At 38.1% G+C, this 105401-nt stretch overlaps 11 protein-coding genes across 16 annotated transcripts; 7 read left to right on the top strand and 4 right to left on the bottom strand.

The window, feature by feature from the left end:
- Positions 1–9387: 9387 nt before the first annotated feature.
- LOC121810003 (transmembrane 9 superfamily member 1) lies at positions 9388–14019 on the top strand. The gene is made up of 12 exons (XM_042210875.1): positions 9388–9729; positions 10246–10438; positions 10524–10628; positions 10741–10758; positions 10851–10945; positions 11047–11199; positions 11327–11461; positions 11668–11834; positions 12325–12419; positions 12574–12947; positions 13326–13599; positions 13674–14019. The coding sequence occupies exons 1-12, from the start codon at positions 9655–9657 to the stop codon at positions 13739–13741; spliced, it is 1752 nt and encodes a 583-aa protein (XP_042066809.1). The 5' UTR covers positions 9388–9654; the 3' UTR covers positions 13742–14019.
- Positions 14020–15039: 1020 nt separating this feature from the next.
- Positions 15040–19287, top strand: LOC121806882 (transcription factor bHLH80-like). 4 transcript variants are annotated; one of them, XR_006051717.1, is made up of 6 exons: positions 15040–15583; positions 16479–16619; positions 16723–16788; positions 17415–18037; positions 18154–18243; positions 18327–18740. XR_006051717.1 is itself a non-coding variant. In XM_042207052.1 (6 exons), exons 1-5 carry the CDS (start codon positions 15149–15151, stop codon positions 18199–18201), a joined length of 759 nt encoding a protein of 252 aa, XP_042062986.1. In that variant the 5' UTR covers positions 15041–15148; the 3' UTR covers positions 18202–18243; positions 19030–19287. The 4 variants fall into 4 exon arrangements, 2 of the variants coding, with proteins under 2 accessions (XP_042062986.1, XP_042062985.1); XM_042207052.1 differs by lacking the exon at positions 18327–18740 and adding an exon at positions 19030–19287 and having other exon boundaries at positions 15041–15583; positions 17415–17483; XM_042207051.1 differs by having other exon boundaries at positions 15043–15583; positions 17415–17483.
- A 9770-nt stretch (positions 19288–29057) lies between these two features.
- LOC121808460 (nucleolar protein 10-like) lies at positions 29058–36137 on the bottom strand. Of its 2 annotated transcripts, none has more exons than XM_042208970.1 (17): positions 36002–36137; positions 35661–35805; positions 35425–35523; positions 35245–35336; positions 35028–35128; positions 34183–34273; positions 33949–34007; positions 33740–33860; positions 33593–33661; positions 32986–33038; positions 32752–32860; positions 32070–32240; positions 31819–31977; positions 31548–31640; positions 31020–31220; positions 29922–30124; positions 29058–29645 (listed from the first exon to the last, which is right to left on the bottom strand). In XM_042208970.1, the coding sequence occupies exons 2-17, from the start codon at positions 35791–35793 to the stop codon at positions 29258–29260; spliced, it is 2142 nt and encodes a 713-aa protein (XP_042064904.1). In that variant the 5' UTR covers positions 35794–35805; positions 36002–36137; the 3' UTR covers positions 29058–29257. The 2 variants fall into 2 exon arrangements, with proteins under 2 accessions (XP_042064904.1, XP_042064903.1); XM_042208969.1 differs by having other exon boundaries at positions 35661–35823; positions 36002–36104.
- Positions 36138–43269: 7132 nt separating this feature from the next.
- On the top strand, positions 43270–46727 carry LOC121806932 (FT-interacting protein 7-like). Its single transcript, XM_042207108.1, has one exon. The coding sequence runs from the start codon at positions 43448–43450 to the stop codon at positions 46526–46528; it is 3081 nt and encodes a 1026-aa protein (XP_042063042.1). The 5' UTR covers positions 43270–43447; the 3' UTR covers positions 46529–46727.
- A 13-nt stretch (positions 46728–46740) lies between these two features.
- LOC121806933 (threonylcarbamoyladenosine tRNA methylthiotransferase-like) lies at positions 46741–51285 on the bottom strand. Its single transcript, XM_042207110.1, has 11 exons — positions 51091–51285; positions 50945–50983; positions 50512–50603; positions 49887–50136; positions 49657–49776; positions 49491–49566; positions 48872–49080; positions 48621–48729; positions 48182–48274; positions 47500–47660; positions 46741–47384 (listed from the first exon to the last, which is right to left on the bottom strand). The coding sequence occupies exons 1-11, from the start codon at positions 51250–51252 to the stop codon at positions 46845–46847; spliced, it is 1851 nt and encodes a 616-aa protein (XP_042063044.1). The 5' UTR covers positions 51253–51285; the 3' UTR covers positions 46741–46844.
- A 4894-nt stretch (positions 51286–56179) lies between these two features.
- LOC121806935 (myb-related protein 330-like) lies at positions 56180–57398 on the top strand. Its single transcript, XM_042207112.1, has 3 exons — positions 56180–56498; positions 56586–56715; positions 56798–57398. Exons 1-3 carry the CDS (start codon positions 56366–56368, stop codon positions 57321–57323), a joined length of 789 nt encoding a protein of 262 aa, XP_042063046.1. The 5' UTR covers positions 56180–56365; the 3' UTR covers positions 57324–57398.
- Positions 57399–66712: 9314 nt separating this feature from the next.
- LOC121809152 lies at positions 66713–69608 on the top strand. The gene is made up of 6 exons (XM_042209693.1): positions 66713–67162; positions 67509–67961; positions 68242–68590; positions 68657–68736; positions 68831–68898; positions 69045–69608. The coding sequence occupies exons 1-6, from the start codon at positions 66713–66715 to the stop codon at positions 69247–69249; spliced, it is 1605 nt and encodes a 534-aa protein (XP_042065627.1). The 3' UTR covers positions 69250–69608.
- Positions 69609–75297: 5689 nt separating this feature from the next.
- Positions 75298–75921, top strand: LOC121806937. Its single transcript, XM_042207114.1, has 2 exons — positions 75298–75454; positions 75567–75921. The coding sequence occupies exons 1-2, from the start codon at positions 75385–75387 to the stop codon at positions 75782–75784; spliced, it is 288 nt and encodes a 95-aa protein (XP_042063048.1). The 5' UTR covers positions 75298–75384; the 3' UTR covers positions 75785–75921.
- A 571-nt stretch (positions 75922–76492) lies between these two features.
- Positions 76493–78440, top strand: LOC121806936. The gene is made up of 2 exons (XM_042207113.1): positions 76493–76647; positions 78017–78440. Exons 1-2 carry the CDS (start codon positions 76578–76580, stop codon positions 78232–78234), a joined length of 288 nt encoding a protein of 95 aa, XP_042063047.1. The 5' UTR covers positions 76493–76577; the 3' UTR covers positions 78235–78440.
- A 4602-nt stretch (positions 78441–83042) lies between these two features.
- Positions 83043–84482, bottom strand: LOC121806934 (transcription factor TCP23-like). Its single transcript, XM_042207111.1, has one exon. The coding sequence runs from the start codon at positions 84298–84300 to the stop codon at positions 83221–83223; it is 1080 nt and encodes a 359-aa protein (XP_042063045.1). The 5' UTR covers positions 84301–84482; the 3' UTR covers positions 83043–83220.
- Positions 84483–95539: 11057 nt separating this feature from the next.
- On the bottom strand, positions 95540–98756 carry LOC121807695 (probable alkaline/neutral invertase D). 2 transcript variants are annotated; one of them, XM_042207961.1, is made up of 5 exons: positions 98423–98756; positions 97416–97894; positions 96912–97343; positions 96153–96711; positions 95540–96067 (listed from the first exon to the last, which is right to left on the bottom strand). In XM_042207961.1, the coding sequence occupies exons 2-5, from the start codon at positions 97839–97841 to the stop codon at positions 95772–95774; spliced, it is 1713 nt and encodes a 570-aa protein (XP_042063895.1). In that variant the 5' UTR covers positions 97842–97894; positions 98423–98756; the 3' UTR covers positions 95540–95771. The 2 variants fall into 2 exon arrangements, with proteins under 2 accessions (XP_042063895.1, XP_042063896.1); XM_042207962.1 differs by having other exon boundaries at positions 97416–97869.
- Positions 98757–105401: the final 6645 nt, after the last annotated feature.

The raw sequence follows: 105401 nt of genomic DNA, 5'->3' as shown, positions 1-105401 counted from the left end.
TGTCTTTATGCTATCTACTGAAAGACGAGGTCTTGATAAATATCTATTTCTTAATCAATGTACGTTAGCATTGAGCATACGATATTGAGTATCTACTACTTTGACTTACCAAAGATGCGGGTTTTTCGTCACCCAACGATCCAGGTATATTGGGTAGTGGTGATCATTATCTAGCGGTGCTAGGATTGCTATTATGTTGAATCGTGCGCGAGGTGAGTCTCGTTTGATAATGTCCTCAAGAGGAGCTTGAACAAAGTTTTATTATTCGAAAACTGGCCAGTTGGAGTTTTATTACTCTATGAATAATAAATAAGTGTTTCTTGCTAAGTCCACTCTTGGAATTAATAAGATGTTAATTAATTAAGTCCATAGCAGAATTTAATTAATTAATGGACATTTGTATCTTAAGCGCGGGAAATAAATAATAAATAAAATGGAAACCCGGATTACTTATAATTTTGGATTTGGATGGGGAGTTCAATATTACATCTGTAGTGGCTGCTCGTAATATTCCAATATAAGCTTGTATTAAATTGTGGGTTCAATTTAATTAGTAAAAGGCTAATTGGGGGAGCCTATATCCAAAACCTTCCATAGATCCCTGACTGGGACCAATATGTAACTATTATAAATAGGAGAATAAAGGAGACAGAAAACACAATTAACAGTGATGAAAATTTCGTCCATTCCATAATAATGAAAGGGACGATTTTTCCAAAGAGAATTTCTCCTCCGTGAGATTTTCAGCTCCTCCTCCGTGAGAAAGTTCTGTCTTCTTTATTCGAGTCCTAGTGTTTCGATAAGATCAGCCCACCCTGATGTCGAGATACAGTTCGGGACACCAGTCAGAAGATCTGTGGTCTAGTATTGAAGATCATCGTGGAGAAGGCGCAAGCAATCGACGATTCTTTGGAGAATCAACGAGGTAAATTGGCTAACTCCGTAGTATGCATGTTTTAGGATTTATTTGTTCTAAAGCATGTATGTAATTCAAGTTATGAGCATGATACATGTGATAATTACGCGAATAGATTTTGTCTAAATAATCTGCTAAATAGATCCGTATTATGTGATCCGTTAGAACGCACGCTTCCGCTGCGAACCCCTTCAATTGGTATCAGAGCCAGTCTTTGGCTCTGATTATTTGGATTTAAATTTCGCGAAATTCATGTATGCATGCGTTAATTGATTGCGAAGCATGTTCTTGGTGTTTTGTTTAATTTTTATGCATGATGAACTCAAGAACTATCGAATCAAGGAACTTGAATTTTTCGATCGTACGAGACGTGCGATCCGTCGGTGTTCGCACCGAGGCGGATCGCGCCACGCGCGATTGAAATAGGGATGTCGAGACAGTGGGAGCAGGGGAGCTACGATCACAGGGCGATGCGCAGACGAGTGAGGGCTCGTGCGCGCCGCCGGCCGAGACCGCACGCCCCAGACAAACCCGCGTCGAGATCGACACGGAGGCTGGCACGGTGCGGCAGTTCGACCGAGAACTGGCCGAGAGCCCAAACCCTAGGCGGAAGGACCGAGACGACGCTTGAGCAACTGGCCGAGAGCAGCGCACCTTCGTGCGCACGGCTGGCCGAGGCAGTGGGAGTATCGGGCCTTGGTGTGCTGAGTCGGGCGACGAGCCACTGGCCGAGAGGAGCCGGGCCACCGCGCAAGCTCCTGGTCGAGCGACCGCGTCACCCGACGTGCCGATGAGGCCGAGAGCGTACGCGCCTTGTGCGCGACGCTGGCCGAAGACGGAGGCGACGGGCTGGCCGAGGAACCGTGCCACCCGACGCGTCACCTGGTGCCGAGACACTGGGTGCGTCGTGATCCGACGACGAACTCGTCGGATTTTCATCGTTCATCGTTCGTGCGAATCTCGTACGACGAGATAACGATGAAGGATTATTTTAATGATTACTTAATTATTTTATTAAAAGATATCATTAAAATATTATTATTTAAGGGAAATAAAATCTTTTTGGAAGATTTGCCTAGATTTTAGGAATATTTATATTATTATCTATATTTATGGAAATAAATAATATTATTTTATTCCTAGATGATATGGATGAGAATAATTTAATAGTTTCCTAATATTCATCTAGATTCAAGATAAATATGGTGATAAGATTTGAATATATCTTTTGTGAATTATATATATTATATGAGATTTGATTTAATATCAAATCATGGATTAATTAGATTCTTTCCTTATTTATTGGATTTATATGGATTTTATTCCTGGATAAAATCCTAGTTATATTTGGAAAATAATAATCTAATCATTTATCTATATCCTATGGATTAATATGGATTTATTCCTAGATATTTCCTAGATGGATTTAGATAATGATAATATTATTTTATTCTTATCCTGTGAATTTATATGAATTTACTCATAGATAAATTCTAGTTGGATTTGGATAGTGATAATATAATATTTTATTCTTATCTTATAGATTTGTATGGATTTGTTCCTAGATAAATCTAAGATAGATATGAATAATTATAATATAATATTATCTAATTCTTTGGATTTATATGGATTAACTCCAAGAATAAATCCTAGATGAATTAGGATTAATATTTATATTAATTTATTTTATCCTATAGATTTGAATAGATTTAATTCTATCAAGACAAATCTTAGATGGATTAATTGGGATAAAGATAATATATAAGAAAATCCTTATTTAATTGGATTTAGATAAACTTATTTATCTAAGAAATCCTAAGTAATATATGATATATTCTAGATGTCTATTCTAAATAGAATTAAAGATTTGTATAAATCTAGGTTGATTGGATTTTATTCATCGTATGGATTATGATGGAATCGTTTCCATCTAGTAATATCCTAGAACGATTTAAATACAGATAATCCTAGATCAACATTATCTTGAGTTGAAGGATTAGATTTTATCGAAATAAAATCAAGAATAATCCTAAGTGGATTTAGATAGTCAACACTATCTTGATAAATCCTAATTGAATCTCCCTTGAATAGATTAAATAATGTCGTTAATTATCCAGCGTGTTTAAATGCCATGCATTAAATGGAATTATCTGTTTATTTGGTGTTTATCCTTGTAAGTGGATTATCTGCTTTATCTACTTATGTGATAATTATGCAAAAACCATATAAAATATCTAAGCGATAATTACAACAAGTGCGTTGTATATGGTCTCCATCAATTGGTCTGCAATTTATGAAGCTTTTTTCTAATATTATCGTCACCTGCTCTGTGGGGACAATAATCCTAAGAAATAGCGAGTTCATGAGGGCGGATTTCTCGAAGATAAATAGTATGAACTAGAATGTGGTTTCCAATATTATCGCCACCTGCTCTGTGGGGACAATAATCCTAAGAAACTGCGAGATTCAGAAGTTCACACAGAATTTATGAGATAACTTGATCTTGTTAGCAGCACATGAGCATTGTTATGGAGTGTGTTGTAGAAATGAGACTCTGTAATGCTAAATTCGGTGGTCGTGCTTAGGCAACATTAGGCGGCCATGCCACTCTGTGGTCTCTGGGCTATTCGTCGGTGTTGTGACCAGTAAAATTGTAAGATTTTAATGCGTATTGACTTCCTCTAGAGGGTACAAAATTTTAATTTTACAGTTGCAAGATACATAATTGTTTTGTGGTTATTTGCGATTATGTATTGAGCATAAGTATGTGATAATAAGTTTATTTGCCAAATCTTCATTATGTCATTCATATTTTTGTCTGCGATCTTAATGGAATAAACTCGAATGCCAAAATTATATGGACTGGAAATGTAAATGGATAAGATTCTCATCGCTAAAACTGGGAGTTTATACTCAATAATTCATGTCCTCCATTTCCTCGACATAATTCTACGAAGATTGTTCGAGAATGCTTTTTGCATGTACTTGACAAGTTCTTTGAGGAATAAGGTCAGGCTATTTTCTTTTAAGTAGCACGACAAGTCTTGGTTAGTGACGATGAAAGTTGGATATCAATAGAATCTGTCAAGATGATTCTATTGGAATATCCTAGATGGACAGAATGTTTTGAGGAATCTTTTGATCACTCAAATAGTTTTCTGACTCAAGTCATCGCCTTGAGTAATAAGAAATGACTACAAGAAGGTTTAACTGAAAAGTGGAAATTAAACCTTCAGAATATTAGTCGTTATATTACTGTTAGAGGAAAGTAACATGATAGATGACGAATTCATGAAGGCTGCATTTTTCCTAAGTCCTAGTTCATTTGAACAAAAGACTAGATATGGAAATGAGAGAGCCTGAATTGTCATCAAAGTTTGTCTAAAGCGAGTGAAGATGCTTTGTAAGTTGGATTGACCTCTTTTATAGAATGACAATGACTTACATGACAATGCAACTTCTAAGTAAGAGATCTTGATCCAGTTAGGATGTTGTTGCAGTGGGAGCTCTTAATGCTCAACTATTGTTTTATGGTTGATGTTTAAGGCATCATAGTATTGAAACAATATAGATGCAACAAGATTGAGTAATAAACAACACATCGACTTCTTAAACAATGAATGATAAAGTGTTTATGGCTCTTAGTCTTAAGGCCAAGAAAATACTTAGTTATTATTCAAACTGATCTAGACTATCAAGATTTTAACAATTTGTTAAATAGCTTGAAAGTCGAAAATGTCTGTATGATGCACTATGAGTTAGGGTCATTTGATTCAGGATACTTATAGAAGTGCGACATAGAAAGACAAGCAAGTCTTAATGGTTTGCACCATAAAAAGACGAATGGATTATGATCAGTAGTGGGAGTCTAATCTCCATTAACGAATCCAAGCATTCTTTCAAAGAATGGGATAGTTATGTAAGAAGGAATCGAAGTCTTTCTAAGACAAGTTTGATCAAGTGATGAGTTATACTCATGAAAATCTTATCATTGATGGGATAAGCGTTAGATATAACGAGATACACCTTAAAGAAACTACCATCATCAGTACCTTCTACAAAACACGAGTTGTGGACTAGAGTGACTCTCGTCTAGCACATCTCAAGGTGTAATGTTGTTCCAACGCATGTTGGAAAGGTATCCAAGTAATTGGAGTTGAGTACTGAGGTATGTTTTAAGGTTGTCCCAAATGATGTAAGATTATTAGTTCTGTAATCTTCAAAGATAGAATTCTTATATGAAGATCAAGAGAAGAACTAAAAACCTAACATCGTGATAACTCTCAGGACACAGAGAGATATCGAATTTTCCACATTACCAAGGACTCATACCATTAGAAACTTTTGCACTAATAAAATCAACTTCAACACCTAAGATTGTAAGAACCATGTCGTAGTGGGAGCGTTCCCAGGAACATGACAAGTTCATGGGTCTAAGAGTGTCGAAAGACTCGGTCTTAGATTAACTTGAACATAATCCCTTTAACTACAATGTATAATTGGTTCATTTGGATATTCATTCTTGGAAAGGTGATAGATTCCAAACTACAATCCTAGATAGACAACATGTTTTTACAAGACTTGCAATACTACCTACAGGCTGTGTCAGTCAGTGGGAGCTAGTACATCTGCAAGTGTAAATGTGGATCTCAAATGGCTAGACAATGACAATGGGCTATGCCCAAAGAGAAATATCATCTTCTCGCTGTCGTTGTGCCAAGATTTGTTCGATCCTATTGTCTATCAGCACGTACATAATTAGAATGTGTGTATCATGATTGTCAAGACAGCGTTCTATTAATAGAAGTCTTGAAGAAATCATCTACATGGAACATCATAATATGTATGTAATAGAGGGCAAGAAACACATGATTAGAAGCTTATGAAGACCTTTGTGGTTTTAGGCAAGCATCTAAATAAGAGATAAGTGTTTTGTTGAGATTGTCAAATGTTTGGAATTTGACATATGCTCTTTAAGTGTATAGTAAGCACAAGGAAGTTGAAAGTGCATTAAATATGGTATTATTGGTACTCTACGATGATGAAATCTACAAAAGTTGCAAACAACTAAGATTGGCATCTAGCGTAGGAAACTGGTTGTCTACCCAGTTTAAGATAAAGGATTATAGAGAAACTAATTACATTCTAAGCATCTAAAGTCTTTAAGATTGCTATAAAGAATGTTGAGATTCTCTTAGGAATCCTATATCTACACATAGCTTGGAACATTTTAGCATTAGAATTTCCATGCAAAGGTTTCTACCTTTCAAGATGGAATTGTCTTGTCTCTAATCAAGTGTCGTTTGACGCTTAGTGAGAACAAGAATTATGAGACTAGTTCTGCAGATAGATGTCTCATGTATGCTATGATGTGTACTAAGTTTGATATTAGTTGTGCTTTTGCATAGCAAGTATATATCATATTAACCATGGCAAAGGACTTTGATTGAGGTAATGAATATACCATAGTACTTGAGAAAGACTAATCGCTATATTCTAGTTTACCAGTCATTCATGTAATGTCCTTAGGGTTACACTGACTAAGTCTTATGACTAATCAGTGATCGAGTAAGTCATCCTCAGTTTATGTGTTTACATTAGGAGTATACTCCTAGTAGCTTTGATCGTAAGTTTGAGTATACATATGAGTATTTTTACTCTAGCAAAGGCTAACTCAAGAGGAACACGAAATCATAAGCTAAACAATCACATAGAGAGATGAAATTAATTAAAGATCAAGTACGCAGCAAAGACATAGTGACGCAAAAGATATTATCAGAGAACAACCAAGCAGATTTTTCACAGAAAAATGCCTTTGTGGCAACATGTTTCAAACATGATGTGAAATGAATGGTAGTTCGATATATCTAGCTCCAATACCTGCTTTGTGTATAAGTGGGAGAGTTTTTGGCAGTGGGTATACTCGAAAGCATGTTTTGAGTATAAGTGGGAGATTGTTAGGGTTAGTATACTGAAAAGCATGTTTCGAGCGAGAGTTCGCACGAATAGAACGTTGCATGTATACGTAAAAACTCTACAATCCACTTTTGACCCGATTCAGTATTATTCGAGCATTTCGCACGAATAGAATCAGTATATTATTACATTGTGTTTGCTTGTGCGTTTATGAGATGTTTTATAAACATTTAAATGCATAAGAAGTAAACAAAGCCTAAGTCTTTTGCTTAGTAGACTGGTTGTGGGCGTCGTCCACTTTAAGGTAACTACATTCGGTTCTATGCAATGCTTTGCAAAAGAAAAAGAAGAATTTCACAACCTAGATAGGCTTTGGCTACCTATCGTGAAAGGTTGCAATGTCAGTCCGATTATTTCTAAGCCTTATTGAAATAAGATGACGTTGGTGTGGTGTAGCACTGAATGGATCTAACAGCAAGACGTGTCTTTATGCTATCTACTGAAAGACGAGGTCTTGATAAATATCTATTTCTTAATCAATGTACGTTAGCATTGAGCATACGATATTGAGTATCTACTACTTTGACTTACCAAAGGTGCGGGTTTTTCGTCACCCAACGATCCAGGTATATTGGGTAGTGGTGATCATTATCTAGCGGTGCTAGGATTGCTATTATGTTGAATCGTGCGCGAGGTGAGTCTCGTTTGATAATGTCCTCAAGAGGAGCTTGAACAAAGTTTTATTATTCGGAAACTGGCCAGTTGGAGTTTTATTACTCTATGAATAATAAATAAGTGTTTCTTGCTAAGTCCACTCTTGGAATTAATAAGATGTTAATTAATTAAGTCCATAGCAGACTTTAATTAATTAATGGACATTTGTATCTTAAGCGCGGGAAATAAATAATAAATAAAATGGAAACCCGGATTACTTATAATTTTGGATTTGGATGGGGAGTTCAATATTACATCTGTAGTGGCTGCTCGTAATATTCCAATATAAGCTTGTATTAAATTGTGGGTTCAATTTAATTAGTAAAAGGCTAATTGGGGGAGCCTATATCCAAAACCTTCCATAGATCCCTGACTGGGCCCAATATGTAACTATTATAAATAGGAGAATAAAGGAGACAGAAAACACAATTAACAGTGATGAAAATTTCGTCCATTCCATAATAATGAAAGGGACGATTTTTCCAAAGAGAATTTCTCCTCCGTGAGATTTTCAGCTCCTCCTCCGTGAGAAAGTTCTGTCTTCTTTATTCGAGTCCTAGTGTTTCGATAAGATCAGCCCACCCTGATGTCGAGATACAGTTCGGGACACCAGTCAGAAGATCTGTGGTCTAGTATTGAAGATCATCGTGGAGAAGGCGCAAGCAATCGACGATTCTTTGGAGAATCAACGAGGTAAATTGGCTAACTCCGTAGTATGCATGTTTTAGGATTTATTTGTTCTAAAGCATGTATGTAATTCAAGTTATGAGCATGATACATGTGATAATTACGCGAATAGATTTTGTCTAAATAATCTGCTAAATAGATCCGTATTATGTGATCCGTTAGAACGCACGCTTCCGCTGCGAACCCCTTCAATTGGTATCAGAGCCAGTCTTTGGCTCTGATTATTTGGATTTAAATTTCGCGAAATTCATGTATGCATGCGTTAATTGATTGCGAAGCATGTTCTTGGTGTTTTGTTTAATTTTTATGCATGATGAACTCAAGAACTATCGAATCAAGGAACTTGAATTTTTCGATCGTACGAGACGTGCGATCCGTCGGCGTTCGCACCGAGGCGGATCGCGCCACGCGCGATTGAAATAGGGATGTCGAGACAGTGGGAACAGGGGAGCTACGATCACGGGGCGATGCGCAGACGAGTGAGGGCTCGTGCGCGCCGCCGGCCGAGACCGCACGCCCCAGACGAACCCGCGTCGAGATCGACACGGAGGCTGGCACGGTGCGGCAGTTCGACCGAGAACTGGCCGAGAGCCCAAACCCTAGGCGGAACGCTTGAGCCACTGGCCGAGAGCAGCGCACCTTCGTGCGCACGGCTGGCCGAGGCAGTGGGAGTATCGGGCCTTGGTGTGCCGAGTCGGGCGACGAGCCACTGGCCGAGAGGAGCCGGGCCACCGCTCAAGCTCCTGGCCGAGCGACCGCGTCACCCGACGTGCCGATGAGGCCGAGAGCGTACGCGCCTTGTGCGCGACGCTGGCCGAAGACGGAGGCGACGGGCTGGCCGAGGAACCGTGCCACCCGACGCGTCACCTGGTGCCGAGACACTGGGTGCGTCGTGATCCGACGACGAACTCGTCGGATTTTCATCGTTCATCGTTCGTGCGAATCTCGTACGATGAGATAACGATGAAGGATTATTTTAATGATTACTTAATTATTTTATTAAAAGATATCATTAAAATATTATTATTTAATGGTTTTGAGTAAAAAAACAATTAATACAGTAAAGTAAAATAAAATAAAATAAAATAAAATAAAATAAAATAAAATATGGAATTTCGGGGAAACATTTGCGCGAAGACTAATTATAATCCTTTGCTAAGACCACAGTCGCTCGGTGAAAGCCATAAACCCAGATATGCACCTCTCCTTCTATCCCCTACGCTCGAAAAATCGCAGATTCAGTCAAATGGCGGCATAATCGAGCCCTTTCTCTCAAGGGGATCCGATCAATTTGTGAGATCTGACTCAATTTCCGTTCAAACCAGCACAGAGGGATACACTAATTGCCGCATTTCTGCAATCTCCAATCAGGCGACTTTTTTCTCGGATCAGATCCGGCAGACCTTGTCGGCAACGAAGCGATGTTGTCATCTGTCCGATCGTTCGCCGTTCTCATCATCGTCTTAGCGTCTGTAGCCTCTCCTGTTTTCGGCAAGGTGAGGAATTTGTGATTTTGTTGTGGTTTTCCTTCTGAATTGCTTGCCTTACGTGGATCTTTTTCGCACTCTTCACATCGGTGCTACAATTTGGTTTCTGTTCGATGTGTATTTTTTATTTCTGGTTGTCTGCTATTAGTGATTCAGATTTGGAGGCGAGGGTTTTGTTTGTTTTAGTTAGCTGAGGGTAATGATCGGGAAAAAAGCAGTAATAAATATTTCTATATTCAGGTGAATGGAAGCCTTTTTTATGACTCACTTTATGATATGCTGTTTTCATCCATTTATCAGCACCGAATTGCTCGAACTTTCAAGGCTACTCATTTAGTTATATGGGTTACTTTCTAAATGAAAAAGTATGATAATTTGTAAACGTTTTTTTCTCTTGTCTGTCCACAAGATCTCTACAGCTCCTGTTAACCTTCAGCTCAAGAGATTTGTAGTTTCGGATGCATGCACAAAGGATTGCCAGCATTATGACTTTTATGATTGACACATTTTTTAATTAATCTGCAGTTCAAAGCTAATGATCCCGTCACCCTATGGGTGAACAAGGTTGGCCCATATAACAACCCCCAGGAGACCTATAACTATTATAGCCTCCCGTTTTGCAGCCCATCCAAAAATGGTGCTCACAAGTGGGGTGGGCTTGGTGAGGTTCTTGGAGGGAATGAACTTATCGATAGCCAAATCGACATAAAGTTCAAGAGTAATTGCTCGTTTCTGGTTTTGATTTCGCTACTCATTTCATTTCCTATTGTTTTGGGTGAATTATTGATTAATTTTTTCTGCAGAGGACGTTGCCAAGACTGTGATTTGTGAAATTGAACTAGATGCAGCAAAAGTTAAACAGTTCAAGGATGCCATTGACAATTCTTACTGGTTTGAGTTTTTTATGGGTAAGTCCATCTTGTTCTTCCTTTACATTACTGCTGAGTAAGCTTGGTACTTTTTTGTTCCTTTTTTAACTGGTGTTTTTTCTTGCATCTCTTTGGTGGTTGCGTGTATCAGACGATCTTCCATTGTGGGGTATGTTTTTATCTGTATATAATAGCTTATAGCCTTTGTGGAACTGTATTACTATATATGACTCTGATGGAGCTGTTAATTGTTTTATATAGGTTTTATTGGTGAAGTTCTTCCCGATAGGAATCGTGATAACAAGCATGTGCTCTTTACACACAAAAGTCTTGTAATTAACTACAATGGGAATCAGGTTGGTCTAAAAGATAGGATTTTTACAATGTGAATATTCATTCAAACAAGATTTTTTGCTTGCTCACTTTGAAATTCTGAGCTGAAATTTGCACCTGTCAGATTATTCATGTCAATCTCACTCAAGAAAATCCTAAGCCACTTGAAGAGGGTAGAACACTGGATATGACTTACTCTGTGAAATGGACTCCAACCAACACCACATTTGCACGCCGTTTTGATGTATATCTGGATTACCCATTTTTTGAGCACCAGGTACATGCTCGTATGTGTATCAAGTTTTGTGTGAACACGTCCCTATCAGCAATCTACTTTACTTTTATGTCCCGTTCTTGTATTTGGACAACTTCTTTTCTCACAGCCAGCTCACCCAACTTTGCAGATCCATTGGTTTTCTGTCTTTAATTCTTTCATGATGGTGATTTTCCTCACTGGCTTGGTGTCTATGATATTAATGCGCACACTGCGCAATGATTATGCAAAATATGCTCGGGAAGATGACGATCTTGAGACTCTGGTAGTGAACTCTGAATATTACCTTTCTTGTGTACCTTATCGGTACTTGTCAGTTGTTTGTTATGTAGAAATTTGTGTATTGAACTTCTGTATGTTATCTTCATTGGAGCTGGTATTTAGAAAGTGTGTCAAAGAGTTGTTCTAATTGAGAGATTCTATGTTTTTTAAGCTTGATTGACTCTTTTTTATTAAATTTTATTTTTATAGGAACGAGATGTGAGTGAAGAATCTGGTTGGAAACTGGTCCATGGTGATGTGTTTCGGCCTCCCCAAAATTTGGCTCTACTCACTGCTGTTGTTGGCACTGGTGCTCAACTAGCAACACTGGTTCTGCTTGTCATCATTTTGGCTATTGTCGGAATGTTGTACATAGGGTATGCCAGAGGCACTTTAGGATGCCATTTTTGTTTCTACATTAAAAAAAAGCTTAAAATTATCCATTTTCATATATTATACTACTACAGTATTGTTACTGAATCCTGTGCTGTGTTCTGAAAATATCATTGATAACATTATTTATGGAACAGCTCTTTTGTGGAAATGCACTATTCACGATGTGAGATTTTGCACCAATATCACCCATCTGACGTATTACGACCCCAGCTTTTGTGCACCCTTTTCAACTGAAAATTTTAATCCTTCTGTGCTCTGTAACTTCTACTACTACAGCTGCAGAAGAACTATTTTCCTATTTCCCATTTGTTTGCATCTTTAAGTATATTTTTAACTCATCCCTTAAAAATCTGTTTCTACTTATACCACATGGAGGATTTGTCCCTAGTAATGTGCTGAATTTGTCTATCTTCACAGTGTTTTTCCATCTTTATTGTTTAAGCTTACACCTGCTGTGATTTTATGTCTCAGGAGAGGAGCTATTGTAACTACCTTTATTGTGTGCTATGCTTTTACCTCATTTATAGCTGGTTATGTGAGCGGTGGCATGTATTCGCGTCATGGGGGTATGTAACACTCGCCTTCTTTTAACAATCCTATAATGTCTTAATTGAATAAACAATTGTACTATGATAGTATGATTGCACTGTTTTACATAAACAGAATATTATATGCTTCACTGGTGTGTCTAGTATTGCTTACTTTCTGTTATCTTGTTAGGTAAGAAGTGGATAACATCAATGATCCTCACAGCATCCCTTTTCCCATTCTTGTGTTTTGGGATTGGGTTCATCTTAAACACAATTGCCATATTTTATGGGTCTCTAGCTGCCATTCCCTTCGGTACCATGGTGGTTGTTTTTGTCCTATGGGCTTTTATTTCTTTCCCCTTGGCTCTTCTCGGCACTGTTGTTGGAAGAAACTGGAGTGGCGTGCCAAACAATCCTTGCCGAGTCAAGACCATTCCTCGTCCAATTCCTGAGAAGAAATGGTATTTGACCCCATCAATTATCTCTCTCATGGGAGGTCTACTCCCTTTTGGAAGCATTTTTATTGAAATGTATTTCGTCTTCACTTCCTTCTGGAATTACAAGGTAGTTTACATTTCTTCTTGAAGTGTCATGAGCTCATTTCTTTAGTTTGAATTATATTTGTAAGCAAGTAGTATATGACTGCTGGATGTATAACTACATCGTTTTCTGTTTCTTGTTTGGTAGACTATGTCAATGATCCTATGTTATATAGAGTTTTTTTTTTCTGATGTGTAATTATTTCCTCTCTATAGGTTGAATTTGAGTACCTTGAATTGCCTAGCTACTTAATTTTATAAGATGAACATGGTTATTTTCCCATCGTTCCAAACAGCCAGTAGTCTCCTGATATTCACGTGGTTTTCTTGTCTACAGGTTTACTATGTCTACGGCTTCATGCTTCTTGTCTTTGTAATTCTGATCATTGTTTCTTGTCTACAGGTTTACTATGTCTACGGCTTCATGCTTCTTGTCTTTGTAATTCTGATCATTGTCACCATTTGCGTGACGATTGTTGGTACATATTTCTTACTGAATGCTGAGAACTATCACTGGCAATGGACTTCGTTCTTCTCTGCAGCTTCCACCGCTCTATATGTATACTTATATTCTATATACTACTATCACGTCAAGACTAAGATGTCGGGCTTCTTCCAGACCAGCTTTTATTTTGGATACACTCTGATGTTCTGTCTCGGTCTGGGAATCCTTTGTGGTAAGTTTGATTGTCTTTGAGCTCAGCTTAAATGAGAAAACGAACAAAAATAACATAATTTCCTCGAATTTCAGGTGCTGTTGGATATCTGGGCTCCAACTTGTTTGTGAGGAGAATTTACAGGAATATCAAATGTGATTAATTTTAGATTATACAGAGTTTGTTGGTTATGCTTGGTGCATGGTAAGTTAACTCGAATCGGGAGATAATGGAATGAACAAGCTCTGCAGCATCGAAGACGATCTTTTTTTGTAGTTATGACATGTATTGATGGTTGCCTATAGATTTGGACTGTTGATTACTAAACACCATTTTGGATTCTCCCTTTACATCAAAATCTCAGCTTGTAAAAATCTTGCCTCTTTAGGCATTTGTGACCTTTCGCTATTTTCATTTTATGTAGACATTTCACTCCCAAAATTAGTGTTTTGGAGGGTTTGGAGTCTAGAATCATACACCTTATACTAGTAGTATATAATTAAGAAGTTGCAAATTTGATACTAGTAGTACTTATTTTGTATGCTATTTTCTTTATTTTAATTTACTTGTAGAAACAAAATCCCCTTTTGATTACAAGAATAAAAAATCTAGCACAAAAATGTGAATAAGTCAATATACGAGTTAAGGAGAGTGCTAGTGTGGCTGCCATTTTGGTGAGTTCCATCTAGGGATGTCAATCGGGCCGGCCCATCGGGTTTTAGGTCAACCCTACTCGGGTTGCGGGCTAATCGGGTTGTGACTTCTTTCGGGTTATAAAGGTTCAACCCTAACTCTAAAAACTCGGGTTTCAGGCTAGCCCAACAGGTTAACCGGGTTTCTACCGATAAGATTAAGATGCGAACAATCCAATAAATCATGATGAAAATTAGTTATATTTATAAAATATAAAATGTTTAATTATGATAAATTTGAGATATATGCTTAAACTCAATCAGAAATATATGATCAAATACTAATATTTGATATATTTCGTGAAATTTTAATGCATGTTTTAAAAATTTAAATATTTTTTAGTGAGTTTAATTTATTTAATAATTATAATATTAATAAAATTTTAATATATAATTTGTATATTTAATATAAAATTGAAAGTTATATTTTTTAGTTATCTATATCATAAAATTAGTCAATGAAGTGTCGAATTAGGAGTAAAAGAATAGAATAATAGAAATTTTATCGGGTTTTCGGATCTGGCCCTAACGGGTTGCAAGCTTATCGGGTTTTAATTTTATCTGGCTAGAAATTTCCGGCCCTAACTCTGTAAATTTAGCGGGCTATTCGAGACAGTCCATGGGTTGCGGGCTACACTGACATGTCTAGTTCCATCGCTATCGAGGAATCTAGTGAGTCATATAAAACGATTTTAGTATAAAAGGACATGACTGCAGAAAACTTTACGAAATGGAACTTGAGGGATGGCTCAAAAAGTTGAAACTCAAAAACATAAATCACCTGATAATGGTATTTCTGGATAAGGAAAAAAGATAATTAAAAGTAAAAGAGGAAAAGGAGAAAAATAACAAAAACAAACACTGTAGTGATTCGGCAGATGCAACCGCCGCGCGGCAGCGGAAGCGCCGAGCCGACTAGGGGCGACGGCGGCGGGCTCGCTAGATACCGGTCAGCTCCGGCGACTTGGTTGGAAGCGTTGCTCGAGTCGGACGAGGAGCAGGTCTTGCCTGACGTCGTATTGGATATACCTAAACCGCCTCCGCCCCCCAATGCCTCCTCCACCGCTGAAGTCGATCTCCAGCTGCTGGAGTCCGCCGGAGGCGGCAGCTTTAGCAATTTCCTGAGGATGAACAGCTCGCCGGCGGAGTTTTTGTCTCTGCTTAATAGCTCGGAAGGGCTGTTTTCGAATTTAGGGATTCCGGCGGATTACGAGCTCTTGCCGGCGAATCAAGGTAAGCGCGCACGCGAGGCGGAGGATTTGGATGGGATTTCGCCGAAAAAGTCGCCGTCTTCGTCTTCTTCTACTCAAGTGGTAGGAATTAGATCAATTTTTAGTATATTATGGTTCAGCCAAGAAGCATCAGTGTTTTTCCTTCTATTTTGGCCTCGTGGATTACTTCTTCGTTGCCAATTGTGCTTTTGCTTTAAAAGGTTTGAGCAAATGATAACAAAAATATTTGACTCACTGTGACACTGTAGGAAATCTGTGAATTATCGATTTTATATGAAATGACTACTGATGATTAATTTCTGGGAATTACAAATGCCTCTTTGAGTTGGAAAATTTTGCCTCAAACTTACTTTTCTAACGTTAATTTATATGGAAGAGAGTAATTGTATTGTTCTAAATGTGGAGTTCTATATTTGAAGACATGAACTTTATTCTTAGCTAATGAGTTACTTATTGATGATTTATCTTTTGAATATTTGGTAACATAAATTTGAAGTACATAGGCACGTATGTCCAAAAATTCAAAGTGAAAAGGAAACCAAGAAAGCATTTTAGTTGCAATTGCATGTGAGGAATAGTAAAAACTTGTTGGTGATATAAATTAGTATTATGTGTGCATTGATTTGGAATCGCAGTGATGATAGTTCATACCCCATATGGAACTTCATATGTATTCATAATAGCATCTGAGAGTCACTATTTATTTATTAATGAATGGGAAACACAACATATTTGAAATGCCACGAAATCTAGCATGTCTACACTGTACTGAATGACCTGTTTTTTTTTCCAATAGGAAGCATTATCTCACTTAATGCACATCATAAATTTTGTTGCTTCTTAGTAATAACTAGTCATTTTATTGTTGCATACTGGTTGTTTATGATAGCTTTATGTTTGGTGCTTCATCCTGATGACTTCCCTTGTAAGTGTTATCCCGAGCAGAGTAGTTATAATTTTTGTTTTGTTGCTGAAGAAACGAGAGAAGCGTGGGCAACTGCAAGGCTCGGGAGGGTCATTTGATCTTGATATGGAGAATATTTTGGAGGACTCAGTAATGTGTAGGGTACGAGCAAAACGTGGCTGTGCTACTCATCCTCGCAGCATTGCTGAAAGGGTACTCCAGTAACCTGTTTTTTCTTATTTCCATGCGTATTATTTGTGGCCCTGATTAGGTTATGCCTTTGGCCCACTGGTTCCCCTTGTGACTTTATAATCAGGAGAGAAGAACGCGGATCAGTGACAGGATAAGGAAGCTGCAAGAACTTGTCCCTAATATGGATAAGGTGAATATCACATAAGCTTTTTATGTTACATACTCTTCTATTGTGATTGGTTGTATGCTATAAAAAGGAAACATGTTCTGTCTAAATGAGTCATTACTTAATTCACTTTCCATCTATTCTCTCCCTTTTATGTGTACTCAGCTAGTTAATTAAAGCAAGTATTTATTTGATATCAAGTTTTAGACAAGCAAAACTAGTTGTGGCGAACATGGGACTTTTGATGCTATGCTAATAGCTTTGGATATTTTATTGCTGGGGATTATGTGTACTCCCTTTTATGTGTACTCAGCTAGTTAATTACAGCAAGTATTTATTTGATATCAAGTTTTAGACAAGCAAAACTAGTTGTGGCGAACATGGGAATTTTGATGCTATGCTAATAGCTTTGGATATTTTATTGCTGGGGATTATGATGTTAATTGATGTCTTGAAATAATTGTTGAACGTATTCAAGTAAAAATTGGCTGTCTTTGCTCAGCATTCATATGTAGTGCTGTATAACTATTCCTTACGCTTCATGATGAGCAACTACCTAAAAGATTTACTCCATTCCTTTTAACAACCTTGGTTTCAAATTTTTCAAGAGCTTTGAATAATATGGAGTCTTTTGATTTTCCTGCTTGCAGCAAACAAACACCGCAGACATGTTAGAAGAAGCTGTAGCTTATGTCAAGCATCTGCAGAAAGAAATCCAGGTTGTTTATTTTCCCATTATACAGTTTAGGGTTGATGAACTATATTGCCAACAATTCAGGATTTGTCTTCATTCCTACTTGATTTAGTTGTTTTATATCAATGTGTGCCACTACCTTGGATTGTGTCCTATTCCCTTGAGATAACGAATTATGAGAAATTGCTCCATTCGTTCATGATGAGTGTGGTACCGAGGGGAGAGCATGGATTTTAAGAAAAATATTAGATGTGTTTTGAGCAGAGATGGGTCCACAAGGGGGGGTATTGGGTGTTGGATTAAAATTGGTTTAAAGGTTTATGGGCCCACTTAAAAGTAAAACCTGCTTCCTCTGTTGCATGGTTTTAGTCGAATCAGTTGCATGGTTGTTTTACTTGAATCTCATTTGTGAGGTGAGTGCTAAGTGCAAGCAATTTTAGCTCGTTAATGTTTCACCTATGCTGGAGTATCTGTACTTCCGTCTTCTCTTGGGTGCTGCAATGCTTCAGGCTGTGGACTGGCCAGTACTTTTTAAGCATCACTTCAACTAATAAAACTCTACTCTGCTCAACAATTATTGTAAGCACCTGCTGGGCATGCTTGCTGTTTAGAAGTTGATTCCTTCGTCAGTTATCTTGCGTCGTGTTCCTTGGTTTTAGTTCATCCATTTCAGAAAACAACTCCGTCTTTTGCAGGATCTAACGGAGCATCAAAAGAAATGCACATGCTCAACAAACGATTGAACAATTGGATTGGATATTGTAGAGTAAAGATACAATGTTATGGTATGATATCCAAAACTCAAGCCTTCCAAAGTTGCTTATGTTTACATGAAGATTCTAATTTGATGCCTGATGAATGAACGTAGATTTTTGCTCGTTGCTCGATGACAGTTTCCACCTCCCACTATGTTTGTTGAGCTGTAAGATATTGTAAAAAAGGTAGTAGAAGTCTGTTGTGCAAAACCAGTAGCCGGCATCTCTCGTGAATAATCACTACTGCCGTAGTTAGGGAATCTGTACATGACAAGGCCATATCTAAGCTAGTCTATTATTTGTATTTGTAATACTTCCTGCTTTGTATGTAAACATATGTCATCTAGATGGTATGCAGATGGCTTAAGGTCAGCAGAAGAGCCGGTTTAAGGCTCTTTGTTGCCACCGGGGAGAGTAACACCTCTCCCCGACTCCCCGTACCTCCTTAATAAGTGGAGGCGAGTTGCATCGTTTTCCGCTGTGTCAGTAGAAATTTCATCTTCATTATCGTCACATTTTCTCATTCACATCATTTTCTTGGTCGATGAGATCTTTGAGTCATTTATTTTGTCAAAAATTTATTTTTTTTAATTATTTTAGTTGTATTACATTAAAATTTTATTAGTATTTTATGTAAAATCATGTGCAAAAGCCCCTATCAAAACAATAAAATATAGGAAACTTGTTATTTTACTCAAAAGTTAGAATATATAGCCCCTACTATAACAATTTTCGGCGTCCGCCACTGACTCTCCCAGACTTTACGCTCTCCTTTTTAATCTCAAACATCATTTTATTAAATGCTAATGTATGCAGTGAATGGAAAGACGTGCAAGGAAGGACTATTCGTGAAGAATTTACAGTGCAATGGAAGCGAAGCTGATGTGAATTGTTGGAACGAATGCCTAAACCGGCATGGCCCCACAGCTAATGCTCAATGCGAAGCAGATGGTTTTCCTCAATTTTATTCTTAGGGACAACCGTTGGGAATGTTAACTTAGGCTAGTGATCAAGATATAACTAATCTTAAGTGTATAACTAGAGAACAAATCTCAGCCACACATCTTAATGGAACAGATATTATTTATTTTAATAATAAAAATATGTCAAGGGTATTTTTGGAAATTACATTATGAAATTTATAACAAACAACGTGATTCTGCCGTGTTGAAACTCTGCTTCTGCTGAACTCCATCAACATGATGACGGTGGATGGGGGATTTGGGGCTGGGGTTTCGGGCGGTTGTTTGGGAGGAGAGGTTAATATTACTAATATTAGCATGATTATATAAGCTGCAATTGAAAGCAAAAAAACAATGCGAATAAAATAAAATTAGAAGCAGGTGATAATTCACAGAATTGAAACTTCCGCAGGATCCACTGCGGAGCGCGATGGTGGAGATAGCAGCGGCAATAACATATTTCAGACGGCTGCTAAAGCGCCGAGTTCGTCGAGAAGAACTTCCGGCGGCGGGTTTTGGGAGGGGAGTTCGAGAGAGATATGGAATGGGAGTATTTTATCTTTGCTTCTTTTTAATTTGTTACACAGTACTTTAATATTGGGAGGTTTGATTAAATTGGTGTATCTTAAGGGAGTATACGTGTACATGTTTTAAAAGGGGTCCTACTGCATATATATATAACAGAGATTGTGAGCAATTAAGAAGAAGAGGTTTTGTTTGTAATGGCCGGCACTTGGAAATCACTATGCTATAGAAGAATCGCCAGAGATTAATTCAAAATTAATGTGAATCTATATAAAAACGCATGACATTATCGCCCAATAATTACCAAATGTAAATTTTCAGTCAGCAAATCGACAGAAAAATCACAATTTTTTATGATTTTACTTCACTCTTGTTTACAAAACACATCACTTTTAGCATGATTTTACTTCACTCTTGTTTACAAAACACATCACTCTTAGCACGATTTTACTTCACTCTTTTTTACAAAACACATCACTCTTAGCATGATTTTACTTCACTCTTGTTTACAAAACACATCACTCTTAGCATGATTTTACTTCACTCTTGTTTACAAAACACATCACTCTTAGCACGATTTTATTTCACTCTTGTTTACAAAACACATCACTCTTAGCATGATTTTACTTCACTCTTGTTTACAAAACACATCACTCTTATTATGATTTTACTTCACTCTTGTTTACAAAGCACATCACTCTTATTATGATTTTACTTCACTCTTGTTTACAAAGCACATCACTCTTATTATGATTGTACTTCACTCTTGTTTACAAAACACATCACTCTAGCATGATGTTACTTCACTCTTGTATACAAAACACATCACTCTAGCATGATTTTACTTCACTCTTGTATACAAAACACATCACTCTAGCATGATTTTACTTCACTTTTGTTTACAAAACGCATCACTCTTAACATGATTTTACTTCACTCTTGTTATGATTTTACTTCACTATTGTTTACAAAACACATCACTCTTAGTATGATTTTACTTCACCCTTGTTTACAAAACACATCATTATTAGTTAACAAAAGACAAAGAATTTGGATCTGTACAATGTCATTTGTAAAGCGCGTGTAGACTTATACTTCAAACCCATAAAATATCACACCAGATTCCTTGATAGACACTCACAATAAAGTTTAATATGGAGAAAAATATTTAAAAATGTAAAGAATGCACGAATATCATGATTGCATCCAACGCACATATATAGATTCAATTGAAAACATATTAAACAAATACCGACAATAGCAATTAGCAAGATTGATGTGCCAGCGATTAATAATTAAAAAATTGATAAAAATGTAAAGAATGCACGAATATCATGATTGCATCCAACGCACATATATAGATTCAATTGAAATCATATTAAACAAATACAGACAATAGCAGCTAGCAGCTCATGCAGACCGCTCAAATTGAAAGAGGACGACGCCGTCGATGACGAAGACTATCAATCCTCTTCGTCATCGCGCTGATCCCGTAACTCTCCTCAAGCACCGTCACCACCGTCGCCACGTCGCCCAACAGTGTGCACCCCTCCACCTCCTCCGGCGAGTGGCCGGAGATCTCCTCCGATCTTCACCTGGAGCTGAAACAGGCCTTCGAGATTGTTATTATAGCTATGCAATGACCATTATACCCCCGCCTTATTATTATGGAGTAAATTTGTGATTGAGGAAACTAATTTCTCCTTGAATTCAAAAATTAATACTATCCCTTGATTTTTTTGATCTTGTGGCTATGATTTGTTCTCTAGTTATTTGGTTAAGGGGTATTTGCCATAGATCACTACCATGTTAACTTATTAACTTATTTCTCACATTATTAATCTTAAATTTTCATATCACTTATTACTATGTCACATTATTAATTCAACAATTCTATATATCGAATTATTCACTTTGATATTTTCCACACATGTATAATCTTATCTGTCCCAGCCTTTTATTTTTTGAAAATACAAACCGCAAATCTGTTTTTGGGATATTTCAACTTACCGTCCCAATGAAATCTATTTAAAACCATAACTACAACTACAACACTAAAAATGGTCAAAAAAAATATAGCATATCACTTTAAAATTTATTGTGGTTTAGTTTAATTACAAAATTGCTTGTGGGATTATCATTATACTTTAGTTAAGTTGGGATTGCAGTTTTTGTCAATGTTTTATTGATAAATGTCTATTATGGTCGATAACGTTTTTCATTAAATAATACGATCAAATTAGTACTATAAGAACTAGATTGGCTTCTTAAAATTCCTCATCACACTACCAATGTCCCTTGAATTGAATTGGCTAGTACATGGCCTTCCAAGATCTTTAAAAAGAATGATTTTAATTTTGTAAGAGTTCGATTTATTATCTTATTTATTTATTTGCAGTTATTAAAAGAATGAACAAATTGAAAATATATTAAATTTAATTTTTAAGATATTAGAATTAAATATACTAATATAAAAAAGAGATTGGCGATCGTGAACGATGTCACTAAAAATTTAACAAATGGGTTAGCCTCAATTAATTAGCACTAGAAAATGGGCTTAGGCTCAATGATATCATACTTGAGCCTAACAGTTTATGGGCTTGGCCCAATTATTTCACCTTCTTCAGTCATCACCGAGCTCCAGTTTTTCAATAGCTCTACAAATTGTACGCAAGAAATTTTCTTGTCCTTTTTCGATCGCTCTACATTTAACAAAACATTGATTTGCATCTGCGTTGTCTTAGGAGAAATTTTCCGAGGTAACAAAATGGTATTTCTGATTTTGATTACCTTAAGCTTGTATGCATTTTTATTTAGTTTTTTTTAAAAAGAAATTGAATAGTTAAGTTACAAATTCCTATTGCTAAGGCTGCATTCAGCTTAGGTCACACAGATTCCCCAATCCAGTAACGTTTTCACGTGTTTCGGAATTGACTAATGTTATGAGAATTGGGGCAAAACTGCACAATCAGTCAAGCTCGGTGTTAGCCGAGCTTAATCGTGCGCGGCAGGGACTGATATACTGTTAGGTGATTGATTGCAGCTCGGTGTTAGCCGAGCTTAATCGTGCTCGGTGATTAGCCGAGCTTGCTGGTGCTCGGTTTTGGCCGAACTTAGTCGAGTTCGGTATTAGCCGAACTTAGTCGAGTTCGGTGTTGGCCGTTGTTATTAACTGATGCATAGACAAACGTGAGCCGTCGGATGCGATTAGTTAGTTAGCTTAAATGACAGCCGTTGTTGTTTTGGTTGTTAGATTAGTGTTATATAGAGTGAATAACCGAGCTGTGCAAGCGAGTGTGAGAGAAAGATTTTTCATCCATCAGTTTGTAATCTTCCACAAGAAATTGAATACAAGATTTCCATTAATTCTCCGAGAGTTGTTCTTAGCTTTATTCATTTTCATATCGAGTGTTTGTTCTTCTTGTTCCGGAATCGATCTTGTTGTGATAGCAAGATTGAGTCGCGTATTTGCTACCATTACAAATTGGCGCCGTCTGTGGGAAAACGAAGAAGGACGACGCATTCAACAATGTCTACCACGAAGTTCGACGTTGAGCGGTTCACCGGCGAAAATGATTTCGGCCTGTGGAGATTGAAAATGAAAGCTGTTCTTATGCAGCAAGGAGTCTGGGATTATGTCAAATCCAAGGCGGATGAGAAGGAGATTCAAGGAATGGATGCGGCGAAATCTCAAGAACTGGAATACAAGGCGTATAGCTCGATTGTCTTGTGCCTCAGCGATAGAGTCTTGAGGGAGGTTCAAAAGGAAGATGATGCCGCAGGAGTTTGGGAGAAGTTAGAGAAAATCTATATGGAGAAGTCGATCTCAAATAGATTGCATCTCAAACAAAGGTTATTCAATTTCAAGTTTTCTGACTCCAAGAACTTAGCAGATCAATTAGAAGATTTTCGCAAGTGCATAGATGATCTTGAGAGTGTGGATGATGCCATGAAAGATGAGGATAAAGCTTTGATGTTATTGAATGCTCTGCCTCAGAGTTTTGAGCAATTCAAAGACTCAATACTTCTTGGAAGGGATTCAAAGGTGACTTTAGAGGAGGTATATTCTGCATTAAAGCTGAAGGGAATGCAGAAATTTGTCAGCAAGCAAATCGATCAAGCTGCTGAAAGCCTTAATGTGAAGACTGCATCAAAGAAACAATTCAAATTCAAGAAACCCTCATCTGATAAATGGAGACCACGGGGTGCGAAGGAAGGTGATCAGAAGGAGTCAAGAAGTTGTTTTTGGTGTAAGAAACCAGGACACATCAAGCAAAATTGCTTTGCTTGGAAGAAAAGACAAGCTGAAAATCACAAAGCAGATGGTACAGCAGCTATCACTGAGGAAATTGAAGAGGCAAGAGCTCTCAATGTGGTGGAGGATAGTCCATTATCAAGGCTGTGGATCATGGATTCAGGTTGCAGTTTCCATATGTCCTCCAACCTTGACTGGTTCCAAGATTTAAAGGAATCTGAAGGCTCGGTGTTGCTAGGAGATGATCATGTGTGTGATGTAAGGGGTGTTGGGAACATATGCTTGAGGATGGAAGATGGATCACTGCGAAAGCTTACTGATGTAAGGTACATCCCATCCATCAAGAGAAATTTGATCTCATTGGGACTTCTTGAGAAGATAGGTTATAGATTGACCCTTTATGGTGGAGAAATGCTTGTTACAAAGGATGGCCAGACGATTATGAGAGCTATCAGAAGTAATGTACTCTATTATCTACAAGCTGAGCCTATTGATGGTTCTGCAAATTCAACTCAACAAACCATCAATTGGCATACAAGGCTCGGGCATGTAGGAGTTGCTGGGATGATGCAATTGGTGAAACAAGGCATAATTCAGATGTCTGAGTCTGATGTACAAAGACACATTGGATCTTGTGAGGAGTGCATACTTGGTAAGAGCAAAAAACTGCCATATGGAGTGGGCAAGCACACATCGAAAGAGCCTCTCCAATATGTTCACAGTGACATATGGGGACCTGCACCAGTGAATAGCCTTGGAGGAGGCAGGTATTTCTTATCCTTTGTTGATGATTTTTCAAGGAAGGTTTGGATAGTAATAATGAAAGACAAATCAGAAACATTCCAGAGGTTTCAAGAATGGTGTGTAGGTGTTGAGTTGGAGAAAGGAAAGCCATTGAGGTGTCTTAGGACTGACAACGGGCTTGAGTTCTTGTCCCATGAATTTGATCGATTCTGTAAAGATAAGGGGATAAAGAGGCACAGAACAGTCCCTCACAACCCACAACAAAATGGGGTTGCTGAGAGGATCAATAGAACCATTCTTGAAAGGGTGAGGTGCATGTTAATAGCGTCTGGAATGTCTAAACCATTTTGGGGTGAAGCAGCCTCTACTGCTGTTGTTTTGATCAATAAATGTCCTTCAGCTGCCATTGAAAATCAGACCCCAGACAGCAAATGGTATGGATCTTATGGGGATTATTCAAAACTGAGGCCATTTGGGTGTAGAGCTTATGCTCACATAAAGCAAGGTAAATTGGAACCTAGAGCTCTCAGGTGTGTAATGATTGGGTATCAGATGGGAGTCAGTGGGTACAGGCTGTGGTGCTGTGAGGAAGGAAACAAGAAAGTGGTGATTAGCAGAGATGTGATCTTCAAAGAATCTGAAATGCCTTTCCTCAACAAGGATAATCAGAAAGTTCATTTTGAGGTGGAAGACCAGAGAGTAACTACAGATGTAACTCAGACTGATCTAAATGCTACATCTGATGTCAGTGGTGGTGGAGCTTCTGAAATGCAAGCTGAAATCAGAACACCAGAGAGAGTGATTGCTAGAAACAGAGCAAAGAGGAATATTAAGCTCCCTTCTAGATTTAATGATTATGACATGATGCACTATGCACTGGCAGTGGCTGAACAGATGGATTACCATGAACCTTCATCTTATAAAGAAGCAATCAGAAGCCCTGAAAAGGATCAGTGGTTATTAGCTATGCAAGAGGAGATTGATAGCTTGTATAAAAACCACACATGGATCTTGGTACTGAGGCCTACTGATCAGAAAACAGTAGGGTGCAAATGGATTTAAAAAAAGAAGGTTGAGGCCTTCAAAAACAACCATATCAGGTTCAAAGCAAGGTTGGTGGCTAAGGGGTTCACACAGAGGGAGGGTGTGGATTACAATGAAATTTTCTCACCTGTTGTCAAACACAGCTCCATCAGGCTATTACTTGCTATAGTTGCTCAAAGAGATTGGGAATTGCAACAACTTGATGTTAAAACTGCTTTTCTCCATGGTGAACTTGAAGAAAAAATATACATGGAGCCACCACCTGGTTTTGTGAAGCCGGGAGATGAAAAGAAAGTGTGTTTGCTAAAAAGAAGTCTCTATGGTCTAAAACAAAGCTCAAGGCAGTGGTACCTGAGGTTCAATGTGTTCATGCAGAAGATTGGGTTTGAAAAATCTTTGTATGATCACTGTGTGTTCATCAAGAGAAGAGGTGGAGTTGCTGTAGCATATCTACTGTTATATGTAGATGATATGCTGATCTCTGCAGAGCATAAGGAAGAGGTGGAGTTAGTGAAGGCTGATCTGAAATCTGAATTCGATATGAAAGATCTTGGTGATGCCAAGAAGATTCTTGGGATGGAAATTATCAGAGATAGAGATCACAAGCAGATATGGCTGACTCAAAGGGATTATATCAGTAGTGTGATCAAGAAATTCCAGATGGATCATAGCAAACCAGTGAGCATGCCCCTGAGTTCACAGTTCAAGCTCAGCAGCAATCAAAGCCCTAAAGATGATGAACAGAGAAGAGAAATGGACAAGGTCCCATATGCAAACATAGTGGGGAGTATCATGTACACCATGGTGTGTACAAGGCCAGATATCAGCCAGGCAATAAGTGTTGTGAGCAGGTACATGGCTGATCCGGGTATACAGCATTGGCAAGCTTTAAAATGGATATTAAGGTATCTCAGTGGCACTCGGGATTATGGCATACTGTTTGATGGAAGTAAGAATTTTGATACACAGCCTCTATTGGGATATTGTGATTCTGATTTTGCAACTAACATTGACACAAGGAAGTCCCAATCCGGCTATGTTTTCTGCATGTATGGAGCTGCTGTAAGTTGGAAATCGAGTTTGCAATCTGTGGTGGCACTCTCAACAACTGAGGCAGAATATATTTCCATGGCTGAGGCTGTAAAGGAGAGCATGTGGCTGAAAGGAATCTGCTCGGATTTTGGAGTCGATCAAGAAGCTGTGACTGTATTATGTGATTCAAATAGTGCCATATGTCTATCAAAACATCAGACATTCCATGAGAGGAGCAAGCATGTGGATGTTAAGCTTCATTTTGTGAGGGATGAAGTTGAAAAGGGCTCAGTGAAGATTGAGAAAGTAGCTACTGAGCACAATGCTGCTGATATGCTAATAAAGGTGTTACCCGGACTTAAGTTGAAGTATTGCATGGATTTGGTGAATCTGATTCAGCTGAAGTGATTGTGGAAGATGGATATGCTCTGTGGATTGTCCAGTTGTGTCCCAAGGTGGAGATTTGTTATGAGAATTGGGGCAAAACTGCACAATCAGTCAAGCTCGGTGTTAGCCGAGCTTAATCGTGCGCGGCAGGGACTGATATACTGTTAGGTGATTGATTGCAGCTCGGTGTTAGCCGAGCTTAATCGTGCTCGGTGATTAGCCGAGCTTAATCGTGCTCGGTGATTAGCCGAGCTTGCTGGTGCTCGGTTTTGGCCGAACTTAGTCGAGTTCGGTATTAGCCGAACTTAGTCGAGTTCGGTGTTGGCCGTTGTTATTAACTGATGCATAGACAAACGTGAGCCGTCGGATGCGATTAGTTAGTTAGCTTAAATGACAGCCGTTGTTGTTTTGGTTGTTAGATTAGTGTTATATAGAGTGAATAACCGAGCTGTGCAAGCGAGTGTGAGAGAAAGATTTTTCATCCATCAGTTTGTAATCTTCCACAAGAAATTGAATACAAGATTTCCATTAATTCTCCGAGAGTTGTTCTTAGCTTTATTCATTTTCATATCGAGTGTTTGTTCTTCTTGTTCCGGAATCGATCTTGTTGTGATAGCAAGATTGAGTCGCGTATTTGCTACCATTACAACTAACTTATGAAGAACACATATACTAGTAGTACTATTTATGTTTGTATTTTGTTGCTCTTGCTATTGTTGGAATTGTTTTTATTGGTTGTTGCTAATTCATATTTGATGAAGCAGATGGGTGCTGTGAATTCGGAATTAGAAGAGTTATTTCAGGACAAAAAGCGAGCGAGAAATCCCCTTGTCCCCATCGGTAAATCTCTCATCTTGCCTGGTTGAATTTATATTGTGTTTTGATCTTATATGCCGTTCTTGTAATTAGTCAGTTTGATTTAGCTCCATCTCTAATTGAAATTGTGAAACTTTAGCATTGCATAATTCAATGGAATTGTGTGATCATTATGTTTGAGTACTAGCTTGCCTTTATAGGGGGTTTGGGTTTAGGTATTGTGGGTGAAGCTGTTACACTAGCTATTTGGGATCACTTCATGTTGAGTTCAAGCTACTCTGGATAGTCTAACTTAATCTCTATCTCTATCACATATTGGGATTCACAATGCTTGAGTTTAGGAATTGTAGTGTGTGAAGCTGTTTCACTAGCCACTTCATGTTGAGTTCAAGCTCTCAGGGCAAGTTGAACTTCATCTCTCACTCTCTAGCACAATCACCTTGGCTTGAGGATACTGAAGTAGGAGAGTTAGTTGTCAAGACAATGCTCAGTTTTAGCAGTTCCTCTTGGAAGGGTCAAATTCACAAAATTGCTTCACCGCATTTTGATTCAGAATCCTGCATCTCAGTGCCATGTGTTGGTCTTGAGTATTTTGAGGTGGGGGGAGGTGAACTAGACTTGATTTATTTATGTTATAAATTTACTCTAGTATGAAACTAAAAAATTTAGCGTTTGGAGCCATAACCTCCTATCTTCGAGTTGAGCATGGGTTACCAGCTTCCAAAACGCTTGTGAGGTCAATTTTATTGGCTATCCCAGATTTGATATCGTTTTTCAGGTTATGGATTGCTTTTACGTTTCAATGTTTATGTGTTTTTGCATCTCAGGCGCATTCATGACGGCTGGAGTGCTGGCGGCCGGTTTAATCAGTTTCAGGCAAGGGAACTCCCATTTAGGTCAAAAGTTAATGAGGGCTCGTGTGGTTGTACAAGGCGCTACAGTTGCACTCATGGTTGGTACAGCTTACTACTATGGTGACAAATTTTGAGGTCCTCTTTGCTGCTGCAGCCTATTGCGACGCGTCATCATGCTCTTTCTTCATCTCTTCACCTCATTGCATTTTGTGAAGCAATAGCAGCTGTATACTTATTTAAGTATATTCGTCAATAAATTATAACAATTTTCAGCTCATAAATACCAAAAGCCCAGTAATTTTGTCATACAAATACATTCAGAAAAAAATAAGTCAAATACAAGAATGCATCTACCAAAATTGAAGTTGCATCACAAGACACAGCAAGCACAGTTAAGAAAGTTTCTCTTGATGCTCATGTTCTCATCAATGCCCTCTTCCCCTGCTGCTCCTCCCACGGCCTCCACCCCTACCACGAGAACCACCACCTCTACCCCGAGAACCACCGCCTCTACCACGGAAGCCGCCACCCCTACCACGACCTGAGCCACCGGGTAACTTCAATGATTGCACGCCCCTCCTCTTTTCAGGACGTGCCTCCTCAATATCATCATACTCCTTGGCTTTTGCTGAGCTTCTGGCCTTGAAAGAGATTTCCCGGGATCCCCCTTGACCATATTTGACAACATCCTTTGAACATCGCTGTGGTTTCGTCCGAGCTGCTCTTTCACCCATAGGAAGGGATTCCTCGTCTGCAAGCGACTCGTCATTCCAGAATGCTTCTGCATGCCGGTTGTCCTTCACTTCATAAAATCTGCACAACATGAAACGAAATTGATAAGGCACAGTCATACATAAAGAAATTCTTTTATCTTACTTCGTACTACAAATCTGATCTTATTTGTGTGGTTGAACATGAAATTTGATTAAGACAAGGCATTAATGCATTCAGGAAAGTTTAACACGCATGAACTGTATATTAGTAGTATCTTTATCATTTAACTACCTCAAAACCAGCCAACTAAATATATAAAATAAAAGGAGTCGAATATTATTAAAAAGAAACATAGATAGATAAAGAACATCTGACCTAGGTACTTGGGATTTTCTCTTAGATTTGCCATCCGTATTTTCAAGGTCGTCTTCTGATGGTACATCAGAACCATTAACACTCTGTCCATCATCTTCTGAAAGAGCCTCAAAATGTTCCTCGAGCAAAGAGGGCTTATTTGTTGTTGCTGGCATAGGGTGCAGAGCCAGGTATTCTTTTGAGAATTCATCAACCTCAAAGTCCTGCAAGAGAGGATATTACAATCCATAATCATGACCAATGTTATCAAATAGCGGATATGGCGGCGCCATGGCACTATGGCATGGCGTTCAGTGGTGGAAACGCCATAGCACCATGTCGCTGCCATAGCACTGCCATATCCGACATTTGACAACATTGCATGTGTACTGTAATTAGGAATGGGGCATTATGCAAGAAACATGGAGGTTAGAGTTGTATTTTATACTTTATTAATTGTTTAAAGTGTTTTAAATGTTATATTTTAATTATTTTCTAATTTCTGAATTATATATAAATATATAAGTATTATTTTATTTATTTAATTATTGACCGCCATATCCGCCATACTAATACGCCATATCCTTGTGGCGGTTTTTAGGCGAACCGCCATAAGCCGCCATACGAGATTGATAACATTGATCATGACAGTGGAATTTTACGAACGAATAGAATATACTGTTTTTTCTTTTAAAATTATTAAGATAGTGTATCTTACTATGTACTCTACTAGCTTATATTTTCCCTGATATAAACCAAATTTATAATTTATCCAAGGCATCAAATTATTTCAGCAAAGAACTATCTATTATGTGGTTCTCTACCTTCTTACGGGGGGGGGGAGAATCATCATCGAGTCAAATAACGTAGGTTTTTCATTTTCATTTGACAACAAAATACCCTATCTCCTGAACAAACAACAATGAATTGATGATTTCATGTCAGCAGGTTTCTTGGGCACAGGATACCCAACATCTCCATGTCTTGTTGTTCCAGGTTTTAATATTTATGTACTTATATAAGAAGACACAACCTACTTGACTAGGTGTGGAATGTCTATTATGGTCCCTAGTTAATTTCACATGCAATCATCATTACTCTACAAAAATTTTGAAGTACCTTATCTTCGAACATGGATGTAAACCGCTCATCCTTGAGAACTTCAGTGGTGAGTCCTCTCTTCCTCTTTGGTCCCTTCTTAGCACCTGCCTTTTCCTGAGTTTCGGCAACATCCGCATCCTTATCGTCATTCTGCTCTTCCTCTGCTTCAAGAAGTCGGGCTGCCAAAGTCCTATTAACTTTCGGCAGCTTCCTTTTGATCTATAAGAATGCAAGGCAATTATAAATTATATACTCAACAACTTGAAAGAGAATGATATGGAATCCAAGCATAAGAGCAGATAATATCAAAATAGCATCCACACACAGTTCGCTCACATAACTCCTCCCCCTGAATCTCCCAGCAAACAAAACAAAGGCTGACATGGTTGTAACATGCCTTAAATCATACAGCTGATTTAGGATCTTATAGCATTGGCAATGAGGGGAGAAAACAACTTTCCCATGATTGCAAGTCAATTTCTCCCATTGAGTTGCATGCAAAATGCAAGTGAGGTAGCATATTAAAACACAAAGAAGTAAACGTACCGTTATTCTGGTCTCACGTTCGGACTGTGATTTTTCCTGCTTTCGCTTTTCTATATAAGACTCATAAGCAAATGGCTCAGCCAAGCTTTGTGCCTGCATTAAGATAGTCAATTCATTACTGCAACCAACAAAAGATTACCAGTGGTTTAAATTGGAAGGAGCAAACTGGCAGAATATCTTGTGAACGGTTGGCAGATCAAAGCAGTGAGTATAGTTTGGAGAGAAAGAACTTGTTGCTCATTTCTAGTTGATCAAAGTTATGAGTTTTTACCTTTTTATACAATCGATAATCAACAAAGTAACCATGCATATAAGCCCTGAGAAGATTGGTGCCAATCAAATTTGTCAGATTCAGTTTAGCAAGGTCCTCCTTTGTCAAAAATTTGTAATCATCATAAATGGTTGTTTGTCCACCCTCCTCAAGCTCTTCCTGTAAAACCACAAAGTAGAGCAATAATTAACATCAACAAAGCACAATCTGTTCCCTTCCCTATGACAGCCAATAACATAGGAAAGACATACTGTTAAATTCTCCAAATAAGAACACCACTTTGGAGCAGGTCCAAGGGCTGGGATGAAGTAAGATGGTATCTGGCTGCTGTCCAGAGCCAACAAAATCAGTCCACTGTCTTTGAAGACACATATATCATTAATTTTCCCAGCAGATGGTTCAATGCTGGTCATACCTTCTCCCTGAAATTAGTAGAAATCAATTAAGCTCCCATGTTCCAAATATTACATTATCTTCACAATTTGTCTCCAAATCTACCTTGAATCGAAAAGAAAAATATTTATAACTATCCACATGATACTATTGTATTTAAGTGTTTTAGACAATGAAAGAGATTACATTCACAACATAACTGTTGAGAAACCACTGTAAGCAAAGAGGAATATTCATGTTATGAAAACAAGAGCATGAATATCATGCACTAAAGAATAAGTTTATACTCCCTCCGTCCCACTAAAGATGACCCACTTTCCTTTTTTGTTGGTCCCAACCAAGATGACTCATTATTAAAAATGGAAACACCTTTATCTCTACTTCATTCCCTCTCTTTTATTTCAATCTCTCCACTTCACACACAAAACAAACTTGCACAAATTCCCGTGCCGCCCAAGGAAGGGGTCATCTTCCTTGGGACGGAGGGAGTACAACACAAACGGTTATGGAAAAAATCTAATAAAGGAAATAATTTATCACCGTCTCAGGGTCCCAAATCCTGACTATGTGTTTATCAGTAGTGATCAATTTTGATTGCTCCGAGTTTAGAGTCGTATGCCACTTAATGTTGAGTATCGGGCTGCCATACCTACAAAAGAGTGATAAATTGACGAGTGAAGAATTGCATAAAATAAATGCATAATACAAACATGAATTAGGATAGTATTAGATGAGACATAATTAAGAAGTTGGAAGCTAGTAAATACAACTTACATGTGATCCTTTATTCGCATAGGATTAGATGAGCGCAAATCATAAATTAGGATCTGCATGATTGATACAGAACATGGAATATATTACAATTAAATTTCAACTATAACCACTCAAACATTAAAAAAAAGATATACATGCATGTAGGAATTTAATTTTTGTAACAACCCATTTTCAGGAACACAGCTACATAACCTGAATTAGCAGTATGTAATTGTATCAGTTTAATATAATTCTCTTGCTACCAATAAAGTCTTTTAGCACATAAGACAATAAACCCAACAAAAAAACAGAATATGATAAGTCCAACAGCATAAGGTTAAAAGAATGCCTCAGCTTAAGAAGAATAGCATAACATGGACTTATTTGAACTGTAGAGTCACACCCAAAAAAAAGATACAGATTTATTTTATTTCAGGAAGTTGCAGACATATGAATAGCATAAGTTTCATAAACTTTTGATGCACAAACATCTCTTGCCACAAAAAGCACTACTATCATCATCAAGAAGATAATATCGAATAACTATGATAAGACATCACACATGCGATAAAGGAAAGGGACAAGGCAATATGACTGTATTGAGTGGTAATATATTAGGTTAATGTACCTTCCCAGCGCTGCTTCCAACAGCCATTTGATAACCTCCATCTCCATCAAATTCAATTGCAGTAACCTCCTAAAACAATCAAGTTCTATAAAATTCTTCCATTGATAAAGCTTCTTATTCTGACGACCATGATAGTAAGTATTTTACCGCATCATTATCACCAGCACTTGCTACAGCATCCAGTCGACCAACTGATGACTTAGTCCTCATATCAAAGCATTCAACAGCACCATCCTCACCACCACCAGCGACTAATCCATGGATTTTGCTGAATGGGCCAACACAAAATATATATAAAAACAGCTAATAATTGAACAGCATGAGACAGTGCTCAAGGGAAATGACGTTTCACTAACCTTCGAGACACCACATTCAGAGCTGGAGATTGTGTACTAAGAGAGGCTAGGAAACGGCCCTGTCAAAGATGCAATCAGATTTTGAAAGTTGACTTGATTCTTTTACATAATCTATATCTCATCAGAGAAATAAGAATAAGCTGAAAATTCAAGGAAGAAGATACCACTAAGGGGAGCAGTGCAGCTTGTTAAGCACTTAAATAATAAAGCACAAAGTTTGTGAACAAGACAAACCTGTTCTAAGTTTATCCTATACAGATCTGGAGAAGAAGCAGCACAAATTATATCACAAGACCAGCTGTCATAGGCAATATCTCTGCCCATCCTGTTTAAAAAAGAATTCACAAAAAAATCATTTGGGAAAAAAATCATAAGTTTGGTCACTAGAATTACACCTACAAACTATTTCAGAAATAAAATCGCATAGTCTCAAATGCACTCTTGGAAAGTATTGTGTGACTAATGAGTGTATGTATAACGCTTAACACACTCCATTAGCTTGAAACCCAAGCAGCACCCAGTTTCGTGTTGAACTTTTTAAATGAAGTAAATAAATAAAATTATTTGATCTCATAATTAAGTTTCAGAAATGATCAGGCATAATAAAGATGTCATTTTTATATGCAACTCATTGTAATGGCTTGTTTTTTTAAATAAAATACTACTCCCTCTGACCCTTAAAATAGAAACTTTTAAAACGGCACGGGTTTTAATGCAAAATTGGTAAAGTAACTTAGTGGAAAATGTTTCTCACCTCATTAGAGAGAAAGAAATTTCCTAAAATAGATCGTTTCTATTTTTAGGGGACGTAGGGAGTAGTAAATATAAGGCAAAATGATAAGCAGGAAAGAAACAACTAGAACTATCATTCACATGAACAAATCTTTAAAACCCAATCCATAAGTACCTAAATAAGTTTTACTACTGGAAGGTAGCACCTATTATGCAAAAGTTAGACATTATAAGAAAAAAATGATAAGGGGCGTTAATTTTAGCAAATACAGTTACAACACATTATGACGCTGATTTTTTTGGCAAAAGTTCTGTTCTTATTCCCAGGTGTAGACTGTAGAGAGTACCGTGGAATTCTCAAACTGTAATGACTCCCGTATTTTGCATGAAGACGTATAGACCGGTCAGTGCAAAGAAATGCCATCTTCGAGTAGTCATCGTCTAATATCTATTGATCAATAAATTAAAAAATGAACCTAATTTAGTATAGTGAAGTTTCCTGGAGTCTATAAATACATAAATCCATCAAACTGAATTTTTAGTGAGAGCACGACATAACATTACCTCGAAATCAACAATTTCAGAAACCAAATGTCTTTCGAACTTCAGTGACAATTCCCTCAGCTCGTACACTTTGACTTGTGGAGGATAAATGCCTGGATTACCCAAAGAATTTTCTCAATATGCACCTTATTTGACAAAACAAAATACAATTTCTTGAACATGAGCAGTTTAAACATGTACCTGAAGCTACAAGATACTCCCCATCAGGCGTCACCTTAATTCTAGAAGTCGAGGTTTCAAACCTCAAATCCTGTACCAAATCCACTCTCTGCAAATAATCTGAAATGTAATCAACAAAAACATATTACTCATAAGCTAGCACCTGCCAGTATACAAGCATATATTGTGCATTTTCACCAGTTTTTGGATACCTATAACTATTCTAACTTAGCTTCAAAAAAATTATAATTTCGAACCTGGATTTTTCCGCAGTGCTCTGAGCTTCTTTGGAGGAAGCCATGCCGCAAGCGACCGGTTTTGGCCGGAAACCGAGTACATTTTGACTCCATTTATAGAGGAAGACTTCAAAGTGCCCCCTTCAAACGCCATCTTTTACAAACTCTATCAACCAAACTACACCTAATGAGAATATATATTCATAACAAAACATAATTTGAAGTAAAAATCATGCTAAATAGAAGATTTTAACACACTCCAACAAAAATCCAGCTTCAAACTACAATAAAAGGAACATACTCCTCGAAATCGTGCTGGAATAGAAAATATATCGTACTATAATAAAATAAGATTATCTCACCGAAGAAGTTGCTCGATGTGAATCGCCGACGTTAGAGCACAGAACCGCCGCGAATGGCTTCGGAAAAAGGCGGCGCTGCTTATTGGCGGTAATAGAGGCTATATTTTAGGGGCTTTTCTCAATTGTGAGGTGTTAAATTACAATGCATAAAATCAAATGATGGGCTATGTGATCTTGTTTAGGCCCATGACTAAAAAACCCAATAAAGTGGGCCCATTTATAGTCAATACAAATAATCCCAACATTGTTAGGCTGAAATAGGCCCACATTGCAAGCCACTTTTCAAAGTTGGGCTATTTGAAGTTTTGGACTTTAATTAGGAATTGGCTGAAGGATTTATTTATTTTTAGCTAGTGACAAAATCTCTGGAATATTCTGGAATAAGTGTCATACTATTACATAGTTCTATTTTAAAAATGATTACACATAGAAAGAGTGAGTTCACCCACTTTCTACGTATGGATTTTTAACGGCAAGAAACGTTTATTTGGCAAAGGCCATGTGTTTGGATGGTATTAAATTTGTTAGAATCTTTCACTGTAATAAAGAAAACAGGAAATATGAGACAAATTGATTGAGGCATTGAGCTGGAATGGGCTTTTGTTTATTTCTTACAATTTTTGTGGTGAAATGACAAAGGGCGACTGATCCAAGGAGAGAATACTCTATTTACTTGCACAACTGTCTTGCATATACACAGGGAGATGGTAATATTCCTACAAAATTAGCAGTTTTTGTTTGTTTATTTATTTATTTTACTTTATGCAAAGATCTCATAAGAGGAATTGGAGTATAAACTAGATGGAATCTTCATTAAGTTGATGTGACCTAAAATTTAAGAGAGATTACATGAGATCTTCACCAAGACCAAGTTGACGTGGAATAAAATTTAAATTTTTTTTAACAAAATACATGCTGATATACTACTAAGAAGCATATCGTCATGTATCTATAATTCATATAGAAATTCCAATCATCGGTCCCCAATATGACCATGTGAATTTGGTCCAAATAATCAATTTATATAGATATTATTATGTCAGTACTAAAATGTGATGTTTCATGATAAAAGAGGTAAATTGCTGTCTCAAAAAGAAGTATGGAGTAGTAGTAATATTTTTGGAGAAGACTTAATCAAATCCTATTACTTCATCTTGAGTGTTGATTTATTAATAAATAAATTAAAGATGTGCATATACTATTATGTACACACTCAGAGAATCTTGGTTTGAAGTTTGAACTGACAAGCTAGCAAGTATTATTAGTAGTATATTTAAATTACAAGCATCCAGAGACACATCAGTTCAGTACAGTGCATTTTCATGAAATTAGAACCTAACACAGTCAGTAATGTTTCTTCAGACACTTGATTATATTAATAAATTCATGTTTTTGTGTGTGTGTGTGTGTATTTCATGCTTCTTGACCTGATCACCAGCAAATTTGGTAGGAAAGCACTAATAATAAATAAGTGGATCCAAAAGTTGGCATGTGCTGCTGCCCATGTGAATGTGATGCTACAAAACAAATTTAGCTACCACATGACATGATATGTCCCCTTCTATCAGATCTACCATTACCTTTTTTTTTTCTTAGAGCATCACCACTCTTCGCACTATACTCTGCACTTAGTGCTTGCACTTATTTAAGTGTAAGCGAATTTTGTATGCGACTATTATCTACTATGGACTTATGGGGTTGGAGAAGAATCAATATTGAGGGTGCACTAAGTGCGCCTACATTGGAGGAAAATAAGAAACACTCCACTTAGTGAAGTGCATGATCCTTTTATATACAAATTTTATTAAACAACATATTTTCAAGACTTGAAAAACTCCAAACATAATATCATTCATTTTATGTTGTGATTTAGGTAATTTTAATCTTGTAAGAGTAATTACCTATTTTTTTAAATGTACAGTTTGTAGTATTTTATTACAATCATAATTAGAGAAAATAGTACAAATCTATAAATTTAGCCACTAGCATAGTATATGAATGGTTTATCTCCACATACGTCCTATCCTTATTGGATTTAATGTTCCCACCAACCTCAATCATTCAACCAAAAATCACTATTGGAATTATAACTACTTATTCACTATTGATTGCATCTCTGAATTATTTGAAACGCATCATTGAATATGTTTTAACTTCAAGAAAAAAAAATAGAAAAAACATTATCATGTGCTGATGTTATCAAACCAAGATTTGGAGATGATTATTTTTACATGCAAAGTGCAACCCTTTCCTTTCCCTTTTACAAATAATAAAAACTGGATCACAACATTAAATTTAATGGGTTGTGGATATCATAGATGGACAATCGAACAAGAAGTTTTTGGATTCATCAAAAATAGTAGTAGTACATACATATAGTAAGCTGAAAATAATCAACTTAGAAATTTAAGGTAATTGATTTTATATACTACTACTATATCAATCACCACCCAACCAACTCCGGTATTGGGGGTACAGATTTACCTCTAACAAAAAAATTACGTTAATGTAATTATAAGTATTTATCAATCATGGAGTATCTTTTTGTGTACCCAAAAATAACAAGAAAACCCAAATTTATGTAGCCAACTCATTTATGGAGTATAAAATTTTTGTTATCTCATTTGAATTTTCGACATCTTAAGCTCATTATCCAGAATTCTTGATCATTAAAATTTGAATAAGAAATATATCTAGATAGACCAATAACTGAGTGAAGATTAGAACAAAGAGGGGGAAATTTTTTTTTTAAAGCCGACTAGTAATTATTTGTCCCCTTCGCAAATCCAAAATTGTAGATGCACCATTGGTGGATATGAATCTAAACCAAATCTATATGTATTTTATTTTTTAACACAAAATATAAAATATTCATGTATTTTGCAGTTCACTCTTTGTTTAATCAAACTATATACATATATACTTCATATTATTGCTCATATCGAGTATACTTTTTAAGGGTTAAATTAAGAAATTAATATAAGCTTGTTAATGACATGCCTATAATAGGATTAATTAGAAAATAAAAACCAACCATTCACAGACTTTATACGAGAACAAGAATTTTGATTACTAAAAGAAAACGTTAAAAAAATTAATAAAATTTTTCCTGGCCCAAATATGGATACAGGGTGTGGAAAATATGTGTTACTACTTACATTAGTGCTCATATTCTTCTACTATCAATAATTTTAATTGCCAACTATATAAAAATTGATTACTTAAAAAAAACAGAGATAAAAAATTGATTGATGATAAGGGTGAGTATTTGATTTTCAATCTATTTTTTTTGACTAAATGAAAATGAAAACCAAACCAAAAATGTTAATTGCATTTGTGGAAAAATAATACTACCATGCGATGAACTTTTTTGGCCGCCTTTGGTAAGAAGAATAGGATTATTATTTGTGGAAAGAAGCATTATATAATTTTACCGTGACATTTAATGTAGAATCACGTCGACATTAGAAAATGAATAGAATTAACAAATGAAAATCGGTAGTTAGGGAGTATTATAAAATGCAAAAAAGAATATTAAAGGGCTAAAAACCCAGTTAGGCCTTAATGATTTGATGTAGAACAGAGCCTTCAATATGTTATTTGTGGATTGGTTGCCCTGATTATGTAATTATCCAATAAATTATTTTGGTGACATGGATATATACCCAAATATAAACAAATTATTGACTAGAGTGCTACTTTTTGTGAAGACGACTTTAATGAGAAACATATAATTTCATCTTTATTAAAGTAGTTTAATTTCATAAAATGGGACTGAAATTTTAAAAGTTGAATACTACAAAGGTGGGCTAATAATGCTGAGCAGAGACTCCACTCAATTTTCACTATACTTTTCACTCCTAATAAAAAAGATCTCTCTTTCTGTCTCTCAGAATACATTTACTTTTAAATACAATATTATGAATTTCTTTGTTATATGCAGGATAATGAATTGGTTATGTGGTAATTTCCTTTGGGCAGAGCTTTCATTTAATTATTACGTATAGTAATTAATTGTGTTTTTTTAATGTCCTTAACATTCTATATTCAAATTTTAACTATATCAAACACATCTCTTAATAAATCGTACAGTAGTACCTAATATTTTGTCCTAGTATATAATTTCTCGGTAAACAAAATTCAGAACCATTGATGCAAAAGTAAGAACAAAATGAATAGATATAATTATTTTCTACGAATATCTCTTGATTATAGATTAATTAACTAATTCAGAAACAGCATAAATATGTGCTAATCATCAATAAAATTAATTGATACCATCATACGGCAATAACAAGAAGGTATATATATCTACGAATCATCAATAAAATTAATTGATAATTTTCAATTAATAAAAAGGAGAACCCAGTACCCCTAATGTCCAAACAAATGAAACAAGAAAGCAATTCCTCCCACACTCGTGAAAAGGAAATCCAATCAGACTATTTAAATGGGGAGAAAATGGCTTTTTGAAAAGTGGTTCATTATTTTCCATGATCAATCCATTCATTTTCAACAAATTCCACTAAAGTTTCCAACCCCCAACACACGTACTGTATATATCTACGTACACATTAAAATATTGAGCAAGGAACTATTATGAATTTATACACTGACAAAGTCACAAATTTTCGACATTCATGCAGTTACCTATGAAATATTATGTAGCAGCTCGCACAAATTTTGTGAAAAAACTTTAGAATATGGTAATTACATATTAATAGTAGTAAAAATTTAGATGGTGTTACGATTGCGGGTGCTTAGAAGCAATGAAAATATGGACTTTTCCACATTAATGAAAAAACTTTAGAATATGGTAATTACATATTAATAGTAGTAAAAATTTAGATGGTGTTACGATTGCGGGTGCTTAGTAGCAATGAAAATATGGACTTTCCACATTAATCTCTTTCTAAACACTGTAACTTTATCTATTTTTCTCTTATATTATATTAATTTTACATTAAAATGTGGTATTCCAGTTTTTATGTTTAGAATATGAACGGAGTAGGAAAATACAAATACTGAATAAATATATAGATAGATACGTCACGTTCGGAAATAGACACTTGAAAATATATACACACCAAATTTCAGAGAAATACATATAAGAGCATCCGCAGCGGCGATTGGACACCCGTCCGTGCCAGCGGCGCGGCACCGCCTGCTCACCGCTGTGCTCTTGCCGCTGGCGCGGCGCTGCTCGACGCATCGAGCACGTCCGTGCCAGATAGCAGCTGACGTGGCGCGTTGGCCAATGACATTTCCGTTGGCAATTCATTTTTTAAAAATATTTTTAGATTCCTAAAAATATGGCCGTTTTTTACCGTTTTTCTGGAATTTTTTTAATTTTTTTAATTTTTTATTCCCAAAATCATCTATAAATACACACATTTATCATCCATTTTTCACATCAAATCATCTCTCATTCATATTTTTTCATACAACTTATCTACATCTTCATCTCTCACTCAAACCTTTTTAAATGGATTTCACCAACCTCATTGCGGAAGCGGAGCGCGAAGAACAAGAATACTATGAACAATATCGTGCCGCCTATGAAGCCTATGTCACCGCGAATACCCCCGCCCCTCCTCCTCGACCAACTAGATCAACTCGCCGCTACATCCATCGTGACCGGGAGGGAGCCAACGAAAGGCTCGTTGCCGACTATTTTTCCGGCCAGCCGCGATTTCCGGAAGATTACTTTCGGCGCCATTTTCGCATGTCAAAACGCTTGTTTATGCGTATTGTCAACACATTATCCGCCCGTGTTGAATACTTTCAAACAAGTACAGACGCAACCGGTCGGCAAAGTCTCTCGGCGTTGCAGAAGTGTACGTGTGCCATCCGACAACTTGCTACTGGGCAAACGACTGACCTCTTCGACGAGTATTTGCATGTCGGTGAGTCAACTGGAATCCTTTGCCTTAAAAATTTTTGCGACGGTGTTCGTTCAGCTTTCGGTGAGGAATTCCTTCGGGCACCCACCACCGATGATTGCCAACGGTTGCTTCATCTTCACGAAACAGTCCATGGTTTTCCCGGTATGCTTGGCAGCATTGACTGCATGCATTGGAGGTGGAAGAATTGCCCGACTGCTTGGAGGGGGCAAAGGCGGCGGCCCAACACTTAAGCGGCCACAAAGGCGGCGGCCCAACACTTATCATTGAAGCGGTCGCCGACTACCGCCTATGGATTTGACATGCATATTTTGGTATTGCCGGATCCAACAACGACTTGAACGTGCTCTATTCTTCACCACTTTTCAATGATGTTTTGAATGGTGTAGCACCAACGATCGACTTCACCATCAACGAAAATGCATACCACATGGGTTACTATCTCGCCGATGGTATCTACCCAAGGTGGCCGACTTTCGTGAAGACGCTCAGCAACCCGCAAGACCCGAGACGGGTTCTTTTTGCGCAGTGTCAAGAGTCCGCTCGGAAAGACGTCGAAAGATCTTTTGGGGTCCTTCAAGCCCGATTAAACATTGTGAAGGCCCCGTCTCGGCTGTGGTACGTGAAAAATATCGCCGACATCATGTACATGTGTATTATCTTGCACAACATGATTATAGCTGACGAAGGACCGATGGCGACTAGCTTTTACGACGAGGATGAAGCCGGAAGCTCAACCGCAAGGTCTCCCCCACGCCGAGGTATGTATACGATGGTGGGGGAGAGGATCGAAACAAGGAACACAATGCGCGATACCCGAGCCCACATTGAGCTACAAGAAGACCTAATCAAACACATTTGTGCGAAATTCGGCCACGAGTAGTGAATTTTTTTAATTTTATGGATTTAATTATGTAATTTTTAATTTTTAGGATTTTAATTATGTGCTTTTTAATTTTTAAGATTTTAATTATGTAATTTTTAATTTTTTTGTAATTTGTAATAGTATTCCGGATATTTTTAATGCATTTTAATTTTGTAGAAATGTTTTTATTTAAATTGAATAATAGAATGATGAGACCATTAAGCTTGTCCTTGCGGAAGAGCATGAATGTGGGTGTGTGCTTTTGCCTAAGAGCAGAGAGTACAAGTGGGTCCGGGACCCATATTCACTCATTGACAAGAGCACGGACGAGGATATTCTAAGAGAATAAAATTAAAACTCGACACCTATTATCTACGGATTACAACTATATGGAGTAAATAAATAAACTCAAGAAGAAGAATAGATAAACATTGAATATGGGTGGGGCCCCCCAAACACCCTAAAATATTAAACTAGTATTTTACTATAACTCTTTCCTCCCAACTAAATTCAAACGCAAGTTACTGTCTTGTTACTCCAATTCCAAATAACCAAATGACTTCCCCCACCGCCAACCATTTTCCTCCACCTATCTCTACCTACCCTGTTTTTCAATTTCACCCCTAGCTTCTCCTTCTCAATCCCTAATAACCAAACCAAACCCACTCCAAAATCCCAATGGCCAAGCTGGTGGTGGAGGTTCTCGACGCCAGCAACCTCATGCCCAAAGACGGCCACGGCAGCGCCTCCCCCTTTGTGGAGGTCGAATTCAACGAGGAGCGCCGCAAGACTTCAACTAAGCACAAAGATCTCAACCCTTTCTGGGATGAGAAGCTCGTCTTCAACATCAAGAATCCCGGAGATCTTGACAAAAAGTCCATAGACGTCTCTGTCTACAATGATAACAAGGAGGGCCACAAGAATTTTCTTGGGAAAGTCCGAATATCCGGTAGGTTTGTGCCTGAATCTGAGCAGGAATCCATGGGCCAGAGGTACCCTCTTGAGAAAAGAGGCCCCTTTTCCCATGTCAAGGGCGATATCGCCTTGAAGATTTACTCCGTGCATGGTGGCGCCGCCTCCGGTGGTGGATTTGAGGCGGTGGAGGAGGTTCTCAACCATATGGAGGATCACTACAGCCACAACCACAACCACCACCACCATCAGAAGCACAAGGAGAGGGAGAGAGAGAGTGTCCCGCCTCCATTGAAGGAGATTAACACTGACAAGTTTGATGATGAGTTTTTCTACAAGGGGAGCCATGACAAGATCAAGAAGAAGAAAAGCAAGGAGAAGGAGGTGCGGACCTTCTACTCTGTTGGCACTGGCGGAGGCGGGCCGCCTCCTCCTCCGCCGGAGAAGCCGGTATTCGAGAAAAGGACCGACTTTGCTAAAGGCGGTGGAGCTCCAGCGGCCACCGTGATGCAAATGCAGTTCCCTGGGCAGAAGCCGGAGTATGGCGTGGTGGAGACACGGCCGCCGTTGGCTGCAAGAATGGGGTATTGGGGCAGAGACAAAACAGCAAGCACCTACGATTTGGTGGAGCAGATGAATTTTCTATACATCAGTGTAGTGAAAGCAAAGGATCTACCTGTCATGGACATCTCCGGCAGCCTTGATCCTTATGCAGAAGTGAAAGTGGGCAACTACAAAGGTGTGACCAAGCATCTCGAGAAGAATCAAAATCCGGTTTGGAATGCAGTTTTCGCATTCTCAAAGGAGAGGCTTCAGAGCAACCTCATTGAGGTTACAGTCAAAGATAAGGACTTTGGCAAAGATGATTTCGTGGGGAAGGTCGTATTTGATGTTGCCGAAGTGCCCCTGCGCGTGCCACCGGATAGCCCTCTGGCTCCACAGTGGTACAAATTGGCAAACAAGAAAGGGGAGAAGCACCCTGATCATGGAGAGATCATGCTTGCAGTCTGGATGGGGACACAGGCCGATGAAGCATTCCCAGAGGCGTGGCACTCCGATGCTCATAGCTTGAGCCAGCAGAGTCTAGCTAGCACGAGATCCAAAGTGTATTTCTCACCAAGACTGTACTACCTCAGAGTGCACATCATGGCAGCTCAAGATCTCGTGCCATCGGATAGAGGGCGAATGCCTGATCCGTATGTTAAGGTGCAGCATGGCCATCAAATCCGTGCCACCAGGCCTTCAGCAATGAAGCATATCAACCCAGAGTGGAATGAGGAGCTTATGTTTGTTGCATCTGAGCCGTTTGATGAGTATATATTCATTAGTGTGGAGGATAAGGTTGGACCGGGAAAGGATGAGAATATTGGGATGATCTTGATACCTGTTAGGGAGGTTCCACAAAGAATCGAAACTTCCAAGCTGCCTGAGCCGCGGTGGTATGCTCTGCAGAAGCCATCTAAGGCAGAGGAGGACGGGGAGAAGAAAAAAGAGGTGAAGTTCGCGAGCAGGATCCTTCTGCGGATCTGCATTGATGCAGCCTACCATGTTCTTGATGAGTCCACGCATTTCAGCAGTGATCTTCAGCCATCATCCAAGCATCTGAGGAAACCTAGTATTGGGATGCTTGAAGTTGGAATCTTAAGTGCTCGAAACCTGCTACCAATGAAGGGAAAGGATAATAGGCTCACAGATGCGTACTGCGTAGCAAAGTATGGGAACAAATGGGTTCGTACCAGAACACTTCTTGACACGCTGCATCCTCACTGGAACGAGCAGTACACGTGGGAAGTTCACGATCCTTGCACTGTAATAACCATTGGTGTCTTTGACAACTGCCACATCAATGGGAAGGATGATGCAAGGGATCAGAGGATCGGGAAGGTCAGGATCAGGCTCTCGACGTTAGAGACAGATAGAATTTACACTCACTCTTACCCGCTGCTCGTGCTAGCCCCCTCTGGATTGAGGAAGCATGGTGAGCTCCATCTAGCACTGCGATTCACCTGCACAGCTTGGGTGAACATGATGGCTCAGTACAGTAGGCCGTTGTTGCCAAAGATGCACTACGTTCAACCAATCTCTGTGAGGCACATAGATTGGCTGCGCCACCAAGCGATGCAGATAGTGTCTGCACGGTTGATCCGGGCTGAGCCACCTCTTAGGAGGGAAGTGGTGGAATATATGTTGGATGTGGATTATCACATGTTCAGTTTGAGGAGGAGCAAGGCCAACTTCTTCCGCATAATGTCACTCCTTTCTGGGATTTCATATGTCATCAGGTGGTTTGATGGCATCTGTTATTGGAAGAATCCATTGACAACCATCCTAGTGCACGTGTTGTTTCTGATACTCATCTGCTACCCGGAGCTTATCCTTCCAACGATCTTTCTCTACCTGTTTGTCATTGGGTTGTGGAACTACCGGCTGAGGTCAAGGGTTCCGCCACACATGGATGCTCGTCTCTCCCAGGCTGAGAACACCCATCCGGATGAGCTTGATGAGGAGTTCGACACATTCCCAACATCTCGGCCATCTGACCTAGTGAGGATGAGATATGATAGGTTAAAGAGCGTTGCAGGAAGAGTGCAGACCGTGATTGGAGACCTGGCAACGCAAGGGGAGAGGGCGCTGTTGATACTGGGGTGGAGAGACCCGAGGGCGACGGCCATCTTCATCATCTTCTCATTGATCTGGGCTGTATTTTTGTATGTCACTCCATTTCAAGTTGTAGCTGTGCTCATTGGCCTTTACATTCTTCGACACCCGCGGTTTCGGAGCAAGCTGCCATCGGTTCCAGTAAATTTCTTCAAGAGATTACCAGCAAGGTCAGACTCTCTTCTATGAGGCAAGATCAAACATTAAGATTAAAGAAGCAGAGAATTTATTGAGTAAATAAGTTCCAATAAAGCCTTCATCATCAGCTGCAGCAAAAGCTAAGTATAGCAACTTACCTTTCTAGAGCAGCATTTCTTCAATATCTCTAATTTGTGCATTATGTAACAATTTTCCCTTTTAATGTTATTCAACATATTATTTAAAGAAATTGGAAAGGTGCAAGCAGAAATAATGGCTCTATTACTCAAACCAGCACATCAATAAGAAAATTTGTGTTCAACCTGTCAAATATCCCAATAATAAAACAATTACAACGACCGAGTGTCTAGAACTGATGACTCACATCTCTATATCCTAGATACAACATTACAGAAACTATAGTGAAAAAACTAAGGAGAATCCCACAAAGAAGAGCTTTATCGACGAGAACCCACTCATGCACTCCATCTTTCAATCTTGGCTTTTCATCTGATTCCAATGCCTCGGTCTCATTATTTAGCGGAGAATTATTCTTCCGCTTCCTTAGTAACCATCCGATGAGGTCTTGGCTTCTCGCCTCGTCTGGCTCTTTCCCGTTTGGTGTGGATGGAATGGTTTTGACATCATCAGTATGTTCGCAGCTACTTTTTAGTCCACAAGCACATGTTTCTGATTCCTTTGAACAACATGTCTCGTTCAAGTTAGAGCACGCTAGGATTTCCTTATTCTGATTCACACGTGTAGTTACATTTGTAGTCAAGATCTCAAGCACCTCTCCAAAAACGGACCATCTACCTACAGATGTTATCTTCACCATTGCAGAAGTTCCCAACATGCTTGCAGACCCAGCCACCAGCACCTGAATATACCCCTTCGTATGACCCACCTAAAGCAAAAGAGGTAATAAGTATGAGAAAGGAGATTCATTTCCTTGTTGAAGCCTTACGGTTTGGAGATTGCATTCATCATATCAATCTTTAGTTGATGCAGGATGATCTTACCAAGTGACTTCCATCTGTTGCAATGTCGGTAATCCATATCCTCTCTATTTTGCCTTCCATTCCTACATATGGTGTAAATGACTCGAATACAGTTGTCAATTCTCGACTTCGTCTCTTCACTACGTTACTGGGGACCTTTTTCATCCTTGCAGCAGGTGTTCCTAGATCAGTTAACAAATTAGATGGTTTTTATCTCTGCATCTTCGAATTTTCACAAAACATTAATAAATAGTACAAGTGAAGATGGCCCAAGCATTTAAAAATCTGAGAATACCAGTATTTTAGTGCTGCAAAACTAGATGTATCACTAACAAAAGTGCAGGAATCTTTAAATTGATAAATTCTTCAGTCTTAAATAGAGGTGAACTCAAAGTCATGTTGGGTACAGTATCCACTTTCTAGATTCTAAGCATTTCCCCAAACTGAAGACTTAGAATCCCATTCCAATTTCTTTATTTATATTACCTCAAATTTGTTGATTTTAGGTGTGTTATTATCATATTTTATTTGGTTTAGCCAACAATAAAGCATGTGAGAGATAGAGAGAGTTTGATTCTGGTCTTCCTTAAATAGAGATGTAAAAGGCCAAGAAAATAAAAGCTCTAAACTTTCCCAGGGCGGCAAACTAATTCCCAAAAAACATAAACCTTAAATTAATTTTGTTGCAACAGGCACAACTGACCAGGTCGAGGATAGAATTGTGATATGTGAACTTGAGGTAACTTGTACTCCTTGATGAGGTTAACTGTCTCCACAAAATCCTCATCAGTTTCACCTAAGAGAAGTAAATAACATAAGTTACATAATTCTGGTTTTTCACTGGAGGAATAACAAAATGGCAGAATAATATGGATAGATGGAAGAAAAATGACATACAACAGAAAATTGAGGGAAAAACAATAAAATTCTCGGTGAACTAATAAAAGAACATTTTTACAGGTAAATTCATGTCAATATTACTTTGATCCCTCAGCTGACTTCACCACATCAATATGTAGTGGTTTTTTTATGTGCAGGTATAGATGCAATCCCAACAATTAACTCAGCTAATAAACTTCCTGCAAGAATCAATTGTAGAAGTGCCGATAGTAAAAGAGAAGAGAGGATATTCCAGAAAATACCAGGAAATCCACATATAATATCAGTTGCTATCTGCATTCCAGGGACCAGTTCAATCAATGTATCAACCACTTTCCTGAACTCGCCGACAGTATACTCACGGTTCATTGTCTGAAGACCAACATTAAAAAAGGAGACAAAGACTCCGTCAAGTAATTGATGTCTAATCACATTTTCAAACTTTGAGCAATAAAGTAAGAAATAATTGAGAGACAACTAGTTGTCACATGAAAGGTTATCAGGGAATACTTACAGATAAAATGGCATCACTACCAGACTGAACTGGTACATGAAGAAAAGAGTACACCCATGGGTGACGCAAAACTTCAGCTATTTCTTTCAAATGCTCTAAAATATAAGGAGGATTAGTCATTCCAATGCGGAGCATTGTGCTTCCATCTGATGGAAGCTCTGCCACTAAAGCATTGAGCAAAATTGGAAGATTGACTCCAATATCACGACCTGCAAATTGACCAAGATAATATGAGCTCATTGAGCTGTCAAATATCATATTTACATCATGGAAAAAAGTTCAAGTTCAAGTTCAAGTTCAAGTCGATAGTCATTTCTTATAACATTACTCTAGACAAAGAAAACTGTATCAAGACATTGCCCATACTTAAAAAACAGACAGGGAGTTGTGGGGAGGACGATGAAACATTGAAGTTTCTTTTTCTTCCAATGATCAATTTCAATTTCCCATTATAACCTGATACTGATCAATTCTATAACTAATACCAACAGTATTGGCTTTAAGCAAGGTTAAAGCATTTCCAGACCATCGAAGTGCAAATTATCCCCTTCATAGTATTTTGCATTCTATCCAGACAATCAAGTCATTTAGTCACTAGCATACAAAGTAATGCTCCTACCATATGCTCCAGTGTCTTCGCTACTCAACCAGATCTCTTTTACTCCATCAGCTACAACAGCTCTAACACGTCCTGCCTGCAACAAAGTCAAATTGGGCAGAGTAAAATTTAATCAAAGAATAATTGAAATTTCAACAAATGTTTCCACTCTTTCCCGTGAACTTACAAGGCTGTCAACTGTGTAGCTTCCAAGATGACCTCGAGCATGCTTGGTCTTGCAATAAGTGCAAGCACCTAAACAACCAACGTTAATAGGGAGGATCTCAACAAACTTGTTTTTTCTCACCTGACAAAAAATTACAAAAAGGAGCTTAAGATATAAACTTATAGCTGAATACTATAAACTAAGTTGTTTTCAACACCATTACATACAATGGAAAGCCCTAAAACTCACACCTTTGGTAGGTCAAGTGCTGGCAATGTCTTGCGAGTCAATAGTCGAACTTCGTAACCTTTCAGAGTCTCTTCAACGACCTCCACCACTCGATCAATTTGTTGAACTCCAACTATACTTACTCCTTCAAGCTCTTTTAAGTCTCGGCTACCTTGAGGCACACAACCAGCAACTACGAGTGGCTTTTGTGCATCTCTGCATTTAGTTATGAGTGTTTCCATGGCAGACTGACTAGGTGCTTTCACCGTACAACTGCAATTATACAAGTTGAAACAAATGAATCGTGAAGTGAAGATTATTACACTAGAAACACACACTATCAGCTATTGAACTTAAAAGCTAAATAGAACTGCAATACTCCAAGAGAGTAAGGTAGAAAAGCACTAGAAGAAGGCTGTCTTTCAGGTTTAAATCACAATTTATGCGAAGGATCACATGAATAGCATGATTAGCATCTACCAAGACAACAATCTGACTAACAACTGACCATTGTGGATAGTAGTTCGTTTCAACTCCTGACCAGTTACATGATTAGGAGATCAAACCTATCCACACAACTACACGAAAAACAGTAATCAAGTAAAAGACAGAATCCAAACATGTATGAATGACAAGAAGGGATCCCACGTGTTTATTAGCCATAGGTCTGCTTCATCTTGATTGTCACTCAAATTATACCCAAACGCTGAAAGCTGACCCGCCATATATTCACTATCACTCTGCAATAATGAAGTTGCAAAAGTGCATCAAATTCAGCAAAATTTTCAAATTCCGAGGGTTACCTTCAGTTATAGATAACAAAATAACAAAGTAGCAGCTCCAGGGATCTAACCTAACTTATATGGAATAACACAATCATTCATCCAAAGAAGTTACTCAGTCATCAAACTAATATAATAATAAAACACTAAGCTCAGTCTGTAAATTTCAAATACATCTAGAATCTATTAACAACAAGAGCTATATCAGTAGATTATAATATAAACACGAATCAGACACAACAGTTCACAAAAAATACATATAAGATAAACCAAATTCAACAAATACAAAAGGTTTATACCTGATTATGCGAACATCCAAAAGTTTTCAAGTAGATTGTCTGCAACACCAAACAGCTCAATTAAAAATCATAGCAAATAAAAAACAAAATTAACTAGAAAAAAAACGCCGCGCATTCAAATACACACAAATATCTGAAGTCTCAACCTGCGTGCCAGGGATTTTGGCAGAAGTAGGGCTCTTCAACGAATCCTGAAAAACGGTGCTCCTTGATTTAGACCTTGGCTTGACTCCCACGGCCGCCGTCACCGGAAGCCGAAATCCCGGCGGCACTCCGCCTCCGGCCAACAAATCTTCAATGTCTTCCATTAGGTGAGTAGGTGTTAGGGGAGCGTCGAAAGAAATGTTCCGAGTTTTTAGCTGGAAGTTTATAGTTGGGCCTCAGTCCAATTATAATTGGGGCCTTGAATCTAGATTATATTGGACTGGATCACTACAATTTACGCATCAAAACGTAATGGACTATAACTGAAAAACTCAAATTATATTTAATTATAATTTAGAAAATTAGTTCAAAAATTTACGAAACTTTCTTCGATTATGTTCGAGTATAGTCCCTTAAGCAAATAATTTTCAAATCTCAACATAGTTTTGAATGGATGATAAAGGGAAAAGAAATTTGTTTTTAGTCTCAGGATCAACAACTTTGAAACAAGTGAAAAATGTCAGAATATGACACCACATATTCTTCGATTATTTGGTAATCGAGTAAGGAAGGTTACACATATCATATTACACACTACTCTTTATCTTAAAGGGGATCTAAAATACATGCCTATACAGTTATTGTTAAACATGATCTTAGCAAATTGAATTATGATAACTGCTCGTCCAGGTTGGAGAGAAAGCTCATAAATGTTTACAATAATCAAAGCATAAGAGCATCTCCAATGGCGGACGTCCGGTCGGACATCCGCGACGGGCGACTGGGACGTCCGCCATTGTGGCGTTTCAACTCGGATACGGACGTCCCGTAAGGACGTCGGATGTCCTCAGACGGGCGGGCGACGGGCGGGCGGACGTCCGCCATTGTGGCGTGGGTCGGACGTCCGGTATTTAATTTTTTTTTAAACTCTATATATACAGCTCGTTGAACTTCATTTCATTCGCACCACTTGTGTTAACAAGTTTCTCTCTTCTTTTACTACAAATTTCATTTCTACATAATGGAGAACGACAGGAACTCTCCCGCCACGAGCGAGTCGCAGACTCCGACGTTTCCCGCCGAACTGGAGGGAAACTCTAGCGGAAATGCGACAACGGTTCCGACAATGTCGGGGATGGGTGGAATGGGTAGGATGGGTGGTATGGGTGGGATGAGTGGTATGATGTCCCCTTACTGTAATATGTACAATTGGATGGGTGAGATGAGTGGTATGGGTGGTATGATGCCCAGGGCAGCGGGGATGGGGGACATGACCCCAAATATGATGGGGATGGGTTGGATGATGTCGGGGATGATGCCGGGGATGATGCAGACCATGCCTGGGGGAGGGGGTGGCAGGGGCCTTGAACCACTAGCGGACGATGTCTATCGGCCGGTTATCGATATGTTGTCTACGGATACCCCCTCCAGTTTTGTTCCGGAGAATCAGTTCACCGGCGTGGATACTTTCTCTTTTGTGGAGTTGGGGCTATCTCCAGTCAGGGAGACTCCCGATGATGTGGGGACAGCGGCAAGGGGCAGGGGCAAGGGCCGTGGCAGGGGCAAGGGCAAGCGGAAAGCCACGGGCTCTTCCTCGCGAACGGTGGCTGAGGAGGAGGATGATGAGGAGACGGGAAAGAGGACGGTCTGGAGCGTGTGGGAAAACGTCGCGCTTTCGAAGGCTTGGGTTTTCAATAGTCGAGGATCCCTATGTCGGTGCTAACCAGCATATTGACAGACTGTGGCATCGCGTCGCTGAAGCCTACCTCACACACAAACCGGCTGGGGCGAAGTGTCGCGTGCCCGAACAATGCCGGAAACAGTGGGGCGGTTGAGGCCTAAGCTTAGTCGATTTGCCGGCCTCTACCAAAACAATCTCCGCCAGGCAACCAGCGGTATGTCCGAGGAGGATGTGAAGAACCGTGCCTTGGCGCAGTACCCCGACATATCCTTGAAGTTCAAAGATTTCGACCAGTGATAGGCCTATCTCGTGGTGAAGGATTCCCAAAAGTTTTGTGGGGGTGTCGAATCGGGCTGACAGAAGCGGACAAAGATCAACGCTTCCGGTGAATACAACAGCAGTGCTGGTTCCCACGAACTCCCGGAAGCCGAGGAAGTGTCCCCGCTACCTCAATCAGACTCCCGCCGGCGTCGTCGCCCGATTGGGCAAAAGGCTGCGCAGCGGAAGGCTAGGGGAAACAGCAGCGGTAGCGGGTCGTTCGAGGTCCAATCGGAGGCCCCTGCTCCCCCAGAAGAGTACGATCGTCTCGCCCGCGCGCAGATAACGACTAGTTTGGTCCGGACCATGCATAGCACGACAGATCCTGTGTACAAAAGGATGTTGAAGGATGTCATCGATGGATGTCGGCGCGATTTGGGGATGCCACCCATTGGAGATGATGGCGCCGAGATTAGCGGCGGGGACGACGGGGGCGGCACGGGCGAGGATGAGGGCGGCACGGGCGAGGACGAGGGCGGCACGGGCGACGAGGACAACGCGGAGTGAGCCGAGTCTAAATTTCCAGTATTATGTTATTTTTATTATGTAATTTTTTTTCTTTTTTATTATGTAATTTTTTTTTCTTTTTTTTATGTAATTTTTTTTAATGAAGCATTCGTAATTTTCCCGTATTCCGTGTCAAAATTATAATTCCGTTACGTTTATAAATAATTGTGATTTTTTTTATTGCGGGAAGTCCTAGTGGGAAGGGCGAATTGTGAATGGGATGTCCTAGTGACGTGGCAGTGGGATGGGAAGTACTAGTGACGTGACAGGAGGTGTTTTTGAGAAGTCCTAGTGGATGTCCGAATGGGACATCCGTGCATTGGAGATGCTCTAAAGCCTAAATGTTTCCACCATTATTCGATACACGATATAAATATTACATGTAATTAAAAGGCTTCTTAAGATACTAATTAATGAAATCTCATCAATGTGAGATTAACATAATTAATTTCATGATTTTATAAACTTCATATTTAAGTGACAAACTTTAATATACTATTTCTCATTTATTAAAAATCGGTTTAAAGAAAGCTAACATACCATGTTTACTTGAAATGTAGATCGATCCTATATATACATTTCACGGAATTAAACATTATACTTGTATGTCACTTGTATGGTCCGATCAAATTGTGTTGATCGGGCACAATACCCAATTTCCAACACATGTGTCAAACTTGTCTTAAACATTTACTTTCTTTTATTACCCACCAACGGATAAAGTATTTACTTTTTTGTTGCTACGATGTTTTGCTTCGCCAAATTGTTTTTTGCTTGTCTGGATTACCTTGTTGAGATGGAGATAGTAAAATAGATGTATGTAGTCACGGTTGAAAAATAAGACAATACTCGTTTAATGCAATTCATTCATCTTTTTTTATTTGCATTTTATTAGACGTGAACTAGATACATCATACACATATTGCACATTGATTATGATTTCGTTTTTGAGATGCAATTTTTTAACTTGGGATCGGGGAATATTGAAATTGAACTCTAGATCTCTGAGTTATAAGATAGAAGATCGAACATTGGGTGTTCAGTGTTCTCAAAGGCTAGATACGATATAAAAAAAATTGTGATATAAATTGACAATTTATTGATTTGCTTAATTTTCATGCAATAATAATTTTGTATTCTTCTAGCTGATGTATAGGCAAAAGTAAATACACTTCTACATGTATTGTACTATACATTTAATTTTATTTAGTCTTTCAACAATTTTTTAGTATTAGATCCTTGTATTAATAGATTTTAATTTCATTACTTTTTTAGAATTTTTTGTTTTGTTAGGTGCTTATACATTTTTATCTAAGATGTTATTTGGTTGGATCTTTGTTTAATAGACTTTAGAATTTAATTTATTTATTTTGTGTTAATCAAATTTATTTATTTTAAAATTAAATCATTTACAATATTGACTAACAGATTATTGAAAAAATGAAAAAAATTTAAGTTGTTAACGAGCAATGTTAATAAAATTTTCAATTTTCCAACGATTCTTAAATTGATATTGCAACTGAGTTAATTAAAATAAATAGGAAAAAGTAAATAAATTTAATTAATATAAAATGTTTGGTAAATTTTCAATTTCCGTTAAATAAATATCCAATCAAATAAAAAAAATATAAGAACTTCCTGGATAAAAATGCAATAATAGAAAAAACTAATGAATCAAAAATTGGTATAAAGATCGAAACAATATACTGTATACTAATAATACAAAGACCTATAAATGTATTTTATGTAATGTATATTAGTTTCCATACTATTGATATAATTTGCAGATACCCATACAATAAAGGAGATATGTCTTTATCCGAAATTCATCAGGGATAAGCCAGTAGGTTCGCAAATAAATCTACATTGGCCCACAATATTTATTGAGGCAGATAAAAAGGTCAATGCGGCAAATTCAAATTTAAATAGTAACTATATATAGCTAATATAGTTTATCCCATGATTATGCAAAAAAAAAAAAATAGTGTAAGAACACCCCCAAAAAAAGCTACATATACGTATAACACACGTATACATAATTCCATAGGTGTTCAGTTTGCTAAATTAAATTTAGATGAGATGTAATTTAATTTTTTTCCCATTGGATGGATTATGCTATATATTTAGTAGTACTATTATAACGGTACTAACATATATTGATTTTAGCCTGTGCATATTGTCACTTTAAGTGAAATATTGTCAATTATCTCAAGAAATTTCAAGCTAGGCTAAAATACATAGTACTATATAAATTATTGTACAATTAAGTGAAGTGGATCATATACTTAATTTCATGACAATAAATTCGATCATAACATAGATTCATTATTTAGTTTATGAATCTTGTTACTATAATGTTTAATCTGGAATCAATTCAGTTTTGAGTAAGTTGAGGTGATTTAATATCGAGTGACCAAATGCAGTTAATAAATTTATTTATTTAAATTTTAAATTTAATAAATTAGAAAAGCCGGAAAAGGAAAGCCAACTCATCCGTTAAAGCGTACCTACCTACCGAATCCAACCCCAGCTTTAACTACCTGTCTTTTTCATCAACTTGGTCAAGTTCAAGTTCAAGTTCAAGTGCAAGTGCAAGTGCCCTTCATCTGTTTGTTAAAATGCCTCCAAATTAATGGTATTCTCCCCCACCATTAAATATCCCTATTTTCTCTTCATCTTCAAGTCTCATCATCACCCCACCCACTCAATACATACATATCAAGAATCCATCAAGAACCTCACAAAAATTTCTTCAATTTTTGAATTAATTCATGGGGCGGTCGCCTTGTTGCGAGAAGGCTCACACCAACAAAGGTGCTTGGACTAAAGATGAAGATCAACGCCTCATCAATTACATACGCGCTCACGGCGAAGGCAATTGGCGCTCTCTCCCTAAATCTGCAGGTATTTTAGAGTTTTATCACTCTGCGATTTATTCGAAAAGGGAAAAGGAAGAGGTGGATTGAAATCGTGTGGTTTTGATTTTTGTAGGATTGCTGAGGTGTGGAAAGAGCTGCAGATTGAGATGGATTAATTATCTGAGGCCTGATTTGAAAAGGGGGAATTTCAGCGAGGAAGAAGATGAGATCATAATCAAACTCCATAGTTTGTTGGGAAATAGGTATGCCGATTTATGATTAATTATCTTTTTTGGATCAATAATTACCATTTTTAGGTTTTAAATTGTTGAATTTCTACTGCAGATGGTCTTTGATAGCAGGGAGATTACCGGGAAGAACAGATAATGAAATCAAAAATTACTGGAACACTCACATCAAGCGGAAGCTCATTAGCAGCGGCGTCGATCCACAAACGCACCGCCCTCTCAATTCCGCCGCCGCGATAACTCAATTGGATTTCAGAAATTCGGCTCCTCCTCCGGTGGCGCCGCCGTCAAAGGAAAACTCTTGGTCGGCGCACGACACGAATTGCAACAGCACCACGACGGAGGAGTCTCAAGCGCCGCCGCAGCAGCGGGAAGAGAGCGACGGCGATGTGGATTTGGAGCTGTCGATTGGGTTGCCTTCGCAGGCTAAGTATATGAAGAGTGCTTCTTTCAACTCGTCTTCGTCGGCCGAGTCGAAGTCGATCCACAACTTCTTGTGGCCGGGGGCGGAAGTGGTGGCGCCGCCGCCCTCCTCCTCCATGTGCGTGTGCCGGACTCTGGGTTTTCAGAAGGGGCAGTTTGGTAATTGCCAATGTTGTAACGGATTATATAGATACTTATGATTTTATAATTATTCTATTGTAGAGTTTGTTTCCCATGTAAATTTAGATACTCTATTAATTAAGGTTGCTTATTAAGTTTTGCATACAATTTAAAATCTAGTAGTACTAGTAATATTCTTGCCCCGAAAATATGTTCGAATTCAAATTATTAATAACAACAAAGATATTGCATAAATTAAACAAGTAATCAATGAATTTCTACCTATATCATTTATTGAATAAAAGGCACACTGTATAGATGTGGGACATCATATTCTAAGGTCTCAAACCTTAATTCGTACTTATTTGACACAAGTGATATGTTTTCAATTTTACTATCCATTCCACATCCAATGTGTCCAATTTACACATGCTTGTGTTACTAACATTGCATAAATGAAAACTTAATGGTTTATTATTGCTCCCAACAACTAGCGAGTTTTTCGACTCTTTCAAGGTTGCAATGAGTCAAATTAATGTTAATACTACAAAATTAAGCAGCTATCTAATTAATTTGATTGAACACAATAATTATTACTCCATGTAGAAATAATATTTTTTTTTCCTATTTCTCTAAGTACAGGTGTACGATGGTAATGGTTTGTCTACCTAAACCATATGATTTGGTTAATTACATGACTTTATGTTTGTAATTATTGTATGGTCGGTTTCTACCACAAAAAAAATATGAATAATAGTCACCATATTAATGTTGTTGTCAGGTGACGCGAGTATAAGAAATTAAACGAAATAAACAGAATAAAATACTAGTAATTCAACCTTGACCATAAGTTTATTACACTTCTTAAACGACACAACTAAATACTAAAAGCTAGTACGGAGTAATTATTTAATAAATAGTCAAGGGAAGAATGATTAACATAGACTATAGCTGCTAATTAGGAAGCTAAGACTAAACAATACTAAATCCAAAATTAGGTGGGAAAATTAGTTAGTTTTCCGATTCCGTGAGTGTTATAATCACGTAAGCTTTTTACCAGTTTGTACTTTCACATGACACAGATGAATCGACGCTTTTACATTGATAAGATGCATGCAAAGACTGATTTAGGAAATTGAGGTAGTTCACTACAGTCTCGACATCGTTTGCCTTCATGGATTGGACAATAAATTACCTTTGCAGCGTCAAGAAATTCAAATTATTTTTTCTCGCTCTCTTATCTCTTTTCGAAGTCATAGTCGAATGTGTTACACATGGGTGGAGGTGGAATTGACAGGAGATCAGCTACAAATTAAAAGGTCAAATGAGGTAGTGTACACTAATTTTATGAAACGATCTAAAATTGCAAACGCCAAACCGAGTTTATTTTTTTAGGTACAAAGTTAGTACTCCATCCGTCTCATTTTACTCGCACTTTTCATTTTAGGCCGTAAATTTGGGATTGATTTTTTAATGCAATTAAATTAGAATTTTAAGTGTAATGTGACATCACTTAATAAAAGAGCTATTAACTTAATCTAATATATTAATTATAACTTAAACTATAAATAGTGTAAGTAGTTTATGACGAGCCGAAATGGAATGGTGCAAGTAATATGGGACGGAGGGAGTAGTATTTTGATGTCGTAACATAGTTACATGTATAATCTAATTCATCAAATTTGTTTACTTTGACCATATTTGAGTAAGATACACACGTTGTTTCTATAGTCTAGAAGAGGTATTTTGTTTGACTTAGCACGAAATCTGTACATGTTATATTATTGGAATCATATGTTAGAGTGAATATTAACACACACTTAACAATTACAGTCCAAAAGACCGTCTGCCATATGCCAACTCAAGAATTCAAAGATTTTGACTATAAATAAAATTTTGTTTAGTAATTGGTGTTCCAAGATTATTGACTCATAGTTTAAGAATAAATCTTATACCACAAATAAAAAAAATGTTGCATTTTAAAATGTTATAGTAATATGGAGATTATGTATTATATTTTGTGATGTCAGTGTAGTCCGCAACCTGTAGGCTTTTATTATTATTATTATTATTATTATTATTATTATTATTATTATTATTATAAAAATAAGTAGTGAAGTGTCAAATCATGTGTCAAATATGAATAAATAATAGACAATAGTTGTACCTAATTCCAACTCATCGGGTTTTAGGTCTGGCTATCGTGTTGAGGCTAATTGAGTCGTTTATCGTAGGGGTGAGCAAAAAAATCAGAAACCGAATATCCGAACCGAACCAAACCGAAATTTTGAAATTTGATTCGGTTTTTTCGGTTTTCGGTTCGGTTCGGTTTTGAAAATACAAAAATTTTGGTTTTTCGGTTCGGTTCGGGCGAAGAAAAAAACCGAAAAACCGAATTATATATATATATATATTCTATTAATTTAATATATTATATTATATATAATATATATATTCTTATAATATATTCTACTATATAATAAATATTATATGTATTATTAACTTTATAGTATATATAAATATTCTATTAGTATATATAAATAAAATAAATTACACACACACACACACATATATATATATATATATATATTAATATTATATTTATTTTTTCGGATTTTTTGGTTTTGTTCGGGTTTTTTCGGTTTTTTAAGTTCGGTTTTCGATTTTTCGGTTTCGGTTTTTCGGGTTCGGTTCAATTTGGATTTTGAACTAAATTCGATTTTTCAGTTTTGGCCAAAAAAAACCCAACCAAAACCCGAATGCACACCCCTAGTTTATCGGATTGAAAATTTTCAAGCCTATAAATTTAGCAGACTATATATTCAATTTTATATTAAATATACCTGCAAATTAGTACAAGCTAAATTTAAAACTAACCTTTTTAGTAATTATTATGAAACCTATGTGTATTTTTTGAAGTGAGTTTTGATTTACAGATTTTTGTTATACATTATGATGTCATAATAGACATCAATAACGCAAGATTTAACTTCTAAAGCTCTAATTAATACAAGCAAATTAAACTCTAAAGCTCAACAAAATAAGGTCCATGGTCTAATTAATTTTACCAAACTAATCAAAATCACTAGATTCCTCTTATGAAAACGAAAAAATATGATTCAAATATCATATTCCTCCGAGTAATTTACACACATATATAAAAGTATTAACATATGATATTATGTAATAATGCTCTAATTTATTCCACATTAATATTATTCAGTTTTTTTATATATATTTATCTTAGTTCTAGTACCTTAAAAGTAGTAGTAACATTATTAATTATGTAGATCATCAATTAAAAACCAAAGCTCAATTTGTTTGTTTCTTTATGACATAAATAAACCATAAGCTAAACTTTGATCTTCATGTTATTTGTAAAATCAATAACATCAGTGATATTTAAGGAATTACAGTTAAAGTAAATGTATAAAATAATATAATGCTAAACATAGATTAAATAAAAATGATAATCACATCATATGATGCTTAGCATAATATTTTTATATAGGAGCAACATATAAGACCATCTCCAACTATTTACATCAAACCCAAACCCATTTTCGAGTATAAGTCACACTAAAAAGTAGATTTACTCTAACCATTTACACCAAATTCAAAATTTATACCATTTTTGAGTTTTTTGTCTCACAAAATTTTTGCGGTAACACCATATTTGGTGTTGTTTCACAAAAACCACCAAAAATGAGTTTGAGTTTAGTGTATGGTTGGAGAAGATTTCTACACCAAAACTCATTTTTAGAGTATGGTTGGAGATGGTCTAATATGTATATATATATATATATATACCTAAAACAACATGATACGCCAAATAATGGAACTAAAAATCCTTAATCAATAGTGTTATGATAATGACCTATAACTTATAAGAGATAATTTCCATAAAATAATCAGTTTAGTTGCGTGTTAAATATTCATAGGTTAATAAGGGGCAGATGCCGATTAACATGTGACGTGTTTGGATGGTAGGTAACCCGTTCCGTTAAAAAGATAATAGCATTAAATTTTAAGGGGGAAAAAGAAGATAAAAAAGCAACAGTTTGTTAGTTATAGGTAGGTGGATTAGTATCTCAACATCATGTGAGTGCCACCAAATAATTCTAGGCCAGCCAAACAATGCCTTCCCTTTTTTTAGTTTTTGACAGAATAATCCAACTAGCTAAATGTAGTTATATTTCAAAAAAATCATAGTAGTAGTTTTTTCTTCCTCAGTTTCTTTAAACGTTTTAATTGCCACTTTTCCAATTTGTATGTATATTTGAAAATGACGGAAAGCTAATTATGTCTGAGAATTTCTCATCGTATAAATGAGTCAATATTTTAATATCAAATTATAGCACAATACAATTTTATTGATACTTTTAATTTTGTTTGAAAATTTTTAAGATTTACACCTGCGCACCCGATCTTTGAGATCCACTCATATGAGAAAAAACAATTGAGATGTGTTTCACTATCAACATCGTTGGCGGATAAAGAACTAAGTTTGACGGGAGTTCCAGACACAAAATCAAACCATTGTTTGGTATTTCTCAAAAAAGAGGAGGTCATGAAATAATTTGCTAACAAATCCACTTCCTAACAAAAGATACAAAACGCAAGAGATGAAAAAAAGGCCAAAAAAAAACCAAAACAAAACTATTTCAACTACATGGAGTAGTAGATTAGTGGTATTAATTAATTTGTGCAAATCGAAAGCTGGAAATAGGTAATAAATATTAAAAAGTAGGCAGATACTCACATGGTTACACCAAACCAATATACTTAAGCCTCTAAGCCATGTGCCAATTATTTTCCTGTCACAAAATTCTGTCTTTCTATAATTGAATTGAAACCTCTATTTTCGCATTCATGTGTTGTAAGTCCTTTTCCATGGGCCTTATAATTCTATCAGCTCTAAAATCCTTATACAAAATTCGTAATCCATTTCTTAAAATATGTATAAACGAGTCTCTTTGAACACATCTAAACGGTGATCCTGTATTCATCCATGCAATCAGACTTCGTATCATAGGATTTCTTTTTTTCCTTTTCATGGTGATTCTGATAGAAAATTATATACAAAAAAAATAAAAGAATGACGTAGAAACCAAAATGCTTAAGACTGCATTGTTTTATGTTTGAATAATTTTCTCTCAATTGTTACATAGCATTTTATTGGATCCAATTCTAACTATACGATGTTGGAATTTTGTTTGGTTAATGGAATTTGACCAATAATAAATGTGATGAGACATTTAATTTTAAAAATAGTGTTGATCTATGTTCGTAGTAGATGACCGTAGTAAATTAATTTTCTAAAATCCGATTCTCAGTGAGTGAGAAATAATTCTACATTATTATTTTTCTTATTCTACTTTTTTTACTTTAACTATTTATTATATTATTTTTTCAAAACGAGTGCAGAAAATGAAATGCTTCTATGAATGCGGAACGGAGGGAGTACTATTTACTTCACTATAAGAAATATTCACTTTAATGTCTCAATATACGAATCTTTATACTTCACTATAAAAAATAATCACTTTCACTATAAGACATGTTTACTCCAATATAAGATATGCACTTCATATTGTCTTAATATAAGTCATGTTACACAGTGAACTAAACACAAGATAAAAGTGAACTAAAAACATGCTACAAATGCACTAATATATTGTGAACTAAATCATACGCGGTCTGTGCTATTTCAGGGTCTGGCAATTTACTTAGGCAGGCTGGGTGTTGAGTACTCTCTTTGGTAATTCACATGACCTCAACATTTTTGTGCACTAGCACATTTCCCAACAATATGAGTTATGATCATGAACGCCCCGTCCCAATTCGCCACATGGGACTTAGCAAGGATCAAATCAAAAATCTTACCACTGGCTGAGCTCATATTCCTCGTTCGAACAACACACTAAGACCATCCACAACGGGACTCGCCGGCGTCTCGCGTCTCGTCTCAGCGAGACGAGACCCCGGCGAGACGCGTTGCAGCCTCCATCTCGTCCCGTCTCGTCGCGCGTCTCGTCGCGCGACTCGTCTCGCCGAGCCAGGAGACGAGCTGGCTCGCCACGCGCCTCGGCGACGTGGCGCAGCCCGGCGTCGTGCGTGACGCCCACTCGCCGGCCCGCGAGTGGGCGTCGTCACGTGCTGACGCAATAAATATTTTTTTTTAAAAAAAAATCGAATTTAAATAAAAAAAAAAATTTTGTAACGGTATTATTACCGTTTTTTTGTTTTTTTTTATATTTTTTTTGTTTTTTATTAAATTTTTTACTCTATAAATACTCCTAAACCCATCCTCATTTACACACAATTACACATCTATTCTTCATATCATCTAAATTTTCTCTCAAATTTTCGCTGAAATTTTCATAACCCAACTCAAGATGTCCGGCGACGGCGAGGGCAACTATGGCGGCTCCGGCTCCGGCGGGTGGGATCTCAACTCATTCGGCGATTGGGAGAACATGATCAACACATTGGGCGGTGGAGGTTCGTCAACGCCGGGGACCCAGGGTTCGGCGACGCCGGGGGGGTACCAACCACCCAATTTTGACCTTGATGCATATGTTCGTCCCAACGTCCCGCGGTTTTCGCAGGGATCACGGTCTCGTACGATCCCATCGTCGGGAATCAACAAACCCGGAAGTGTTTCTGGGAAAAGGTTGTCGAGGTCTACCACCAAATAAAGCCGAACCGCTCCCGCAAGCGCACAGTTAAAATGATCCGCTGTCACTTTGACCGAGTCGACCGACAGGTCAAAAAATTCTGCGGCATCTACTCGGCGGAAGAGGCGCGCTACCAAAGCGGCGCCACGGCCACCGACATTTTGACGTCCGCTTTGCGCGCCTACTACCAGGACGAGGGACATCAATTCAGATTTGTTGATGTTTGGCGCGCCGTCAAGGACGAGGAACGATGGGCCGGCGGTTTCCGCTCCAGCTCGGGCTCAAACTCGAAGCGCACGAAGCATACGGCGAGTGGCCAATACTCGTCTAGTGCTGGTGCGTCTGGTGGTGACACTGCTGAAGGCATCAGCCAACATGATGCTGAATCCCAGGAGTTTGCGGGTACGGTCGGCGATGCAGGAGGATCCGCGAGTACGCGCCGTCGGCCGCAAGGGACGAAGGCGGCGAAAGCGGCTAGAGCAAGGAAGGGCCGAGGCGAATCAAGCCAGCCGGCCTCAGGATCGGGCTCGCGAGGAGGCTCGGACACACTTATGGTGGCGTACATGACCGCCACAATGGCGGACACTTCCCGCTTCTCGCACTCCCAATACGCGGCCTGGTGGAACGGAATTGTGCATATGGCAGCACAACTTGGCCTTCCGACTCCCCCTCAACCTCGACCGCCTCCGGAGGATGATTAGCCCTTCCGATTAATTTTTTTTTATTTTGTGTGTTTTTTTATTTTGTGTGTTTTTTTATTTTGTGTGTTTTTTTTATTTTGTGTGTTTTTTTATTTTGTGTGTTTTTTAATTTTGTTTTAATTTTAATAAAGTGTGTTTGTTTAAATTGAATTGGGTTTTAAAAAAAATTATAAATTAAATTGAATGAATAGTAATTAAGAGACGGTATAGAGACGGTTAAGAGACGGAGCGTTGCAGCCTCCGTCTCTTAGTTAAGAGATGGAGGAAAAAAGGACAGTGGGGCCCTCAAATAGTGCTCAAATAGTAGTTAAGAGACGGTTTAAGAGACGGTATAGAGACAGCGTTGTGGATGGCCTAATGCTCTTCTCCCACTACCTTCAGGATCACAATCCTCAAATTTAGAGTTTGCTGCAAAATTTTGTCATGCTCCTTTACATGAACTAGTTTTCTACTAGCTAGAAGCTGAACCATATGATATACTCCATCCTCGCAATTTCTAAAAAAAATTAAATTAGATATTATTGAATTAAAAAGTAAAAATAATAAAATTCTCACCAACTTAAAATTTGGTAAAAAAAACATGACCTTAGTAGGCCTTACAAATTTCAACATTCAATTTGAATGAAAAGCTTAATTCATGGAAATTCACTAAGAGCATCCGCATCGCTGGCTCAATGTTGTCTCGGTCTCGTCTCGCCAGCGATGCGGCCACTCCGTCTCGTCTCGTATCCCTCCGCCAAGAGGAGGGTGGCGAGCTGGCTCGCCACGCACGTTGGCCACATGGCGAGCTCCCGTGCGGCCGTGACACCCACTCGCCGGCCAGCGAGTGGACGTCATTTATATCCGTTGAAAAATATTTTTTTAAAACAAATTCCGAAAAAAATAATAAAAAAAATCCTCCAAAAATACTAGCCGTTTATAGCCGTTTTTTTTTCCAAAATTTAAAATTTCTTTTCTATTTTTAAGCCCCTTATCACTTTTATAAATATCAAATCATTCCCACAAATTATCCAGCATAAAAAAACTCTCTATTCTCACTCAAACACTCTACATTCTTCATCTCAAAACATTATTCTTCTCCAAAATTTAATCTATTTATGGATCCATTTGAGCAAATGCATCGAATGATGGAAGAATCGCTAGAAGCAGATCGACGTAGGGAGGAGGAAGAAGCTGCAGCGCGTCAAAAGCGACCTCGGAAATACATCCATCGTGATCGGGAGTAAGCCTCCGCAAGGTTGGTAGAAGATTACTTTTGTGAGAACCCGGTATGGGGAGATACGTACTTCCGTCGCCGTTTCCGCATGCGGCGGGAGCTATTTCTGTATATCACAAATACATTGGCGGTCCGGGGAGAGTACTTCCAAGAAGAGTTCGACTCTATTTGCTGTCTCATTTTTGGTTGTCCACAAAAAATAGAGCACATTTAAAAAAGAAAAGTTTTTAACAACTTCTCTCTTATTTTTTTCCATTCTCTCTTATAATAATATGGACCTCACATTCCACTAACACTACTTTTCTCGTACTTTTTCCCCGTCTCTCTTATTAATAATATGAACCCCACATTCCACTAACACTACTTCTCTCTTACTTTATCAATTCCACATTAAAACCTGTGACATTCACGATGTATCATATTTTTTGTGGACCGAGGGAGTATTACATTTCAAGCAAAATTTGTAACTTTAGAGACTAATACTAACCCTTAACTTAAAACCATTTAACTAATTACCAAAGAGTTTATTGATTTCTCGAATAAGCAAAGTAAAAAAATATAAGTATAAAAAATAAAGTGGAAATAGTTGTACTCTGTAAAACCCTCTAGTCTCAACTTCTGCTTTTCTACTTTGCGAAAAACCATTTCAACAGCCAAACCCAAATGCAGAGCAGAGCCGCTGTATACTGATAATCCCACAAATTCAACAACAGATATATACATACAAACTTCGTGGATTCGGTGTGAGATGCACCAAAGTGATGCAGAAGCTTTTGCGCAGGACGCCCGCTGCCGCCCCAATTTCACTCGCCAATAACACCATTCCTCTCTCTCTAGGTTTCAGCGGCGCCCCACGGGATATTACAAGGAAAATGTCGTGTCTCGGCCAGCCCACCCCCCTTCACCACCCGAGAAACCCATATTCGTCCGCCGCGGTGCGTGGCCTCAAATTGACGAAATTGCCCACCTGCAGCTGCTCCGTCGACAACAGCACCAGCAATACGGCGCCGCTGAGGGCGTGGGTGGTATTGAAGGAGAGCAATAGGTATAGTGGATTGGGAGGCGGGTCCCACAGGGCGGCGTGGTTCTCAACCCTAGCCGGTAAATCGAACAAAGGCGGCGAATTCGCGGTTGCCGATGAAAATGCGGAGGAGGAGAAACGCTTGCAGAGGAGGAGGAGTGGGGGCGGGGGCGGGGGCGCGGTGGTGGTGGGGAGCCCGGATTTGCTGACAATTCCCGGAGTTGGCCCCAGGAATTTGAGGAAGCTGGTGGAGAAAGGATTTGAGGGAGTGGCTCAGCTCAAACAGCTTTATAGAGATAAGGTATATTTAGGCGACTGCTTAATTTTCAGTTAATTTTTGATGAATGCTTAGGTTTCTGATTTCTGAGCTCTGTTTTAGTAGGATTAGAATGTTGGTGAAATTTGAAAAAGAGATGAGCATTGTAGTGTTAATTGCTAGATTATTATGTGGTACTATATGATTGTCTTTTGTATGAGATTGTGTATTTTGAGTATGTCATGAGTCATGATTAGCTATGAGCAATATTTGACATTCATGTTGGATTCTCTTGTGGATATGATATGGTAGCAGGCAATAACTGAACTGAGGTTACATTTTTGAATTACTGCCTGGTTTTACCAAATAACATGCTCTTGTTTTGGTGCAGTTTTTCGGTAAATCTAGTGAGAAAATGGTGGAGTTCTTACAGAGCTCAGTGGGGATCATACACAAGAACCATGCTGAGAGCATAACTATATTTATCAAGGAGAGTGTGGATGAAGAGCTCAAGGAAAGCATTAAGCCCAGTCAAAAGAAGCGAATCACTTTATGTGTAGAAGGGAATATCAGTGTGGGAAAGACTACATTCTTGCAGAGAATAGCTAATGAAACCCTAGAGCTTAGAGATCTTGTGGAGATTGTTCCCGAACCAGTTGACAAGTGGCAGAATGTCGGTCCTGACCACTTCAACATATTAGATGCATTTTATTCTGAACCAGAGAGATATGCGTATACCTTCCAGAACTATGTGTTTGTAACCAGAGTTATGCAGGAGAGAGAATCATGTGGCGGTATGAAGCCCCTGAGACTCATGGAACGGAGTGTCTTCAGTGATAGAATGGTAAACAAATAAATTCCTCTCCATTTGACCTTAATGACTACATATAAATTCCTTATTTCTTGATCTTATTAGAAATATTATTTGTTTAATGATGCTTTTTATGGAATATTATTGAACAACAAAGGAGAAGCCTGCAACCTATTTTATAGTCTAATTTTTAATGCAAAAACCAAGATATTTGTCTAATATGATGAATCAATACTAGGAAGCCTTCTTGGTTCTTCTTCACTAATATTGGATTAGCATTGCATATTTTCTTGATCGATTTCCTTAAATGAAGGTCTTTGTGAGAGCTGTTCATGAGGCGAAGTGGATGAATGAGATGGAAATTAGCATTTACGATTCATGGTTTGATCCTGTTGTTTCAAGTTTGCCTGGACTTATTCCTGATGGATTCATTTATCTGAGAGCAAGCCCCGACACTTGCCACAAGCGCATGATGCTGCGTAAGAGAGCAGAGGAAGGCGGAGTCTCTTTGGACTACCTGAGGGACTTGCATGAGAAACACGAAAGCTGGCTTTTCCCATTTGAGAGTGGGAATCACGGAGTTCTATCAGTGAGTCAGCTACCCAGGGATGATGATTGGTCTTTACATCCCCACATTGAAGACCGCGTTTTTTATTTGAATGGTGATCATATGCACTCAAGCATCCAAAAGGTACAAACCGTTATATGCTCTTGAAGACCGCGGGATGATGATTGGTCTTTACATCCCCACATTGAAGACCGCGTTTTTTATTTGAATGGTGATCATATGCACTCAAGCATCCAAAAGGTACAAACCGTTATATGCTCTTGCAAAATTATTCCAGGATATTTTTCTTCAATTTTATCACTTCTTATTTTGCCTCTTTTTAACGGAGGTGCAGGTTCCTGCTTTGGTTCTCAACTGTGAACCAGACATCGATTTTAGCAGAGACATAGAAGCCAAGCAAGAGTACGTTAACTTCCACCGTTTCTTGAGAGTTTTTATTCTATAATAGATTAATCTATTCCAGATCAAGCTCTGATCCATTCCTTTACTTGATCACATGTCGAAATCAATTCCATGTCTTACTTCTTCATACATGTTTTTCTTTTAAGATATGCTTGCCAAGTTGCTGAGTTCTTCAAGTTTGTCAAGAAAAAGAAAGAAGTTTCTGATTCAGTCGTAGGAGAAGACACACAGACTAGCAACCAACCTTCGATGCTGCTGCCCCATAATGGAAATCTGTGGATGCCGGGGCAGCAGCCTTTCCCAGGCTCAGCCGTTGAATTTAGGAAAGCTATGTCGTTTATGCCTCAATAAGGCAGGTGGAAAATTCTCTTATCCGTCGTCTGACAGATTTTCCGACCACTTAGGGTGTCCACTATAAGGCGGACACGCCCAATAGCCCCGCCCCAGTTTTTATCCATAGCCCCAATTTTATTGTCCATAGCCCCAAAATTTTGTGTCCGCCACTATGGTGGACACCTCTAATAGCCCCCAAATTTTATAATCAACTTTCATTTTATAATATTTCAAGTAATTATGAACAAATTTATCGGGCTCTTAGTGGATTAGAAGAAGCCGACTATACGAATTAAAAATAAAAATAAAAATAAAATACAAATTAAAATTAAAATTAGAATTATACACTAAATTAAAATTAAAATCACACACTACATTCAATCTAGTACAAATCACTACCAAGTTTACACAACGCCACTACCTCCCCTACGTGCCCACACTTCTTCAATCAAATCGGCCTGCAGTGTGTTATGTGATGTGGTCCTGTGCATATCAGCGAAGCGTTGGATCAAATATTCATTGCTCCGTGGTACGCCCATCTGGATCGGCGCGGACGCGACACCGTGACTTGTACTTGCACCCTCTTCCGGCGCCCATCGCTCTGCCGCAAATCCTTCATCTTCTATTATCATATTATGCAATATGATACATGCTAACATAATATTCGCGACATCATCTTCGTGCCAAACTCGTGCCGGACACCGTATAATAGCCCACCGCGATTGGAGGACACCAAAAGCCCGCTCAACGTCCTTCCTGGCCGCTGAAGTGTTGCCCCCTCCAAGCAATCGGACAATTCTTCCACCTCCAATGCATGCAGTCAATGCTGCCAAGCATACCGGGAAAGCCATGGACTGTTTCGTGAAGACGAAGCAACCGTTGGTAATCATCTGTGGTGGGTGCCCGAAGGAATTCATCACCGAAAGCTGAATGAACGCCCTCGCACAAATTTTTAAGACAAAGGATTCCAGTGGACTCACCGACATGCAAATACTCGTCGAAGAGGTCTGCCGTTTTCCCAATAGCGAGTTGTCGGATGGCACACGTACACTTCTGCAACGCCGAGAGACTTTGCCGACTGGCTACATCTGGACCTGTTTGGAAGTATTCAACACGAGCGGACAATGTGTTGATAATACACATAAACAAACGCTTTGACATGTGAAAACGGCGACTAAAGTAATCTTCCGGAAACCGCGGCTGGTCGGAAAAATAGTCGGCAACGAGCCTTTCATGGGCTCCCTCCTAGTCACGATGAATGTAGCGGCGAGTTGATCTAGTTGGTTTAGGAGGAGGGGCGGGGGTATTCGCTGCGACATATGTTTCATAAGCGGCACGATGTTGTTCGTAGTATTCTTGTTCTTCGCGCTCCGCTTCCGCAATGAGATGGGTGAAATCCATTTGAGGTTTTGAGTGAGAGATTAAAGTGTAGATAAGTTGTATGAAAAATATGAATGAGAGATGAATGACAGATGATTTGATATGAAAAATGGATGATGAATGTGTGTATTTATAGATGATTTTGGTGAGAAAAAAAATCAAAAAAATAAAAAAATACATAAAAACGGGCAAAAAAATAGTCATTTTTTGGGATTGTGAAAATATTTTTTTTGGGTATTATTTTCGATTTTTAAAAAAATAATAAAAAAATAATTTTCCAACGGATATGTCGTTGGCCAATCAGAACGCGCCACGTCGCCTGCTCGCTGACACGGACGTGCTCGATGCATCGAGCACGTCGTGTCAGCGGCGCGAGCGTAGCGGCGGCCAGCGTCTCCGTGCCGCTGGCACGGATGGACGGACGCGTCCCTGCTCGCCGATGTGGATGCTCTTAGGGTTGAACTTCTATAACCCGAAAGAAATCACAACTCGGTTAGCCCGCACCCGATCGACCCACAACCCGAGTAGGGCCGACCCGAAACCTGATGGGCCGGCCCGATTGACATCCCTAGTTGCCTTATTAGAGCATTTTCTAAGGGGAGAGGTAAATGGGGCGGTAAAATCTCATAAATATCATATTTGTCTTTTTTTTTATGAAAAATCAATCTTCAAGGAGAAAGATATTTGAGAATATATTATACATTTTTCATTTTAAAGAGGTACTATCTTTACTTTTTCATCAATGAAGAGGAAAGATCTTATAACAACCATATTCGTCTTCTTTTCATAAAAAATCAATTTTCAAGGGGGGAGTTATTTGAGAAGGTGTTATACCATTTTATATTTTGGAACGTATCTTGTACAATTTTTTTGTTACCTTATTATACTATATCTTTTTACTTTGGAATTGGTTATTTTTTGGAAGACTATATTTCCATTTTTGAGAAAGTAGTTTCGGAAAAGTATAAATTTTTTTATTTTTGAGTTTAATGTTCATATATTTCAAAGAATGAGGAAGTATACAGAAAAGTAAAACGTAACTGTGAGTACTATACACGCTATTGAATAAATGCAAATATGGGTATGTTGTTTTGCATAAGAGTTTGATACCTAATACACCCAGCCCACGTCCAATAGATTTAAATAAATTTAAATACTGACGAAAATCAGAAAGAAACCTCAAGCGGTGGTGGGCGCATTTTTCCTCGACTATTTTCTCTTTACTTATGGCTTTCCGGTTGGTTACCTCCGCCGGTCGGCGCCTTCGCCGTGTCCGATCTACAATTTGCGCTCAATTCACCCCTGGTTCTATTTAAATATTAATTTAAGGGATATTGGTCCCTAAAATCATGAATTTTAACCAAAATTCAATTTTTCCCACAAATTTTAAAATTATTCTAAAATATCGCAAATTTTACACTTTGTTTGATATTTCTCATGACATGTCTATCATTATATTTGACTAACTTACAAGACTTTTTTTTATCATACTTACACAATTAAATCGATATGATTTTTTTACTTTGACTTTTTATACTTGTTATAAATTTTAAAAGTGACAACATAATATTATAAACAAATTTTGTTTGCGAGAAATATCAAATTTTGGTGAAAGCAATATCCCTTAATTTAAATATTCTGATTTGTTTAAATATGGTGAAATTTTTTTATTTTGGTTAGAGAGGCGAGAATCGGTGGTGCGAGTAGCAATGGAAATCAATTGGGTAATCGTATTTGTATTTGCAGAATAAACTGAATTATACTCATGTTTTTGATGTTATATAATTATAATCCGATTTTGAATGATACTCCTTGTGAAGTTGAAAAAATTAGTACATTTTTATTGTGAAGGAGAATTAGCATCTGAGGCTAAGCCTAAGGCTGATATTTTTGTCGATGTCAAAAGTAGAGAAGATAATGTTTTGTTGCATATTTCCTTGAAGAGTATGTCACCGTCACCAGGTCACCCAAATATAACATATCTCCTCCTCCTCCTCCTCCCTCGTTTATAAGGAAAGATTATTTCTTCTGGTGTAGTTATATCTTCGTGATCGGAAGCTGGATCACGTTGTTTGGAACCCAACAACGCGTGAGTATAAGATCCTCCACATCCGCAACTCCCCCTCGCCTTTTCTATTTTGATAGAGCATTTGCAATGTGGCATGACCATAGATCTCAAGATTACAAAGTCTCATATTTGATGGGGGACTAGTCATGTTTGCGTTTCGGGGATTTTCTGCCTTGTAACATCTAGAGCTATCCTTTGTTTTGACGTTTCCACTGAAACCTTTTCCGGTGTACCCTTACCTTCTACCTTCAAGCTCACATTATTAAGGAATATCAACTTTGGATTGTGGATAAGAGAATCTGTTTTCCATGCTCTCGTGGTGTTATTGTTTTCACAGAGGACGGTAAGCTGCTGTTGTATTTTGGAAGCTTGAATCATGACATGGTGGTGTTTGATTTTGCCACTGGGAAAGTCGAAGCATCTCGGTGTCAATCGCCATATCATTTATCCGTTTGTTGAGAACTTTGTTCCACGAATTTCATGTATTGAGGAGGTCAAATTCCTTTTAATTCTCAGCAACGGGTGGGTATAAAATCTTGCGTAAGCCCTTTGTGGAACTCCATCATCGCCTTACCTTACGCATATCGAATCAAATGTGGTCTGACCATAGATTTGAAGATTACAAAGTGCTGAATCTTGTTTCTACTATGTCAGAAAATGGAAGAGAAGGGAATATACCTGACAAGAGTTGTCACATGGACTTGTAACTTAATTCCTGGAGGAGAATACCATGCACTGACTTCGAATGTAGTCTTACATCCGGTGGTGCTTGTGTATCGGGGCTTTTCTATCATAAAGCATATCTCCTCTTATCCTCTCGTTTGATTTTTCTACTGAAACTCTATCCAGTTTACCTTCACCTGACCGTAAGTGCCCTCATTATTATTTTCTACACTATAAAGGGTTGTTAAGTGTTCTTGCATGCTGGTGGGATGAAGACATAAGTGAAGTTGGACCTTGCAAATATAAACTTTACATTTTACGATTAACTTACTCAACCTAACAACTCCTCCCAAAATCTCATGACACTCAAGAATGTGGAAATCTTGAGTGGGACAGATGGAGTATCATTTTAACACTCACTTGACTTTTGGCAATTATTATCATTTGTGTGTATATATATCGATATATATTATGACCACCAACGGCGGATCCAGGTGGGGTCGGAGGGGGTCGGCCGACCCCACCGCCATCCCCGGAGAATCGCCGGATAATCCCCTTCCTCGGCTGCCGACCCCACGCTGCCAAGGTCCTGCCCCAAACCAGACCGTCGCCGCCGCTTTTACGCAAAGAAGAAGAAACACAATTTTTAGTACTATGGGCTTTACAAATTTGGCCTCTCACTTATTAATAATTTAATACTATTTTTTTTGGATGAGGATAATTTAATACTACTAATTAAATCATTTATTCTGTAGTATGTATCGTACAGTACATTCATTTGGAGGATAATACAAGAGGTTTTGTGCAAAAGACTAGAAGTTCAGAGGAATTTATTTAGCAATTGGCGCTGACAATTTTTTTAGTATGTACAATCATTACTCAAGTTTAAGTAGTACTATTATACTATTATTTGTTTTTTTCACTTTACAACACTATTAAATTGATCAATAATTTATTATATTATCCAATTTAAGTAGATATAGCAATTACCTTTGCAGCTTTGCTTTTGATTATTTATTTGTTTTGTTCACCTTCTTCGAGACAAGATTAGAAGTTTTATTATAGCATATGATAAATGATAAATGACTGAGCATAAATTTTAGTTTTAAAAATATTGATCGTGGTGTTACTTTATTTTTAGGTTAATGAATAAATTTTTTAAGAAAAAGCCTTGAGTTTTTATTGGTTCTTCTAGTGCTAATGTTGAGCAAGAACCACAACAATTGGATAATCATGTGGTGGTTGAAATGATGAAAAAGATTTTATCATTGGTTTATCAATTGATAAAATTGGTCTTACTTTTCCACTAGCAACAATATCTGTTAAAATAGTATTTTCTGCAATGAAATTTGTGAAGTCGGAGTTGCAAATTAAGCTGAGAGATGACTGGTTAGACGACAATTTGATGGTATATAACAAGAATGAGGTGTTTGCAATTATTCCCACTGAAATGATTTTGAGTTATTTTCAAAAAAAGCATACTCGAAGAAGCCAACTATCTCGCATAGCATAAGATTATGTATTTATATTTTAGGTATTTTTGTTCAAAAATATTTATTAAAATATTATATTTATTATACTATTCAGTTCGACCCCACGGTTTTTGATTTCTGGATCCGCCATTGCCGACCACTTATGTAGAAAGTAATGGCCTTTTATGTGTTCGTGTTTCACGTTATCATCAATACTATATGCTATTGTATTAGTTATTATTTCAATTAATACTATTAATCTTTGAACTTATATGACTATTATATGGTGTGAAATTGAGTTTTTATGGTTGTGATATTGTATCGCTTGTTTGTTCATGTCATATGCGAATCAGATTTTTAATTAAATTGATAGTGTGTTAATGTCATATACGCCTCGTGATTATTTGCAATTGATCCATAAAACAAAATGCATAATCTTATTTTATCCATTTTCATAAGCTTGACAATTTCAAGCGCCTAAAATCAGGAATGAGTCACAACAAACTCCGCTTCCAGATTCATCCAATTTAGATATCACGCACAACGCAGTCACAAATTAATCACTCCACAATGGCGATGAACACCGGACTCAGATCATGCGTTTCCAAGCTCACGAATTCCACAATCATGCCCAAATCAGGTCTGCCATCATTATCGCTTTCGCAAATCCTCTCTCTTCTCTAGCTAGAAATCAAAATCGCGATCTGTAATCCGAATCCGTATGTGAAAAATTAAGAATCTGTGATCTGCAGTGAAGAGGGGAATTCACTCAACCAGCGTGAAGAAGATGGGGGGAGGCCATGGCCATGACGAGCCTGCCTACATGCACGCCAAGCACATGTATAATCTGGACCAGATAAAAAACCAGAGACTCAAAATGAGCCTCGCCGTCTTCACTGCATTCTCCATTGGTGTATTTGTCCCAATTTATGCAGTCGTCTTTCAGCAGAAGAAGGCTTCCTCAGCGTAACCTTAATTTCCTTTTTTTAATTTCTGCATTTGTTTGAAATAATAGAGGATAATGGATTTCCAGTTATACCCTCGTCAAATTATGAACAATAATATTTCCAGGATATTTTTCCATTTATAGTGCTGATTCCTCTTCTATTATCATGCATATTCATATCATCATATGCATGTCTATAATCTAATTGTGTTTTCTACTTTAAATTGGGAATTTTGGAATTTCACACCCCATCTCTCAGGGAATTTTTTTTCTTCTCAAAATTGGTGAATTCAAGAATTAAATTCTATGATTGATGATAAACTTTTTTTAAGTTGTAAGAATGGGTAAGACACGCTTTCATTTTACATAATAAAGACATATCGCTGAAATTATAAATTGTTCAAATGGTGTGAGAGATGGACTTAAGATCGATCTCGTACTCAATTGGTCCAAGAGTGATTCCCTTTGAACCCAAACCAAAATAAAAATTATTTTGCTAAAAAATAATTAGATCACTTACCATACCCCTTTGAACAAAACCAATAGTAAACTATTGTAGTGGGATAAAGGAGTAGTATTAATTTGTGAAAATTAGTGAAGCGAGTGTATAATATTCACAGGCCTAAGGTTGGGATTTATTCACTTAAAAAAGGTTATGCTTTAATTGCCCAAAATCAGTTCAAAAGCCCATTACACGAAGCCCAACAATTTCCACAGGAGCCATTCAAATGCCTAAAAATCACAAATCAATCTCACAAAATCACAACAAACCCTTGCTGGTTTTGCAGTCCTATTACGGAATCGAAATTGCTCGATTATGGCGTTGAACAGCGGATTGAGATCCTGTGCTTCTAAGCTCATGAACACCGCAATTATGCCCAAATCAGGTCTTCCATTTATCTCTATCGTTACATTTTTGTAGATCTTTTTTTTTCTCTATTTCCATTTCAGATATCAAGTAAGAAATGGGTTTCTGGATTAACCTGTAAATTTTCGGTGATTATGCGAATCGGTTTTATGGTTTTTTGTTTTGTTATCTTTTGAATTAAGTATTCCTACATTCAATTGTGTAGAACATAGATCTCGTCGGTTTAGATTTTATGTTTTATGAGAAATTGTTGCTTATATTTTTTTGGATTAGTCGATACTTATACTATCGAAATGATAGGAATTGTGGATTAGTCGTTACTTATGCTATCGAAAATGATAAGAATTTGTTCATTCAGCTCCAAACTTCTTTGTGTGGTTGTAATATATAGTAGTAGTACTTATTATGTGTTCTTTCAAATCCTTATGTTGATAATGTTTATAACATATGCTGATGTACTTCACCTGGGTTTAAGTCTGGTAGTTTGTTAATTTGTTTGTAAATCAGCTAAAATGTTTTTTCTGATTAAGTCGTTTTCATAGTATATCATCAGCATATTACCCTAGATTCTGAATCCATTTATGACGAAGTAAGTGAACTTTCCATTTTGTTCCCGATATTGTTCTGCACCTTTGCTAATTTTGTGGTATTATCGATAGCACAAGGTACCTGCCTTTTTTTCTCAATATTTTCATGGACTCAACTGAGTTATATTTGTTCCCTTTGTCCTTCTCATCTAAATCTTGGCCGCATTGTTAGATGCCTTCAGATATTTACGAATTTGTTGTAGCTGACAAATGTTCGTTATTTAAGAATTTCTTAGCTTCAAAGTACTTGCCAATTACTATGAAATTTCTATGGATGTTCAATGTTCTGTGTACTGTTATGCTGGATAATCTAAATAATGTGGGTTGTTGCTTTGAACCCGATCCTAAAGATAGCTATTCAACTTCTAGACCACATGCATCTAAACCATATTTCACTTAAGTGAATGTGTGAAGGAATATAAATTTGGAACATAGTTGTTGGAGGTTGGGAGTATTTTACTTAGTGTATCTTCTATTTCTTCTGGTATCGCTTATCTTATCAGACCTTTTTATTAGAAATATTTTTGTGTCTTAAATATAGCTCAAGCAATAGATTTAATAGTTTCATTGTCAGTTAAGCGATAAAATTTTTATTTTCTTTTCAATAGTGTCATAAAGCTTTATTTGCATTGAGAAAATGCTAGAAAATTATTCTCCATTATTCGCTTATATTTTCCTAGCTAATCTATCATATGATTAAAATGTAAATTTAGTAAAAGTAAGCTTATGCAAGCATTAAGTATTGTAGCTCTTTTCTTTGGGCTGGACTAATTAATGATGAAATTCGCTGTTTGGTCACAGTGAACCGGGGCATTCACTCAACTAGCATAAAGAAGATGGGAGGAGGTCATGGCCATGACGAGCCATTCTATCTGCATGCAAAGCACATGTACAACTTGGACAGGATGAATCATCAGGCGTTGAAAATGAGCCTTGCTGTCTTCACTGCATTCAGCATTGGTGTTGCTGTCCCAGTTTATGCAGTAGTCTTTCAGCAGAAGAAGACTTCCTCAGCGTAATTTTTCTTGTTGATTTCTGCTTTTGTGGCAATAATAAACTATTTGAGCCTTGTGTAGGAGATAAGCAAACGCCAGAGATTTGCTTACTGAAATGAATTCAACAATCTTTTTCATTCACTTTCTTTATGATGTCTACTTGCTTTGACATATGAAAATATGTTGTACTAGCTCCAAGTTATGGATAATATTTCTTGGATTTGCTCCAACTACAATGCTGATTTCTCTTGTATTATCATACATAATGTCTGCATCTAGATATATTTTTCTTTATATCAATTCTCCTGCTGAAACCTATATTTCTTTTGCTGATCAGCACTGTAAATTTTGATATTTGAATCTGAAAACGAGGAGCTTCATATAGAAGCATCAAGGACCTTTAGTTTACTTATTCATGTTGTTGAGAATGCCACTGATTGAACTAACTGATAATTAGTGCTAGTACCTGTTAGCTGTTGGGATTTAATGATCGTTGACTTCCTGAACATATATTAGTATAATTGAGCTATTGACCTATTCAAAGACTAGGAGCCATAGGTAAGTAAGTAAGTTTGTGGCCCGACATCTCCTTAACACATGTGAAAATTAGTAGTCATTAATTTTAGTAGCTGAACATTCACATGTGAGATTTTAGTCTCGGGTCTCCTTCCTTGATCATCTACAATGGTCTCGGGTCTCCTTCCTTGATCAGTAGTCATTAATTTTATTAGCTGAACATTCACATGTGAGATTTTAGTCTCGGGTCTCCTTCCTTGATCATCTACAATGGTCTCGGGTCTCCTTCCTTGATCAGTAGTCATTAATTTTATTAGCTGAACATTCACATGTGAGATTTTAGTCTCGGGTCTCCTTCCTTGATCATCTACAATGGTAGAAAAATTATCTGCTTGAATAGAATAGACATTGACATGTAGCTTCAGTGCAAATTCTTATCATTGGTCACGTGTATGAGCAGCATGGTATGTAGAGTTTATTCCTGGAAAAGATTAGACATACCAAAAGATGATCAAAACTAGCTAAGATTCATTATTAGCAATCAGTAACAGATCATGTAATTGGTTGAAGATTACGATTCTGCATTTAAGTATAAGTCTTGCTGGAAAAGAAATTTCCAAACATGAGATTTCTGGAAATTATATGTACAGTTTTGGTATTTTATGTACTGCAATAACATGGTGCAGCTGTAAATAATGGAGTCATGCTTATACATTATTGGATATAGTGTATGTACTGTTGGAGGGAAATTGTATATAATTAATGTGGTCAATGGTACATTTACTAGTTTGGTTACTTTTTTACATATTTGTGCAATTTTATTAAGCTTCATGTGCATAATAAAGCATGAATATCTTAAGCAACATATGCAAATTTATGATTAGACTATTGACATTTCGACTTGTGTTGCATCAAAAGCTTAGGGTATCCACTATGGGACCGCCGTGGTTATAGCCTCGGCGGGGGCGATCTCGGGGCGCCTTATAGGGGAGGCGACGTCCTCCCGGGGCGGACGGTCATGCGGCGACTTCGGGGCGAGGACGCGCCGGTCAGCCTTTCGCCGTGCATATAGGCGCGCCGCCGCCCCCTTGAATTTTATTATTATTATTTTTTTAAAAAAATTAACTCTATAAATACCACTCTTCCACCACCCATTTTTTCACCATTTTCACACACTCTCCCTTCATTCACTATCTACACTTTCACTCTCTAAAAATGCACGGTGGAGACGACGAATCACCCGGCTCGCAGGAATCGGGCTATGGCGGCAATCCTTCACAGCCGTCGGAATATGGCGGCTATCCTTATCAGCCGTCGAGATATGGCGGGTCTCCGTCCCAGCCGTGGATTTGGAGTCAGGCTCCCCCGCCGTGGGCATCGAGTCCAAACCTTCCTCCATCACAGTCGTGGAGGTCTTCACCCACGCCCCAACCTTTTCAGCGAAATCTGAGTCGCTCGGCGTTTGGAGATTACAGACCCAACCTCGACGTTCTTAACCAGCCGCGTCCGGATTCCCCTCGGCGTCCCGGATACGCCTGCAGCACGGGTGGAAACGCCCGGTCATACCCGAAGCAGTGGCGGTGGCGGTGGCAGGGGCAGCGTCGGTGGCGGCTCGGACAGCGGCCTCAGCAGTGGCGGTGGCGGTGGCGAGCGCTCCAAACGGGGCACGCTCTACACCAAAGCGGAGTCCATTGCCGTGGCGAGGGCGTGGGATGCCATCACATCGGACCCCATAGTGGGCACCGATCAGACCAATGGGAGCTGTTGGAGGCGCGTCCTGATGGCATACAACGAGTTCAAACCTCGCGGCGCCCAAGAGCGCGACACAGAACAGATCCACAAAAAGTGGTCTAGGATTCTGCCGGCTACCAAGCGGTTCGCGAGCATATACCAGAACAACCTGCTCCACTCTGAGAGTGGCCGAAGCGAAGCAGACGTGAAGGCACTGTCGATGGGCCAATACAACACGAAGGGCAGGCCGAAGTTCACAATGTGGGAGGCGTATCTAATTCTCGAGCATTGTCCGAAATTCAACGTCATCTGCGCGCAAGAGTTCACTGGAGGTCCTGGGCCGAAGCGTACAAGACACAACATTGCCGGGGACTACAGCAGCGGAAGCGGCTCGCAATCGTTCGAGCAGAACGACGAGCAAGTCGAAGAGCCCGCCCCAACACACACTAGACGAGGACGGCCCCCGGGACAACATGCCTCTATCCGCAGCGCCAGAGGGGCTAGACGTTCCTCCCGCCACTCGTCCTCCGCGTCTGGATCGCGCATCCCGCAGCCCGCCCCAATCCCGCATCCCTTGGTTCCTGGTCCCCACGAGGTCTTGAGGGAGAACATAGATGTGCAGTTAATGCAACAACTGCAGGACGTCTGCAGCAATGACCTAGTCACCGATGACCCGCACATCAAGAATATATACCAGAAGCTCATAACTCGGATTCAACGTCGTCTAGGGTTGGCTGATGAGGCTCCTGGGGCAACAGCGGCCGGCAGCAGCGAGAGAGGCGGAGAAGAAGATGAAGAAGCCGACTCCGACACCGAGTAAACGGTAGCGGAGTTTTTATTTGTATTTTATTTTAAATATTCGTTGTATAATTTTACCGTTGCCAATACAATGAATATTCGGTCTCAATTAGCTCGTTTTCTAATTATTTACATTGCGATGATTTTAATTATACTTGATTGAAACTACAAACATTTTAAAATGAAATTGATTATAAAATTTAGGGCAACTGGAAGTGTCCACTATAATGGCGGAAACAAAAAATTAGGGTTGCGGATAAAAAAATTGGGGTTGTGTAAAAAAGGGGCGGGGCTATTGGAGTGTCCTTTTTCCTTTAAATGATTTGGTTGCATTCAAATGTGGCAACACCATTGATGTTGTGACAAGTGTCCTACCCTTTTTTTGGAAAAAATTATCGATTTTTTATGATACATATCTTTTTTCTGAACCAGTGAAGCCAACTATAAGTCAATGGAAACTGTTGATGATTTGTGATAGGTGACCATATTATTTTTTTAAAAAATTCTTTGTCAATCATGTGTGATGAGGGTTTACACTCAATGTAGTCATAAGATGTAATGGGAAATCTTATTGTGCAAGTATGCTTGTGGTGCAAAAAACAGGAAAAAAATTCCAGTACAAATAAAATTCTTGCCCACTAAGAAAAGGAAGTATGGGATCCAATGAATTAGTAATGGTAAATGTGCACGCTTTACTGTTTAAGCTACAAAAGATAGGAAAAGTTATTAGTCTTATACGAGACTGTGTCATTATGATATTGAGTGGAGACAAAATTGTAAATTTAATTATGTTATGATTTTGATTTTGATTTTGATGCGTTACACGCGGTTTTGGTGTTATTCATCTCACTTTGAATTTGTATATTTTCGTATGCCACACCCTTATGTATTCTTTATTTTTGCTTGTAAAAGTATGTTAAATTGAAACACTAACTATAATAGGATTGTGGTCGATTTAATTGTTTTCGTGAACCCTTTTCCATTTCTTTTACTCCTACCTTTTAGTTAACCAAATGTATATACGGAGTATATAATTAAGCATTTAACCATATAAGTGCAGTTCAATAAAAATTGATTAGATGGAAGAGTGGCTATACATAACTGCATAAATATTACTAATGTTAATGGTTTTATTTTTAATACTTTATTAGAAAGAAATAAAGTTTAATAAACTACGGATATAATATTCCATGCCTACTTTCACTAAACAACTTTATTGTAGTACTAGTTTTTCATTATAGGAGTATATGCTAAAGAACTTTCACTAAACAACTTTTGAGTAGGAACTTGTTTATAAAACATCTTTTCCATCTCGTAATAGTACGATCAACATTTTATTATTCATTTAAATTTGGTAGAAATTGCAACTTGCAATGAATACCTTATTTCATTTGTATCAAATGCCAAGATGCAAATTATATACCTCTACTAACCACGTTAAATAAAAGAAGAATATTTATATGCTTAGCATAAATAAAAATAATAATGATACTTAGTTAATAATCCATCATCAGGAAACAATAGATACTGCAGCCTGGCAATGTGATGTGAGTGCACAAAGCAATACTATTTCCATCTTCGGCTGCACGAAATCGCCCAAAAAAATGAAAAACAATTGTCGGTTTGAATATTATTCATTCGGATAATGTAAACATATAATCCTTCTCTCTCCTGATGTAAAGTTAGTATAGGGGCCCTGACGACAAAGTCAAAAATTGCAGCTGCAGTAACGTCCAATCAAATTCAAACCTTACTTACTCTCCTTTTTTCTTATCTTCAAATTTAACTCTTTTCCCAAAATTCCCATATATTTAATCCACCCCCAAATTAAGCACCAAGTGAGAGAAAGAGATGAAGCAGTAACAAAAGCTAACAAACAGTACAATTATTGAACAAGGAAAAAAAACCTAAAATAAAATAGTACTATTATCAAATTAATGGCTGAAGAAAATAAATTGGAGTAAATTACTGTGAATCTTCTCGGTTTTCATCGCTGCTATTGCTGCGCTGATGATGATTTTGCTCCAAATTCATTCCCAGATCAATTCTGCTATCGCTACTGCTGTTGTTGTAAGCAGAGCTCAACAAACCGATATTCGTCTCTAGCTGCTGAACCGGCGACGGTGGCGACGGCTGAACCACCATTGACCCGAATTGAACCGGGCTGTACCGCCCTGAACCGGGAAACTGAAACCCGCCCACTCTCTGCATAGACGCCTGCCTATACTGCCATTCCTGCTGCGCCGCCGTGGCCGCCACTCCGCCGCCGTTCACCGGGAGCATCCAGAAAGCGTTGCCCATGTTTGCGGCGGCGGCGGCTGGCGCCATCGTCCACATGGCTGGAGCCGGGACGAAGGTGGAAGGCGTGGTCGAACCGGGTTTATTATGGCTGGAATCATTGTCGCCCGGTTTGGGTGAACCGGGTCCAGTCTGGTTATCTTCTCTGAACCGTTTCTTGGAGTAGCTGTTTTCGTCCGGTTCGTGTCCGAATGCGGCGGCGGTGAGGTGGTGGTGGAAGGCGGGTGGGACGCCGAGGAAGAGGGGGGTGGATTTGGAGGAGGGGGCGGAGAAGGAGGTGCCGCTGCTGCGGTGGGAGACGTTGAGGGTGGAGAAGTTGGCCGGGATTGTGCCGGTGCCGGTGGCGGCGATGATGGAGGGCTCCGCCTGCTGGAGGAGCCACTCGATGGTCTCTCCGTCCGATTTGTGGCCTAATTCTTTGGTCAATTGGAAGACTCTGGCGGCGCATAGGGCAGGCATGCGGATGCGCCTGCCGCGGCCGTCTACTTTGGTGTGGCGGTCCTTGGAGGGCTTCTTAACCACCAAGGCTTTGCTGTCGGTATTGGTGGTGGTGGAGGAAGGGGGTGAGTTTGTGGCGGCGGGGGCGGTGGATAAGTTTGTGGGTTGTTGAATGGAAATGGAGCCCATGAAGGGGCCATGGGGTGGGGCTGAATCGGGTTGACTTTGGTGGTGGGAGAGGAGTTGGAGGGAGGAGGGCGGTGGCTCGCGGTGGCCGGAGTTGCTGCCTTGTTTTTCCATCGATAGCATAGCTTTTTTTTTTCTTTTTTTTTCAAGAATTGAAATATGTTATGCAGTTCATATGCTGTCTTGTTGTGAAATTAATGAAAGTTTGAGCCATTGAGAGAGAGATTACTGTGGAAAGTGGAGATACTGTTGGGGGTTCTACTTTACCTTCTCTCTCTCTCTCTCCTTTGTGGTTGGTTGACTGCTCTCTTATTATTATTAGAGCATCTCCTATGGCGCCCCTCCGGTAGGACGTCCGGTCGGACACCGGGAAGGGCGACGGGACGTCCGCCTTTGGGAGGTCGGAGGTCGGATACGGACGTCCCGTGAGGACGTCGGGTGTCCTCGGACGTCCCGGCGACGGGCGGGCGGACGTCCGCCACTGTGGCTTCAACTCGGACGTCCGGTCGGACGTCCCGTTTTTATTATTATTTTTTTTTGTTTTGAAACTCTATATATACGGCTCGTTGAATTTTATTTCATTCGCACCACTTGCGTTAATAACAAGTTTCTCTCTCTACATCTATAATTTCAAGTATATCTAGAATGTCTAGTGAAAGTGATAGCGAGAATGAGTTGGAGGTCGCTGTTTCAGGTGCTATACAGAGGCTGCTACAACAGAGGTTGCAGCGGCGGCAGCAGGCGGCGGTACCTCGGCCGATCCATCGTCGAACTCAAGTACCCCGTGACCACATTGCTGCACATATTCGGTTGTATGCTGACTACTTCGCTCCGCAACCGCGTTTTGGGGAAGCCTTATTCCGGCGACGCTTTAGGATGCATCGTCCGCTGTTTCTGCACATCGTGGGTGCTTTAGAGAGTAGATACCTGTTTTTTAGGATCAGAGAGGATGCAGCTGGCAAACCCGGACTCACGCCCTTGCAGAAGTGCACTGTCGCAAACAGACAACTGGCGTATGGAGGCGCGGCCGACATGTTCGACGAGTACCTCCACATTGGCGAGTCGACAACAGTCGAGTGTCTGCAGAATTTTTGCGCGGGCGTGAGAGCGATATTCGGGGAGCGGTATCTTCGGAGTCCGAGCCCCGAAGACTGCCAGATGCTGATAGATATGCATGGGTCGGTGCACGGGTTCCCTGGGATGTTGGGCAGCATAGATTGTATGCACTGGGAGTGGAAGAACTGCCCCGCCGCCTGGAAGGGGATGTACACTACCGTCTTCAAAGCCAAGCATCCCACGATGATCCTTGAAGCTGTAGCTGACTACCGGTTGTGGATATGGCATGCTTATTTTGGAGTCGCCGGGTCCAACAACGACATCAACGTTCTCCTGTCGTCGCCCCTGTTCAACGATCAGTGCAATGGCGTTGGTCCCGCCATCAATTTAGTCGCCAACGGCAACCAGCATAATATGAGGTACTATTTGGCAGATGGGATATACCCAAACTGGCCCGTCTTTGTGAAGTCAATCAAGCATGCGATCGGACAAAAGAAGACATACTTTGCGAGCCGTCAGGAAGCAGCGCGCAAGGATGTGGAGCGGACATTTGGTGTGCTCCAGAGTCGGTGGGCGGTAGTGAAGGGTCCTGCACGGCAGTGGTATATTCCCAACATCGGCGATGTCATGTACGCATGTATCATAATGCACAACATGATTGTCGAAAATGAAGCTGCGGAACTGACTCAGTGGACCAATGAAGATGATACGGGTGCAGGTCCAAGTCACGGCGTGGCCACCGCGAATGTGAATATGGGGGTACCTCATGGAGAGGTCGAGCGGCTGCGTGCATTTGCCGACATGCGGCAAACAGATGCCCATATTCGACTTCAACAGGATATTATCGAAGAGGTTTGGACTCGGAGGGGTTGACGTGATAATGTATGAATTTTTTTTTATTAGTGTGTAATTTTTTTTTCGAATCATGTATGTTTTTTCCGATAAAGTTGTTAATTTTTCCCGTTCGTATTCTCGGTCAAATTTTATTTCCGTAAACGTAAATTGTTTTATTTGTGAATTTATGATTTTTTTTATTGCGGGATGTCCTAGTGGGAAGGGCGATGGGAAGGGCGGATATGCATGGGATGTCCTAGTGACGTGGCAGGAGGTGTTTTTGGGATGTCCTAGTGGATGTCCGAGTGGGATGTCCGCCCACTGGAGATGCTCTTTGTAGAAAGAATATGTGTGTTTGTGTGTGAGAGAGAAAGAGTTTTGGTGTGTGGCTTTGTTGGGGACTGTTTTATACCGACCCAGCACGAATCAATTGGTAAACTATTACTCCTTTTTATTGTATTGGACATTGGTTCATGAAATGATATTAGTATACATGAAATGATATTAGTATGAATATGAGGACTGAGGTGTGATTCTGAAAAAAATTCGTTATATCGGTAATTAGTAAAATGATATGGGGATAATCACAAATTTGAGAAATAAAGAGTAGGATAATGATTAAAAAAAGGCTAGTAGTAGCAAAAAGAGAGAATCAGTGCGTCTAGGGTGTGTTGGATGAGAAGTGGGGCCCAGGCCCAAGTAGTGGTGGGGGCCATCAGTAAATGTAGCAGAAGCTCAAAATCCACTCGTGGGGACAACAAATTGCTAGCTGTAGACTGTTGTCCAATTTTCGATTTATTAGTTAGAGAAGTGAGACTGGACGTCAAATAGCCCTCACATAACCTTCACACTGCCACATCATCAACATTATAATTCTCCTGCCACATCAGCTTGCCACATCAACTGGATATTAAATAGCCTTCACATAGCCTTCACACTACCTATCCACATCACTAATAACAATTATATAATTTAATTTACACTCGTATCAACATACGGAATTTAATTTACGAGACAAATACGGAAAATTCGAATAATAATATTAAAACTTAAAAAATACATTAATTTTTAAAAAAAGTACAATAATTTTTAAAAAAGTATAAAAATTAAAAAGTACATTAATTTAAAAAAGTAAAACAAAATCACTCCTCGCCGTCGTCCTCGTCTCCGTCGTCGCCCAGCGCTTCTTCACCGTCGTCGCCGCCGCCTCCGTCGCCACCTACGCCGCGGCTATACCCGCCGGTGTCCCTCCTCATCGCCTCCAATTCATCACGCTGGCTCTGGAGCAATACACGAAGAAAATCCTTCACCTCGGGTCCACCGCCGCTTGGAAGTCGGCTAAGGTCTTCACCATTTGAGCGCGCGTTTGTTGGCGCACGAAGAATTTGAGCTCCTCGGTAGACCTGCCGAGGGGGGATGTCGTATGGACCCCTGATAAACTCGTAGTATAGCAAGTATTTTGGATGTTTAACGTGAATACTTCAATGTTTTGTAGCATATTACTTGAGTTTGCATCCATTATCCACTACTTAAGTGTTTTGATGAGTTTGTCTAGTGTTTGGGGATAAAACATGTGAAAATTACTTGAAAACGAGCTCGAAGCTAGATTACAGAAGAAGTGCCCGACCGGGCGTTCATGTACAAGAGAAACGCCCGGTCGGGCGTTTGTGTAAAGAAGAAACGAATCCAGAAAGTTTGCCCGACCGGGCGTTATCTCTCGGAGGAATCGCCCGACCGGGCGATGTGAAGAAATCAGGCCATCGAGAGATCGCCCGACCGGGCGTTTAGACGACTTAAAATCGCCCGACCGGGCGATGTGTTCTGCGAGAGTCAATTGCTATTATTTCCGCCCCGGGTATAAAAGGGGAGCTAGGTTTTCGTGCCCAACACACCTGACACGCCCCCAAGAGCAGTTTTCACATTGGAGAGCAGATTAAAGTGACAAAGAGTCTGATTCATCAAGAAGGTTGAAGACGAAGACGATTTGCCCACTCAATCCACCTTTGGGAGTATCTTTATTAGTTTTCTTATGTTTAGTTCCCTTTCCATGGATTTATCTTGTGAATTTGCATTGAATATGAGTAGCTAAATCCCTTGTAGAGTTTTAAAGAAGACTACAATGAACGCTTTTGATTAATTTAAGGAATTTTGATTACCTATGCTCTTGTGATTTCTTTGTTTCATTCTTGTGCTCTTTCAATTCAATTGCTTAGCTACCAATTGAGTTTGTTAACCTAGTTTTGAGTAATCGAGAGATACCTAATTAGGATTGATAAAAGAATGAACAACACCTAGATAATTTGCATTCGAGAGAAGGGATTCTAGAGTGAGGGCTTGAGCCTTTTGTTTTAAGGAGTTAATTGTGAAGTATTAGAAGGAGACTTCAATATTAATGGTTAATCAACGGGTTTGGTGCACTCGAGAGAGGGCTTAGCCTAGACTAGCGGCTTTCCTAGTAATCCTAGAGACTTCAATTGGGTAATCGAAGTTGTTGAATTGTTCACTTTGTGTTCGTTGTAGTTGGATCTAAAGCTCTACTTCCTTCTCTTATTTGAAACCTTTCATTTGTTGCGTGCTTTTAATTTGTTTATGTTTAATTGTTTTTAAAAATCAAAAACCAAACCTTTGAATCGTCTAGATAGTAGTTAAAATCGGTCCGTGGAACTTGAGTTTATACATTTTGTCTCTGTGGGATACGATACTCTTGTTTACTTTGTGCTACACTAGCCCCGTACACTTGCGGGAATTTCTTGTGTTAAAATAAGTTGAGCCAAGTTTTTGGCGCCGTTGCCGGGGACAATTTGTGTTAATTTAGCTCAATATTGTGGTAAAGATAGAGATTACTAGTTTAGACTTTATTGCTTTAATTTTTATTTTATTTTTGAGCTCTCACATTGAGTTTTCTTGTTTCAGGTTGTATGCACACACGCTCTAGGGGTTTACCTTTAGAGCCTATCGATCTTGAGATCGAAGCATCCAACAGAAGGAGAAACGCTTTGAGAAGACTGAATCAAAGGATCCGAGTCTCTTCTCCTACCCAGAGACGATCACCTTCACCGGTTCAAGAATCACCGTCACCTACTCCGTCACCGGTTCACTCTCCTATTCAGTTTGAGCCACATTCTCCTATTTTGATAGAGAACGTAGAGGGAAATGATGTTCCACCACCCCCCTCCAACGAATGCTCAGCTTCAACAACAACTTGAAGACTTGCAGAGGCAGCTAGATCAAAGGCGTAATGTGGTACCTGTCCAAAACATATATGCCTATCATGGGGTGACAAACCCAACCGTTGGCAACAGTGTTAATGCTAACACATTTGAGCTCAGAAGAGGACTACTTCAGATGGCTGAGAACAATGCTTTCAGAGGCCGACCCACAGAGGATCCTAACAAGCATCTCACCAAATTCATCCAGATCTGCAACACGACGAAGATAAATGGGGTCACAGATGAGCAGATCAGACTAAGGGTGTTTCCTTTCTCTCTGGAGGATGATGCCAAGGATTGGCTGGATAGCATGGAGCCCAACTCCATTCGCACGTGGGAGGCCATGGTGGAAAAGTTCCTAGAAAAATACTACCCACCAAGTGAGGCATTGAAGAGGCAGTCCGAGATCATTTCGTTTGAGATGACTCCCCAAGAGAGTATCCGAGGAGCTTGGGAAAGATTCAAGGGGCTGATAAAGAGGTGCCCCAATCATGGGCTGAATCCAACACATCAAGTCCTAGCATTCTATAGGGGGTGCCTGCCTGAAGCTAAGCGCGAATTGAATTTGAGCGCAGGAGGATCATTGCTGAAGAAGGGAGAAGCAAAGGCCATGGAAGTAATTGAGAGAGTGACCTCCAATGATGAAGGCTGGAACAACGAGAGGAGCAGAGTACACAGGGTAGCCTCTGCAGCAGAGAGCAGCCATATGGAAAACATGTATAAACAGATGGAGCTCCTCCACAAGAAGTTAGATCTTATGGGGATGGGACCGGCTGTGCAGGAGCAGCAAGAGGGTATAGAAGATGTGAGCTACATACACCAAGGGGGTAACAGATATTATAACAACTCCCGCCCTAATCAAGGGGGTGGAGGTTACAATCATTTTGGGAACAAGACGCATCCTAACCTATCATATGGGAACCCCAACAATGCCCTGCAGCCACCACCGGGGTTCACAGTATCTCAAGGAATGATCAATGACCCGCAGAAGAAAAGTACAGAGGACATACTGAATGCATTCATGACACAGTCACACAAGAACATGGAGCATTCCAATCAAAGACTTGAGAAAGTTGAGAATGATATGCACAGTATGGCAGTACATATGAAGAGCCTAGAGACGCAGATGAGTCAGATTGCTCAAGCTGTGAGCAGTCAGCATACGCCGGGGCAGTTCCCAGGACAGCCAAAAGTAAACCCCAAGGATTTCAAGGCAATTCATTTGAGAAGCGGAAAGAGTTATGAGGGCCCTTCTATGCCAGAAATCTCACAAAAGCCTACAATTGAGCCCGAGAGTGAACCAGTAGAAGAAGTAGAAGCAGAAAAAGCGGAGGAGCTTGAAACATCACCACCCGCAGTTCAACCCGAGGTGGGCACACCAGTCAAGCCATCGGAGGTTAGAATACCATTTCCCCAAGTGTTGCAAAAGAAGAAGAACGATGAACAGTTCTCCAGATTCTGGGACATCTTCAAGAAAGTACAAATTAACATCCCACTTATTGAGGCACTTCAGCAAATGCCTGGGTATGTTAAATTTCTCAAGGATGCGGTCTCCAAGAAGAAGAAATGGGGACAACATGAGACCGTCAATTTGACGGAAAATTGTAGTGCAATTTTGCAAAGGAAGCTTCCGGCCAAGATGAAGGATCCAGGGAGCTTTACTATTGAGTGCACTATTGGAGATTGTTTTGTGGGGAATGCCCTATGTGACCTTGGAGCAAGCATCAACCTCATGCCATTGTCCTTATATAACAAGATGAAGATTGGTCCTTTGAAGCCCACCACTATCACGCTGCAGATGGCTGATAGATCTGTGTCCTATCCAATGGGTATTGCGGAGGATATATTGGTGAAGGTGAATGAGTTTGTTTTCCCAGCTGATTTTGTGATATTGGACATGGAGGAGGATAGAGCTGTACCTCTCATTTTAGGAAGACCTTTCCTAGCCACGGGGAAGGCCTTGATCGATGTTTATAATGGAGAGCTCACATTTCGTTTCAATGGTGAAAGTGTGACCTTTTCTCTCTATGAGGCCTTGAAGAGGCATGATGCAGACACAGGAGGAAGCTTGCAGCATTGCAATGTAGTGACCGTGGTGGATGAGTGTGTTAGGAGGATGACCTACATCAACTCTTCACAAGATCAACTAGAAGGGAGTATTTTTAATTCAATTTATTCTTCCCATCTTCCTGAGTTGTTGAATACTAACCTCGAATTAATTGAGTTTGTAGGTGCTCTGGATTCAGGCAAGGAGATCCCCAGATCACGCCGTCAACAGTTCTTACCTCTTAGGGATGAAGAAGAAGATGACAAGAAGGAAGAGAGAGACATGAAAGAGGAGTTGAAACCACTACCTCCACATTTGCGGTATGCATTTTTGGGAGAAAATGACACCCTTCCGGTAATTGTATCATCATCCCTCTCAAACTCCGAATTGGATAAATTATTGAGGATTCTTAGGAAATACAAGGGGGCAATTGGGTGGTCAATATCGGACTTGAAGGGAATAAGTCCAACAGTTTGTATGCATAGGATACATCTTGACGAAAGTTATAAGCCTAAGGTCCAAAACCAAAGGCGACTTAATCCTATTATGCAAAAGGTGGTGAAGAAGGAGGTGATAAAGTTGTTAGATGCCGGTATTATATATGCCATTTCTGATAGTGAGTGGGTTAGCCGGTATTATATATGCCATTTCTGATAGTGAGTGGGTTAGCCCCACTCAAGTGGTAGCCAAAAAGGGGGGTACGACTGTAGTGAAGGGAGAGAATGATGAGATGATAGCCACTAGGACGGTCACCGGGTGGAGAGTGTGTATAGACTATCGTGCTCTAAATGCTTCTACTAGGAAAGACCATTTCCCACTTCCCTTTATTGACCAAATGTTGGATAGGTTAGCTGGGCATGAGTATTACTGCTTCCTAGATGGGTATTCGGGGTACAATCAAAACCCAAGTCCGCTAAGGAGAAGGTTTCCGTATATTGTGCATTCGTTGGGGTCGATGTGTGTGAAGAACCGGTGGAAAAATCAAAAGTCGGCCAATAGGCGTTGTCCCCCCGTGCGTCCCCTGCGCCGGGGGAATCATCTGCTGCGCCGGTAGAATCATTTGCTGCGCCGGTGGCTGCATCCCGGGTGCCCACCCCGGCATCATCTGCATAGGGGGCTGCATGCCGGGTGCCCACCCCGGCATCATCTGCTGCCACGGGTACATGTTGTTGTACCCGGTCATCGGAGGCCAACCACCTCCCCCAGGAGCCGGGGAAGTATGGGACCCTACCCCGGGAGTCGGGGGCCTCTGAGACCCTACACCGGGAGGCGGGGGAGTCTGAGACCATCCCCCGGGAGTCACTGGAGTACCTTCGTAGTTGTTCTCCATTGCTCGTTATTGATCTTGAACAGAAAGTAAGGTAGAGAGAGTACTCGTTAAAACAAGTGGTGCGAATGAAAATGACGTTCAAAGTGCGTATATATAGTGTTTTCAAAAGAAAAAAAAATAAAAAATAAAATCTGACGCCGGTTTGACGCCGATCCGGGACCCACAATGGCACCGTGAGGATCGGCGTCAGAACCGGCGTCATCGCGCGAATCGGCATGGCCACGCCGATTTCGCCGACGCCGGTTCCAATGGTTCGGCGTCAGAACCGGCGTCGGCGAAAAATCGGCGTCGCGATTTTGACGCCGGCATTGGAGATGCTCTTAAAATATCTTTATCAATTATATTGTGGACGTGATAATTAATTTCATGTTTTAAACATGTATTCCATACGTTCCTAGTTAAATACGCAATGTTTAAGAATAGTGTATTAAATATAGGGTGGTTCGATATGGTATACCGCACTATAAGTGTCATACCATATATCGTACCGAAAATTACGGTATGACAAAACACCATACTGATACCGTACCGAATTTTTAGGTATACCGGAGTTCGGTATACCGAAAATTAGGTAAGGTAGTTTTTGATACCGTTACCATGCCGTGTATTCGGTATACTGTACCGCATTTTGTATACCGTACTTTTGCGGTATACCGAACATACCGTTATACTTGTTATATTGGAAAAAAATCTATTAAACCCAAAATATTCAAAAAAAATAATTCTATTTTTATTTTCGTATAATAGAGAATTCTATTTTTAATTTTAGTATGAATATAACATAAATATATATTATAGTATGTTTATATATATAATATTCAATCGATATACCACAGTATACCAAAGTGTCGATATATATCGACGATTCGGTATCACGGTATATACCGGTATATCAAAGATTCGGCATACCACAATATACCGTGGTATAGGAAATCTAATAGCGTTACCGTACCGAGTCTTTCGGTACGGTATCATACTGTACCGAAAACTGCGGTATACCGAAAAATCAGTATTTTCGGTACGATAAGTCCGGTATTTCGGTATAATTCTTCACCCCTAGTTAAATGGATGGTGAAAAAAGTAAGAAAGATAAAGAAAGAATAAAGTAAATGAGAGATTTGTTTTTTTGCCTAAAATAGAAATGACTAAATTAACTTGAAACTTACTAAAGTAAAAAATGACTTTATTAACGTGGAAGAGAGTAAGCTATAACCCTCGATCTCTCATTCTATTATTCTTTGTCATAATTGCATGGTTTTTTTGTATTTTCACTAATAAGTTGTTTATTCATCTATTTGTATTGATAATTTAGTAATTTTATTTTCTATAAAGAGAGTACTAGATTTTTAGACAAATTTATTATAATTAAATTCATAACTTTCACGCGGATCACACATTAAAACCCTTGAAAGTATCAATCAAATGCATGAAGTGCCAAAACTATAAAATTTTACTAATAAGCCCATGAAGAACAAGAATTCAATATCAACAAGAAATTTTACTCTTTTCAGGAGTATAATTTTGCTATCACTCTCATAGTTTTTAGATTTTACTGTTTTCTACAGGCTTAGGCTTTACAATTGTCTACTCAAATTATTTTGTTCCTTCCTTGCATTTCTTATCTTATTATTTTGTCCTAGTAAGCAGTAGCTTGGTCCTATTCTTTCACTTTCATACACCTATGTTTTGTCTTTTATTTTTTACTCACTCTGTCTGCAAAATGTTATCCATATTTAGCTCGACACGGGTTTTAAGAAATGTGAAGAAAAATGAGTGAAAAAAGTTAGTGGAATGTATGTCCCACATTTATATATTGGTTTTAAAATAGAATGTGAGTGTAATGAGTTGGTGGAAAGTGATGACCATTTACCAAAAATAGAAAAAAAGTAAAGTGGACAACATTTCACGGATGGATCGAAATGGCAAAACTGAATAATATTTCACGGACGGAGGGAGTAAAAAATTAGTAGAAAAAAATAAACATATTTTGTAGTTATTTTTAAAAAATATGTTATCTGTAGTTCAATCCATTCTTTACTTTTGTTGCTTGTTCTTGTGTGTTTTATCATATGATTTTTTTTTTTAATTTCAGTTCGCTTTGTTGGTTTGATGCTTTCTTACGTGTCTTGCGATTGTTATTTGTATTTTGCATTGAGCTTGTAGCTGTGATGTGACTATGCCTGTAATTATCTATATCCGTTTTTTTTAATATTCTATATTTCTTACGTATTGCTAATATATTTCTTATTATCCCTTTGCTTTGTATCAAATACTTCATTTGTCCATGATTTATAATTTCATTTAATTCGGTGTGAGTTTGCGAAATATAAAGGTAACTAAATGAAAAAAGTTAATGTAGATGTGCAATATAGATTCTACATTTATACTAATAGTTTTATGGAGAGTAGCTATAAAGATTTTATTAAGTGCATGATTCACTTATAAAAATTGTATAAAAGTAAATAAGAGTTTTAATTGCACACATACCAAAATATCAATATGGGATACTTTTATCATGGGTAATAGCGACTAAAAACTACGCCCCATAGGACATGAACAAGAGCCCTTCTTTCTCTATCTCAAAACAGTTTTTCATCAGAATTGTTGATGTAACATGAATCAAGAATGCTAAAACAAAGAGATATAATAATAAAAAATGTGAGGTGAGAATCATCTAATTGTCTTCTAAGAACTCTAACTGATCATTGAAATTTCATCTCATATCATGTGCAACTGCAACCTATTTAGACCCAAATTTTGAGGTAATGTATAACTCATAATGAAGAAACTGAACCAATCAATACTTCAAAATTGAAGCACACATTGCCAGCTCATTTAACACAAACCCTTCTTAGGCCCACCCTCTTCAAGTAAGTAGACAACATATCACAGAACTGAGAGAAAGGACCAATAGAAGTAATTGATGGATGTGTGTGTGTGTGTGTGTGACAGATGAGATTGGTAATAAATTGGTAGTGGACCCATGGCTTTGTATATGGCAGTTCTCTTACGAACCTGAGACATGTCTAATTGTCCCGAGTCACGTACAATTACATAACCGAAGAGTTTGAATTTGCTTCTACCAAAAGTTTTTCACGTCTTCACGTGAAGCCCTTATTCAACAGGTCCATGATGAGGACCTTCGAATAATGGGCTTCATTAGTTTATCCTCTTCGAGTGATATCATCCCTAACGTAGAAGGATCCTCTAACATCATTTTGGCCACAAGGTATCCAGCTATGGACCATGTTTGGTATTTCCTAGCTTGCTTGCCTATGTATCTTCCTAGTTTCCCATCGTAGTACTCAGGCCAGCTATCCTTGAGCAGGCGACTCTCGGCTATGTCAATCGCCCGTCTTGCTATTTGTGGGCGTCCGATTTTGATGCATGCCGCTGTTAGCAACCATAAGAGAACTACAAAAAGACAAACACCACTAACATGAATTGTCATGAAACAATTTTAAAAGATGAAAGCAATGGAGAGGAGTTGTGGATAGACCTGGCCAAGAACCTCCATTATGGTAACTCCATCTAGTGTTCTTGGGGTCACAGCCGGTGACAATCCGCCATTCATGGCCGTCAAGTGCAGGGTAGCATATCTTGATAGGCATTTCTCCGACCAGCTCGTCCCACCTAGCTTCGAGGAGGTCCATGATGGCAGAAGCTTGGTCAGGTGTGGCTAGAGACGACAAGATGGCGACACAATTACCCAAGGCAAACCATCTAAAGTCCATCCTCGCTGGGCTGACATTGCCAACGAAGTATCCACCTCTCCCCGGCATGAAATCAAACAGCCAATCTGGGATTGAATCCGGGATCACGTTGAACTTGTTCACAGCAGTGTGAGAGTACTCCTCTGTCTTGTACCGGTATATGTCGTTCAGCTGCTGAAAATCCAGCCAGAAGTAGCTCCTCATGTGGAAGCTCAGGGCGTGCAGACGCCTCACTATCCTCTCGATGAAATCCCGCCCTTCGTCGTCGTGTTTGAGCATCACCAAAGCAGATCTCAGTGCCATGAAAAACAGTGCTTGGATCTCAATAGGGTAGCCGTATATACCCTAGTGCCATCCGGAACACTTACATATTAGATTCGAATAAGCATGAGCTTATTCAAGAAACAACATTGATATTCCTAAATGCATATTATTTCAACATGATTCTGTTTATGGAAAATTGTAATTTGCTGTACAGTGAACAATCATATAAAGAAGCAAGAACAGTTTAAATAGAGCAAGCAAAAGAGGTTACAAGTTGTCACCATTCTACGATCGATCATAGAGCAGCCGTCAGCACAGAGTAAAGTCGGGAACGTATCAAATCCCTCTGAGAGGCACAATGTAAGAATAAGCTTCATCCCCCTTTGGCAGTCAGGCGTCTCAGCTAGAGACAGATCTCCCGTGGATTTTGTATAAGCCCGGAGAAGGATAATCCACCAGAAACCAGAGTCAACGGGCGCCACTCTCCCAATGGCACTCTCTCCAAAGTCAGCTGCTATTGTGTCCGTCTTCCTAACCGGATCATGAAGAACTTTGAAACTAGCCGGCATAGCACCCTCACCGAGTTTGAACCTATCTACCTTTTTCTCCCACCCTTGAAGCTGCAGTGTCTTTAACAAGAAGTTTTTCACAATATCCGGCTCCCCATTCATCAAAAATGCCATTGCACTTGGCACAAAATCACGAACAAAAACCTAAATCCAATTCACCATTAGATCACATCATCAAAAAAACTACTCAATCTTAATGTTTATTATGAGATTTACCTGATCATAGTTCAAGACCTCTTCGGAAGCATGATCACAAGCTGCAATTGTGCCAACTGGTTGGCCTCTGAAGTTCACCAAACATCGCCTTAGAGCTTCCCACGCGTCTACAAAAATTGGATGTGGCTCGAAGGAGTTCCATTCACATGAACCCGGGCTATATGCTGATGCTCGTCCAGGTGAATACGCGTACTCATAACCTTCCAAACATTTGCTCAAACCACTTGTTAACTCACTAAGTGACCTCTCATCATATGATCTCTGTCTCTCAGAATTCAACTTGGACTTAGTTCTTAACTTGGACATGTCATAACCATCCATTTCAGCAAGCGAGCAATGGGAGTTGACGTTGCTAAGACCACTCCGTTTCCAACCATCGAGCATTCCTCCCCCCGTACCATCCACATTATCCTTACCGCCATCCATGATATGTTTCCTTAATACAAATTTTTCTCTGAGTTACAATTGATTATCAGTACCTACATGAGCAAATATAGTTCATATGCTAAAAATGCTTAAAAGGACCACTCTATACACCAGATATTCTCCAATTTATTCTGAATAACCTAGTCAAATGAATGCAATCTTGCAAATGAAAATGATTGGATCACATAATCATTTTGAAGGTTTAGGGAAAAGGGTCACCAAATTTATTTCAAAAGATCCATCAATAGGAAAATCATGAAATCAGACTACAAATTCCAATTTTTGGCCATCAAAATGTTACACCCTTATCAATCAATAATTTCTAAATTGGCCTAATCTGATTAGATTATCAAAATGAAGAACAATCGAATTCAAAAGTAAAGGTTGAAAGAGCAAAATATATTGCTAAAATTCAAAAAAAGTGATCGAAATCCTAAATCAGCAGCAGGAAAAAGGATGGGAAGGTTAGAAATTTGTAATCGTATTATCAAAATGCAAATGCAAAAACAGTTGAAAAAAGAAATCAACAAAACATTATATATGTACACGAATAGCGAGATAGAGAGAGAGAGAGAGTAGACCTTCAAGGCATATGGAAATGTCGGAATGAAAGCGATATTCAACGGAAAGAGGGAATATAGGGAGATTGTTTCGAGCGAGAGAGATTGGTGGAGCATTATACCAACGATCAAAATGTGCGCACAGAGAAGAAAAGGGAAAAATGTGCATGCTGAAACAAGCTTCAATTTATAAACAAATCATCCAACAAACCTCAAATAGAGATAGAGGAGCACCTATAAACTTGGAGGTGTTTGGATATATATAGAAATCTAATAATTTGGATGAATAAAATATGTGAAAATGAAACCAAATATATTGTTAGAAAAGAAAAAAGAACTAGTACTATAAATTTTGGTGAAATCTACGTGGGCATTTGTGAAACCACCAAAATCTTTAGGTTATACCTAAACTTTACAATCTAATTTTACATGACAAAACTTTCATTCTCTAATATACGTGCAATCAGGATTTCACAATCAGGGAAAATTGATTAAAAGCCCACTATCATTTCATTTAAATTAATAAATGGGCTATGACAGCACACCCTTCACAACTCATTTCTTGTAATTTTGTTGTTTTTCATAATTCCATTGTTATAGGTTTGTCTTATATATATAAACAAATTTGTTAAACATACAGTTTATTTTGTCGTCAAATCAGTAAAAAAAGATACTAGTAGCATATATCCATGCACCTACTAATATGACAAATGTGACATATCAATTTAACATGTCATTTTCATACTATTTTTTTACCACATTATTTGAAGGAAACATAACATAACCGTCGAATCCTATTTGATATTTCCGTGTTCTAACTAAATTGTCCCTATCTAATAATTAATTAATTGCTCGTCATTCATTCATTTACAACATGGAGAATTGCTCGTCAATTCGCATCAATACACTGACTAGCTAGTCAATAATAATTAATCACATACGTACATACATACATACATCAATTAAAGAAGTTAATCTCTTATTAGCTAAGGACTACTTCCATACGACGAGACTTTTCTGCGTTACTTTACTTGGACAAAACTTGGACGAGGGCTCGGAAGGATGCCTTGTCGCATGGAAGAGTGAGACCACTCGTGTGATCAAATCCATACTCCTCCGCAGCCTTATCAAGAAGCTGTTTAAACAGTGGATTTTTCAAGAAAGAGATGGGAAGAACGAAACTTGACATTTCTGTGCCCACATACACCACAAAATGCCCTTTTGGTGCAATTCTCTTACCTTCAACTTCTACTCTTGCCTGCATTTTATTGAAATTATTGGTTAGATATATAGAAATTGGGTAAGAGAATTTTGGAGGGCCCTTTTCAAAGTGAATAAAAATGGATGGATGTTGTTGTTTATATAGGGCTTGAAAAGTGTGCCATATATCCAGGTTCATGCACATTGTATATTGTTATTTGATGCTTGATAATTTCATGGGAATTTTGTAGGCTTGAAATTTACTAGTATTATATTTTCAGTGTAGGAGTATTCAGCATAAAGCGTCATGAACTTTTTGATGATTCACTCTATGTTTGTCACAAATATTGTTTGGTAATATAGAAATGAGTTTATGTAGTAACCATTCCAATTTGGTCTCTATTCAATAGAATTAAGGAACATGCAGAAAAACATGTAGGTAATACATACATGTACCATGTATCAAGCTCTGTATGTCTCGCCCGAGTGATCAACTCATCTTGATAACTCTATAATATATACATGTACGCATGAGGTCATAACATTTATCCAACTGCAAACCATCATCAATAGCACGTTCCACATCCCTCCAAAATCATTCATTAAAGAGAATCAAGTTAGAGGTCAATATGGACTTATGGAGTATTATATACTACACACGATCTCAAGAATAACTGAAAAACCCACATTTTGGATTGGTGAGCATGAAATGTTGCAAGTGTTCGTGCAGCCCATGTCAAGGCAAGATAAGAAGATAATGCAAATATGTAGTGATTTGATCATATTGTGGTACATGTACCATGTATACATTGTGGTTGTACCATTGGAATTGGATTTAAGCATTTTAGGTATAATAGGGTTTCAGCAATTGGCACATGGAAATCACTCTGCACAATTGAGTTCGCTTCTTGCCATTCCCTCACTCAGACAATCATAACTAACTTCACATGGATAAAATCATTCTACCATATATGTCTTGTCTTTTTATATATCACCTGCATGTATCTATGTCTACAATCATTCTTAGGCAAGGCCGGAGCTATCAAGTTGTATATGGGCTGAAATATATAAATTAAACATACAAATAAATGAATAAATATAAAATATAACAAAAGTATAATGTATAATAACGATCCATGGATTAAAGTTTATTGGACTTGAATTAGACCACTACAATTGTTCGGGACGAGTCTGATTCAAAATTCTTTCACCATCAATCTTACAAAATACTCCATATCTTTCTTAATGTAGGTAACCAAACAATTCATCCAAGACTCTCTCATCTTATTACGACTAGGGCTTTTCACGATTTTCATAGCTGAAAAAAATCTATTCATTGATGCGCTTGCAACAGATATTTTACTAACACTAACATCACGAGCAAATAAACCAATCGATACACAATATATTTTCTTGTAGCAACCCAACCTCTTTAGAAAGATCCATGATACTTTCGAGATTTGAGCACTCTTTCACGTGATCTTATATCACATATGTAAGTCTTGAGTTGTTTGTCAAGCAAAATCAATCTCAAGGAATTTCCAGGGATAACAACGAAAAATTCTATCAATTTTTGGACTTATTCAGAGCAACAAAAGAATCATTTGGCTTAAGCCAATCTGACGGAAAAGCAAATTTATGTTAATCTCATTGAATAAGTTTTTTAAGTTGTCAATCGATCACACCGTTAAAAAACTCAAATCAGAAATAACTCAAACTTGTAAAAAATTCTCTTTAATTCCCCGAATTTTGTCATTCATATTTATGATATCAATATCATATTCCCTATAAAATATAGACTTCGCTTACCATGACTTCATTATTCCTTTATCATGCATATCTTGTAGTAGATGTTATTTTGTTACTTTAACAAAGGTCATGACATTCTCAATGACATTCACAATGTTTCACCTCTTTCACCTACAATAGAACCATATTTCTTAATGATATGTATAACTTCTATAACCGAAAAGAATATAATCAATAAATTTGTCAATGACCTATTATAAGACCCTCAATATGTACTCACTAGCTCTTTGAAAGCTCTGTTGATTGGAATACATTTAGAAGTCTATCTAATTGCTTCTCTTAAAATAGATCTATGTATTTGCACTAAGCTCCGACAATAACAGTTAAGTAGTATATTATTCAATAATTAATAGATGATGGAATATCACAATATTTTGTGCATACAAAGTAAACATATTTCTAAATAAATGGTAGCGCTCAATATGTTAAGATAAAATAATACTCTCTTTGTCCTATCTCAAGTAATTGACTCCTTTTTGACATGTATTTGGGAAAAATAATACTAATAAATAGTTAAAGTTGAGAGAAAGTAAAGTAAGTGAGAAAACAATGTAGATACGAGTCTCTTCTATATTATTCTCTCTCTTACTTTACATTCTCTCTACTTTAACTATTTATTATCATCTTCGCAAAACAATGGTAAAAAAGAAATCAATCACTTGAGCTGGGACGGAGGGAGTACTAAAATACATTAAAGGATAAGCTAAAATAAATTTTATCTAAAGTAAATTAATCACATGGATGGAGATAGAATGAATCATCACGAGGCAATGTAATCTTTGCACTATGAAACTGACCGAAATTACAATATATTATTATGGGCTAACTTTAAAAAAAAAGGTAATCTACTAAAAGATAAAATAAATATGTTAGGAATAGTGGAAATTGAACAATCCTATAGTAAATAGAAAAGACAAAATACAATAATATGCTAAAATCCAATAACTGGTCAATCTCCACTTTCCACCATGTGGTGTGTTGTATCGATTTGAATTCAATGTTACTTTCTTCGTTCGCAAAATGTTGTTCATGTTTGATTCGACACGGGTTTTAAGAAATGTGAAGAAAAGTTAATGAAAAAAGTTAGTAGAATGTGATAGTGTAATGTATGTCCCACATTTATATATTGATTTTATAATAGAATGTGATTGTAATGAGTTAGTGGAATGTGAGGACCATCAACCAAAAATGGAAAAAAAAAAAGAAAAGTGGACAATATTTTGCGGACAAACCGAAATGAAAAACTGGACAATATTTCACTAAATGAAAAAAAAGCTAGTATTCTTTACAAATAATAAAATAAAATACCCAAGCTAGTATTCTGTACAAATAAGATTGCTTTTGTCAATGACTTGATAACATTATTTTATAATTTAAGAGTGTATTACATTTACTAAAGGATTTACGTAGTCGATCACAAAAAAAATGAGATGTTAATTTAGGTCGTAATTCATGAGTTGTTTGAACAATTCACAAAATTTAGATTATTGTGATTAGAAATTTCTTATCCAATAAAATTAGTTCAGTTAGTATGCACTAGATTATCTCCAAATTAACCTTAGTATGGTTTAACTTAGGGCTGAGAAAAAATGCCGAAATACCGGCCTTATCGTACCGAAAAAATATTGAAAATACCGAATTTTTGATATACCGTGATTTTCGGTACGGTATGATACCTTACCGAAAGATTTCGGTAAGGTAACGGTATGAATTTTCATGTACCGCGGTATACCGCTTCATACTGAAATTTGGTATATACCGTAAATTAAGGTATATACCGTAAAATATAAATATAATTATATATAAAATATATTTTATATATTTTTAAATTATAAAATTTATTGTGAAATATAAATATAATTATGAATAAAATATATTTAATATTTTTTTAAATTATAAAATATAAATAATATTCTAAAGAATCAAATTATCTATTTTCATTGATGTTGAAAGTAAGGTATACTGCAAAAGTACGGTATATCGAACTTTGGTACGGTATACCGAAATGAGGTACGACATCGGTATGGAAATTGGTCATACCGAAAATAAGGTATACCGATGTTCGGTATACCGAAAATTTTGATAAGGTAAAGGTATGATTTTTTCGTATACCGAATTTACGGTAAGACATACGGTATGATGGTTTCGATAAGGTATACCGTACCTACCCACCTCTAGTTTAACCGATGAGTTGCTCATAAGTACAACTATTTACTACTCCACTATTTTACACATTATTTGGCAACTGATTCAACACTATGATGATTTTATTAAATTGAATAATTATAAAAATAAAAGTAAATTAACTATCGAGCAACTCATCGGCTAAATATGAATGACAACTCAAATGGAAACTCTAAATATTGTACAAACTCCAAACTGATTTGGACTGTTAGAAAATATCAACAGATGACAAAATAACAGCAACAAAAAAATATCAACATAGTGTTAACGGTTGATGTCATGTTGAAATTGTGTTGACACTGCGTTGACATTTTGTAAATGTTTAATCATAGTTTGGAGTTTGTACAATATATAGAGTTTGCATTTTATCATTACCTATTGGCTTTTCTATAAATATAGTGCAATAAATGATAAATGAATAAAAATCAGGTCAACTATAAGAAATATTTTAAATTTTGATGCATGTATTATTATCGTAATATATGTATGTTTCATTTCAATTTTTATATATATTTGATTAATTTCTTTAACATGTCAAGATCCGTCATATAATCTTTTCTTATAGGTTAAATTATTTAACAACTAAAAAATTATCAAATACTATAATTCTAAATAAATATAATATTTTTATGTACTTAATTTTACATGTGTTTGAGACTTTGAGTTTATGATTGCCGTACATAATTTATACATTGACTTTTTTTATTTGTTTAAATTTTATAAACGTAAAATTCTTAAAATTAAAACATACTAAATTAATTTTAATAATTAGCTTTTAGCCGATTAATCCACTAGGCTAATCTGAATCTAATCATTTAGAATTATGATTTAAAAATTTATAACCTGATAAAATTACTTTTAACAAAGGTCATAACATTCACAATGTTTCACCTCTTTCATCTACAATAGAACCATAAAAAAGAGAATGATAAATTAATTAATTCTCCATTCTTACTTTTGCTTAAATGTTTTCACCTCTTTCATCTACAATAGAACCATCAAAAAGAGAATGATAAAATTAATTAATTCTTCATTCTTACTTTTGCTAAAATGTTCCCATATATTTATAACATGTGGAATACAAAAAAAATATTTTAAAATAAAATAAATAATCAAATCTAATCTTATAAATAACTAAGGAAATAAATCATAAAGATACTAGTACTAATATATAAATAATTAACTAAATTCACGCTTAAAATATAGTATTCCCTTCATTCAACATTAGAGTGAAGTGATAAAACTGGTCTTATTTTTTGTGACGTTATTAATTTTGATATATTACATTTTAAGAAATATTATTAAATTAATTAATTTGGGGTTGTAATTAATTTAACAAGTTCCCTCATAGGAGTGTGATTTGTTAATAACTTTCTTAAATTGCTAACTCTGCTAATTTATCAATACAGTGTATTAAAAAGAAATGTCAACCTTAATTTAGATGATATTTTAATACACCGTAAATGTCAACACGGTGTATTAAAATGTCAATACAAATTTGTGTAAAAAGTCAACACAAATTTGTATTGACATTTTAACGAGATCGTATTAACATTTTTTATATATTACCTTGACAAATTAACAAATTAACAATTTAAGAAAAGTTAGCATTATAACATATCCCGTATAACTAGGTCATTGGAAATTTAATTCGATTACTTGACCCCGCAAATTACAATCTCCTTTTACTATGATAAATGAGGAAATCCGTACTCCAATTTCAAAGAGAAAAATGCATTGAATTCTGAACTTAATTTTCTTCGAAGAGAAAAATGCATTAAAGAGAACTATTTCCAAAAATGCAAAG

The sequence above is a fragment of the Salvia splendens genome, chromosome 6 (genome assembly GCF_004379255.2).
Source record: "Salvia splendens isolate huo1 chromosome 6, SspV2, whole genome shotgun sequence".
Taxonomy (NCBI): domain Eukaryota; kingdom Viridiplantae; phylum Streptophyta; class Magnoliopsida; order Lamiales; family Lamiaceae; genus Salvia; species Salvia splendens.
Note: the sequence above shows the minus strand (reverse complement) of the source record. Positions and strands in the feature narration are given on the sequence as shown.

Bases quoted from the DNA above. Each gene is read 5' to 3' on its own strand.
- LOC121806882 (XM_042207052.1), top strand. From the start codon at position 15,149: ATGCAACCGCCGCGCGGCAGCGGAAGCGCCGAGCCGACTAGGGGCGAC. The intron at 16,620-16,722 runs GTACTCCAGTAA...CTTTATAATCAG, and splicing joins CTCGCAGCATTGCTGAAAGG to GAGAGAAGAACGCGGATCAG. The intron at 16,789-17,414 runs GTGAATATCACA...TCCTGCTTGCAG, and splicing joins TTGTCCCTAATATGGATAAG to CAAACAAACACCGCAGACAT.
- LOC121806935 (XM_042207112.1), top strand. From the start codon at position 56,366: ATGGGGCGGTCGCCTTGTTGCGAGAAGGCTCACACCAACAAAGGTGCT. The intron at 56,499-56,585 runs GTATTTTAGAGT...TGATTTTTGTAG, and splicing joins CTCTCTCCCTAAATCTGCAG to GATTGCTGAGGTGTGGAAAG. The intron at 56,716-56,797 runs GTATGCCGATTT...TTTCTACTGCAG, and splicing joins CATAGTTTGTTGGGAAATAG to ATGGTCTTTGATAGCAGGGA.
- LOC121808460 (XM_042208970.1), bottom strand. From the start codon at position 35,793: ATGGCGTTTGAAGGGGGCACTTTGAAGTCTTCCTCTATAAATGGAGTC. The intron at 34,274-35,027 runs GTACTCTCTACA...TTTTTTAAACAG, and splicing joins TACAGTTTGAGAATTCCACG to GATGGGCAGAGATATTGCCT. The intron at 31,641-31,818 runs GTAAAAACTCAT...ATCTTAATGCAG, and splicing joins ATTATCGATTGTATAAAAAG to GCACAAAGCTTGGCTGAGCC.
- LOC121809152 (XM_042209693.1), top strand. From the start codon at position 66,713: ATGTCGTGTCTCGGCCAGCCCACCCCCCTTCACCACCCGAGAAACCCA. The intron at 68,591-68,656 runs GTGATCATATGC...GACCGCGGGATG, and splicing joins CCGCGTTTTTTATTTGAATG to ATGATTGGTCTTTACATCCC. The intron at 68,899-69,044 runs GTACGTTAACTT...TTTTCTTTTAAG, and splicing joins GACATAGAAGCCAAGCAAGA to ATATGCTTGCCAAGTTGCTG.
- LOC121806937 (XM_042207114.1), top strand. From the start codon at position 75,385: ATGGCGATGAACACCGGACTCAGATCATGCGTTTCCAAGCTCACGAAT. The intron at 75,455-75,566 runs GTCTGCCATCAT...TGTGATCTGCAG, and splicing joins CACAATCATGCCCAAATCAG to TGAAGAGGGGAATTCACTCA.
- LOC121806933 (XM_042207110.1), bottom strand. From the start codon at position 51,252: ATGGAAGACATTGAAGATTTGTTGGCCGGAGGCGGAGTGCCGCCGGGA. The intron at 49,081-49,490 runs GTAGGAGCATTA...GTCAATTTGCAG, and splicing joins CGAAGACACTGGAGCATATG to GTCGTGATATTGGAGTCAAT. The intron at 48,730-48,871 runs GTAAGTATTCCC...GTTGGTCTTCAG, and splicing joins GTAGTGATGCCATTTTATCT to ACAATGAACCGTGAGTATAC.
- LOC121807695 (XM_042207961.1), bottom strand. From the start codon at position 97,841: ATGGATGGCGGTAAGGATAATGTGGATGGTACGGGGGGAGGAATGCTC. The intron at 97,344-97,415 runs GTAAATCTCATA...AATTGGATTTAG, and splicing joins AGGTCTTGAACTATGATCAG to GTTTTTGTTCGTGATTTTGT. The intron at 96,712-96,911 runs GTGACAACTTGT...GGATGGCACTAG, and splicing joins CTATGATCGATCGTAGAATG to GGTATATACGGCTACCCTAT.
- LOC121806932 (XM_042207108.1), top strand. From the start codon at position 43,448: ATGGCCAAGCTGGTGGTGGAGGTTCTCGACGCCAGCAACCTCATGCCC.
- LOC121806934 (XM_042207111.1), bottom strand. From the start codon at position 84,300: ATGCTATCGATGGAAAAACAAGGCAGCAACTCCGGCCACCGCGAGCCA.
- LOC121806936 (XM_042207113.1), top strand. From the start codon at position 76,578: ATGGCGTTGAACAGCGGATTGAGATCCTGTGCTTCTAAGCTCATGAAC. The intron at 76,648-78,016 runs GTCTTCCATTTA...GTTTGGTCACAG, and splicing joins CGCAATTATGCCCAAATCAG to TGAACCGGGGCATTCACTCA.
- LOC121810003 (XM_042210875.1), top strand. From the start codon at position 9,655: ATGTTGTCATCTGTCCGATCGTTCGCCGTTCTCATCATCGTCTTAGCG. The intron at 12,420-12,573 runs GTATGTAACACT...TTATCTTGTTAG, and splicing joins CATGTATTCGCGTCATGGGG to GTAAGAAGTGGATAACATCA. The intron at 13,600-13,673 runs GTAAGTTTGATT...CTCGAATTTCAG, and splicing joins CGGTCTGGGAATCCTTTGTG to GTGCTGTTGGATATCTGGGC.